Source organism: Mus musculus, chromosome 12 (assembly GCF_000001635.26).
Source record: "Mus musculus strain C57BL/6J chromosome 12, GRCm38.p6 C57BL/6J".
Lineage (NCBI taxonomy): Eukaryota > Metazoa > Chordata > Mammalia > Rodentia > Muridae > Mus > Mus musculus.
In genome coordinates, this window is record NC_000078.6 from 19479076 (window position 1) to 19605949 (window position 126874).

At 45.1% G+C, this 126874-nt stretch overlaps 2 protein-coding genes and 1 pseudogene across 5 annotated transcripts; all 3 read left to right on the forward strand.

Annotated features, from left to right (window-relative positions):
- Positions 1-11144: 11144 nt before the first annotated feature.
- Gm3973 (predicted gene 3973) lies at positions 11145-47459 on the forward strand. Of its 4 annotated transcripts, none has more exons than XM_011243935.2 (4): positions 11145-11582; positions 18487-18613; positions 18816-18876; positions 46894-47459. In XM_011243935.2, the coding sequence occupies exons 1-4, from the start codon at positions 11457-11459 to the stop codon at positions 47045-47047; spliced, it is 468 nt and encodes a 155-aa protein (XP_011242237.1). In that variant the 5' UTR covers positions 11145-11456; the 3' UTR covers positions 47048-47459. The 4 variants fall into 4 exon arrangements, with proteins under 4 accessions (XP_011242237.1, XP_011242240.1, XP_011242238.1 ...); XM_011243938.2 differs by lacking the exon at positions 46894-47459 and adding an exon at positions 26319-26637; XM_011243936.2 differs by lacking the exon at positions 46894-47459 and adding an exon at positions 25638-25855.
- On the forward strand, positions 20400-22180 carry Gm29738 (annotated as a pseudogene).
- A 75-nt stretch (positions 47460-47534) lies between the features above and the next one.
- Gm6943 (predicted gene 6943) lies at positions 47535-85082 on the forward strand. The gene is made up of 4 exons (XM_017315301.2): positions 47535-47768; positions 48673-48778; positions 74920-75318; positions 83921-85082. The coding sequence occupies exons 3-4, from the start codon at positions 74944-74946 to the stop codon at positions 84044-84046; spliced, it is 501 nt and encodes a 166-aa protein (XP_017170790.1). The 5' UTR covers positions 47535-47768; positions 48673-48778; positions 74920-74943; the 3' UTR covers positions 84047-85082.
- Positions 85083-126874: the final 41792 nt, after the last annotated feature.

Genomic DNA, 126874 nt, shown 5'->3' on the forward strand with positions numbered 1-126874 from the left:
TCTGTCTATCAACAATGGGATGAAAAGCTGCCACACCTAGTTTGTACCCGAGTGTTAGGGGTCCCCATGCTGGAGCAGTGTCCACTTTACCTGCTGAGCCATCTTCCCAGAGTCAAGTCTTCTTTGTTTTTAAAGTGAAAGGACAGTTATGTTAGTTGCAGACATGAAAAACCACACTCTAGAAGGTTCTAGGTCCCTGTGCAGTCAGTGCCTGCCAATGTCTGCAGCACTGGCTTTTGTCAGAGACCATCCTGTGAGAAAGTGAGCCCTTCACAATCTCCTTAGGCGAAATGGCCTTTGCTAGGAGCTGGTTATCACCCCCTCCTCACTATTCCCTTCCTGGCACCTGAGGCTGTAAAAGCTGAATTATAGTCCCCTCTTCCCTATCTCTTCCTGAACTCCCATGCCATCCAAGGACAGGAGTTAAGCCTGAGCCAGCCTGACTCCCAAGGCTGTCAAGGAGGATCTATGTTCCGAAGATAAGATGCAGAGTGCCCGCTGCCTGGTGCCTGACCTCGCCCCCCATGTCAGCAGATGCCCGCTTCTTTGATCTTTGTAAAATCCCCCCTCGACCCCTCCCCTACTCCCCAAGATGTATGCTTTAAAAAGAAGGCACCTCAGCATAATAAACGAGACCTGGACAAATTTGCTTGGTCTCCTGCTTTCTTTCCCTTCCTCTCATCTCCTTCCAGGTTTGCGGTCCCCCTCGCAACTACGAATAACTGAATCCCGCAGGACGGATAGGCTCTCTTTTCCTTTGAGGGCAGGACTCTAACCCAGGTAAGGCCTTCTTTCTCACAGCTAACAAGTTCCCACCTCAGGGCCTTGGCTCTCTACATTCCTTTGGAGGACTCTCCCCAGCCCCTTAGGCTCAGCTGTTTCTTCTCTTCATCTCAGACTTAGCTCAAAAGTTGCTTCCTCTAGGAAGCCTTTTCTGACTGCCACTGTTGATGACCTGCCCCTGCCCCAGTTATTATTATGTCACCTTATTTTGTTTCTCTCAAAAGGACTCACAGGAGGACTGTAGATGTAGCTCAGTGACAGGGTCCTTCTCCAGCATGCACAAAACTCTGAGTTGTAACTCCACCCACCCCTGCCCCCACCCTGACCCCAGAACAAAATAAACTGTGCATAGAGTGTATTCCCACGTATGAGAGGTAGAGGCAGGAGGCTCAGGAGTTCAAGGTTATCCTTAGCTATGTATCAATTTAGAGGATAACCTGGGGGGCACATGAGCCTAAACAAACATATACACACAAATTCAAAATGACACATTCATATGATAGAGACCCAAATCTCTGATTTTTCTAAGATTAAATCCCAATAGTACAATAGAGTTCACATGCTTTGAAATTGTAGCCTTCTGACAAGATGAGAAAACAAAGTCCTTGTTTTTGGTGTATCCCTATGTAAGCTAGAAAAACATCTCTCAAAGGTTAAGTGCAAACGAGTTAGCTCATCATCTCCCTAAGTCTTGGTAGGAGTGAGTTCTGCATTTCTACCAGGCTCCCAGATAGCTGCTGCTCTCCAGACCACAGTTGGCACACCACAGATTGAGGCAGGAGTTCCTTTATTCATATGGAACTGTGTTCATGGCTGTCATCATGAGCCTTAGGCTTCCAACATGGAGGAGGAGGAGGCTTGAAAGTTACTGTGTCTGATTGGGGGCAGTGTCGGGAAGTGCAAGGTGGTCCAATCGCCACCCTCCCAACCAGCATGTACATTCCTCTGTAAATAAGTTTCCCAGACTACTTGAGTAGCTTGCCTAACCTATCATGGGTGAAGACCCCATTCTGTCTTGGCAGATGGCAGACCAATGGCTTTCTCAGTAAGGATTTCATGTCACCTCGCATTCTGCCTTCCAAAAGCTAAGTGGTGCCATGCAATTAGTTTTCTAGTAGTGGTTAGGGAATCCATAGAAAGACCCAGTCTCAAAAAGACTAATGAAATTTATGGAGGTCCTACTCTGTGTCTGCCCCATTTTAGAGCTTCCCAGAAGCTGAGTGCAAGAGGTGAGCATCAAGCAGCATATTCTGGAGCTGGTGAGCTGGCTCAGTGGTTCAGAGTGCCGACTGCTCTTCCAAAGGTCCTGAGTTCAAATCCCAGCATCCACATGGTGGCTCACAACCATTGGTAACAAAACCTGATAGTCTCTTCTGGAGTGTCTGAAGACAACTACAGTGTACTTACATGTAATAAATAAATAAATAAATAAATAAATAAATAAATAAATAAATATTAGGAAGCAGATGCTTTAGTGATAAGTGCAAATCGTTCTATAATGGAAGCTCCTAGAACAGATTGGGGTTGAGATGCATTGTAAGTTCAGTGAAATGAGTGCTCTCACCTTGTCTGACTCAATATTTGGCCAAAAACCAATCACTTCACATATCAGTGAGGATGGAGACAGGCAGAGAAATGGGTGGTAGGCATCTCACTCTGCACCAAGATCTATTAGTATTATTCTTATTAATAATAGTTCTTTTTTCCACAGTCCAGTCATTATCCCCCTCCTGGTCTACCCTCCGACAGTTTCTCATCCCTTTCTTCTTCCCAGTCTCCAAGACGATGTCCCTCCCCGCTGCCCCCATGCACCAAGACCTTAGTGCTGTGCTCTGCTCTGTTTCTTTTCTGCTGCCTCACAGATTCTCTGTCTAATGCTTCAAGGAAGGAGAGTAGCCAAGACCACCAATTTTGCCCAGACAGGCTGAGAAAGAATTGAAAAGAGCTGGACCCTCAGGCTCAGGTTTGGGGTTGATTCTGAAAGATGACCAAGACACTTCCCAAGCAGTCAAGAAAAAGAAAGTGTTCCAGGCCAAGGATTTGGTGCAAGGGTATGAAGGTGTGTGAAGATGAGGAAGCTCCCAACAATGTTCCAGGGTCAAAAGCTAGCTAGCCTGTCCTACAGGAAGCCAATGAGGAGCAGAGCTGCTCTCAGTGGGGAAACACAGAGGGGCACTGTGAGCTGCTGGTATGGGCAGCTTGAAATCTCAAGGATGTGGCTGACACTCTCTGCTGAGCAGGTCTAGTGTACTGCAGATGCTCTAGTGTGGGGCTCTTGGGTGAGTGTTGCAACTTCTCAACTCTCTACAGGTGAATGAATGGTGTGGTCAAGAAAGTTTCTCAAACCGGGCATGGTGGCACATGCCTTTAATCCCAGCACTCGGGAGGCAGAGGCAGGCAGATTTCTGTGTTTGAGGCCAGCCTGGTCTACAAAGTGAGTTCCAGGACAGCCAGGGCTATACAGAGAAACACTGTCTCAAAAAATAAAAACGAAAGAAAGGAAGAAAGGAAGAAAGGAAGAAAGGAAGGAAGGAAGGAAGGAAGGAAGGAAGGAAGGAAGGAAGGAAGGAAGGAAGCAAGGAAAGAAAGTAAAAGTAAGTAAGTTTCTCATAGGAAGAGAGGTAAAGCCGGGTCACCTCTGAGGATTCAGTGATGGGTTGGTGTGTGAGTAATGGTGTGGAGTTGTGGTTCTAGATTCTCCCTGGCCTCCCCATAATGTGGGTGTGCTTGATTATCCCTGGTGTGTCCACTGCATACATCCACAATTTCACCAACAAGGGCAAGGAAACAGAGATGCTCAAGTTCAGTCCTAAGGGCCTGGAGAACATTGACTAAGGAAGTGTTTTCCTGGCTGATGAGAAAAATCACTCAGCTATGGTCATCTGTTCCTATTAGAAGGCTATGCAGCATATTATATACTATGCGCATGTTATGAAATGCACAATAAAAAAGTTTCCCAGTCATTCATGTCTGAGTCCCACAGAACCTGTCAAAGTTATTCTTAGTGGAAGGCCCCTCCACATGCAGGCAGGGTTTGGAGGTGCTTAGAGGTCAGAGGGTAGCTGGGAGAAGGGTTGGGGGAAGGGCTAGTGTAGAATCAAGAGGTTCACTTTTATTTCATAGACAATAGGAAAACACTGGAGAAATGACTGCCCCATCTAAAGGAGAGGGAGAGAAACCTATGAATGCATCCACAGGCTAAAGGAAGAGAGATATTTTGTCTGTTTGTTTGTTTTGTTTTGTTTTCTAGAAATAGGATCTTACTATGTCTGGCTTCTAATCAGCTCTGCTGCCCGGAATTTGTAGCTTCAAATTCCTTAGCTTCCCACTCAGCCTCACAGGTGCTGGGATCACAGGCATGCACCACCACACCCAGCTATGAAGAGAGTGCTGTGATCTAAGAAAGAAATAAAGTATGCAAGTACTCTTTAAAAGCTTTAGCAAAAGCTATCTGCATATGGAGTGCTAATTAAACTCTTATTTTTTGTTTTGTTTTGTTTTGTTTTGCTTTCCCATGAAAACAAACCCTGCCCTCTGCTGGCACTTGTTTGTATTTTTCTAAGTGCTTGAAAACAACAAATGGCATTCCCTTAATTGCTGAAAGACAAATAATATTTATAACACTAGTTGCCTTTGCTTGCATTTCAGCATATCAGGGCTTTAATCCTATGTGTATTTAATTCCAGGAGCATGAATCAGAGTTGGGAGGGCCACTGCTCTGCCTGTTGTCAGGAAAGATAGAATTTTATTCAAAGTGGGCTGGTAAATACTGAAAGCCTAGACTCTGAAAATAGATGTGTGTGTATATACATAAATACACTTATCTTATGTTTGCTGACTTACAGACTGGACAGCACACAGCCTGCAAAGCATTCAGAGATATCTGCTACACTATAGTGAAGCCCATGTAGCTAATTGATTCTCATACATGCTTAATTGATTTTTGCCAAGTACTTACATCAATACCCAGTCTGCAGTTTAACCATGCCTGGACAAATTAAGATGTAGAAGAAATGCTTATTATCCAACTCAGTCAGCAAAGAAGTAGCTGCTGTCATTGACAGATGAGTCTCTTTCTGACATCAATGTCAGTTGGCATTTGTTTATGTTAATGAGCAAGCAAGGCTGGTAAAGATGTCTGGTGTAACTTTATCTGCCCATGATACCTGTGGCCTCCTTGCTATAACAGAGAGGATTGTCAGCGTTTTTCCACAAACATCTTTGCTACTCACGATGCGGTGGCTCAGATGTGCCTGCCTGTGAATATAATCCTCAACAAAGTCACAACACTCTGCTGCCTTGTTTGGCTTAGACAATCAGTTAAGCAAGAAGTCCAGTCATGATCAGCGGCTGCCCATTTCTCTGGTGTAAATACTCCTATGAAGCAATTTCAAGCTGCCAGACTATGGAACTGGGAAGAGATGCACAGTGACATACCACCATGTAGTATTTCTACCACATACACAAGTTCCCAAATCCAGCTTTCCTGACTGTGTGCAGAGCTCACCTGAGTAGCCCCCACAGACTCCAGTTTAAGGCTCCGTTATCTATGACTGTCTACTTTATTTCAGAACGGAGAGTCTACAGACTTTATTAAGATGACAAAATGAACAGTCTTTGTGTGCTGTTCTGTAAAATAAACTGAGGATAGATCTGCTTGTAATTCATTTTCTAAAGTCAGTCATAAAGGTGACCCAGAAAACACACATTTTCACATGTTGAGGCCTAAACTGGGCATGGTGGCACTTACTTTTAATCCCAGAACTCAGGAATGTAGAGACAGGCAAATCTCTGTGAGTTTGAAGCCGGGCTGGTCTACAAGAAAATTCAGGACTATCCAGGCTACAAAGTAGACCCTGTCTCAAAACATAAGAACAAACACAAGTGTCTGGGCCCAAGGATGAGCTTCCTAAGGTATTTTCTTCTTTTCAGAAACAAACACAAAACATGGATAATGGGATCGTGAACATAGAGCAGAGACTCGTGGTGTAGACATGAGCCCATCTAGGGCATACCTCAGTGGAAGAACACCTTTTAAAGGGGGGATGATTCAGAGGTTGAGAGCAGGTTCAACTCCCAGCACAGAAGTTTACAATCATCTGTCATTCCAGTTCCAGGGAATGTGATGCCCTCTCTGGTCTCTGAGAGCACTGCATGCATGTGGTGCACAGATATACAAGAAAGCAAAACAGCCACAAACAATAATGACAAGAACTTTAAAATGTGTGTGTATGTGCGCATGTATATGTGTGCACTTGTGCATGTGTGTGTGATAGGGGTAGGGTAGAAAATGATGACTTGGCAGTTAAAAGTACTTGTTGCTCCTCCTAGCACTCACATGGTGGCTTACAACTATCTGGCCAGGCAGTGGTGGCACATGCCACCACTAGGACACTTGGGAGGCAGGGGCAAGTGCATTTCTGAGATCGAGACCAGCCTGGTCTATAGAGTGAGTTCCAGGACAGCCAGGGCTATACAGAGAAACCCTGTCCCGGAAAAAAACAAAAACAAAAACAAAAAACCCAACTATCTGTAACTCCAGGTCAAGGGGATCTGACACCCTCTCTGGTCTTCGGGCACACCAGCAAAAAATTGACCCCAAACCTAAGTTTCCATCTGTGTTATAATTGTGTGCTGCCAAATCCTTCCCTGCGTCTGTCCCCAAAGCACAAACCGTGAGGTGAGTGACCCATACATGTGGCTTCTCTCACCTTGGGGTGTAAATTTGTTGCTTTCACAACATTATCTGGGGGTAAGTACTCTATGAGGTGGAGGAGAAAGTCCCAGTGACATTTCCCTGTTCACATCAAGGGTCCTTGTGGGTGTCCCTATTTTATTGCGTTGTTTACCACAAAGTTCCGTTAAGACCCAGACCTGTTCATTCCAAGTGTAATCATTTACAAGTTAACTGCAAGCAAACTGGAAATGTCTGTTAAACCAGCCAAGCCTTCAGAAAATTCCGGAGCTGAGAACATTACCTTTTCCCTTGGCTGGACAGTGAGAAATCTCAGGTTCTTGGGAATTACTAGAGGCAGAACATTCCTCTGGAAAATGGGCTGTTAGCCAATCTTACTGGGCACCAGGCATGGGCTTTTCTATCCTTCTTCCTTTGGTTGCCTTAGCTGAATTGAGTAAAGGATGAAGTTTATGTTGCCTACAGGATTAGAGATTTCTGTCTTTTGGTCTTGCTGGTTTGGGGACTGTAGTTGAGGCAAGACATCATGGTGGAAGAATGCAGGGTAGGGGAGATGCTCACAGCATGACAGAGGGGAATCAGAGAGAGGATAGAAGCCAGACTTCCAGCATTTTCTTCCCTGAAAGGATCTAGTAACACTTGCCCAACAAAGGCCTGTCTGCTAACTTCCATTATCTCCCAGAAGCACTGTTGAAATGATGCTGAGGATGTCATGAGAGGTCTACAAGTTGTTATCTAGACCTTTTTAGCTTTTCAAAGTCTCAAAAAGAATCCACTTGTCTGAGAGAAGGTCTCACTGTGCAGCCCAGGTTAGCTACAACCTAAGAGAGATCTGCCTGTTTCTTTTGTTAGAGTGCTGTGATTAAAGGTATGGCCACCACACTTGTCAAAGGCCTAGTTTTTAAAAATAACTCTCAGTGGTAAAACTGATCTGAAGTGTGGGGCGTGGTGGTGCATGCCTTTAATCCCAGCACTCAGGAGGTCAGGGGCAGGTGGATTTCTGAGTTAGAGGCCAGCCTGGTCTACAAAGTGAATTTCAGGACAGCCAGGGCTACACAGAGAAACCCTGTCTCCAAAAAAAAAAAAAAAACCAAAAAGTAAAACAAAAACAAAACATAACAAAATCATCTGAAATGAACTTGTATGAATTTATGCATAGTTCTTGCTTATCCCAACTTCTGTAATAACAAACCCTTTCTCTCTCTGCTACTGCTCTGATGTGGTTTGTCCCCTAATGGTCCTTGTATTGGAGCCTAGGCCTTCGTGTCATGGTGGGGCTCAGGTGGGGACTAGGAGGAGTTAGGGCACTGAGGGTACTATCCTTGGAAGCAATTAAGGGAGTTTTCTTGGGAACCTCCATTAGTTCTCATTAAAGCGAGTTCTAAAGTAGGAAGTTTGATGTCTGTTTTTCTGGCTTCCAGTCTGTGATCAATCTTACAAGTAAATAATATCAACATTATGCTACCACCTACGTGAAGCTACATGGAAGGGGCTTCTTGATCTTAGACTGTACACCTCTGTCCTAGTTTGTTTTCTGTGCTGTGATAAAACACTGATTAAAAGGACCTCGAGGAAGGAAAGGGTTTAACTGGGCTACAGGTTATAGACCATCATTCAGGAAAGCCAAGGCAGGAACTGGAGGCAGAAGCAGAGACTGTGGAGCAATGATGCTTACTGGCTTGCCTTCCTTGATCTACTTAACCTCTTTCTTACACAGGCCAGGCTCACCTGCCTAGGAATTGTGCCACCCACAGTGGACTGGGCCATCTACATCAATGAATAATCATGAAAATGTCATACAGACATGTCTGAATCCCAATCTGATGGAAACAATTCCTTGACTGAGATTCACCTTCCAGTTATATCTAGGTTTGTGTCCAGTTGACAAAACTAACCAGGGCAGCTTCCAAAACCACTAGCTAACTTCCTCCCTTCTCCCCTCCCCTTGCTGTTCTTATTATCTCCCGGTGTAGAGATGAACCCACAGGCTCTATATACTCCAGATAAGCACTAACAATGTACCATTTGGGCAACATCCTAGCCAACCTCCTCTTCTTCAAGAATTTCAACCTCAGGTATATTATAGCAACAAAAACAGACCAGTACACCCAAGGGAAAAAATAATAGGACTATAGTCTTCTATATGAAAAATATAGGCTCAAATATATATGGATTCATAATTTCTCAGACTTTAAAACTAACATAGGTTTACATGGTATGTAATTTGAACAAGCCCCTAGTGAGGTCTACAAGAATACTGTATGATCAAAGGCATTTATATTTTACAGCAAAACATAAATGTTTGTATGGTATGGGATAAGTGAATTTGTATATTGTCTCAAATCAGTTTTAGAACAATTTTATCCTTGAGAATTATATCTTTTTTGAGTCAGGGTTTCTCTGTATAGAACCCTGGCTATCCTAGAGCTCACTATGTAGACTTGGCTGTCCTTAAACTCATAGAGATCCACATGTCTGACTCCTGAGTGCTGGGGTTAAAGGGATGTGACACCATTCCCAACAAGAATTATTTTTAAAAATAGATATTTCAGGTAATTTTAAAAATAAACTTAGTGGTGTCCGTGTCTCTAATGGTAATAACAGCATCTTCTTTTCTCAATGCATTAAAATATGTAAATGAGGGCTGGGGTAGTAACTCTGTGTTTGAGCTCTTGCCTATAGGTTCAAGGCCTTGGATTCAATCCTCAGTACCACATACAAAAGAGTGGGTAGTGTTCTATTGATTCCTGTTCAACATGTAAACCTTAAATTATGTTCATGTTTGTGTGTGTGTGTGTCTCTCTGTTTGTATGTGTATCCCTTTGTGTTTGTCTCTGTGTGTGTGTGTCCCTGTGTATGTGTGTGTCTCTCTGTGTCTGTGTGTGTCCCTGTGTTTGTATGTGTGTGTATATGTCTATGTGTATGTCCCTGTGTGTGTCTGTGTGTGTGTGTCTGTGTTTGTGTGTATCTGTGTGTGTGTCTGTGTGTCTGTGTGTCTGTGTGTCTATGTGTCTGTGTGTGTGTGTGTGTTAGACACATTGATTAGTTTGACTGGTACTATATTATGTCAAGGAAAAACACTACTTTCTTTTAACTTCCCAAGGCATCACAGAGACCATGTCTCCAAAAATAAAACCTTGAAAAGTCACAGGGAATATTCTTCAATTTCAGAGAAGAACAAAAGGACTTATAGGTGGGAAGAGAGGCAGAGGGATCAGAAAATTGCCTTGTGAAGGAGAGCCTGTGCTATAACACAATACCCTCAAGTTATACATGCTGAGATAGGTGTGTCCCTGAGACACTAAATGGAAGGATGTTCACAATGGTGGAAAGTGGCAGAGAGTTGCAGAGTTTTGGGATTGCAGTTTATTGCCTTGTGCAGGAATAAAAGCTACCCACTGTCACAGCTATTTGTGAAGGCGGAACTTATTCACAGGTAGTGCTGGTAAAATACCAGAAGCCATACATAATGTCTGACCTCAGCTGCTACCTCATACAGCATGTTTGTACATGGTAGTCTTAAAAGGATGGACTGGTCTACTGTCCTATGGCAGCAGGAGACCACTTTTATTTCCCATGTTGGGCTTATAATGTCCCTCACATTCCCTTCTTTTCAGACCCACAAAAGGTTTTTGTAAAGTTTCTCTAGGCTGTATTGTTGGCAGCAGCAGTAACCATGCCTCTTGCCTCGGGGAGTTAGAGGGTGTGATTTTTGACTAGTGTCTTCAGAAACTCTGGGTTTTTAAAATACAGCTGAGAATTTCTGAATGAGATATAGATGAATATGTCCTAATTCAGATGATTTATTGGCCCAATTTTGTCTGTGATCAGTCAGCTGTGCGTTGGAGTACTCTCTGAGAACCATCTCTACCTCTGGTTCTCTTGGGTATCCCCCACTTCCCACAGCACATCACTGCATTCTATGATTTTCTCAGGGTGAAGCCTGGCCTAGCACTGTAAAACTGTCTTCAGGTAATTGGGAGTGTCCCTAATTGTACAAGCTTAGGGAACAGGATGCTTAAAAAGGGTTGGAGTATTCTTCCAAGTCGAAGGTTATGGGTTTGAATTCCCATTCGGTTTGTACCATGGTCAACTCCCCATGCAAAACACCTTCCTTTACCCTTTATCCCTGGCTTCTTAAGGCTGTGAGAAGGACCACAGACAGAACATGGTCCCTATCATTGCATCCCCAACTAACTGTCCCTACATCTTGTCCCGCTAAAGTGCCCTGGAGGATTTCACTGTCTTGTAGGGGGCGAGCTACCCACACTGTCTCACTGGCCCTTTCCTGAGGTTCTGGTGGGGAATTCAGGGGGTTCTGAGGCTAACGTTGGGATTGGGGAGCAAAAGGGTGGGCTCCCTTCCAGCTGGGAAGCAGTATCCCCGGTTCCACTCCACGCCCTCTGGGCAATGTTGCTAGAGGTCATGGCGGGTGCGGGGTGGGAGCAGGGAACCGCAGCTCATGAGAGGGCGCGCCCTCGAACCCCAGCACCTCCGGAAGGCAGACGCAACGCAGCAGCCCACAGCCACTGACAGGCCCTGATCGCACATAGCCCTCCTTGCCCAGGCCTCCGCTTCCTGGCGGCGCGGTAGCGGCGGGCAACCCGTTTGGCGGCCAGGCCTGCGCCCCGCCCCGCCGGGCGGGGACTCCGCGCCCTCCCCAGCCGGGCCCTCCCCTTTCCGCGGGAGGCGTCCGGTACAGCGGCTTGGTGGCGCGCAGTTCCCGCTGACTGTGCGCGCCCCCCTCTTGGCTCCTTTGCAGAGGACTCGGTAGCTGCAGCCCCCAGAGCACAGCGGGCAGAGCTGCAGGCTGCGTGCGCCCCTGCTGCCCCGGGCCTCCAGCGGTGGCTCCCGCGCCCCGCGGCGACTTCCGCGCCCGCGCTTCCCTTTGTTCCCCGAGCGGCGGCGGTGTCGGAGCCCGCGTCCTGGGCGACTGAGGCGGCCGCAGTCCGCGCCCTGGCGCCCTGGAGCCCTGGCGATGCCCGACCAGATCTCTGTGTCGGAATTCGTGGCCGAGGCCCTTGAGGACTACATGGCACCCACGGCCTCTAGCTTCACCACGCGCACGGCCCAGTGCCGGAACACCGTGGCAGCCATCGAGGAGGTGAGCGGTAGGGTAGCCCGCGCCGGGCGGGAGGCTAGAGCCGCGGGGATCGCGCTGCGCCCTTGGCACCCGCTAGGCTTTCGCGCCTGGTGCCGGATACCCAGTGCCCTCCGCCTGCGCCCACACCCGGGAAAAGTTTCTGGTACCCCAAAGCCGGACGCAGCCGGACCAGCAGTGCCCGACACAGAAGCCCTTTGTTCCCTGTTCTAGGGAGAGGCTGCTTGGCCACCTTGGACCTTTTTTGGGAACGCTCCTGTCTGTTCCCATTTCCCTCGCAGTGTTTCAGGTTCTTTGCTCCCATCCTCAGAGAGGTCAACTTCGGCTGCAGAGTCTGTGGCGGCTGTGGAGTCATGTGACTCAGGGTTTCAGCAGTTGACAAAACAGGAATTCTGACCACTCTGGTTGGTTCTTCTATGTCCTTTCACTGTACAGATGTGGGTTTCCTTAGTGCAAGTACTAAGTACTTATTCAGAATTCTGGTACATAGTGAATATCAGCTGTAATATTCTGCAACATGAGATAACCCGTCCTTGATTTTTCTAAGTTCCCTTGGCTGAGAGCCTTTCTATATTAGACATTAGAGAGACAATCTTATTAAATTTCCTTTCTATATCCATAAAGAAATTCATTCTGATTTGAGATATGTTTACCTAGAGAACCTGTCCTAATACAACTGTGGCTTTTCTCTACTTTGCCACTGATGGCGATGTGCTGGCTACCAAGAAGGCTCAACAGTGTTTCCCTTATGTTCCTGGCTTTCCTCCCAGGGTTGTTTGGTATCATCTGGTGAAAGGGAGCTGTAGTCTCCCTGAGCCCAGCACTGAGCCACAAACAAAACTCTTGTTTCCTAAAATTCCTCTTTAATGTTCATTGCCTGGGCACCCTCCCACTCAGATTGATAACCCCACTGCACCTTGGGTAATGGGCTATGCAAGCTGGATTTCAGGAAGAAGAAAGCAAGTGCTGTGAAGCAAGCTCAGGCAAGGTCTGAAGTCAGGTCCTGGTAATGCAGGATCATTGCTCACAGAGGGCAGGAGCAGGCAGCTGACTAGCCGAGCTGGAATATGTTGGAAACTAAAAGGGGGCCCTGGGGAAGAAAGGAAAGGGGGGAAGGCACACGCCCTGCCAGAGTTCCACCTATGCTCTGGATAGAGATGTGGGAGAGCTGCCATACACTCCCCTCTCAGCCCCAGGTGTGCATCTAAGCCTTTGACCCACTCTTCGGGTCTGAACAAGGGGCAGCCCAACCTTGGAGCCCCGGGGCTACTTTCGTAAAGCCCTGGGGTTATGGGAGAGAGGAATGAGGGATGAGAGGTTCCCACACTGGTGAGAGTGAGCACAGTGGATCTTGACTGGAGCACATGAAGGCCTTCCATGGGTTGATTAGAAAGGGCTCATTAGGAGAAAGCCTACCCCTTCCTCCAAGCAGTGGGCCTTGATGAGCAGAGATGTTCTATGGTTTTAGAGCTTTATTATAGAAAGGCAGGAAGAAAGAGAGAAGGTAGAAGAGAGAGGCCCCCCCTAGAAGGCTAGAAGGGGGAAGGCTAGATAGAAAGAGATTAAGAGGGAGAGAGGAAAGGAGAGGAGAGGAGAAGACAAAGAGAAAGGAAAGAGGAGTGAGAGAAGTGAGAGGTAAGAGAACAAAGGAGAGAGATCAAGAGAGATAGGTGGGGCTGAATAGTCCTTTTTATGGGCTTTACTGTTGCTAGGTAACTGGGGAGGAGTTTAGCCTAAAGGTCAGAAGCTTGGGATATTGCCTACCTGACTTTTAGCCAGGCTTCTCTTGTGGTGGCTGGGGTGGGGGTTGGGGAAGGTAATTTAGGCAGGAGCCTGAGTTCCAGAAGCATGAGGGAATTAATACCTTCCTCATCAAGTAAGGGAATTATCACCCTCCCAGGGTTTAGACCTCAGCTCAAAGGGAGACTAACCTGTCTATGCTTAGCCCAGTGCCCCACATGAATGTTGAGTTCTCCCCCAGGGCTGGGAGGGGTGAGAGTCCTCTTGGAGGACAGGCTCAAATGCTAATGTAGTGCAAACCACACCTGAGATCTGGAAAAGCTCTGGCCCTGTACATGAAGCACACTTTAACCTTGAGGAAGGGTGAGACCCACTGGCCAATCAAGGAGGCGGGATCTTATGGGTGCCTTTCCCCAAGTTCACTGTGGCTGTGCAGGCTTGAATGGTTCTCTGTGTCCTGCTCTGAGCTCTGCTGTTGGGTGCTGTGAGAGGACCTCAGGGAAGCTCTGATTTCGAGGCATGGTGAGCACAGGGTTACTGCCCACAGAGGGTAGGGGCAGGGTGCTGAGCAGTGGAAGCTGGGGTGGTGAGTCCTCTCTGGGGCTGGATGGGAAGTATAAGCCATATGTGAGCACCTGTGAGGTCTCTCCTATTGCTTCTCACTTGCTCCATCGGGGGGGGGGGGGTGACCTCTGAATAACTTCCATATCATTGCGCAAATCCTTTGGACCTTAGTTAGGCTGGCTTGTGAAAACAAGGGTGGTTTCTTTGAGTCTGTAGCACACATGTCCAAACCCCTTTGTCTTTTAGTATACATTAAGAAGACAGGTAAAAATCTAGTAGGTCTGATTTCATACATTATACTTGTTTTTGTTTTGTTTAGGTTTTTTAAATTTTTTTTCTGTTGCAGTTTTTTCATATCTTTTACTTCATATGTTTAGTGATTTGATTATTATTTGGCAAAGGGACTTTAATAATTTCAGAATTTTTTATGGTTTTATTGAAAATTTATAGACCTCTGAGAGGATATTCTTCTATTTCAATCATTTGTAATTTTGTTTTCACATATTTTGCAGAAGTCCCAATTGTTTGTTGCCATGAAACTTTTAGAATCCACATTTTTTGACTGAGATATCAATTTTTTCTCTTCATCTTGAATCCCTGAGATTCTGTCTTCCTTTCCTGTTCTGCGGGTGAACCTTGCCTCTGTAGTTGTCAGTGTACAGGTAATCTCATGTCCTGCTCTTAGGGACTTAGCAACTGCTTATGTCATTTCCTGCCTCCATCCCCTGTGTCTGTTGTCAGGCGTGCTTTATATACATCAGCCACCAGCTATAGCAGCTCTCTATTTTTGTTCCCTGTCTCTGTTCTCTGCACATGCGCACTCTCTGTCATCTCTCCCCTCATGGCTCACTTTCTCATCCCTGTCTGTGTGCCTGTCTGCAGGTCCTCTTGTGTACTTCTATCCCTTCCCCAGGTTCTCACTCCTCTCCCTTCCCCCAAACAACCTCTTTTGCACTTTATCTGTTGCATGCTTTAAATTCTCAGACCTGCTGTGATGGCATAGCTTGGATTTCTTGGTTGCAATTGTTCCTGGCTGTTACTCTCTATGTTGCTATGCTTGTGTGTTGCCATCTCTGGGTGATTATTGACCTAGGTACTGGCCTCTGGGTTTGTCTTTTTGGGTGGGAGTTTTGTTCCTGGGTTACTGTTTGATGCATGGATTTGAAGAGAGTGTTCACTGACAGTTTCCTATTTTACTGACCTATTTGGTGGGTATGGTCAACAGTGGATGCTTTGTGATATTAAAAGCTGGGAGAAGAGACAGGCAGAAACAGAAGATCTTAGTAATCCATAAGGCGACATAGACAGGAGAGAGGTCAAGTACCCCATTGTGTTTAATACAATGTTGGAACAACTGGGAAAATTGAATCTGGGGTAAATCAATCAATCGTGAAGTTGATCTATGGAAGCTTACCTTGTGTCCTTTCAGGCATGGAATGTGGTTGAACAGGGAGTATCTGCCCAAGTGGGGGCTGAGACACAGGGATGAGGCAGGAATGGATGGGCAGGTGTGGATTGTCTATGGTGTTTATAGGAGGCTTGCACAGGAGGAGAAGAAATTTCCAGTGGCATTCTGTTCCAGTGGTAAGGGCAGCTGATATTAGTGTCTGCAGTAACAGATAGTGAGGTAGGTCTTTGGACAAAGTCTAGTCTACAGACAGGCATGGTTGTGGTTAACCAGGAGTTTCTGTCTATAATCAGGGGGTTAGGAACAAATATGAGTTTGTAAATCCCAAACAGTTTGCTTTTTGAGAATGTACATTTGTACATTCCAGCAAAAATCCCATGACAAAATCCCCTTATCAACAGCCAGTTAAGGTACATCAGCAGGATCAGCTACATAGAGATAACTAAGACCTCCTATAGAAAACAAAAACAAAAACAGCTTACCCATCATGGTTGTCAGATTTTTCCCCCCCTTGGTTCATTCCTGCACATTATGCCAGACATACACTTTTTAAAATATTAACAATGCTGATTTGTATGCAAACTCCCCACCCTTGTTGTAACTACAATAAATACTCAAAACCTCTAGACTTGATCTCTCAGTTTGTACCTAATGGGAGTTTGACTGCTGAGAGTCCTTGTTACTGAGCTCATAAAAACGACCTCTGTGTGTTTGCATTGCAATAGGCTCTGTGCTGATCATTGCAGTTTCTATGAGTTGGGCATAAAACCTTGATGCTTTGACTGGAACTCCAAGACCCTCAATCTGAAGGGTTGAAAGACCGCTGTTAGGATGTGTCATTGCTGTTCTTTGTATCAGTGACCTGTCTGTCAGAAATGTGTCTGTGTACCTTGGTTTTTTGATTTTTCTTGAGTACTCATGGAAGTAGACGAACAAAGCGAATGTGGAACTCCAATGAAGTGGAAATGCTGGAGAGTCATGGCAAGAAAGGGTTAGGAAGATGTTCCAGGGCCTGGAACAAGGGTCGTGTGCTGTAAGACCATAAATAAGGTCTTAATTTATGGGAAGTTAAAGCAGTCTTGGAACCCTGCTCCATGGCTCACAGCTGCAATCCTGTCTTCATTTTCTCCTCTGTACAAGTGGTGGAATCTGCTGAGTAGCCTTCACCGCCCCCTCGTGGCCCTCTATTATGTGTGTGCCACTTTAGTATTCCCTTACTGAGAGAGGAAGTGAGACTGTTTCCATCCCAATTGATATAGTTACTCACCTTCCAACTTGGGTTAAGTCCTTCTTATCAAAAGGACCTGTACCCATTAAATTGCCCCTGACAGAGAGCTCTTTATGACTGCATTCAGGGCAAAATCAGACTCTGCAAAACAGGGTGGAAAGGACAAAGACATCATTTTTCCCCCTTCTAAACAACCCTGTTCTCAGTCTATATGTGACTCTGTAGTTTTGAACTTGGAGCTGTCAGTATATGGGAAGTTGTTTTTCATCCCTTCCATCAAAGTTAACATATCTTCCTTAGACCAGCAGTCTTATTTCCAGGTCTGTGGGGCAATCTGCTCCTGTATTCACCTTCCAGCTGTTTGGCCACCTCTTTGGTCTCACTGACCTGGGAATCCAGGGTTAAGGACACCTAACCACAGGGCAGGGCAGTGCAGCCTCTCTTCACCCCATTCCCCTTTATCTTCCCATGCTCTGATCAAGGAGCCCTTCCCATTTTATCCTGACTCAGACAATACTCCAACTCCCTGATGTGGTGGCAGGGGTCCTGTAATTGATATGGTTAGATCGTTGGTTTTGGAATTTTACAACTTTCTCATTTATTATTGTCTCTGTGTCATAGTTGTTTTAACTCAACATTTCAGACTACAGTCATCTGAAGGAGCCTCAGTTGCAGGTGTGCCCTCATCAGAATGGCTGGTTTCTATGTCTCTGAGAGATAGTGTTGATAATTGATATAGGAAGACTCTTCCATGAAGGGTGGCAATATTGGGAAGCAAGTGGTCTTAGGTTGGATGAGAGAGCTAGGTGAGAATTGTAGCTGCCTGTGGCCATGTGAACTGGGTTCCCCAGAAAGGCAGCCCAGGGCTGAAAGAGATCAGAGGGCAACAAAAGAATGAGGCCAAGACAATCCTTTCTGTTCAAAGCCTCTGAAGTTTACTGAGAGTCCCTGCTTATAAAGAGGGTAGGCCCATCCTCTGCCAGCAAATTCTTTGTGCCTGGAGCCAGCCCATAGGCGATCTACAGGGCTTGTCTCCAGATAGTCTCCAGGATCTTTCAGCAGGAAGCAGAGTATTGGAGAAGAGCAAATAGAGCCATCAAGGTCAGAAGGCTCTACCCTAGGTGTACTGGCTGGTTTTATGTGCCAACTTGACACAGCTGGAGTTATCATAGAGAAAGAAGCTTCAGTTGAGGAAATGCCTCCATGAGATCCAACTGTAAGGCATTTTCTCCATTAGTGATCAAGGGGGAAAGGCCCCTTGTGGTTGGGACCATCTCTGGGCTGGTAGTCTTGGTTCTATAAGAGAGCAGGCTGAGCAAGCCAGGGGAGGCAAGCCAGTAAGTAACATCCCTCCATGGCCTCTGCATCAGCTCCTGCTTTCTGACCTGCTTGAGTTCCAGTCCTGACTTCCTTGGTGATGAGCAGCAGTATGGAAGTGTAAGTCGAATAAACCCTTTCCTCTCCAACTTGCTTCTTGGTCATGATGTTTGTTTAGGAATAGAAACCCTGACTAAGACACTAGGTAATATCCTTCTTAGTGGCAGCAAGGTCAAAGTCTGGATCAGCCTGCTCCAAGGCTCAGGGAGGCTACAGAGCATGAGAGAGTGACCAACCAAGAAAGCAAGGCAGGAAGTAGTGTTTGTCAAATGTTTTTGCCTTCATTTTCTAGCTTTAGTTTCTAGTCTGAGCTCCCAGTATGGTGGGCTGTGATCTGACAGAACCATGTAAAACATTTATTACCTGAGATGCTTCTGCTCAGAGGAAAACAATCACATCAGCAGAGTTGCAAGGTAGAGCAACAACAACAATAACAACAACAGCAATTGTTTCAAAAGCTGATTTTGTGTCAGGAAGTCAGTGGAGGAAGCACCAGAATTACATGAATATATGGTCAAGGAAGCGAACATTTACTTTACAGTGATGTCAGTACCATGCTTTGTGATGTACACATGTATGGGATATTTTAGGATGCAGTGACTTATGATGATGTGCATGTGAACTTCACTGGGGAAGAGTGGAATTTGCTGGATCCTTCCCAGAAGAGTCTCTACAAAGATGTAATGCTGGAGACCTACTGGAACCTCACTGTTATAGGTATGACTGTGAATTTTCTTTTGCTTTTCAAAATAGTGGGAAGACATGTCTCTTTGTTAGTGATGGGGCTCTGTTATTTCAATTGAGAACAAGGAAGATTGAGCTGAATAAATAGTGTCCAGTGATGTGAAAATTCACAGTACCTTTAATTTTGCCTTATTTCCAATACTGCATCATTCATTATTCTGGTATTGTCTTTTAGGCTACACTTGGGAAAACCATCATATTGAAAGACATTGTCAAAGTTCAAGAAGAAATGAAAGGTAATTTTCTCGTGAAAGCTTATGCAATTATGCCTCTAAGGAAATTTTACTATGATATGGACGCTCTAAATCAAAGCAGGAGTGTAAAATGTCAATACTTGAAATGTAACTATAGTTACAATATTTTTTAATATTTATTAATTTATTTTATAATATAAGTACACTGTAGCTGTCCGCAGATACTCCAGAAAAGGGCATCAAATTTTGTTACAGATGGTTATGAGCCACCATGTGGTTGCCGGAATTTGATCTCAGGACCTTCGGACGAGCAGTCTGTGCTCTTTACCACTGAGCCATCACGGCAGCCCTAATTATACTATTCTTAAAAAAATGTACTGCCTAGATATAGTTATCTGATTTATCTATCAAAGCATTCCTTTTTTCAAAAAAAAGATGAGGAAACATTGCCTTAAGGGATACCTTTATTCAATTTGTACCTCTACTAGAGCTATACTGATCTGACAATGTGTATAGACTTACAAGACTTAGATATTGCACATCGAATAGTAATAAATATATATGCAAAACCTTCCGATAAGCAAATAATCCATGGGAAAGTTGGTGATACTCATATCTTTATAGTGAAATTGATCATTTGTTTAGCGTACAGTTTATGAGAGTCAAGAGCGTTGTCATAGGAGAAACCTTAATTCATATATTACAGGTCTATGAGGAACAAAAAGTCAAACAGTGTGAATGCAGTGTGGAAACCTTTCATCTGTTACTCTTCTATTAATATATATATCATGTGTCACAATTGACAAAAGCCATTTGAGCATAGGGATATTGAAAGAAGCAATGTACCGCTTTCTATCCCAGAACTGTGAGAAAATTGTCAGATTCTATCTTTGGTAGACATTCTGAGTATGATAAAAGTTTGCAATGAATTGGTTTTCTAATTTTACTGGGAACTTCCCCAAGCTCACACTGTAGAAAATCTTTATGGGTACTAGGAATTTGAAAATTCTTTTGTTTGTCCTGGTTTACATTCAAATGTGGTACAATTCACGCTACAGGAAAATTTATGAAAGCAATTAGTGTTATAAAGCTCTGGGTTGTTCCATTTTCCTCATATAGATGAAATACATCATATAAATATCCCATATAAAAAGGATGATATAAATGACAGCCATGTAATAACCATCACAGATATCTCGAAAGATGCAAAACAACCCATAATGAGGGAGAACACCATGAACATATAAAGTGATAAAACCAGATGATCTGGTACATCTTTATCATTAGACCAATTTGTAAACTTTATTCATCTTGATGAAATGATTGAACAGGGAAATTAATATAGTAAACATATCACATGTGCCAATTTTCATTGCAGGTATGTAAATAATCATAGTGGAGAGAAACTCTATGAATGTAATGAACGTTCTAAAGCTTTTTCATGTCCCAGTCATCTCCAAAGTCATAAAAGAAGACAAATTGGAGAGAAAACACATGAACATAACCAATGTGGTAAAGCCTTTCCAACACCAAGTCATCTTCAATATCATAAAAGAACCTATACTGGAGAGAAACCTTATGAATGTCATCAATGTGGTCAAGCCTTTAAAAAATGCAGTCATCTCCAACGTCATAAAAGAACCCATACTGGAGAGATATCTTATGAATGTAATCAATGTGGTAAAGACTTTGCAAAACTCAAAAGTTTAAATCGTCATAAAAGAACACATACTGGAGAGAAACCCTATGAATGTCATCAATGTGGTAAAGCCTTTGCACAACTTAGTAGTTTAAATAGTCATAAAAGAACACATACTGGAGAGAAACCCTATAAATGTAATCAATGTAGTAAAGCCTTTACAGGTCACAATGTTCTCCAATCTCATAAAAGAACACATACTGGAGAGAAACCTTATGAATGTCATCAATGTGGTAAAGCCTTTGCACAACTCAGTAGTCTCCAACGTCATAAAAGAACACATACTGGAGAGAAACCCTATGAATGTAATCAATGTGGTAAAGCCTTTGCACAATACAGATATCTCCAATATCATAAAATAACACATACTGGAGACAAACCCTATGAATGTAATCAATGTGGTAAAGCCTTTGCACAACTCAATAGTCTCCAACGTCATAAAAGAACACATACTGGAGAGAAACCCTATGAATGTAATCAATGTGGTAAAGCCTTTGCACAATACAGATATCTCCAATATCATAAAAGAACACATACTGGAGAGAAACCCTATGAATGTAATCAATGTGGTAAAGCCTTTTCACAACACAGTTATCTCCAACATCATGAAAGAACACATACTGGAGAGAAACCCTATGAATGTAATCAATGTGGTAAAGCCTTTGCACAGCTCAATAGTCTCCAATGTCATAAAAGAACACATACTGGAGAGAAACCCTATGAATGTCATCAATGTGGTAAAGCCTTTGCACAACTCAATAGTCTCCAACGTCATAAAAGAACACATACTGGAGAGAAACCCTATGAATGTAATCAATGTGGTAAAGCCTTTTCACAATACGGTCATCTCCAATATCATAAAAGAACACATACTGGAGAGAAACCCTATGAATGTAATCAATGTGGTAAAGCCTTTGCATATCTCAGTAGTCTCCAATGTCATAAAAGAACACATACTGGAGAGAAACCCTATGAATGTAATCAATGTGGTAAAGCCTTTGCACGTCACAGTCATCTCCAACGTCATAAAAGAACACATACTGGAGAGAAACCCTATGAATGTCATCAATGTGGTAAAGCCTTTGCACAATACAGATATCTCCAATATCATAAAAGAACACATACTGGAGAGAAACCCTATGAATGTAATCAATGTGGTAAATCCTTTTCACAATACAGTCATCTCCAACATCATGAAAGAACACATACTGGAAAGAAACCCTATGAATGTAATCAATGTGGTAAAGCCTTTGCACAACTCAATAGTCTCCAACGTCATAAAAGAACACATACTGGAGAGAAACCCTATGAATGTAATCAATGTGGTAAAGCCTTTGCACAACTCAATAGTCTCCAACGTCATAAAAGAACACATACTGGAGAGAAACCCTATGAATGTAATCAATGTGGTAAAGCCTTTGCATATCTCAGTAGTCTCCAATGTCATAAAAGAACACATACTGGAGAGAAACCCTATGAATGTAATCAATGTGGTAAAGCCTTTGCACAATACAGATATCTCCAATATCATAAAAGAACACATACTGGAGAGAAACCCTATGAATGTAATCAATGTGGTAAATCCTTTTCACAATACAGTCATCTCCAACATCATGAAAGAACACATACTGGAGAGAAACCCTATGAATGTAATCAATGTGGTAAAGCCTTTGCACGTCACAGTCATCTCCAACATCAGAAACCTAAACATACTGGAGAGAAACCCTATGAATGTTATCAATGTGGTAAAGCCTTTGCAGGTCACAGTCATTTCCAGTATCATAAAAGAACACATACTTTCCTGATATAGCTGTCTCTTGTGAGGCTATTCCAATACCTGGCAAACAAAGAAGTGGATGCTCACAGTCATCTATTGGATGGAACACAGGGCCATCATTGGAGGAGCTAGAGAAAGTCCCCAAGGAGCTGAAGGGGTCTACATCCCTGTAGGCAGAACAACAACAGAAACTAACCAGTACCCCCAGAGCTCATGTCTCTAGCTGCATATATAGCATAAGATGGCCTAGTCTGCCATCATTGAGAAGAGAGGCCCCTTCGTCTTGCAAACTTTTTAAGCCCCAGTACAGGGGAATGCCAGGGCCCAGAAGTGGGAGTGGGTGGGTAGGGGAGCAGTGTTGGAGGAGTGTATAGGGGGACTTTCAGGATAGCTTTTTAAATGTAATGAAGAAAATATCTAATAAAAGGTTGAAATGTAAAAAAAAACATACTGGAGAGAAACTCTATGAATGTAATCAATGTGGTAAAGCCTTTGCAGGTCACAGTTGTCTCTAGTATCATAAAAGAACCCATAATGGAAAGAAACCTTAGAAATGTAATCAATGTGATAAAGCCTTTTCTCAAAGTTATTGTCTCTATAATCAATGTGGTAAAGACTTTTTACAACTTTATAGTCTCCATTATTTTTAAAGAACACATAGAAGACAGAAACCTTTTAGGAAGGTAATCGGTGTTGTAAAGCATTTGATGTCACGGTCATCTACGATGACATAAAAGATCACATACAAGTGAGAACCCATGTCAGTGTTTTGAATGTAGTAAAGCCTTTGCATGTCATAGTTCTTTAGGCATACACAAGACAAACCGCTAGGTGGAGAAACACTAATTTAAATGTTTGCTTTTCTGAGAGTTGGTTTGGTCATGAGATCTGTTCCTAGCCATTGAAAGGCTGAGGGAGAAACCTTCTGAGTATATTTAGTAAAGCCTTTGCACAATTTTGTAGTTATCTTCATCATGGAAGAATTTTAACTGGGTAGAAACATTGTGAATCTATTTAGTATGGTGAAGCTTTTTCATTGAGCTTCTTTTTATGTATATTCTTCTTTATATGAGACTATTCGTACTGGTGACAGATGCTATGAATGTCAGCAGTGTGGTAAAGCCTTTACATTGTTGGGTCCAGTCAGGTTCAACACAACTCACACTCCACGACAATGCAAAGGATAAGAATTTATTGGGCTGGGTGGTGGTGGTGCACTCCTTTAATCCTAGCACTTGGGAGGCAGATGCTGGCAGATTTCTGAGTTCGAAGCCCGACTAGTCTAGAGTGCGTTCCAGGAGAGCCAGGGCTATACAGAGAAACCCTGTCTGGGGGGGGGGGAGAAAGAACTTATTGGAATTAAGTCACTACTTATCAGTGAGAGACAAAAAAGCATACTCAGAAGTTTATCTTCAAAACCCCACCGCCCACACCCAACCTGAGACAGAAAGTTGTATAGCTTTCAAACACAAAAACCTCAAAGTCCTGGGCCAACTTACAACTACATTTTCTCCCAAATCAAAACTTATTTTTATTGAATGAGTCAATAAATGGTGATTGCTAACTCCTTGTATTTTGTTGTTGTTGTTGCAGCTGAGGGTGGTGTTGGTGTTGAGCTGTGTGTGTGCTTTCCCTTCTTTTGTAGACAGTAAGAGATTATTTACTACCCGTGTTTTCATGTGTATCCTTAACTTTCTCGGTTAGATTCTACCTCTATCTCTTTGTGTTGGTCTGTATGTTTAGAGAGAGGTTGTTTAAATTTGAGTTTATTGTGGACTATCTTAATTTTTCCATTTATGGTGTAGTCATTTTTTTACGTATCAAAATCCAAGCATCTGTTGTTTTGTGGCACATGTGTACAAACCCTTCTGGCGTCTACAGACTCCAAGGAGAAGACATCTGTGATCTTAATAGATCTTCCTTTATGTTTTTCCTGGCTTTGTACCTTTGGAGCTTTTAGTATTCTTTCCTTGAACTGTGTGTTTTGATTATTACACAAGGAAGAGACTTTATTTTTTGGTCCCTTCTGTTTGGTGTTTTGATGATTCTTGTGTTTTCTTTTTGTTAGGAAATTTTTCTTCTAGGATTTGGTTGTCAATACTTTCTGAGACTTTGAGGGAGGATTCTTTTTCCTCTCTTCCTAAGTATTCTTATGTTTAGTCCTTTCACAGTGTCCTGGATTTCCATGATATTTTATATCAGGAAGATTTAGACTTATCGTTTTCATTGTCTGATTTACCCATTCTTTCTATTGCTTATTCAATGATTGAGATTTTTCTTCCGTATCTGTGTTCTGTGGGTGAACCTTGCCTCTGTAGTTCCTTTTTGCAGTCCTAAATTTTTATTTCCATTATTTCCTAAGATTTAGTTTTCTTTTTTGTTTCTATTTCCACTTTTATGTATTGAATAGTTTTGTTTACTTCACCCGTTGGTGTGTTCTTTCTTGGCTTTATTTATAGGAATTTTGGCTTCCTCTCCTTTTTGGTTTGTGTTTTCCTGGCCTTCTTTGTGGCATTCATTGATTTTCTACAATTTTTTTCTGTTTTCCTGGATTTCTCTAAGTGATTTGGTCATTTCCTCTTTAAGGAACTCTGTCATCTCCATACATTTGGGGTTAGAGTGTTTTTCTTGTAATGTAGCTTTGTTGGAATATTTAAGACCTTCTTTGACAATATAAATGAGCTCAGAGTCATTAGCCAGAGAGCGATAAATGCTGGTCCTTATTACATTATCGAGTACCAATGTCATGGAATGGAATGGCTCTATCTAAGCTAAGTATTCAGCTTAGATTTAATCAGATGTGTGATTAATTCCGAGGTTTTTCTTTCTCCTTATACTGGACAGGTAGCCAAGTGAGGCACTTTTTGAAAGAGTTACTTTTTGTGAGACACCTATTTTTATCACTATCCTTTGAGTCACCATTAAAAAAAAAAGACCTGATGGTGACAGGGTGAGCAACTTTGTAATTTTCCAGCGTGTTTATTCATGTCAGGTGAATGAAGACAGACCAGATTGATAGATATGCAAATTGGGGACTTTAGCTTGACCCAAGCAATATTGAATTTCTGATTTTGGAGATATGTCCAATGTATCTTTAGGGTTTAGTCAGCTCAGATGATTATGACACAGGCCATTGGCTGTAGTTGTGTGTCATGTGACAGATCACAGTAACTGATATTACACACAGGAGCCAGGTCAAAGAGTATTGAATTAATGCCATTTTTTTTCTGCCAGATAATACAAACACATATATGTGTGTGTGTGTGTGTGTGTATTCAATTATGTTTCAATTTTTCCTTTTTTAATTAATTTTTTTATTTATTTAAGTACATCCTGGTCCTGTCCCATTGTGGACAGAGAGACAAGGCAGTCCTCTGTTACACATGTGCCTGGAGTAATGAGCCACCCCTGGATGCTCCTTGGTTTTTGGCTGGGAGGTCTGAAGTGTCCAGGTTAGCTCACAGTTTTGTTCTTCCTATCTGGTTGCCATCCTCTTCACCCCCTGAAGTCAGTACACTGACCTGTCCTTATGTGACATTTCCCCCTACAACCAATATATCAATATATAGACATATACATAGATCTATATATTTCTATATCTATTCATCTCTATATCTATATATCATCTATAGATCTTCAATCTATACATCTATATGTCTATATATCACCCATATAGACATATAGATCTATAAATCTATATATCTACATATCTATACATCTATATGTATATATCTATACACCTATCTATACACTATACACTATACATCTATATACATATATCACTAAATCTATACATATATCATCTATATATTCATATAGATATAAATCTATATATAAAAGTCTATATATCTATCTATCCATCCATCCATCCATCCATCCATCCATCCATCCATCCATCTATCTATCTATCTATCTATCTATCTATCTATCTATCTATCTATCTATCTATAAGTCTGTGTATATGTTTCGCTTGATGTAGCCTTGTCTAAAAGGACTGTTATGTTCTAGGTTTCAGACGTTCATCCTGAGAGGAAACAGTACGAGTAACATTTGATCTAATACCAGATCCTCGACTCTGGACCCATATTTTACGATAATTTTGGGGATTATGATTACGTCATTCCTACCTCCTGTGATCAATCAGTAAACACATATAATGCCTGCAGCTGGCAAAAGAAAGGTTGATGGCATTTCAGTTCCCGGCCTTGGCGTCTTTGGAAGAGACCATGAAGGAGAGGGAAGAAGAAGCAGGAAAAAGGTCCCATGGGTGGATGGATTGGGAGAGCATGGCCAGGAGGGCAAGCCTGAGAGTATGAGCAGCCTGGGCAGAATATGTCAAGTGAGCCGGGAATGGTGGCACTCACCTTTAATCCGAACACTTGAGAAGTAGAGGCAGGCGGATTTCTGAGTTCTTGACAAGCTTTGTCTACAATGTGAGTTCCAGGAGAGCCAGGGCTATACAGAGAAACCATGTCTCAAAAAAAAAAAAAAAAAGAATATGGCGAGTGATATCTCACAGTTCTTTGTAAAGAAGTAGAGAAATTAGCATAGAGGAAAGGTATGTGCCCCATGATGGTGCTTTACTGCTTATAATCATTATTATTATTAATCATAATTATTATTTCTTATTTTATTATTTGATATTATTTCACATTATTATTGTTTAATATATTATATCATATTAATATTATTTCTTATTTTATTATTTCATATTATTTATTATTACTATTTCTTATTATTAGTTTATTCTCTTCTATTATTATTATTATTATCATTATCATTATTATTATTATTTAATACCTCTATAATTTATGTGGTGGTAAGAAATCCACAAATAATATTTACCACAACAACTTGGCTGTAAAAACAGCTTGTGCCCAATGACTGAAATGCAATTGAAAGGAAGATGTGGTTTTGTACACTTGTAACCTCAGAACCCAACAGACAAAACAGAAACATGGCCAACACTTATTTTCTTGCGATAAGAAACAGTTATTTTCTTCAGAGGAAAAAAGTTCTCTGGGATCTCTGGTAATAAGGTCACACACACACACATACCTCCACACAAACATGCACACATACTACATACATACATTCACACATACACACACACACACACACACACACCACACATAAACATACATGCACCACACATACACCAAACACACACATAAATATGCCCCCACAAAAACAACCACACACATATATGCCACTTACATACATTCACACATACACGTGCACACACACCACATACTTATATTCACACACATATACCACACATACACATGCACACACACAATGTACAGCCACACACATACAACACCACACATACCCCCACACAGTCACATACATACCACATACATTCATTCACACATATACACATACACCATACATACTTACATTCACACACATGCACACACACATACAACCACAGCACATGCACACACATAACATATACATACATTCATACGCATACATACAAACACACCACACACACCTCCCTTTTTGATTCTGGTTCATTTTGCTTAACAATGATTTCTAGTTCCTTCTGTTTCTGTGCAAGTATCATGATTTCACTTTTCTTCCTGACTGCATGAAATCATGTCATGTGTACACCCTGTGATCAATTTGGTTAACAAGAATGAATGCATAAAGCAGGGCCTGGACTGAGGAATTTGCATTGGTGTTCCACATAGCCAAGAGTGACAAGGCATGTCCCAGAGTCTCTTCTCCCTCAGTGAGCCCCTTGGAGCATGGCTTTTGGCCAAGGTTGTGGGGAAGGCAGGATGAGGAAATCAGTAGCTGATATTGTTTGTATACCTACTTGCCTGGTGATTTCTGCTGCAACCACCAGGTTGTGTGTCTGATGACCTTCCACAGGTTCCACCATTTGCCTGCACTTTGACCCCATGAGTGTGAAATCAGAACTCCTGAAAGCTATTGAATCTGGGGGCTTTGAGACACTTTGAGAAAATATGGACAAGGTGGAGCACGGGGTATCCGAGGTCAGTGAAGCTGGTCTGTATACATTGTAGAGGACATGGATCTGTGAACCCAGAACATGCAGCTCAAAGCATGAATGCTGTGTAGGCTGTAGACTGAGTGAGGGCAATGATTGTCCATGCTACAGATGCCCCATTCTGGTGGAGGGTGTTGTCCAGATGAGCCCAGGGAATATCTCTGTGCCTGTCTCTCAATGTTTCTATGAATCTAAAACTGCCCTAAAATAAAGTCAGTTAAAAATACATATGGGACCCAAGGAGCTAAAGGGGTTTGCAGCCCCATAGGAGAAACAATATGAACCAACCAGTACCTCCAGAGCTCCCTGGGACTAAACCACCAACAAAAAAGAATCCCATGGCTCCAGCTGCATATGTAGCAGAGGATGGCCTAGTCAGTCATCAATGGGAAGAGAGGCCATTGGTCCTGTGATGGTGCTATGCCCTAGTATGGGAGAATACCTGGGCCAGGAAGCAGGAGTTTGTGGGTTGGGGAGCATAGGAAGGGGGGTAAGTTATAGGTGATTTTCAAAGGGGAAACAGGAAAGGGATATTTGAAATGTAAAATAATGAAAATATCTAATAAAAATATGCATATGTGGACTGGTGGGGTGGCTCCATGCTTAAGAGTTCTTACTGTTCTTTGAGCAGACTCTAGTTCATTTCCTCCCGTGTTGAGAGGCTCACAATCACTGGTAACTCCAGCTCTGTGTGAACGGGTGCCCTCTTCTGGCCTCCATGGGCACCTGCACTAACATGCATATTCCCACCCTAATGTGCACATATCTGTTAGGGAAGTGCATGGCTTTTCTAGTCCAGATCTTGGATTTTTGGTCTTCGTCTGAATTCAGGGGTAGTCCTTTGTAAAGCACTTTGTTTATTGCTCCTGGTTAGGCACTAATGCAAGGTAATGAATGAAGTGATGCCCTCTTGACTTCATGGTGTCCAGTCAACCTGGCTGGGTGGGAGGAGGGCAGACACACAGTCCTCACCCCTACCCCCAGTCTGCAGAGCAAGGGAAGTCCTAGGTCCTCCTGCTCTTTAGAACACACTCTGGGACAAACCAGTGCTTGGTTCAGGAAGAACATTGCAAGTATGATCATTGCTGTGAATGGAGAGACTGCACCATAAGGGGAAGCAGAGACAGTGCTGTAGCTTAGGAAGAGAAGTTGTGCTCAGGTGACAGGACTTTCCTGTCCCATTCTGACTGCCACTTAGCTCTTGAGTCAATTACTAGCCTCCCTGTGAGCCCCATCTTCCCTCTCGAGGAAATGGAGGTAACACTGGGCCTCCCTCCTTGGTCTGTCCTGAGGATCTCAGGGGACAATGACAGCTTTGAGTGAGGTACAAGACTATTTAGGAACAGTCCCATAATACTGTTCACTGGGAAGAGGCCTCCAGTCCCCATGTTGGGTACAGACAGGGAGGAAACGGATGGCCTTCTGAGCTGGCTCTACAAGGGTGGCTAAGTTATATTCATGATGCTGAATGTGTGTATCTTTGACCAGATTGGTGATGGTAGTGTGCTGTCTGAGTTGGGATATATTTTTACTCCATGTGTACATCTTCTTTGTGCCATTTTCTGAGCCAGCGAAGCACGTCTGGGCAATATGGGCTTTGAGGAAAAGGCCTGGCTTGGGTCACTCCCAATAAGGTCCAGAGGGTCTTTGGGTCCCCTCAATAGAAAATAGACACAATGGAATATGGTGTGCACTGCTGGGGCTAAAGAGAGCAGTTCCTGAGTCTATACGACTGAATGTCACCTGCATACATGCCTCCAGGGTCCTCGACTCCAGGTGCCATCCATGCACAAGTGTATGGTAGGGTACAGTCAAGCCTGGAAACTGATGTCTGGAAGCTGGAGCAGACAAAGAGGTCAGAGGAGTACAAGTTCTAGCCTATAGTGCCTCTTCTCATCCTGAGGCCCTTGGATGCTTTGGTGTACACCCAGTGACTCCTCTGTAGCCAAACACACCTCGCCACTGAATGAGGAGAGTCTGGGTCAGATAGTTCTTAATCTTATGTCAGAACTTTGCTATGGGGTCAGAAGTCAGAGGATGATCAGTAGAAAGATCCCTCTGATGATGGGCACCGCCTCCATTCTCACCCACCTGCCTGTGGATGAAAGCATGTACAAGTCTGGGGCACAGCCTGTTGCCAGCTGTCCACTTTGGTAGGCCATATGGCTGTGCTCAGCGTGTATTAAGAATATGCTCTGTCCCTAGTGAGCTTGAGGGCTCTGGCTTCTAATGGCAAAGTAAAGCAAAGTAAAGCCTGGGCCTTGAACTCATTATAATATTGGAAAAAGTAAAGCTGGAAAGAGGTTAGGCTTCGAAGGTTGTGTGTAGAGGCTTCCCTTTTCAACCAGGTATTCCAGGAAGGCTAAGAGATGTAAGCAGGGAGAGAGCCTGAAGAAGGTGTGGGAGCAGAGGCCCAGTGGCAGCCGTAGGGATGGAGACAGAAGCAGTGGTCATATTTGTGGCCAGAGAGGATGGGAAGATGGGTCATTCTGATGGGGTTGCAATGAGTCACAGCCTATAGCTCAGAGCTCAGCATGTACTGAGTGACAACTCAGTGGTAGTAGATAATGACCTATTCCCTCCCTCCCTAATTTCCCCACATGTTCCTGCTTTCTCTGTGTCATAGGGACTCACCTCTGAGCACACTGAGGCTTCCTCTGAGCATCCATCTTTCCTGTCCACCAGTCAGCATCTTCTCCATCTGCCCAAGGTTAGGGTCATTCGCTCAGCACATCTTCAGGCCAAGTCCATTCATACTTGGTAAAGGTGGCTGGATGAATGAATGAGCAAAGGATTCGTATTCCTGTGTGTAAGAATAGCGACCTCCCAGGGGGGATATCTTCCGGAGTCCTATGTGGTACTCTAAGGAGTCCTCCTTCTAACAGCTTTTCCTCCTGGGCTATCACTGGAACCAGGAGGGGTGGGAGCCTCTGTAGTCAGTGAGGTAACACATCTCTGTGTTGGGGTGGGGTGTTCGGGTGTGTGTATGTGTGTCTGTAAACTTTACAATGCGTATGGTATGAAGTGTGAGCCACTGCCTAAGGGTCTCTAACCCTCACACTCTAATTCCCAAGCAGTAGGCATGGACTTCCCAGGATACCTGCTGCCATGACAGAAGGGGCCTTCCTCCTCCTGAAACCCCACCCCTGTGTCTAGCAAGCCGTTGGTGCTTGGGCCCCTGTACTAGACCGGCCCCTCAGCAACAGGAGCCTCTGGGGTCCCTGCCCTGATGTTTGCCTGGCTACATCCTTCCTTCCATCCCCTTATTTCCTCTTTGAAGTACAGGAGTTAGGATGTCACTGGCCCTACCCAGGGATGCTTCCAGATCACAGTGACCCCAGGCTCTTTACCAGCACAGAACATGGTTTTTAATGCCACTGCACTAGGTGTGACCTGCAAGAGAAGCTTTTCAGGTTGATGGCTTCCCTCCTCACAGGGTGCTGTACTCAGATGGAGCTCATTGAGGAAGCCTGTGGTCTTTCACAGTAAAAATCCTCCAATGTCCCCACCGAGCATTTGCCTGGTGGTTCAGTTTCTCTGTCTCCTCATAGCTTCTGTTTCCCTTCCTTTCATAGAAATAGGCTGTAAACTCCACACACAGGGACCTTCACTCTTGGTTTACAGCTAAGGAGACAGGACTCAGAGAAATCAAGGTAGCAAGAACATATGGGTAGAAGGGAAGGCTGTAGGCAGGGAATGACCCAGGGGCTACCAAATCTGCTTGTCTCATTAAAGCCTGACACAGTGAACTGCAGTTCCTTTTAGAGAAGGACATACATAGGTTCAGTCACGAGCAATGAGAGATATTCTACCCTGTTCTATGCTAGGACTGCCTCAGAACCCTTGGGTTATTGCTGGACCCTCCCAGGACTGTTGAGTGCTGGCCCCTGGCCAGGGCAACCTCTGTCATTGACCATGCAAAACCAGTCTTAGAGGCCCCGTGCCATTCCCCTGGCTACTGGGGAAAGGCCATTGCTGACTTCTTGGCCTGCAGCATCAGAACAGAGTTGATATGACCTGTCATCCCAGCCAATCAGGAGCCCATGTGTGAGTCATTCAATAGCTGGCTCAGGGACCCCAAAGAACCTGCTGCATCAAGCCTGGGGCCAAAGTGCCAACCTGAGCCTCGGTGTTGAGCAGTAAGGCAGAGAAGCCTATTCTGGCTCAATCCCACTAGGACTGACTGCACAAGACGTCCATCTGTAGAGGGACTGGGGGAATGAATGGGAGGCCTCTGCCCTCTCCTGCTTGCAGCAATGTCTTTCATATCCTTCAAAAGAGCACTTAAGGCATGCCGTGTTCCAGTAATTTCAGCAGACTGAGGAGTGTCTTGATTTCAAGGCTGGCCTGGGATGTATAGAAAGACTATCATAGCCAGATGGTGGTGAGGCTCTCCTTTAATCCCAGTACTCATGAGGCAGAGGTAGATGGATCTGTGTGAGTTCCAAGCCAGCCTGGTCTACAGAGGGAGTTTCAGGACAGCCAGGGCTACACAGAGAAAAGACTGTGTCACATGAAAATGGGAGGGCGGTGGTGCATGGCTCTAACACCAGCCCTTGGGAAATCGAAGCAGGAGGATCAAGGAGGTTCAAGGTCATCGTCCTTTACATAATGAATTCAGTGTCCAGCCTGGGATACTTGAGACCCTGTCTCAAAACCACAGGGTGTGGACTCAGCCCACAGGAAGAAGACTGTTTGTATAACACAGGTGTCTGTACCTCTGGCTCAGTCTTGAGCTTCTACTGTGCAGGCGAGCATTGATTGTATCCTGATATTTGAGCATGCTAATTTCCTAAGGTTTCCGTAAAGCTGGACATTAGGTGAGGAACATGAGGGCCTGGATCTGCCCTGCCTTTCATGTCTTTCCAGCTATCCCCATTGCCAGTTCCTAGTCTGCTTGGGTTGGTCATCTTGGTTGTGCTCCATGTTAGCTGGCCGACCTCTGTCCTCGTGTGGATACTATCACTTCCTCATTGGGCAGCTGTTGTGTGCTGCAGGGCAGTGAGTTCTCCTTAGCTCTGGCCCTGTCACACACCCACAAATTTCTTTTTGCTTTCCCCTCCTCCACCGCTGGGAACTAGCTCTCCAGACATCCTACTGGTCCCATAGAGAAGCAGAGGCCTGTAAAAGGTCTGGTCTTGTGATGAGCATCTTTGATGATAATGACCTCTTGGGAAGGAACAAGAAGCCTTACTTGGGACCCCATAGCTGGATTGCTGTCCAAAAGGAGGGACATCAGCATCTGGCAAGTGAACAACCCCTAGTATGACACATATCTGAGTGTCTATTCTACTGTCACTATTGTGCCAGAATGGAGCTTTCTAGAAGACTAATTCACCCACATCCCTCACATTCCTTCCTGAGTCCCTAACCCTGGAGGTCACAAAGTGTTTGAGCCTTCAGGATAGGAAGAGTTTCTTGGGCCTCCTGCTGAGCCTCTGAAATGTCATGTAGCCCTGACTCACAGTTATAAACAGTGTGTGTACCCTGCCCTGTTTGGGGGCACTGTGGGGGTTCACGGTGGCAAAGTATTAAATGCAGAAATGCAGGAAGCCACAGTCTAAGAGGTGGAGTGCTCCCTGTGTGTAAGCATAAGGACCTGGGTTCAGATCCCCAGCACTCGTGTTAAGTGCCACATATGTCCTTGTTCGCTGTGACCCTGACACTGTGGGATAGAGACAACAGGAACCAATTCTAGGGTAGTTCTGGCCAGCTAGTCTAGACAAAATGGTAAATAGTACTCTCTGGGTTAATTGAGAGGCCCTGACTCAAAAACAGGGGCAAGACTCTGAGGCCTGTAGACCTGTCTCTGTGCTTACAAACAACTACTACTGTTTCAGAGGACCTGAATTCAGTTCACAGCACCCACATCTGGCTCTGTGAGCCACCAGTAACTTCAGTTCTAGAGCCCTGACTTTTTCCCGCCTCTCTAAGCATACACACACACAGACATACATGTGCATAGAATTTTGAAAGTCTTTTTTAAAACAAAAAAGATAGCTGGGCAGTGGCAGCATACAACTTCAATCACAGCATTCTTGAAGCAGAGGCAGTTGGGTCTCTGTGAGTTTGAGGCCAGCCTGGTCTACAGAGTGAGTTCCAGGATAGCCAGGGCTACACAGAGAGACCCTGTCTTGGGAGAAGTGCAGAATAAAGAAAAGCAAAAAGAAGGAAAAAACATTCTCTTGTCGACCTCTGTATCCTGCATGGGAAAGCATGTGTGTGTGTATGAGTGTGCATGTGTGTGTGCATGAGTGTGCATGTGTGTGTGCATGAGGGTGCGTGTGTGTGTGCATGAGGGTGCGTGTGTGTGTGCAAGAGGGTGTGTGTGTGTGCATGAGGGTGCATGTGTGTGTGCATGAGGGTGCGTGTGTGTGTGTGCATGAGGGTGCGTGTGTGTGTGCATGAGGGTGCGTGTGTGTGTGCATGAGGGTTTCCAATGAAATGCTGTCCTTTGTAAGAGTTGCCATGTTCATGGTGTCTGTTCATAGCTGTAAAAATCTAACTAATATAGTGTGCAACATACACACACACATACCTGCACACACACACACACACACACACGAAAAAAGAAGAGAAGAGAAGAGAAGAGAAGAGAAGAGAAGAGAAGAGAAGAGAAGAGAAGAGAAGAGAAGAGTTCAGTGTCTGATCCTGAAGCCCCTACCAGACAGGGCTTAGCCTATAATATTCTATCAACTCAGAGGTTCTTAGACATGCCACCAGTCAAGAGATTGAGGCTGGACCACTGTGTATCTCGAGCTAGTATCTCACCAGCAAGAATTCACTCAGACAACCCGATTCTTCTACAGCAAAACTTTATTGCTTCATCTGAAGGAAGACCCCGAACAAGGAAAATGGTGCTGCTTATATACCCCTGAGTGTGACGTGTCAGCTCCTGATTAGCTGCTCACTCATCACCCCACTACTACACCCCGGGGTGGGCAGTGACTTGGCACCAATTTACTCTTGCACCTGTGCACATTACTTGTTTACCAATTAGGCACAGCGGAGGCCAGCGCCATCTTGTAATGGCGATTGCTCATGGCTCTCCACATCTCCTCCTTTTTATTTTATTAAAACGCAAGTCACTCTTTAATGGATGAGGATAGAGGTCGAATTACTAGTGTGCAGAAATAGGGGCCATGTACAGGATTGACTCTTAAGCTCACAGGCTTTTACCCCGAGCAACCCTGACCTGCTCCCATGCCGTTTTTCCTGGGGGAGGGACACTTGGACACTCAACCCTCATGTAAATCGACTTGTCTTCTAGGAGTGCCCAAACCTCTGAGCGTCTCCTATGCGGTGCTTAGCCCAACAATCCATAAGAGTCAACGACCTACTCACTCGTCCTTGTGCAATGAGTCTAGCCTCTAGGGGTGCAAGAGCTGAGTATGGCCTAGGGTGAGCTTTAATTGTTGAGTCTCTCTCATTTTCCGCAGAACCGAGGTGTGCAAGAGCAGAGAACTCAGATGCCAATTAAGACTTACGCATGGATAGCCAAATTTCAGGGGAGGTCCCTTGTTCAATGGCTGCAAGTGCTTGAGCAATAACGACATTGTCACGATTTTGTTGGGTTCTGAGCTTGCAGACCAACCAGAGCATGAACACAAGCCCACAGCAGATGGCAGCAGCAAACAAAACTACCCCCACCCACTTCTTAAAATAAGAAAATGCAGATGAAATCCAGGAAGAGAGGCCCTCTGTCAATGACAGGTCTACTCGCGTCGAGTTGATCCTTAGAACGGCCACTCTCAGGGCCTCAAGTGTCTCATCGAATCCTTCAGACCAATTTCCTGCAAGATACAAGGAGAGCTGTCTAGACAGATTAGCTGCATGAGTAAATTTTTCATATTGAACACTGGTAATGCACAGAGCACCCAATTTTCTTTCACAGCCCAACTGGGCCAACTGGTATAGAACACTTATCTATTTCTCAACCAGATTGAGGCGCTGATTCAAAATCATCAGCCCTCCCTTCAACTGGGCACTAGCAGAAGTTTGGATATTGATGGCATCAGTCACTTCGACTGAAAGCTGATTTAATTTTGTGCCTGTTTGGACCGTGCCAGCCATAGCGAACCCTGCGGCTGTAGCAGTGGCTGCACTGGCAGAAATTGCTATGATAACGGCCGCAGTAATGCCAAAGTCTCTTTTTTGTCGAAACAAAGATAAGGTGGAAGGTGTTTCCACTGGAACAGGGATCCAACGTGGGATCCGGGCCACCATGGCGCGGGTGTCCTTTGTTGCATCCCAACATTGAGAAATCCAACAGGAATTAGTTACACAGTTTTCAAATGAATCATTAGATAGAATAAACAAAAACAAAGGAGGATAGACACATACTGGAGTTGATATATAGCTGATTTGATTAATTTGTGTCTTATTTAAGCCCAAGATCTCTTCAGTATGAACTATATTTTTTTTGTTGGACTATATGCCCCAATCAGGGTATAATTGGAGAGACCATTGTAAATGGCCTTTCCTACGGCACCTTCTTTTAAGAAAACAAGGGAATTAAGATCTGTACAGCTTCCATTAATCCCACAAAGTAGCCATTTGTGGTAAGGGTTCAATCTGCGGTCCTGCAAGAAGAGGCCTGTTCTCATTACAAATTCTTCATCAGCCCCAAACAACATATTGGGGGAGAAGGTAAAATATTTGTGCTCATCAATCCATCTGGCTACAGATGACTGACAGTCTGTCCATGGCGGCAACTCCCCTTCATCCTCTCTACCACAATGGGGTGCAATCCTGGGTTGGGGAGGATGCTCCGACTCATTCCAATTAGGAGACGGGAATGTGCTGTTTAGCCAAACTGTCGATTGCCACCAAAACCATGTAACATGAATAGTACTATCTCTTCCTTTTTCTCGGGTTTGAGTGAAATTTACAGTCCCACTCTCCCTAAATGATCCTATCATACGGATACTGAGCTGAATACAATCCCCCTTTTGTGAAAATTGAAAACATAAGGAACCCTGTTCTTGGAGGGAGCGATTTTCTCCTAATGGGACCCGTAAAGGGTCAAATGGCAAATATGGTAAATCCAGTTTTTTATTAGTAGTAAAGAATTTTGGAAAAACTACAGCATCATGGTGAACTGGCATTGGTTTAGGGAAACCCGAGAGAATGGCCCATCTCTGTTTGCCCATTATACTAAGAACCTGAGACAAGTTCAATGTTGTCAGGATCAGAAGCAGCCCTCGGGAGATCAGCATCTTCCACACCATCCTTGATGAATATCTTGCGGGTGAGTCGTTCCGGGAGCCAAAATGGGTTGTCTTCACTCTGTGGAAAAACACAGACAGCTCCCCTGGATCTTATTAAAATAGGATCTGGGCCTTTCCACAAACCAGTTAAGACATCTTTCCATTTGACCATTTCTTTTGGTCTATCTGGGTCTGAGCTATGTCGATCAGCTGCAGAACGTCCTTGCTTGTAGAGATTCAAAAAATTAAGTGTGAAGAGTGCCATAGAGACAGCTACTCTTGGCACTGAGGGCAGAGTCTCATCAACTACTCCCCACTTTTGACTTGAGTGTATGGTGGGCACGTTCCACAATGCCTTGTCCTTGAGGATTATAAGGAAGGCCAGTCAGGTGAGTGACATCCATTTGATGAAAAATTGCTGAAATTTAGCAGAAGTATATGCTGGCCCATTATCCGTTTTAAGGATTTTGGGCTTGCCCCAAGCACTCCAGGCTTCTAAGCAGTGCTATATAACATGAGAAGGTTTTTCACCTGTTAAAGGTGAAGCAAACATTACACCAGAGCAGGTGTCGATGGAAACATGTAAATATTGATTTCTCCCAAAGGAGGAAACATGAGTGACATCCATTTGTCAGACCATCTGACACCTCGGGGATTTACCCCTACATGAGGAGTAGGCAAAAATTGACAACAGTTTTGACACTGGGTGACAATGTCACGAGCTTCTTTTCTGGTTAAAGTGAAACGGCGATGCAAGGTTTCAGCCGTCACGTGGAAGCGTTTATGAAATTCCCTTGCAGCCTCTGCCTGCGAGGACAGGGCAGCAGCCACGATTCTAGTGGCTTTGTCTGCTAAGTAATTTCCATGAGACATGGGGCCAGGAAGGCCAGAATGAGCCCTAACGTGAGTAATATAGACAAGATGCCTTCTATGTAACAGGGTTGATTGAATTTGTTGAAAAATGTGAGCAAGCTTGCTAGATGGTTTAATCAAACCAGCAACTTCAAGCATATTAACTGCATTAACTACATATAAGGAATCAGATACAATATTGAGCAGTCCTGGGAAAGTATTAAGGACCTCCAGTACCACTAAACACTCTATAACCTGGGGTTATGTCTCATTATATTGCTTGGATTTTACTTGGCCATTTATTACATATGCACCTATGCCAGATTTGGATCCATCTGTATATACTACCACCCCATCTGCAAGTGGGTGTTTGGCTGTAATTACTGGAAACACTATGACTTGAGTTAAGGCAAACTGCAAAATTGGATGTTTAGGAAAATGATTATCAACTCGTCCTGAATAAGAGGCAACCAAGACTGCCCAATCATCAGTCGTTGCTGCCAAGGTTTGAACCTGAGCAGAGGTATAAGGCACAATTAGCATATGAGGTTCTTTTCAAAAATGAGTAATGGCAGCTTTTATTCCCCGATGTGCAAGTTGAGCAACTGCATTAGGATACCATTCAATGATTTTTGCAGGGGAAGCATTAGGGTGGACCCACAATAAGGGCCCGTTTTGCCATAAGACTGCTGTTGGTAACTGCCCGGTTTTTAATACGCATAATTCGAATGATTTCGACTCATCAATACGTTGTAATTGAGCATCTTGTAAGGCCTTTTATATAGTTTGTAAAGCTTGACATGCAGCTGGGGTAAGTGCTCTGTGGGAGGAGATGTAAGTATCTCCTTCTAATATATCAAATAAAGGCTTTAACTCTGCTGATGGAATTTTCAAAAATGGTCTCAGCCAATTAATATCTCCCAGCAATTTTTGAAAATCATTTAAAGTGTGTAGTTGATCTTTGCGAATCTCTAATTTTTGAGGAACAATTTTGTCAGGATAAATGTGTGACCCTAGGAAGGTTCCTATTTGAGCAACTTGCACCTTTTCGGTGGCCATCTGTAATCCCCATTGCCCTAATGTCTGTATTAATATAGGGTATGCATCTTGCAATAACTGTAAATCTTTATGGCAAATTAAAATGTCATCCATATAAAAGTGCTACAAGCAAGGATGGAAAATGATTTCTAACTGACTTAAGTGCCAATTGCACATACAGTTGACACATGGTAGACTATTTGCCATCCCCTGAGGCAGGACCTTCCATTGGTATCTTTGATCAGGTTCTAAGTGATTAATGGCTGGGATGGTAAATGCAAATCTTTGTCTATCTTGAGGGCACAGAGGTATAGAGAAAAAACAGTCTTTAATATCTATGATTATAATCTCCCAATTTTTTGGTAAGGCAGAAAGCAACGGTAGCCCTCGTTGAACTGGCCCAAACAGGCGCATTTGTGCATTAATTGCTCTAAGATCATGTAATAAGTGCCATTTGCCAGATTTTTTCTTGATTACGAAAATAGGTGTATTCCAGGGTGAGGTAGAGGGCTCTAAATGACCCAATTGTAGCTGTTCAGAAATCAATTTTGTGGCTGCTTCTAATTTTTCAGAGGAAAGAGGCCATTGAGGAACCCATACAGCTTCCTCTGTAAGCCATGGATGGTATGGGCATGGAGCCCTCAACAACCCCTAGGAAAAACCCAAACCTTGTCTCCCATAATTACCTTCTTGAGGGATAGGTTCAAGTATACCCTGCTCTGCTTTCCCTAATTCCCTTCTCTCTGTATAGCCCATTTCTCTCATCATTTGAACAGCTTGTGGCGAGTATTCATTAGTCAAGGTCATTCCCATCACCTGTAAAATATCTCTCCCCCAGAGATTAACTGGAAGTGGAAAGACATAAGGAGTGAATTGTCCCATTTGACCTTCAGGTGCTTACCAGCTCAAAGAACTGGAGCTAATAGTGGGGCAGGACTGATAGCCTAACCCTTTTAAAGAGTGTGATGACTGAGTGACTGGCCAGGCTTTTGGCCACCAATTTGGCCACCAATGGGAAGAGATAATACTTTTATCTGCTCCTGTATCTAAAATCCCTTTAAACTGTGTCCCTTCTATAACTAACTCTAAGGATGGCCTGGAGTCTAGAAGCATTATTAAGTAAGCAGAATCATTTCTAGTAGAACCAATCCCTCTGGCAGTTTGAGGGACACCAGAGGAGGGAAAACAGCCATGTAGGCTTGGAAAAATTATTAGTTGAGCTATTCTATCCCCTTGTGATATAGAAAAGACCCCTTGAGGGCAGGAACAGAGAAACCTGAAGTTTCCCTTCATAATCCTGATCTACGACTCTGGTATGAACAATAAGGCCTTGTAAGGTAAGGGAGACCCGGCCCAATATTAGGCCAACACTTCCAGGTGGCAGAGGCCCCTTAAAGTCAGTAGGAACTGGCTGCACCCCCATCTGAGGCATCAGCATGAATTGGGTGGAGGCACGGAGGTCCAATCCTGCTGAGCCTTCTGTTGCCCTGCGGACCGTGGTGTCCACCTGTTGCCCATCGGAGTCCCATATGTTTTGGGGCCCTGGGACTTGGGGGCCCGAAACTCGTATTTTGAAACACCCTCATTCTCATTGTCTACCTCTCGAGGGAGTCCTGGCTGCAAGAGCCTACCTCGTACATCCCTGACTGAGCGACACTCTTTGGCCCAATGATATCCTTTCCCACACTTAGTACACAGACCCGGCACTCTCCTTTTAATAAGGGCTCTGCAGTCCTTTTTTAAGTGCCCTGGTTTGCCACAATTAAAGCAAAGTTTGAGCTCAGCTGTGTCCAGGCACTTCTGCCTTTGTAGAATGGCAGGTGCCAATCCAGCATTAGTGAGCGGCCCTCCAAGCTCATGGCAAACCTTTAACCAGTTCTGCAATCCCTTGATTTTTCTAGGTGTAATTGCTAATCTGCATTCCTGTGTAGCTTGTTCATTGACCAACTGTTCAATTAAAGGCATAGCTGCTTCTGGGTCTCCAAATATTCTCTCTGCTGCTTCTGTCATTCTAGCCACAAAGTCTGAGAACGACTCCTGTGCACCTTGGATGATTTTAGTCAAATGTCCGCCTGCCTTCCCCTTCCTGGAGAGTGCCTTCCACACCTTAACAGTGGCAGCTGAGATCTGGGTGTACGCTCCCCAGTGGTAATTAGTCTGATTAGCAGCGTGCTGTCCCTGACCTGTAAGCAATTCAAAGGTCCATGTTCTTTGGTCCCCTTCCATGGCGGCATTGGCCCTTGCCTGCGTCTGGCAGAAATCTTGCCACAACGCTTTCCACTCGAGATACATTCCCATATTCAGAACCGCAGCTTTCACTACCGTCGTCCAGTCTCTGGGAGTCATTGCTAAAGCAGCAAGCCTTTTGACTTGCACTACAGTAAAATTAGCATTGACTCCATAGTTATGGACAGACTCAGTGAGCTCCTTAATCTGTATATACTCCACCGGAGTGTGAACGCGCTCGCCCTCGGCGCCTTCAAAGACCGGAAACGCTTGTTGCATTTTTCTTTGTTCCTCTTTTGGAATAAACAAGTCTGAATAGTGCCTCTCTGCGCAAGGCGGCCTCTCCGCGTTGGGCGGAGGTACACTAGGATCCTGAAGCCAACGGCCCGGAGACCGAGCAGCAAGCTGACTTTCCTTAGCTGCTTTTGGCTTTTTGTGTGACTGATTAGCTCGCCTTTCATCTGGCTGGTACCTTTCTCCCTCATAGTGAGCTGCTTCCTCCTCCAAGTCTGTTTTCTCAGAAGGGCTAAGTTCCTCATCCGATTCTGAGCTACTAAGAGCTAGTCCCTTGAACTCATCTAATGGCGGGTAGAGTCTCCCTCCCCTAGGGGCCTCCCCAGCTCGAACTTTCTTCCTCTCTTCTTTTCCATCCTTCCTTTTAAACTCACCCCGGGCATGCTTTCCTGTAATTCTCTTTTCCTTGGGCCCAAGGTCTGTGGAAAGGCCTGTTTTCTTAATAGGTGCACCATGGTTCCTTTTAACTCCTAATCTCTCTCCCCGCTCTGCCTCTGATAGACTGTCTTGGATTTCGTCCAGCACTCTCTGCCCTGCCCTAACCATTTGTTGGCATTCCGCGTCCTTTAAGCACAATCTTATCAGCTTCCACAACTGCATGGTCCCTGCTTTAAGTTTACCGTTCTCCTGTTCCCTAACTAGATCTCCCTTGAGTTTCTCCCAAGAGGGGATAGTTAAGGACCCTGAGCACACATACCACAGCGCTATGCGATCTATCTTTTTTACAAAACCTTCTAGTGTCTTAGTGGCGATTTTCAGGCCACACTGCCTCAAGACCAACCAGAAGGCAGTCACCACAGAGTGGGAAGCCACCATACTGACTGCTTGCCTTTTTACTAACCATGCCTGACCGAGACTGAGCACCAGTCAGCAATTCCACTGGTGGAAGCAGTACGCAATCAAAAGAAAAAGAACAAGCCCTGTAAAAACAAACAGAAAGGCTTATAACGCTGGAGAAAGTTCAAGACTTTGCAGAGCATTAGTGTCCCGTAGTTCTGAATCCGCCCCGTGAAACGGGGGTGTCCCCTTTTCAGCGCCTGGTGATGGTATGGTCTCGGGTTTTCAGCACCACTTATCCCGAGCTAGTATCTCACCAGCAAGAATTCACTCAGACAACCGGATTCTTCTACGGCAAAACTTTATTGCTTCATCTGAAGGAAAACCCCGAACAAGGAAAATGGTGCTGCTTATATACCCCTGCGTGTGACGTGTCAGCTCCTGATTAGCTGCTCACTCATCACCCCACTACTACACCCCGGGGTGGGCAGTGACTTGGCACGAATTTACTCTTGCACCTGTGCACATTACTTGTTTACCAATTAGGCACAGCAGAGGCCAGCACCATCTTGTAATGGCGATTGCTCATGGCTCTCCACAACTGTGAATTGGGTATGCTTCTTCTTTGAGTAGAAAATAAAATCTAAGGGGACTAGGATCCTGGAGAGGGGGTTCTTGTTGTCCACCCTGTCAAGCTCAATGTCCAGTGAGCAAGGGAGAGGATGGCTGACTAGTGGTTGAAGCCCAGGCTGTAGGTGATAAGGAAAGAGAACCCTAAACCTTGGTAGAAGCAAGGCTGTGAGGTAGGAAGTATGTGTAGCAAGAAAACAGAGGATCTGGCATTCAGCCATCACTAGGGGACTTAAGAGAGACTGCGCCCTTCTATGCAAGTCCTCCAGGACCTTAGTTCTTTGTTTCAGTTTTTTTTTTTGTTTCGAGACAGGGTCCTCTCTCTGTAAACCAGGCTCGCATGGAGCTCAAAGTTATCTGGCTGCCTCTGTCTTCTGACTGCTGGGATTAGAGCTGTGTGCCAGCGTCAAGGCTCTGTCTCTATTTCTTGTTCCTGAAGCCCCTCCCATACAGGGCTTAGCCTATAGTGTTCTATCAACTCAGGTTCTTAGACATGCCACCAGTCAAGAGATAGAGGCTGGACAACTATGATTTGGGGATGCTTCTTCTTTGAGTAGAAAATAAAATCTTAGGGGACTGAGAACCTGGAGAGAGAGGTCTTGCTGTTCTTGCAGAGGACCATAGTTCAGTCCTGTTCCCTACACCCACATGGTGGCTCACAACTTCTGTAACTCTAGTTCCAGGGATCTGACATACTATTCATGCCTCTGCAGGTACCAGTCAAAATGGCAATGTATTATATAACAAGAAAAACATTTGTAACATATTATATAAGTACATATTCTTAAAGCTTTGAAAGAGAAAAAAGGAAAAGAACTCATGGACAAATTTTGACATTTTTAAACTGCAAATGATCTTTAATCCCAGCACTGGGGAGGCAGAGTCAGGGGGATTTCTGAGTTCGAGGCCTGCCTGGTCTACAAAGTGAGTTCCAGGACAGCCAGGGCTACACAGAGAAACCCTATCTGTAAATCAACAACAACAAAAACCCTGCAAATGAGCCAGGCTTTGTGGCTCACACCTGTGACTGTTAGACAGGGGAGGCAGGAAGGTAAGGGTTCAGATCTTCCTCAGCTACATAGTAAGTTTGAATCCAGCCTGAGCTACATGAGACCCTATCTCAGAAAACAAACAAATAAAATTACAAAGGAAAACAAGACAAAAGGTCCTACAAGGTACCTGTCCATCCAGCCAGTTCCTCACTTCAGTCAACTTTACCTTCCCAGTAAGTTCTTCCACAGGAGGCCTCCACTCACAACCACATCTGACCTGCTCTAACAGATGGCAGCAATCACCACATGCCCTTGTGCATAATCTTCTTCCATTTGTAGATCTCTCTGTCTCTCTGTCTCTGTCTCTCTCTGTCTCTCTCTGTCTCTTTCTGTGTGTGTGTATGTGTGTGTGTGTGTATGTCTGTATGTCTATTAGAGAGAAACAGGGTTTCTCTGTGTAGTCCTGGCTATCCTACAACTTGCTCTGTAGCCCAAGGTGGCCATCCTTGAACTCCTATCTGTCTGCACTGTCACTGAGTGCTGGGGTTAAAGGCATGCACCACTACTGGCCTTCCTGTTCTCTCTTTTAATATAATATTTTTAGACAAGGTCTCATGTAGCTCAGGCTGGCCATGAACTTGCTATATAGTCATAGATGACCTTGAACTCCTGATAATCCGGCCTCCACCCTCCAGTTCTGGAATTACAGATGTGTGGCATCCGGCTACCTCAGTTGATGATTATTTCTGATCAAGATACTTTGGACATTTGAGTTGGTTGTTTGTAAAAGGGAGGGCGTGTTTAGATAAGTAAATGTGTGCTTTGAAAGGCAATATCAAGCTGCCATATGTCTGTGTTGGACAAGAAACTTTAAATATCTCCTATTCGTGTAGATTAAGTAAATAAAATATGTACATAGAAAGCTAACAGCCTGGGAAAGAGGTGAAGAAGACAGGGGCTGGAGCAGGTAATACTGAGTGCATGTCTCACCTTCCTTAACAGGACCTAGCACCTAGTGCATAGAATTCATAAGCCTCTGAGCAGTTCAGATTGATTTCCTTTGGGACTTAGGTAGAGGAGACTCACCCACACTAGTTCTTCACATTTCAAAAATAACTGAGCTATGCAGGTGAGTTATTGTGAAAGAAAGAAACCAAAATTGAGGTAGCGAAGTGAACGAGTATTAATGTCCAGTGGCCAGTCATTGCAGGATCCCACACTTGGGCCTTGTAGGAGACTGCAGTGGGGTGTGCTGGCCAATGGAGCACAGTTTCAGTTGTTATCATTCACATGGACATTCACCAACCAATTGATGCCAATTCTAGATCTCCCTGGCAGAACAATATCTCATAGGTATAATAAAGAGTGGGGACTCTCATAATGTTCTCAGGTGTCTCTTCTAGGGTTAAAACAGCATGGCATGTGCTGGTAACTTCTCCCAGTATTATATGAAGGGGGACATGGAGGTCTTGGGGGTTCTAAAAGCTCCCTGTCAACATGCTTCAAAGCTTTAATACCTGGGTCCCCTTGAAACCCTACTTACCCAGATTAACCCAGAAATCTTGGTAAGAATGGGGTTTTAAAATGTCATTTATAAAATTAGGGTTGCATGAAGTTGAACCTTGAAGGACCAAAGCCATGTTCCTGTTTTCTGCTATCATCCCTGAATCCACTCAGGACGGGTGTCAACCTAGTTCTAAATTTACCCTAGCTGTGTTAGCTGTGAATTTGAACCACTAACATCCACGTACACAGGCAAGATTTATTTACTATGCAGCATCAGCAAATGTATCTGTGACAAGGAAACAAAAATACACACCAGGTCCCCAACGAGAAAAAGAACTAGTTGTTCAAAGCGAAGTGTCAGGATTGGGTCCATGAGACACCTTTGCCCCAAACTGATGAGCTGAGGGGTTTGTCTCAATCCTGACTCTTGTTTAACCCTTACAGGACATTTGACAACGCTTCATTCCACTGATTTTAGGTTGCCTCTCCCTGTCCCCTTATACCACAATTCTGCATGCATGCTCCAAGTAGACTGTATTTAGCCATAAAAAGATATTCTTTCTGTCTTTCCTAGAGTGTTCTGGGTTTTGCCATGTTATATAGAACCATTTTGTACCTCCTGAGGAGAGCCATCCTAGAAATGCTAAAAGTCAGAGCTTGCACTATCATGGTCTTGAGTTCTTCTGGCCCAGAAGATCTCAACCTGTGTTATCATAACCCCTTTGAGGATCGAATGGCACATTCACAGGGAGTTACCTAAGACGCTCTGGCATATCAGATATTTACATTATAATTCATAACTATAGCAAAATTACAGTTATGAAGTAGCAACAAAAATGTCTTTATAACTGGGGGTTCACAACAACATGAGGAACTATATTTAGGGGTTACAGCTTTAGGAAGGCTGAGAACCACTGCTGTAATGGGAGTCACTGGACATACAGAGGATATTGCTTAGCCAGTATGGTGGTAGGGTGTGATAGGAAGCCAGACTTGGGGTTTCAGGTATTGACAGCTCACCTTGTGTCTTGGCCTTGCAGGTTCAGTCTCCACTGCCAGCTGCCATGGGCAAGCAGAACAGCAAGCTGGGTCCTGAGGTGCTGCAGGATCTGCGGAAACACAGGGAGTTCACTGACTATGAGCTTCAGGAGTGGTACAAGGGCTTCCTCAATGACTGTCCCACTGGCCACCTGACTGTGGACAATTTCAAGATCTAGGCCAACTTCTTCCCCTACAGAGACGCCTCCAAGTTCGCTGAACATGTCTTCCACACCAATGACACCAACAGTGACAGCTCCATCGACTTCCAAGTGTTCATCATTGCTCTGAGCATGACCTCTCAGGACAAGCTGGAACAGAAGGTCAAGTGGGCCTTCAGCATGTCTGACCTAGACAGCAATGGCTACATCAGCTGCAGTGAAATGCTGGAGATAGTGCAGGTACCTGCACTTGACAGGGCCTGGCGCATGGGGAGTGCAATGATCCAGGACCCCCATCCCCGGCCCCGTACACCAGGACATTCCTCTACCCACTGCTGCCTGGTGTATGGTGTACTAAAGGACTGCATCTTTGCAGAGAGTAACAATAAAAACCATGCATCTATCAATTGCTTGCTGGACATCCGGCCCCAGCTGAGCTCATCCATCAGGTTTATTCACACAATTCTATAAAATGGGTCTTTTTTTATTTTCAACCTCTAATGAGATCTGAGGCTCAGATAGGTGATTAAGAATTGTCAAAGCAAGAAGTGGAAAATGTCTCAGTGGGGAAGAACACTTGATACCCAGCATGAGGACCTGAGTTCTGATCCCAACACCCATGGAAGAGTCAGGAGTGGCTGAGCATGCCCGAATCCCTAGAACTAGGGGACAAGTGAGTCCCAGAAGCTTGCTGAGCAGGCAGCCTACCTACAATGGTAAGCCCCGGCCAGGTTCAGTCAGAGGGTAAAGGGAATATTGTGAACACCTGTATTCCTGTTTGGCCTCTGAAGGGGTGGGTGTTCATCTGCACACACATTAGCTGTCTATAGGGCTTCCTATAGAAATAAGAATGACACAGTAAAGCATGAGTCAGCAGTCAGTTCTTCACAGGAGCTATGCATATGTGCACCCTGCATCCTTCCTGCTCCATGCTCTAAACCATCTCTGTATTTGGTCCAGTGAGCTGACTCTCTGGGTAAAGGTGCTTGCTTCCAAGCCTGGCAGCCTGGGTTCAATCCCTAAGACCCACATGGTAGGAAAAGAGAACCAGCTTTCACAAGTTGTCCTCTGAATTCCACATGAGATCATCTCCCCCAAATAAATAATTACATACATCCATAAAATAAGTAAAGTAGTTATATACAGTGCCTAATACAATGACTATAGATGTTAATAATAATTTGTATTATTTGGGAAATAACAAGAAACTGTGTACCTCCAGTTTCATTTTCTAGACTATTTCCCACCTGTAGTTTGTTGAATCTGCAGATTCAGGACCCATGGATGGACAGGGATCAATGTATTTCCCCTTTGACCTTTCCTCCAGGATTTCCCAGATCCCCACCAAAGATCCTCCTTTCAGACAGACACTTTGCCACACAACCTCCCCACTGCTCCGAACCAAGGAGCCCTCCATTCTTCCACGCTCCAGCTGTATCCTGTGCTCTTGAACGTCACTTAAACTTTCCTGGCTCCCTTTGCCCAGCACCTTGTCTGTGAGACTTGTTCTGATGAGAGAAGGGTCCTGACTCTGCCCTGTCCATGCTCCTTGGTTAGCTGAGTGAGGACCATAACCCACCCTCTGTCCTCCAGAGCACACTCACAGATGCCCCTTTGCAGGCCATCTACAAGATGGTGTCCTTCGTGATGAAGATGCCTGAGGACGAGTCCATGCCCGAGAATCGAACCGACAAGATCTTCAGGCAGATGGACACAAACAATGAAGGTAGGAAACATGGCAGGAGTGAGCAGGTGGGGTGGGAGGAGGGAATTGGGAGGGGGTGGGGGTGGGGAGAGGGGAGTAGATGACCCTGTGAAACTATTGATGGCACAGAGGTGTTTGGGATACACTCTCTTCCCTATGCAGGACTGCCCTTTTCCAGCCCACTTGATTCAGCTCTGATTGAGGGAGGGAGACTAGAATTCAGGGTCAGGTACACCTAGCCTGCATCCTGCACCCTTCCTAGGGCTCTATAACCATGGGCATGTCAGTAGACCCTCTGAGCTGTAGGCTTCATCCGTGTTGTCTGAGTTAAGGTTTCCATTGCTCTGATGACACACCATGGCCACAAGCAACTTGAGGAGGAAAGGGTTTATTCACTCAGAGTTTCCACATAACAGTTCATCATCAAAAGCAGTGAGGGCAGGACTCAAACAGGGCAGGAACCTGAAGGCAGGAGCTGATACAGAGACCATGAAAGGGTTGGTAATTACTGACTTGTTCCCCATGGCTTGCTCAACCTTCTTTCTTTTAGAACTCAGAATACTAGCCCAGGGTTGTACCACCTACAATGGGCTGGGCTCTGCTTCACAATCACTAGTTAAGAAAATACCCTCTCTGGGCAAGGCCCACATGCCTTTAATCCCAGCACTTGGGAGGTAGAGGCAGGCGGATTTGAGTTCGAGGACAGCCTGGTCTAAAAAGTGAGTTCCAGGACATCCAGGGTTATACAGAGAAACCCTGTCTCAAAAAAACAAAACAAGAAAGAAAGAAAGAAAGAAAGAAAGAAAGAAAGAAAGAAAGAAAGAAAGAAAGAAAGAAAGAAAGAAAGGAAGGAAGGAAGAAAAGAAAATACCCTCTGGTCAGGCATGGTGGCACATATCTTTAATTGGAATTCATAAGACAAGAGGCTCTCTGTGAGTTCAAGGCTAACCTTGATTAAAATGTGAGTTCTAGGAAAACCAGGGCTGTTACACAGAGAAACCCTGATTCAATAAACAAAACAAAATAAAACAAAACAAAACTAAAGAGGGGAAAGGAGGGAAAGAGGGAGGGAGGTAGAAAGACAGGGACAGAGAGAGAGAGAGAGAGAGAGAGAGAGAGAGAGAGAGAGAGAGAGAGAGAGAGAGAGAGAGAGAGAACACCCTACAGGTTTTCCTGCAGACATTTCATACAGACATTTTCGCAACTGAGGCTCCCTCTTTCCTGATAACTATACCTTGTATCAAGCTGACATAAAATTAGCTAGCACACATGTTGACAGAAAGAGTGGTCTTACTACTTCCACAAGTATATATGGGGAGGGGAGGAAGGTCATACTGGTGGCTGAGAGGTGAGACACTGAATCAAGGAGCTTTGAGTCTTGGGATTCTGAGAGGCCGTCCAGGCCATCATCCTGGGATGTGAGGCACCCCGGATACTCATGGGGCTCAACAAACAGAAACCACTGAGCCTTATCATACCTAGGACTCTGAGGTCCTACCACAGCTGCAAAGCGGCAGGTCTCAGGAGGAGGTGAAGTGGTGAGAGGTCCTGCTGTGCCTTGGCTGAGTTTCTCACAGGACCTCAGCAAGGGTGAGTAGCTGCATGGTGAGTTGATTCTGCCAGTCTGTAGCTTTGTAGAGCCAAGACTGGTTGGGTTTTGTTTCAACAAGAAATGCAGCATTAAGGCATAAAAGACTCCCCTGGTTGTACTGAGATTGAATGTAAGCTAATGCATAGGAGAGAGCTGTGAACAGCCTCCAGTGCTCTGTGCAGGTGAGCTGAGGACCAGGCTCAGCGGGACTCAAGGCTCCCGTGGAACTATAGACAGCAAAAGCTTCCAGACATCAAGAAAATGCTTTTCACAACATGTCCACACACAAAGCAATTCAGCCTCTTGCCTGGTGCTGCCTTTCAGTCATTTTCTAAAGTGTTCTTTACTCTCTTGTGTACTCTGACACGGAGGCTTGTGTTCCAACAGACCATACTGAGGCTTGCCCACTTCCCAGGACTGTCTTTCTTCTCCGTGAAATGGGGATAAGCCCACTTGAGTGGGTGTGAGTCTAAAGTAGCACTGTGTTGGTGGCACACTTAACATGGAGGGCCATTGTTTCTGATTGTCAAAGCCAGGAATGTCACCAGTTTCAGAATGGAGAGTCCGTCCCCACTGTGCACTTGTCCAGTTGTTTGTGTTTCACGATGGAGGCCATTGAGCGCATACTCTGCCCTGTAACCCAGGGGCCACTTGCTAGCACTCAAGAGAGGAGAAGTCTGGGCTGTCAGAGACACTGATTCAGAATAGGACAAGAATAGGACACCAAAGGTGGATAGCTCTCAACACCTGAAGCTGGCAAGAGTCTACACTAGGGGGCGCTGTGATAGTTTTAACTGTCAACTTGACTCAGTTTAGAATAACCTCAGAAGTCTTTTTTTTTAATTTTTATTTTTATGTTTTATTTTAGATTTAGTATTTATTTTCTACATGAGCGTTTAGCTGAATGTGTGTTTGTGTGATATGTTAGAGGCCAGGAAAGGGCACTGGTCGCCCTGGAACTGGAGTTACAAATGATAGGGAACATGGATGCTGGGGACTTTATCCAGGACCCTCTGCAAAAGCAGCAACTGCTCTTAACTGCTGATCCGTCTCATCAGCCATAAGGGAGAGTCATTTTTGCTTGTTGGTTTGTTTTTTAGAGACAAGGTTTCTCTGTGTAGCCCTGGCTGTCCTGGAACTTGCTGTTTAGACCATGTTGGCGTCAAACTCAGAGATCTACCAGTCTGCCTCCTGAGTACTGGGATTAAAGATGTGTGCCACCACTGCTCAGCTCAGAAGAATCTTAATGAAGAATTATCTAAATCAGTGGTTCTCAACCTACTTGTCCAACCCCTTTGGGGGAATCAAATGAACTTTTCCCCGAGGTGCCATAAGACCAACAGAAAACACAAATATTCATATTCAGATTCATAACAATAGTGTAATTACGGTTATAAGTAGCAGTGAAAATAATCTTATGGTTGAGGGTCACTACAACACAAGGAACTGCATTAAAGGGTCACAGTATTAGGAAGGCTGAGAACCATCCATCTAGATCATGGCAGTCTATGAGCATGCCTGTTGGGGGTTGTGCTGTTGGTTAATTGATGTGGGAAACCCCATTACCATTCTCTATACAGGGGGCCTGAACAGTGTAATAAAGGCAATAGAAGAGTATCAGTAAAAAAAAAAAAAGTGCAGAGTATCATTATGAGCCAGGTGCTCATACCTCTATTCTCTCTGCCCTGTGAGGTTTTAAAGCCTTGACTTCCTGAAGTGATGAATTGTAACCTAGAACTAAACCAAAGAAAACTTCCTCCATTAAGTTGATTTAAGCTAGGGAATTTTTATCACAGTAACAGAAATGTAATTTGAACTGCAGCCATTATTTGTCATGTCTCCCCAGATGCCCCAGATCGTGGTGGCTCTCCAGGCCTCTAGGTAGGGCTATCAGCTTACTTCAGGCCCCAGAGTTCATTACCAAAACTAACCTCATGACTAGTGCTCAATAGCCACTACCTACACCTTGAAAGGAGAGCTCTGCCCAAGGTTAGGGGTATTCGCTCAACACAACTTCAGGCCAAGCCCATGCATACTTGGTAAAGGTGGCTGGATGAATGAATGAGCAAAGCACTCGTTTTCCTGTGTGTAAGAATAGGGAGCTCCCAGGGGGGATATCTTCCGGAGTCCTATGTGTGCTCTGAGGAGTCCTCCTCCTAACAGCTCTTTCTCCTGGGCTATCACTGGAGCCAGGAGGGGTGGGAGCCTCTGTAGTCAGTGAGGTAACACATCTCTGTGTTGGGGTGGGGTGTTCGGGTGTGTGTGTTTGTAAACTTTACAATGTGTATGGTATGAAGTGTGAGCCACTGCCTGAGGTTCCCTAACCCTCACACTCTAATTCCCAAGCAGTAGGCATGGACTTCCCAGGATACCTGCTGCCATGACAGAAGGGGCCTTCCTCCTCCTGAAACCTCACCCATGTGTCTAGCAAGCCCTTGGTGCTTGGGCCCCTGTACTAGACCTGCCCCTCAGAAACAGGAGCCTCTGCGGTCCCTGCCCTGATGTTTGTCTGGCTACATCCTTCCTTCCCTTCCCTCATTTCCTCTTTGAAGTACAGGAGTTAGCATGTCACTGGCCCTAACCAGGGATGCTTCCAGATCACAGTGACCCCAGGCTCTTTATCAGCACAGAACATGTTTTTTAACGCCACTGCACTCGGTGTGACCTGTAAGAGAAGCTTTTCAGGTAGGTGGCTTCCCTCCTCACAGGGTGCAGTACTCAGATGGAGCTCATTGAGGAAGCCTGTGGTCTTTCACAGTAAAAATCCTCCAATGTCCCCACCGAGCATTTGCCTGGTGGTTCAGTTTCTCTGTCTCCTCATAGCTTCTGTTTCCCTTCCTTTCATAGAAATAGGCTGTAAACTCCACACACAGGGACCTTCACTCTTGGTTTACAGCTAAGGAGACAGGACTCAAAGAAATCAAAGTAGCAAGAACATATGGCTAGAAGGGAAGGCTGTAGGCAGGGATTGACCCAGGGACGACCAAATCTGCATGTCCCATTGCAGCCTTACATAGTAAACTGCAGCTCCTTTTAGAGAGGGACACACATATGCTCAGTCAGGAGCAATGAGAGATATTCTACCCTGCTCTATGCTAGGCCTGGCTCAGCCCCCTTGAGTTACTGCTGGACCCTCCCAGGAGTGTTGGGTGCTGGCCACTGGCCAGGTCAGCCTGAGTGATTGACCATGCAGAACCAGGCCTAGAGTCCCCATGCCATTCCCTGGCTATTGGGGAAAGGCTATTGCTGGCTTCTTGGCGTGCAGCATCAGAACAGAGTTGATATGACCTGTCATCCCAGCCAATCAGGAGCTCATGTGTGAGTCATTCCATAGCTGGCTCAGGGACCCCAAAGAACCTGCTGCATCAAGCCTGGGACCAAAGTGCCAACCTGAGCCTGAGTGCTGAGCAGCAAGGCAGAGAAGCCTATTCTGACTCCATCCCACCAGGACTGACTGCACAAGACGTCCATCTGTAGAGGGACTGGGGGAACGAATTGGAGGCCTCTGCCCTCTCCTGCTTGCAGCAATGTCTTTCATAGCCTTCAAAAGAGCACTTAAGGTGTGCTGTGCTCCAGTAATTTCAACAGACTGAGGAGTGTCTTGATTTCAAGGCTGGCCTGGGAAGTATAGAATGACTCTATCATAGCCAGATGGTAGTGAGGCTCTCCTTTAATCCCAGTACTCATGAGGCAGAGGTAGATGGATCTGTGTGAGTTCCAAGCCAGCCTGGTCTTCAGAGGGAGTTTCAGGACAGCCAGGGCTACACAGAGAAAAGACTCTGTCACATGAAAACGGGAGGGGGAGGGAGAGGAGGGAGGATAGGCTGGAGTTGGCTACGACTGTTGGTAGAATGCTTGCCTAAGATTCACTGAAGTCTAAAGTCTATCCCTAAGTGCACCACAAAATGCCTGCGGTGGTGCATGGCTCTAACCCTAGCCCTTGGGAAATCGAGGCAGGAGGATCAGGAGTTAAAGGTCATTGTCCTTTACATAATGAGTTCAGTGTCCAGCCTGGGATACTTGAGACCCTGTCTCAATACCACAGGGTGTGGACTCAGCCCACAGGAAGAAGACTGTTTGTATAACACAGGTGTCTGTTCCTCTGGCTCAGCCTTGAGCTTCTACTGTGCAGTCGAGCATTGATTGTGTCCTGATATTTTGACTTGCTAATTCCCTAAGGTTTCCATAAAACTGGACATTAGGTGAGGAATGTGAGGGCCTGGATCTGCCCTGCCTTTCATGTCTTTCCAGCTATCCCCATTGCCAGTTCCTAGTCTGCTTGGGTTGGTCATCTTGGTTGTGCTCCATGTTAGCTGGCCGACCGACCTCTGTCCCTGTGGGGATACTATCACTTCCTCATTGGGCAGCTATTGTGTGCTGCAGGGCAGTGAGTTCTCCTTAGCCCTGGCCCTGGCTCACAACCACACATTGCTTTTTGCTTTCCCCTCCTCCACCGCAGGGAACTAGCTGCCCAGACATCCTGCTGGTCCCATACAGAAGCAGAGGCCTGTAAAAGGTCTGGTCTAGTGATGAGCATCTTTGATGATAATGACCTCTTGGGAAGGAACAAGAAGCCTTACTTGGGACCCCATAACTAGATTGCTGTCCAAAAGGTGGGACATCAGCATCTGGCAAGTGGACAGCCCCTAGTGTGACACATTCCTGAGTGTGTATTCTACTGTCACTATTGTGCCAGAATGGAGCTTTCTAGAAGACACCCACATCCCTCACATTCCTTCCTGAGTCCCTAACCCTGGAGGTCACAAAGTGTTTGAGCCTTCAGGATAGGAAGAGATTCTTGGGCCTCCTGCTGAGCCCCTGAAATGTCATGTAGCCCTGACTCACAGTTATAAACAGTGTGTGTACCCTGCCCTGTTTGGGGGCACTGTGGGGGTTCACGGTGGCAAAGTATTAAATGCAGAAATGCAGGAAGCCGCAGTCTGAGAGGTGGAGTGCTCCCTGTGTGTAAGCATAAGGACCTGGGTTCAGATCCCCAGCACTCGTGTTAAGTGCCACATATGTCCTTGTTGGCTGTGACCCTGACACTGTGGGATAGAGACAACAGGAACCAATTCTAGGGTAGTTCTGGCCAGCTAGTCTGGACAAAATGGTAAATAGTACTCTCTGGGTTAATTGAGAGGCCCTGACTCAAAAACAGGGGCAGGACTCTGAGGCCTGTAGACCTGGCTCTGTGCTTACAAACAACTACTACTGTTTCAGAGGACCTGAATTCAGTTCACAGCACCCACATCTGGCTCTGTGAGCCACCAATAACTTCAGTTCCAAAGCCCTGACTTCTTCCTGCCTCTCTAAGCATACATACACACAGACATACATGTGAATAGAAATTTGAAATTCGGGCTGGTGAGATGGCTCAGTGGGTAAGAGCACCCGACTGCTCTTCCGAAGGTCCAGAGTTCAAATCCCAGCAACCACATGGTGGCTTACAACCATCCCGTAACGATATCTGATGCCCTCTTCTGGAGTGTCTGAATACAGCTACAGTGTACTTACATATAATAAATAAATAAATCTTTAAAAAAAAAGAAATTTGAAATTCTTTTTTTAAAACAAAAAAGATAGCTGGGCAGTGGCAGCACACGACTTCAATCACAGCATTCGTGAAGCAGATGGAGGTGGATCTCTGTGAGTTTGAGGCCAGCCTGGTCTACAGAGTGAGTTCCAGGATAGCCAGGGCTACACAGAGAGACCCTGTCTTGGGAGAAGTGCAGAATAAAGAAAAGCAAAAAGAAGGAAAAAACATTCTCATGTCGACCTCTGTATCCTGCATGGGAAAGCATGCATGTGTGTATGTGTATAAGGGTGCATGTGTGTGTGCATAAGGGTGCATGTGTGTGTGCATGAGGGTGCATGTGTGTGTGCATGAGGGTGCATGTGTGTGCATGAGGGTGCATGTGTGTGTGCATGAGGGTGCATGTGTTTATGTGTGCATGAGGGTTCATGTGTGTATGTGTATAAGGATGCATGTGTGCGTGCATGAGGGTGTGTGTGATGGTTTCTATATGCTTGGCCAGTGATTGGCACTATTAAAATGTGTGGTACTTTTGGAGTAACTGTGGCCTTGTAGGAATAGGCATGTCACTGTGGGTGTGGGCTTTAAAACCCTCATCCTAGCTGCCTGGAAGTCAGTATTCTGCTAGCAGCTTTCAGATGAAGACGTAGAACTCTCAGTTCCTGCTGCACCATGCCTGCCTGGATGATGCCATGTTCCCTCCTTGACGATAATGGAGTGAACCTCTGAACCTGTAAGCCAGCCCCAATGAAATGCTGTCCTTTGTAAGAGTTGCCATGGTTGGTCATGGTATCTGTTCACAGCAGCAAAACTCTAATATAGTGTGTAACACACACACACACACAGGAAAAGGGAGTTCAGTGTCTGATCTGAGGAAGTGCTCTGAACAAAGCAGGACCAGAGTCTGAAGGTAGATGAGAATTGATGCTAATCCTTGAGGCCTCTTCCAAGAGAAAGCATATATACCCAAGGACTGACCCTCTCTGAAACAGACAGCAAGAAGGGCAGAGAGGTGGAGGATCTGCAGATGCAGAGACCCTGGGGATGAAACAGACTTACCAGGGCCCAAAGGGGGGAAAACCAAAGTAATGATGTCCCAAAAGTGTAAGTCTTAACAGAAGGTCAGAAATGCCATTCCGGATGTTGGGGAGAGTGACCATGGATTCTGGGAAATCCACCCCCAAGGAGTGGTGGGATGTTTGTGTCTGAACAGGCTGCAGGGTGTGAGTAGGAGCTTCCTGGGTGACTGGAGTGAGTGTGACCCAGATGAGCCTAGCTTAGTGAAGAGAGTCACCCACATGGCTCCCTTCCTGTTATAGTAGCAGTTTCTGTTAAGAAATAAGTTCTTGGGGATTTCCTGTTCTTTTCTTCACCTTCTCTGGATCCACAACAGTTGTGGGACCTCTTGGGCTTGGAAAAGAGCAGAGGGAGAGAGGTCTGGCAGTGCAGGGTGTGGATTTCCGTGCAGCCTTACCAGCTGACCCTCTTTCTCCTTTGACATTGCACTTTTACCTTGTTGCTTAAGTTTTATACATATGGATTAGTTTGTGTTTGATGGGCAAGTGTTCCAGCTAATGTAGGTCAGAGGACACAGCCTCTTGGATTCAGTTCTCTCCTCCTACCACGTGAGTTCTCAGGCTTAAACCCAAGTCATCAGACTTAGTGCCTGGTGTCTTTTCCCAGGGAGTTATTTCAATGGCTCTGATGCCTTTTTTAATTATTATTAAAAAAAAAACAGGGAAAAAAACAAACAAAAAAACCAAACCAAACCAAACAAACAAAAAAAAAAAACAGTCATTGATGCTCTGTGGAGTTGGGAGTTTGAGCTCTTGTCGTATTGCTTGGGAGTCTGGAAAGATTTGCAGTGACAGTGCCTTGACATGGGACTGTGGCTCAGATGGCAGGCTGAGGTTGCCTGCTGGTACCCAGTAATACCCTATCCTCCCTCCCATAGATCTCACTGGGTAGCTGTGTGTTGTCCCACTCAGAAGAGGAGGGTACATCTCTCACTGTAACCTTCGGCCTCCCTGGCTGGGGTCAGGCTGGCTTGTTCAGAGAGGTTCAGAGTAGCCCTGCCTCCTATGTCTGTGGACCTGAGGAGGACTGTGGGATGGGAACACATTATCTCTCTCTCATGGTATCCGTGAGTAAAGTGATAGATCACTGGATGCCATAGGATGCTAATTGCTGTGAATAGGATCCCTGTGTGGTGGCATCAGCTGCCGCAGACCCTCTGGGCACCTTTGTCTGCTTGGAACGGGTCTCTCTTCGCGGGTGGGCAAAGCGTCAGATGAATGACAAACAGATGCACACAGGAGAGGTCAGATGAATGACAAACAGATGCACACAGGAGAGGTCATGTGGAATCTGAATGTAATGTCAAATCGAGCATCAGACTTTTTATGCAGAAGACAATAAGCAAGTTGGGTGACACACCAGCAAGGTACAAAGAGGTTACTGGATTCTCACATAAAACAGAGGAATGCAAACACAGAAGGTCTAACTGTTCAAGTCTTTCTCTCAGCTTTTGCATAGAATCCCTGACTATCCTGGTGTGATCTGCACAAAAACAGCATTCTTCTCTTAGGGCTGCGCACAGTCCTCCTTCCTTTAGGAAGACCAGATCAAGGCCCCTTTTGTTTTGTAGTACTACTTCTGATAGTGAGGACAAAGATTTTTCTAATGCATCAATAGATTTTTCTAACATCTCTAGGTCTTCATTAACAGCATCTCTTAAGGATTGGATCCCTTGTCTTCCTTCGATTAAAGCCGATACTCCTATTCCCACTCCTACTGCCATCCCAATGCCTAAAAATGTGGCAAAGGTTGATTAACAGGTTCTCTCTTAAATCTTGTATCAGCATATGTTTCTTCTAGACTAGATGCAGAATGATAATACACATGAGGTAACAGTTGGATCATAACACAGAAATCGTGGGAAGATTCAAAAACCTTGGTTGATACACAGGGGGTAAGCCCTGAGTTACAGGCCCACCAGCCAACCAGAAACGGCACAAGGTTTAGTTTCTGTTTTGGATACAGACTGAATTCGGCCACACAAATGTTTGTGGGTAGGAGGGGGGTGTACCTATACAGAGACCTGGGTTTCTTGCCGATACCTCGGTCAGGGTCAGTATCTGCCCTGTCCCCCATGAGCAGGAGGTATGGCTGCTAGTTTTATTGAAATCTCCATTAAAGGCAATTCCTTCATAATAAGGGGGGCCTGAGGACAAACATAGCCAACAGTCCTCTGTAGCATCTGGATTTGTTCTATTGAGGACATAGAAGACTCCTCTCACTAAGTTAAACATTCGCTGTCCCATCGAAGGGTTTGTCGGTGTTTTGTAAGGTATCAGTGGGAGTGAGAGTGTCAGTATAAGAGGGGCCCATGGGATGGGTGGGCATTTGAGCTGGGGGTTTGGATTTGGCTGGGGGGCCCTGTTCCAGAAGGACCTTGTTGGGCCTTATGGGTGCCACTGCCGGGTCTCCCACTGTCATTCTGATCTTAAAAATGAACCCAGGGTCTCTTGATGGAGTGTATACTCGCCAACCCCACCTATTTCCCTTAAGCCAACTCTAATGATCTTGTCTCCCTTTCTCGGTGAATTTTATAATTAGGGGGTTGCAGTATTTACATTTGCATGGTCCTGGGGGGGCTGTTTTTAAGAGCATGCCCATTCTTTGGATACTTACATGGGTCCCTTTCTTCTTGGTTTGACCCATCATAGTCACTACCCCGTTTTACCGTGATTAGGTCCCAGGCAGAGGAAGGGTTCCAATAGGCATGTCCTGTTGTTTCACATCCCCATTTACCACAAAAAAACCTTGATGTCCCTCCACACTCCTGTCAAAGCCTTCTTCTCTGACCCTGACCAGGGCAAACATAGAATTCTGAGGCTCTAAGATTAGCTCGGTAGAAATTCCCCGAATACCCATACGTGCTCCCATCCCACTCGGGACACACCGTTCTTCAGGGGGTGGGTCATTAAGATCTGTATGATTGGGGAGGTCCCAGGTAAGAGATCCTGCCACTAACTTACAGATGTCAGGTGTGAGATCAGGCCACCAAGTCCAAGGGGGATGCACTGCGGTGGTCGCCCACACAATGTTTCCCTCTTCACCAAGCACCTGCCAAGTCTGCTGAATTGGAGTGTGAGTGTTAAAGTCTGGCGGGGTTGCCCCTGCACAGCAGGCACAGCTTAAGAGGATTAGTAGTCCTTTCCAGGGTCCACTCATCTGGATCAGCCTTGGGGGAACCTTCTTGATGTGGGATGCATGAACCCAGGCGGGGATTCCTTCTACTTTAACGGCAGTCGGTGTTGTCAGCAGTACCAGGTAGGGTCCTTTCCACCGTGGCTCGAGGTTTCCCGCTCGATGTCTCCTCACCAGGACAGCCTCTCCCACTTCAAACTGGCACCTGAGTATCACCAGCAACATAGGTTTCTTTTAATTGTTCCTAGACTTCTTTCCTCACCGTTTCAAGAGCCTTGAGACGGACTAAAAGGCAAGTAGAAGGGACAAAGGAAATGTCTGGGCAAGTCTTACTTTCTACAGTCATATAGATGGGTGGGGGCGCCCCATATAATAATTCAAAAGGTGTTAGACCTAGGGCTCCGGGGCTGTTCTGGACCCAGAATAAAGCACAAGGGAGAAGGGCTGTCCAATCGTTCCCACCAGATTCTAATGCTAATTTGGTCAAGGTCTCTTTTAGAGTTCTATTTATCCTTTCTACCTATCTTGAACTTTGGGGTCTGTAAGCACAATGTAATTTCCAACTTGTCCCCAGTTGTCTGGCCAATCCCTGGCTTACCTGAGAGACGAAGGCAGGCCCATTGTCTGACCCGATTACCTTGGGCACTCCGAAGCGAGGAAGAATTTCTTCAAGTATCTTATTGGCTACTACGGTAGCTGTTTCTTACTTGGTGGGGAATGCTTCAACCCACCCTGAAAAGGTATCTATAAAGACTAACAGATATTTATTTCCATATCGGGCTGGCTTTACCTCTGTAAAGTCTACTTCCCGGTAGGTCCCCGGTCTATCTCCTCTTAGGCCTACTGGATCCGGCATTGGTGAGTGTGCAGGCTCGACAGTTTCTCACTAAGCCCTCTGCAGCCTGTTGTAGTTCAGGGATGTTATAAGGAGACCTACTGACCAGCTTTATCATCTTTTTAGCTCCTAAGTGAGTCAGGCGGTGAATGTAGGCTAAATATTTTAGCCCCTCTTCTTCTGTGAGAACTCTTTTCTCAGTCCTCCCTTCAACCATCTGGAGCCGTTTTTGATCACCAAAGTCATTGGCCCCTGGGCCGCCTCCTTAGCCAGTTGGTCTGCCATCTGGTTTCCTCTCTCTATTGGTCCAGTTCCTTTTTGATGTCCTGGGCAGTGGATGATCGCCACCTTGAGAGGCAGGTGGACAGCCTCTAGCAGGCTGAGAATCTCTTCTCTGTTTTTAATGTCTCTCCCTGCAGAGGTTAACAGGCCACGCTGTCTGTAGATTGCCCCATGGACATGAGCCGTGGCAAAAGCATATCGGCTATCCATGTAGATGTTGATAGCCTTGCCCTCTGCCAGTCTCAAAGCTTGTGTTAGAGGGATAAGTTCAGCTTTTTGGGCTGACATTCCTTCAGGAAAACTGCTGGACCGTGTAACAGATTTTCCATCCACTACCGCTGCTCCTGCCCTTTGCTTACTTTCTACCATGAAGCTAGTCCCGTTGGCGAACCAGGTTGCTGCTCCCTGCCACGGCTGATCTGTGAGGTCTGGTCGAGTTCCAATTTCTTCCGCCAATATTTCTTCACAGTTGTGCACTGGAGTCTCATCAGTTTTGGGTAATAAAGTGACGGGATTGAGGATGGTAGGAGGCAAAAGTCACTCTCTCAGCGAGGAGCAAGCTCTGGTAGTGAGTCATTCGAGCATTGGTCATCCAGCGGTCTGGCAGCTTCCTGATAATGCTCTCAAGGGAGTGCAGAACCACCACAGTGATATTTTGGCCCATGATTAATTTATCAGTATCCTTTACCATCACCACTGTAGCTGCTATTGCATGCAGGCAAGAAGGCCATCCGCTAGCCACAGAGTCCAGTTTCTTTGATAGATAAGCAACGGGACGCTTCCAGGGTCCCAGAGTCTGAGTGAGTACTCCTTGGGCTAGTCCGTTCCTCTCATTAATGTATAGGGTGAACGGCTTATTTAAATCTGGCATTGCTAGGGCCGGGGCCTGAAGCAAAGCCTTTTTCAGAGTTTCAAAAGCTGACTGATGGTCTTGGGTCCAAGTAAATTCCCCTTTTACTTTAGTTAGGGGGTACAAAGTGGCTGCGAGGGTGGCAAATCCTGGTACCCACAGTCTGCAGAATCCTGCTGTTCCCAGGAACTCTCTTACCTGACAGGGAGTGGTTGGAGTCAGAATCTGCACCACTGTTTGTTTTCTGGCATCAGTCAGCCATCGATGTCCATCTTTCAGGATGTATCCAAGATAGTTCACCTGGGTCCTGCATAACTGCACCTTCTTAGCTGAGGCTCATTATCCCAACTCACCTAACTCGACAAGGAGATTCCGAGTTCCCAGTTCGCACTCTTTGTGTGTCCCTGCAGCTAGCAAAAGGTCATCAATATATTGTACCAGAGTTACTTGTGGATTATTAACTTGAAAAGAGGCCAAGTCCTGGTGTAAGGCTTCATCAAAAAGGGTGGGTGAATTTTTGAACCCTTGAGGCAGCCTCATCCAGGTGGGCTGTCCCGTCCTTCTGCTCTCTGGATCTCTCCACTCAAAGGTGAACAGTGGCTGGCTATTGGAATGCAATCTTAGACAGAAGAATGCATCTTTAAGATCTAAAACAGTGTACCAAGTTCGCTCAGGCGTCAATGTGCTAAGCAGGCTATAAGGGTTGGGCACCGTGGGGTGGATGTCTTGTACTCATTTGTTTACTTCTCTAAGGTCTCAGACTGGGTGGTAGTCGTTTGTTCCTGACTTCTTTACTGAGAGCAGAGGAGTATTCCAAGGGGATTTGCAGGGAACTAGGATTCCCTGCTGAAGTAATCTGGTGATATGAGGACGTATATCCTCTCGTGCTTCTTTGCTCATAGGGTACTGCAGAACACCAATGGGAGTGGCTCCTGACTTGGGCTCGATCACAACTGGGGGAACGTGTCTTGCTACACCCATTCCTCCCATCTTGGCCCATGCCTGAGGAAATTGATCAAGCCAGTCCTGTAGCCCCTCAGGGGGGGTTGACTCATTTTGATATATCCGGTATTCTTCTCCCAATGCAGAGACAGTGCTAAAGTCTGAGGCTGTTCTATTCTCCACGATACTATCGGCCCTGGAGGGGCAAAGATTATTTGTGCCTTTAATTTGGTTAATAAGTCTCTTCCTAGCAGGGGCATAGTGCACTCTGGAATGACCAGGAATGAGTGAGTCACCTGATTCCATCCTAGGTCTACTGTCTCGGTCATAGTCCATGGGCATGACTTTTGTCCTGTGGCCCCAATTACTAAGGTTCTCTCATTTTTTTCTTAATTTGCCTAACGGGGTCTGAAGCACTGAAAATTCTTCACCTGTATCAACCAGAAAATTATAGGGGACCCCTCCACTTCTAGGGTTACCCTAGGCTCGGGGAGGGGGGCCGAGCTTCGTCTCCCCTAGTCTTCACCTTCTCCAAGAGACAATACTTGTGTCCCTTGCTTCTTTTTAGGACACTTACTGGCCCAGTGGCCTTTCTCCTTGCAGTATGCACACTCATCTATTTCTAGGCACGGTTGGTCTCTTCTGGGTCTCCTTGGCCCCTGCCCTTTTTCATCTCTCAGATCCCCTGTCTGTCTAGTCCTACCCCTTTCTCTATCTACCACTGTGGCCAGAATTCGAGTCAGAGCCTTCTCCTGCCTCCTTTCTCTCTTTTCTTCATCTTCTCTCCTCTCTTTCTTTTCTCTTTCTAACTTTTCCTCCTCTGTTTCTCTCTTGTGATACACCTTCTCAGCCTCTCTAGCCACGTCCCTTATAGTATAATCTTGCAATCCTTCAATCCGCTGCAGCTTCCTTCTAATATCAGGAGCTGACTGCCCTATGTAGGCCATAATCACTGAAGCCCACTGTCCCTCTGATGTAGGGTCAATACCTCTTATAAGCCTCCATGAGTCTCTCTAAAAAAACTGAGGGAGGCTCAGTTGGCCCCTGGATAACTTATCTTACCTTAGTCAAATTTGTGGGCCTATGAGCGGCCCCTCTGAGACCCGCAACTAGTGCCCATCGGTAATTGGACAGCCGTTCCCTACCTTGTGCTGTGTTATAATCCCACTGAGGATGAGTCAAAGGAAATCCTTCATCTATCTCGACTGGGGTCTGGACCGGCCGACCGGTCCCATCTCGGACGTTCTTCCGTGCCTCGAGGAGAATTCTTTCTCTCTCCTTGGTGGTGAACAGGGTTTGTAGGAGCTGTTGGCAATCATCCCAGGTGGGCTGGAGTGAGTACATCAGAGACTTTATCAACCCTTTAAGCCCTGTAGGATTTTCTGAGAAAGGGGGTGGTTTACTTTCCAGTTATAGAGATCAGAGGAAGAAAAGGGCCAGTATTGCAGAAGCTGTAGATCGTTCTGTCTGGCAGGGGGAGCTCCAACAGCCCTAAGGGGAAGTGCCACTGTAGAATCGGCTGGCCCCTCGCTGTGGGCTCTCTGCCGGCTTCTTGTTCCTGCTGAGGGACCTCCCTCCCCGATCCCTAGAACTGAAGGTGGAGCCATGAGAGCTGAGGGTTGGGGTACAGGTTGGAGAACCGGGGGATAAGGTGGTGGTAGAGAGTCAGACCATTCAGGGGGCCACTCTATTTCCGGGTAGATTTTAGAAAAGACTGCTGGCTGCGGCGGAGTAGAATTTTTGCTGGCTTCTCTAGGTAGTAGTTTTGATTTCTCCTTCTCAGCATTCTCTCGGACCATCAAAACCTTGGTACCTGGACATAGGGGTGGGAGAAATGGACGAACCCATGCAGGGCGGAAATTGCGCTAAATCTTCCCACACTGTGATGTACGGTTGCTGGTCTGGGTGCGATCCTGGTCCTTCCTGAAAAACAATAGCCTTTACAGCCCTAATGGTAGGGAGATCAAATGTTCCTTTAGGAGGCCAAGCCACCCCAAAAGTGGGCCATTCCAAGGTACAGTAAGTCTGCCAAGGTTTCTTTTTAACTCTTACTGATAGATTTCGTCCTCTCGCCCTAACGTCCGTCCAATGGTCTTCAGTCAAATATAACAGGGTTGAGACAGTCTGTCCCATGACAAAAACCAGAAACAGAGACAAAATGAAGACAGAGACAAGGGACACCAGAACGTCCAAGCACACTCATCCCTGCCTGGACCTATACAACCAGCCAAACGCTACCTCTGATGGGGTGGGATTCCTCGTCCACTCCCGCTCTGGCAGAAAGAGCACCTGATCTCCCTCACTCTGCCAGAGGACAGCCGACCCGGCTGTCCCTGACCCTGGGCACTTCCTCCAGGGTCACCCTTGGAATTTCTTCCCAGGGTTTCAGCTTCTGGACTCAGCATCTCTACTTCCACAACCACTGGACCCACACACATCTTAGCGGCAGCTGCCAGAATACTAAAACTGGAAAACTGAGACACAGATTCAGTGGCACCGCACTCAGACACACCAAATTCACACAGACATACATCCAAGGGGTATTCATGGGGTTCTGAGCGCTCCCAAATCCCGGAAGAGCCCCCAAATGTAAGACCCCCCGATATGGGGACTGCCATTGTAGTCCAGGGATAGGGCACACCCACGAACACGCAAGAATCCTTGTTGCAATACACACGAGGCTTTATTGGCAGAGCTCTGGGCCAACACGTACCTCACACAGGAGCCAGGGGAGTCGTCTCCGAGTCTCCAGAGCTAGGGGTTTCTATGAAAGAAAAAGGCATAGGGGTGCGAGGAATTTCAACAAAGGTATGGGATTGGCTCATTCAAACATTATCAGTTAGATTACATGTCAGCCAAAGGGAATCAGGACCTTGTTCCTGTGGGCAGGGGGCTTATCTTTGTTCACATAGCAACCAGTTGATGTATTACTTTATCCAAGCGCCTAGGGGCAGTAGACAGGAGGGGAGGTTCCGGCCAGATGGTGTCAACTCAGACAAGATACCCTTGCCTGCGTCCTTGCATTCTTTTTCATCTTTACAATCAAGAGCCCTACCCTGGCATCTGGGCTCCTAGACAACTCTTTTACATGAATCACAAGTTACAAAATCTCATTTTCCTTTACTAGCTGAGGCATGTGAGACGGCTTACCACTCACTGGAGGCTCTATCATCTTCCAACATACCCTCTGGGCCTTCAGTTTTTACTCTAAATTCCATCTTCTTGGCCAGAGCACCTAGTTCTCCTGCCTAGGAATGTGCATTTGTAGCACAGGCCACTCGAGAGTAGTGACTACAATCCAGCATGACTCAAGCATCTATACTTCAAGAACCCAAGAGACTGGAAAACACTGGAGCAGGTCCTGACTGCCTGCTCAAGTATGGGCTTCTCTGGTGATGCACTCTCCCAGGTGACTGGGTGTATCTGTCAAGAAAGAGGCTAATGTCGGGGTGGGGGGCTTTCTGATGCTGGGAGCCTGCTTTCTTGTCCTTCTTGGAGGGTTATTTGGCTAGCTTGCTCTATGACTGTTGATCCTCTGTCCCAAGCGTCTGTACTGAATCCTTGTCCCCTTTGGCGGGGAATAGGGGTCACTGTCACTGACTGCACTGGCTGAGAGTTCCTATGGCTCAGGGCTAGCTGCTGGATATTGAAGAGTCTCAGCAGAACTTAGCATTGTAAAGGTGTGTTTTCCCATCTGGGTGTAGTGGAACATGGCAGGGTGGGAGTCCTCCAGACTAAGGCTTCTTTACATAGAGCCCTTCTTTACTGGAGTTTCCGAAAAGGGTCAATCCTACCCTCTCTTCCTTCTTATCTCATACTGCTTATGTCATTGGTCCCAGTAGCTTAAGATGGCCAGACACATTCCTATTGTCACCACCCTTTCTTTGAATGACATTGCATGCAGGAGCAGATCTTCAAGCCATTGCTCCTCAGAACCAGGTCCTGATGATCAGACCCTTCCTTTTCCCTTTTCTACATCCCATGAACACACAGCACCTCAGGGGTAGCCCTGAAACATGGATTGAAGGTTCCCATGTGGTCTCCATCCTCCTGATGCTTACGCCTTGTTCTTTGCATCCACAGAGGGTCACTTGGGATCTGCTTGAAAGTGAGCTATGTCAAAGTTCTTCCTGCCTCCAAATTAGTATTAGTACATCCTGGGAACAAGTCCATCTGTGTGTGTGTGTGTGTGTGTGTGTGTGTGTGTGTGTGTGAGAGAGAGAGAGAGAGAGAGAGAGAGAGAGAGAGAGAGAGAGAGTATACTATAACCACAACAGCAAGAATGTCCAAAACCAATGGAAAGCATGAATTCTAATTAGCAGCTTGATACCAGGGAGGAGGCAAAGGCTGGTCAGAGGCACAGCCCTGTGTTCTGGAGCTCCCACCTCTGAAATATTTGGTAAGGAGCAGATCTTCAAGCCATTGGGAAGGGAATGGGAAATAAGGGAAACGATGCCTCTCCTCCAACAGCTCCAAGGCTGTCTGCACTGCAGCCTCCTCCTGGTAGATATCTGCAGAGCAGGTACAAGGAGTTTGGCATTCTAGTAGCATCTGTTAGATGATAAATCACAGACACAGCAGTGATGTGTGTTCAGTGAGGTGAGTGGATGCTGCGTGCATGACCTGGAAAACAAGGGTCTGTGGCAAGGCTGTGGGGTGCAGGGCTGTTGATCATAAAGAGGAGCCACAAGCACAGGTCTAGCTATGGTGGCAATGCAGCTGTTTCCACATTGCCCTCTCTGGGACTGTCATACCAGCACAATCCCACAGCTGGGTATCCTTGAGTCAGATCCTGGCTCACATAGGAGAGGTTCTGCAGCTCTCTGATGGTCAGTTTTCTGGTTAGCAAGATGTATCTGATGGGTGACATTTCTAACTGGACCTCAGGCCAGAGACACGTTGTAAGTCTCCCTGTGTGAATGGTTCAGTGGTGAGGGCCTTAGAGCTACATGGCTTCATTGGGTCTTGGTTTTTTCTCTCCAATACTAGTATTTGAGCAGGGGACCCCACACCAACCATCTTGGTCCAACCTGGCTTCTCTACCTTTTACCCGCTACCACCCCAAACTCTGCCCTCTTTTCTGGGGTCCCCTGCTCACCTTGTTTCACAGTTTTGTCTCCTGTCTGAGGGCCTCAAGAGTGCCTGCCTCTGATTGTAACATCCTAGTAGCCACCTCCTGGGCTCAACTCATTGTCCCTTCCTCTAGGTACTCCAGTTCCCTTCTCCCTCCCCTCCCCTCCTTTTCCCTCTCCCTCATTTCTTCCTTCCTTCCCTCCTTCTTTTCTTCCTTCCTCCTCCCCTCCTTCCTCCCTTCCTTTTCCATCGATATTCCTGGATTGTCCCCAGAGCCAAGGCTCTGTCTCTATTTCTTGTTCCTGAAGCCACCTCAGGCAGGCCTTAACTTATAGTGTTCTATCAACTCAGAGGTTGTTAGACATGCCACCACCAATTCTTAGAGTATGATTTGGGGATCCTTCTTCTTTGAGTAGAAAATAAAATCTAAGGAGAATGGGATCCTGCAGAGAGGGCTCTTGCTGTTCTTGCAGAGGATCCCAGTTCAGTCCTGTTCCCTACACCCACATGGTGGCTCACAACTTCTGTAACTCCAGTTCCAGGGATCTGACATACTACTCAGGCCTCTACAGGTACCAGGCAACCTCAGAATGTATTATATAACAAGGAAAACATTTGTAACCTACTATATAAATAAATATTCTTAAAGCTTTGAAAGAGAAAAAAGGAAAAGAACACATGGACACATTTCGACATCTTAAAACTGCAAATGACGTTTAATCACAGCACTAGGGAGGCAGAGTCAGGGGGATTTCTGGGTTTGAGACCAGCCTGGTCTACAAAGTGAGTTTCAGGACAGCCAGGGCTATACAGAGAAACCCTGTCTCAAAAAACAAAACAACAAAAAAACAAAACAAAACAAAACCTGCAAAAGAGCCAGGCTTTGTGACTCACACCTGTGACTGCTAGACAGGGGAGGCAGGAAGGCAAGGGTGCAGGTTGTCCTCAGCTACGTAGTAAGTTTGAAGCCAGGATGAGTTACTGTGGGGAGCAGATGTGGCAGCAGTCCCAAGATGGCACCCGGGACTGCAGCCAAGTCTTATGACTTGTACCTGACGTCCTCATACGCCTGAAAATAAGCCACAACCATCGTGAGAACTGTGCATGTACACCATGATGCAAGATCGGACCATATGACGAGTGATGATTCTGGCCAATAGACTGCTGTTACATGGACTGGGCTGATGGGGCATGGTTGAGGGGTTATATAAGGGATTTCGATTGGGGGCAGAGAGATACACAAGAGACTATTCCTGGAGAGAGATTCATGCATGCATGTTGAAAGGTTCCTGAATAAACTGCTTTGAGAAGAAAGTAGTGTAGTCGCTACTTTTTGCTGGTCAGAATCGGAGGCGACAAACGGTAGCTCGTACTGGGACGTTCAGAACTCATCACAGTCAGGGCAGCTAGCTGGTAAGGTTCCCGGGTAAGTGGGACAATTTAAGTTCTAGGATTGAGACTATAAGGTCCTGGGTAAGTGGGACAATTTAAGTTCTTGGATTGAGACTATAAGGTTCCTGGTTTTGGGACAAGTTAAGGTCCCCGGTTTTGGGACAAGTTGCACCAAGCAACCTCAGGTCAAACAGTTCGCCAAGCCCTTAAGGACTTGCTGAAAGTGAAAGGAATAGGGCTGAAAAAGGAGGCCCTGGAGAACTTTTTAAAAGTAGTGGATCAGGTCGCTCCTTGGTTCTCCGTATCAGGACTTCTTACAGGGCTCAGGTGGGAGAAGTTAGGGAAGGACTTGAAGTTTGCAGAAAAACAGGGAGTTCTTGCTAAAGGGGTGCTGCCAGTGTGGAAGCTAATACGGGATTATATCGAGGATAAGGAAAGATGTGGAGCGGAACTCCAAAAGGACAATGAGGCACTGAATCAGGTGAGAGAGGAGCGATCCCAAAAGTCAGAGGCAGAAGGAAATTCTAGTGATGGGGATATGTCTGAGGACAATCTGGAGAGCATAGCTGACAGTCTAGAGAAAGTAAAAATGAAGGTAGAACCTTCAGGGCCAGGGCCACCATGGCCACCTCCGTAAGCCCCTGACAGAGGATCCCGGCGTAGTCTGCATTCAGAATCCTGGAGGGAACTGGGAACCCAGTGCTTTCCTGTATTTCAGGATGCACAGGGAGGTCATTATCATGAGCTGCTTGATTGGAGGATTATTCAAAGATTAGCTGAAGGGGTTCGTACTTATGGTGTCAGCGCTGCTTTTGTAAGAGTGCAATTAGAGAACCTGCACAGTTACTGCATGACTCCAAGCAATTGGCAGAATCTGGCTCATGCCTGATTGTCACCAGGCCAATATTTAAACACGAAGGCATTTTTCATTGTGTTTGCTGCCGAGCAAGCATCAATAAATGCTTGCAATGGCCAGCCAGCCCGGGATCAAGATATGCTGCTGGTACAAGGGAGATTTGTAGCAGCTCAAACTAATTATCCCATCCAAGTGTATGTCTTGACTGGTTGTTGGAAGGGCCCTGACCTAGTGTTGGTTTGGGAGAGAGGGTCTGTTTGTGTGTTTCCCCAGGATCACCGACAACTGATGTGGGTCCCAGAGCTGCTGACCAGAGCAATTCAAGGCAAGCAGAGCGATGAGGACATGGATATTCCTGTGGCTGGGAATGCTCCCGCTAGTGAGAACTGAAGAGCTACATTGGGGAATTATGTCTGTGTTCCCGAAAACCATGCCGTTGATGCAGTCAGCACAAGTGTTTCCTCAATTCTTTACATCTAATGCTTCGCTACAATTACCTTTTTTATCATGGGATGGAGAGGTAGATCCAGTGCGGGAATCTATGCTGCTTTAGCTAAAGGGATTGTTGTGTTTTCAGATGATTCAAAATATTTCACAGATGAGTGATTGTGTTCAGCTGTATCTACTAAAGCTAATACTACCTGGATTGGAGGGGTGTGGACTGCCAGTATATCCAAGGGCAGTAGCACTATACCCTCCTAACCTAGATGGGCACCTTTTTTGTAGGAGGGTTTGTGATTCCCTTCCACCTTGGACCGGCTGTCAATCTAGAAAAGTACCTTGGGCAGTGTAGAATTATTTTTCATTTTTTCCGAATAGGTACAGTCCATAATAGTTCCTTTTCAGGGTATAATTGGACATATCAAAATCCAGCTCAAGTAGGAGCTTGTAATCCTTTTAATGTATGGTTGTTAGGTTGGGTGAATGGTAGTTGCACTGATCTTCCCTCCTTAAGCATGGTGGCGGGAGGGGCCTGGGGCAATTCAAGTTTTTATTGGAATGGTTCTAATGTGTTTAAAACTTCTGTATTTCAATTTGCTGGAGGGAGGAATGCTTCTTTTCAGGCTACTCCTGTTCGTATGTGGCCTCCTTTTGTGTTTAATATTTATAATGGTAGTTATGAGAATAATATTGTTAATTGTAGTAGTGATATTTGTTATGATAGTATGTGCTGGAATGCATCTGAATATCATTTAGCTGTTGTGACTAGGATGCCTCACTTTGTAACTTGGCCTGTTCAGGCTCCTTCTGCTATGACTTTGTTTGGACCTAAGAGGGATTTTTGGCGTTGCTGCAGACATGGTCATTGCTGTAGCAATCTCTGCCACCACAGCCACCGGTGCGGCCATATCCCTTACAAACTGCCACAGTTGTGAATAATTTAACCGTTGGTGCTGCAGAAGCTTTGGATTGCTGACCGCTGTCTCCTGCTTGAAAGAGTGAGCCAGAATTGATGGACTTGCCCTGTGTCTGATATTAATCAGCATCCTGGCCTTCTGGTGCACCTGCCGCATGCAGAGTCGTCAGTGCAGAGAACAAGCCTTGATGATACAGGCTTTTGCGGCAGCGAAAACAGGACAATCTCCTCATGTGTGGCTTGGCATGCTAGAGAAGTAGTCAATGACGGGTAAGACTCCCTGGGCATGTCACCAACCTAAGACAGGGATCAAACCAATGCTTTTTGTCTCCCGATGGTGGGTAAGGGGCATTGCCGCAGGGTGCAACGTAAGACAGACATTCTCTCTGCCAATAAGTAAAGAAGAGGGAGATGTGTGGAGTGGGTGTGACAGCAGTCCCAAGATGGCACCCGAGATGGCAGCCAAGTCTTATGACTTGCACCTGACTTCCTCATACACCTGAAAATAAGCCACGACCATCGTGAGAACTGCGCATGTGCACCGTGATGCAAGATCAGACCATATGACGAGTAATGATTCTGGACAAAGGACTGCTGTTACATGGACTGGGCTGATGGTGCGTGGTTGAGGGGTTATATAAGGGATTGCGATTGGGGGTGGAGAGATACACAAGAGACTATTCCTGGAGAGAGAGAGAGTCATGCATGCTTGTTGAAAGGTTCCTGAATAAACTGATTTGAGAAGAACATAGTGTCATCGCTCCTTTCTAGCTACATGAGACCTATTCTCAGAAAACAAACTAACAAATAAAATTACAAAGGAAAACACGACAAAAAGTCCTACAAGGTACCTCTCCATTCAGCCAATTCCCCACTTCAACTTTTCCTTTCCAGTAAGTTCTTCCACAGGAGGCCTCCACTCACAAACCCATCGGACTTCTTCTCACAGATGGCATCAATCACCACATGCCCTTGTACATAATCTTCTTCCATTTGTAGATCTCTCTCTGTTTCTTGGCTTCTCTCTCTCTCTCTCTCTCTCTCTCTCTCTCTCTCTCCCACACCCCCCTGTGGGTATGTTGGTGTGTATGTCTTTGAGAGAGAGACAGTGTTTCTCTGTGTAGTCCTGGCTATCCTAGAACTTGCTCTGTAGCCCAGGGTAGCCTTCCTTGAACTCCTATCTGTCTTCACTGTCACTGAGTGCTGGGGTTAAAGGCATGCACCACTACTGGCCTTCCTGTTCTCTCTTTTAATATAACTTTGTTAGACAAGGTCTCATGTAGCTCAGGCTGGCCATGAACTTTCTATATAGTAATAGATGACCTTGAACTCCTGATAATCCTGCCTCTACCCTCCAGTTCTGGAATTACAGATGTGTGGCACCTGGCTACCTAAGTTGGTGATTATTTCTGATCAAGATACTGTGGACATTTGAGTTGGTTGTTTGTACAGGGGAGGACATGTTTAGATAAGTAAATGTGTGCTTTGAAAGGCAATATCAAGCTGCCATATGTCTGTGTTGGACAAGGAACTTTAAATATCTCCTAGTCCTGTAGATAAGTAAATAAAATATGTACATTGAACGCTAACATCCTGGGAAAGAGGTGAAGAAGACAGGGGAGGTAGCAGGTAACATTGAGTGCATGTCTCATCTTCCTTAACAGGAACTAGCACCTAGTGCTTAGAATTCATAAGCCTCTGAGCAGTTCAGAGTGGTTTCCTTTGGGTCTTGGGTAGAGGAGACTCACCCACACTAGTTCTTCTACACATTTCAAAAATAACTGAGCTATGCAGGTGTGTTACTGTGAAAGAAAGAAATCAAAATTGAGGTAGGCAAGTGAACGAGTTTAATGGCCAATGGCCAATAACTGCAGGATCTCACACTTGGACCTTGTAGGAGACTGAAGTGTGGTGTGCTGGTCAATGAAGCACAGTCCTGAATTTCCATGGGGGCTGTTTCAGCAGTTCACATCCACATCGACATTCACCAACTGATTGATGCTAATTCTAGATCTCCCTGGCAGAACAATATCTCATAGCCAAACTAAAGAGTGGGGACTCACATAAGGTCCCCAGCTGTCTCTTCTAGGGTTAAAACAGCATGGCATGTGCCGGTAACTTTTCCCAGTTTTGTATGGAGGGGGACAAGGAGGTCTTGGGGTGGGTCTAAAAACCCCTGTCAACATACTTAAAAGCTTTAATACCTGGGTCCCCATGAAACCCTACTTACCCAGATTAACCCAGAAATCTGGGAAAGAATGGGGTTTTTTAATGTCATTCATAAAATTAGGGTTGCTGACAAAAAAGTTGAACTTTGAAGGGCCAAAGCCATGTTCCTGTTCTCTAGTTTCTTCCCTGAGTCCACTCAGGATGGGTGTCAACCTAGTTCTAAATTTACCCTAGCTGTGTTAGCTAAGAATGTGAACCACTAACATCCCCCTATGCAGGCATGATTTATTTACTATGCAGCATCAGAAGATGTATCTGTGACAAGAAAACAAACAAACACACCGGGTCCCCCCCTACGAGAAAAAGAACTAGTTGTTCAAAGCGAAGAGTCAGGATTGAGTCAATGAGACCCCTTTGCCCCAAGCTGATGAGCTGAGGGGTTTGTCTCAATCCTGACTCTTGTGTAACCCTTACAGGACATTTGACAAAGCTTCCTTCCACTGATTTAGTCTTGCCTCTCCCTGTCCCTTTTACCACGAATCTGCATGCATGCTCCTAGTAGACTGTATTTAGCCATAAAAAGATATCTTTTCTGTCTTTCCTAGAGTGTTCTGGGTTTTGCCATGCTATATAGAACCATTTTGTACCTCCTGAGGAGAGCCATCCTGGAAATGCTAAAAGTCAGAGCTTGCATTATCATGGTCTAGAGTTCTTCTGGCCCAGAAGATCTCAACTTGTGTTATCATAACCCCTTTGAGGATCGAATGACCCTTTCACAGGGAGTCACCTAAGACCTTCCTGCATATCAGATATTACATTAGGATTCATAACCATAGCAAAATTACAGTTATGAAGTAGCAACGAAAATGACTTTATAGCTGGGAGTTCACCACAACATGAGGAACTGTATTAAGGGGTTGCAGCTTTAGGAAGGCTGAGAACCACTGCTGTAATGGGAGTCACTGGACATACAGAGGATATTGCTTAGCCAGCATGGTGGTAGGGTGTGATAGGAAGCCAGACTTGGGGTTTCAGGTATTGACAGCTCACCTTGTGTCTTGGCCTTGCAGGTTTAGTCTCCACTGCCAGCTGCCATGGACAAGCAGAACAGCAAGCTGCGTCCTGAGGTGCTGCAGGACCTGCAGAATCACAAGGAGTTCACCGACCATGAGCTTCAGGAGTGGTGCATGGGCTTCCTCAATGACTGTCCCACTGGCCACCTGACTGTGGACAATTTCAAGATCCAGCCCAACTTCTTCCCCTACAGAGATGCCTCCAAGCTCACTGAACATGTCTTCCATACCTTTGACACCAACAGTGACAGCACTATCAACTCCCCAGTGTTCATCATTGCTGTGAGCATGACCTCTTGGGGCAAGCTCGAGCAGAAGGTCAAGTGGGCCTTCAGCATGTCTGACCTAGACAGCAATGGCTACATCAGCTGCAGTGAAATGCTGGAGATAGTGCAGGTACCTGCACTTGACAGGGCCTGGAGCATGGGGAGTGCAGGGATCCAGGACCCCCATCCCCGGCCCCATACACCAGGCCAGGTCATTCCTCTGCCCACTTGCTACCTGGTGTACTAAAGGACTGCATGTCTTTGCAGAGAATAACATAAAAGCCAAGCATCTATCGATTGCTTGCTGGACATCCAGCCCCAGCTGAGCTCATCCATCACACATTTCTATCAAATGGGTCTTTTTTTTAAACTTCTAATGAGATCTGAGGCTCAGATAGGTGATTAAGAATTGTCAAAGTGGCCAGGCATGGTGGTGCATGCCTTTAATCCCAGCACTCGGGAGGCAGAGGCAGGTGGATTTCTGAGTTTGTGGCCAGCCTGGTCTACAAAGTGAGTGCCAGCATCTGCCAGGACTACACAGAGAAACCCTGTATCGAGAAACAAACAAACAAACAAACAAAAAAAGAATTGTCAAAGCAAGAACTGGGAAAATGGCTCAGTTGGGATGAACACTTGATACTCAGCATGACGACCTAAGTTCTAATCCCAATACCCACAGAAAAGCCAGGAGTGGCTGAGCATGCCCAAAACCCTAGAACTAGGGGATAAGTGAGTCCCAGAAGCTTGCTGAGCAGGCAGCCTAGCTACAATGGTAAGCCCCGGCCTGGTTCAGTGAGAGAGAAAAGGGAACATTGTGAACACTGGGATTCCTGTTTGGCCTCTGCACAGGTGGGTGTTCATCTGCACACACATGTATAGCATACACACACATTAGCTGTCTGTAGGGCTTCCTATAGAAATCAGAACGACACAGTAAAGGATGAGTCAGCAGTCAGTTCTTCACAGGAGTGATGCTTATGTGCACCCTGCATCCTTCCTGCTCCATGCTCTAAACCATCTCTGTATTTGGTCCAGTAAGCTGACTCTGTGGGTAAAGGTGCATGCTACCAAGCCTGGCAGCCTGGGTTCGATCCCTAAGACCCACATGGTAGGAAAAGAGAACCAGCTTCCACAAGTTGTCCTCTGTATTCCATGTGAGATCATTTCTCCCAAATAAATAATTACATACATCCATAAAATAAGTAAAGTAGTTATATACAGTGACTAATACAATGGCTATAGATGTTAATAATAATTTGTATTATTTGGGAAATAACAAGAAACTGTCTGTGTACCTCCAGTTTCATTTTTTAGACTATTTCCCACCTGTAGTTTGTTGAATCTTCAGATTCAGGACCCATGGGTGGGCAGGGCTCAATGTATTTCCCCTTTGACCTTCCCTCCAGGATTTCCCAGCTCCCACCAAAGATCCTCCTTTCAGACAAACGCTTTCCCCAACAACCTCCCCTCTACTCTGAACCAAGGAGCCCTCCTTTCTTCCATGCCCCAGCTGTATCCTGTGTTCTTGAATGTCACTTAAACTTTCCTGGCTCCCTTTGCCCAGCACCTTGTCTGTGAGACTTGTTCTGATGAGAGAAGGGTCCTGACTTTGCCCTGTCCATGCTTCTTGGTTAGCTGAGCAAGGACCATAACCCACCCTCTGTCCTCCAGAGCACACTCACAGATGCCCCTTTGCAGGCCATCTACAAGATGAAGATGCCTGAGGACGAGTCCATGCCCTAGAAGTGAACAGATGAGATCTTCAGGAAGATGGACACAAACAATGAAGGTAGGAAACATGGCAGGAGTGAGCAGGTGGGGTTAGAGGAGAGAATTGGGAGAGGGAGTAGGGGTGGGGAGAGGGAAGTAAATGAGCCTATGAAACTGTTGATTGCACAGAGGTGTTTGGGATACACTCTCTTCCCTACGCATGCCTGCACTTTCCAAGCCCACTTGATTCTGCTCTGATTGAGGGACAAGAATTCAGTGTCTAGTACACCTAGCCTGCATCCTGCACCCTTCCTAGGGCTCTATGACCATGGGCATGCCAGTAGACCCTCTGACCTGCAGGCTTCATCCGCGTTGTCTGAGTTAGGGTTTCCATTGCCTTGATGAATCACCGTGGCCACAAGCAACTTGGGGAGGAAAGGGTTTATTCACTCACAGTTTCCATATAACAGTTCATCATCAAAAGGAGTGAGGGCAGGACTCAAACAGGACAGGAACCTGAAGGCAGGAGCTGATACAGAGACCATGAAAGGGTTGCTACTTCCTGGCTTGCTCCCCATGGCTTGCTCAGCCTGCTTCCTTATAGAATTCAGGATCACTAGCCCAGGGTTGTACCACCTACACTGGGCTGGGCTCTGCTCCATCAATCACTAGTTAAGAAAATACCCTCTGGTCAGGCATGGTGGCACATGTCTTTAATCGGAGCTCATAGGAGACAGGAGGCTCTCTGTGAGTTCAAGGCTAACCTGGTTAAAAAAGGGAGTTCTAGGACAGCCAGGGCTGTTACACAGAGAAACCCTGTTTCAATAAACAAAACAAAACAAAACAAAACAAAACAAAAGGGAGGAAAGGAGGGAGAGAGGGAGGGAGGGAGAGAGACAGACACACACACACACACACACACACACACACAGAGAGAGAGAGAGAGAGAGAGAGAGAGAGAGAGAGAGAGAGAGAGAATGAGAGAGAAAGAGTGAGAGAGAAGAATGCCCTACAGGTTTTCCTGCAGACATTTTATACAGACATTTTCGCAACTGAAGCTCACTCTTCTCATAACTATAACTTGTATCAAGCTGACATAAAATTAGCTAGCACACATGTTGACAGAAAGAGTCATTTTACTATTTCCACAAGTATATATGTGGAGGGGAGGAAGGTCACACTGATGGCTGAAAGGTGAGACACTGAATCAAGAGGTGTTGAGTCTTGAGATTCTGAGAGGCCATCAAGGCCATCATCCTGGGATGTGAGGCATCCCGGATACTCATGGGGCTCATCAACCATAAAAACCACTGAGCCTCATCTTACCTAGGACTCTGAGGTCCTACCACAGCTGCAAAATTGCAGGTCTCAGGAGCAGGTGAGGTGGTGAGAGGTCCTGCTGTGCCTTGGCTGAGTTTCTCACAGGACCTCAGCAAGGATGAGGTAGCTGCATGGTGAGTTGGTTCTGCCAGTCTGTAGCTTTGTAGAGCCAAGACTGGTTGGGTTTTGTTCCAACAGGAAATGCAGCATTAAGGCATGAAAGACTCCCCCGGTCCCACTGAGATTGAATGTAAGCTAATGTACAGGAAAGAGCAATGAACAGCCTCAAATGCTCTGTGCAGGTGAGCTGAGGACCAGGCTCAGAGGGTCTCAAGGCTTCCATGGAAGAGCAAAAGCTTTCCAGACATCAAGGAAATGCTTTTCAAAACCTGTCCGCACACAAAGAAATGCAGCCTCTTTCCTGGTGCTGCCTTTCAGCCATTTTCTAAAGTGTTCTTTACTCTCTTGTGTACTCTGACACAGAGGCTTGTGTTCCAACAGACCAAACTGAGGATGCCCACTTCCCAAGCCTGTCTTTCTTCTCCGTGAAATGGGGATAAGCCCACTTGCGTGGGTATGAGTCTAAAGTAGCACTATGTTGGTGGCACACTTAACATGGAGGGCCATTTTTTCTGATTGTCAAAGCCAGGACCTTCACCAGTTTCAGAATGGAGACTGTGTCCCCACTGTGCACTTGTCCAATTGTATGTGTCTCACAATGGAGGCCATTGAGCGCATACTCTGCCCTCTAAGCCAGGGGCCACTTGCTAGCACTCAAGAGAGGAGAAGTCTGGGCTGTCAGAGAAACTGGTACAGAAAACCACAAGAATAGGACAGCAAAGGTGGATAGCTCTCAACACCCGAAGCTCACATGATTCTACACTAGGGGGCGCTGTGATAGTTTTAACTGTCAACTTGACTCAGTTTAGAATCACCTCAGAAGTCTTTTTTTTTATTTTTATTTTTTATTGTAGATTTAGTATTTATTTTCTACATGAGCGTTTAGCTGAATGTATGTTTGTGTGATATGTTAGAGGCCAGGAAAGGGCACTGGGTCGCCCTGGAACTGGAGTTACAAATGATTGGGAACCACCCTATGGATGCTGGGAACTTTATCCAGGACCCTCTGCAAAAGCAGCAACTGCTCTTAACTGCTGAGCCATCTCATCAGCCATAAAGGAGAGTCATTTTTGCTTGTTGGTTTGTTTTTTAGAGACAAGGTTTCTCTGTGTAGCCCTGGCTGTCCTGGAACTTTCTGTTTAGACCATGTTGGCTTCAAACCCAGAGATCCACCAGTCTGCCTCCTGAGTACTGGGATTAAAGATGTGTGCCACCACTGCTCAGCTCAGAAGAATCTTAATGAAGAATTATCTAAATCAGTGGTTCTCAACCTATGGGTTCCAACCCCTTTGGGGGATCAAATGAACTTTTTCCAGAGGTGGCATAAAACCAACAGAAAACACAAGTATTCATATTCAGATTCATAACAATAGTGTAATTACAGTTATGAAGTAGCAGTGAAAATAATCTTATGGTTGAGGGTCACTACAACACAAGGAACTGCATTAAAGGGTCACAGCATTAGAAAGGCTGAGAACCATCCATCTAGATCATGGCAGTCTATGAGCATGCCTGTTGGGGGTTGTGTTGATGGTTAATTGATGTGGGAAACCCCATTACCATTCTCTAGACAGGGGGCCTGAACAGTGTAATAAAGGCAATAGAAGTATCAGAAAAAAAAGTGCAGAGTATCATTATGAGCCAGGTGCTCATACCTCTATTCTCTCTGCCCTGTGAGGTTTTAAAGCCTTGACTTCCTGAAGTGATGAATTGTAACCTAGAAGTAAACCAAAGAAAACTTCCTCCTTTAAGTTGCTTTTAGTCAGGGGATTTTTATCACAGTAACAGAAATGTAAATTGACCTGCAGCCATAATTTGTCCTGTCTCCCCAGCTGCCCCAGATCGTGGTGGCTCTCCAGGCCTCTAGGTGGGGCTATCAGCTTACTTCAGGCCCCAGAGTTCAGTACCAAACCTAACCTCATGACTAGTGCTCAATCCCCACTACCTACACCTTGAAAGGAGAACCAGCTCTTACAAGTTGTCCTCTGACCACTTGTGTGCCTCAAAATGGCATATGTCCCAATATATGTGTGTTGTGTATGTGTGTGTGTGTGTGGGGAGCGGGTGTGGCGGCAGTCCCAAAGGCGCCAGGGACTGCAGCTAAGTCATATGACTTGCACCTGACTTCCTCATATAAGACACAAACATCTTGAGTGCTGCACAGGTGTACCAGGATACAGGTGAATCCAATTTGGTGGAGATTTGCCCCTGCTGCCCTGATTAGCTGAAGCCTCGTGACTGGTGAGGCTGCGTGGCCTGCTGTGCGTGGATGGGAACTGAGAGTATATAAGAGTGAGAGGCCCGGGTCAGAGGGATGATGATTATTCGGGGGAGATATAAACAGGGGAGATATAAACAGGGGAGATATAAAAACAAGGGAGATATAAAAACAAGGGAGATATAAAGAAGGGAGTTATAAACAAGAAGAATCAGGACTGAATAAACGTGTGCAGAAGGATCCTGTAGCAGCGTCGTTCTTCCTGGCCTGTTGAGCGCGCGTAACAGTTGGTGCCAGAAACCCGGGAAAAGAAACATCTTCAGGCATGAGTGAAGACCCCCTGCTACAGGGAGGATTCAGAACTGCATCACGGGGAAGGAGTGGTTAATAAAGGTTCCCGTAAAACAGACTGTTGAGAAGGATCCGGCGTGGATTCAGAACTCTTCAGCTGGGGAACGGTATTGATGAAGAGAAAGAAGAAAGATGAGGACTGACTAAACTGCTGTTAGAAGGACTGGTGGTCGTGTCGTTCTTGCTGGTCGAGAGCGGGCGCGACAATTGGTGGCCCGTACGGGGAACCGACTCCCCCACCAAGTTCAGAACTTTCAGCAGTCAGTGGTTGCCGGCAGGGTAAGTTCACGGTGAGTGAAACTTGCGACCCCAGGAGTTTGGGAAGGACCTCGGATAAAATAGAGGTGAGCATAAAGTTGCCAGGAAGTAGGCACAAAGTCGGATAAAATAGAGGCAAGCATAAAGTTGCCAGGAAGCAGGCACAAGGTAACGAAAGGTTCATGGTTTTGGGACAAGTTAAGGAACTATGATAACCTCAGTGTAGTGATCAATAGATCCTCGCTGTGTAGTTATGCCTTTTTCTCCCATTGACCCTTTGTGGGTAGGTCTGATAGTTTTGGTCTTGTTTGTTCTGATATATGGACTCTGTTACTGTTTGAAACTGTGGGTAGAGGCAGTCAAGACAGGTCAGAAAATCCTTACAGAGCAACAAGAAAGTATGTTGGAAGAGGAAAAGGGCTTAAAAAGAAAAAGGAAAAAGAAAGGAGACACAGTGTTATCAGGTGGTCAGAAAGGACGAAACAAAAGAGCTGAGGCGGAGGAGGAAGGTGAATTAGCTTCTGCGCCTCCTCCCTATGCCTCCTCAGCAGCCACCTATAGGTGGACCTTCTGTCCAGAGATTTGGAGAGAGGATAGGCTCTCCTTGCTAGGATGTCCTGTTTTCACTGACCAAGCAGGGCAGAGATATCATGAGCCTCTGGATTTCAAAGTAATCAGGAATTTGGCTGAGTCCGTGCGGACATACGGCCTGAATGCCTCCTATACTGTGGCTCAAGTAGAGGCCTTGAATAGACACTGCATGACTCTGTCTGATTGGGCAGGCTTGGTAAAGGCATGCCTTTCACCTGGGCAGTATTTAGATTGGAAAGCCTTCCTTATCGAATTTGCAAGCGAACAGGCAGCTGCTAACGCTGTTGCAGGAAATCCAGCATGGGATCGGGATATGCTGCTTGGTCAAGGTCGATTTGCACAACAACAAACAGGATACCCACTGCAGGTGTTTGAGCAGGTGAATCAGATTGCTAAAAGGGTGTGGAAATCATTGCCCAACAGAGGGGAAACTAGTGAAAACTTGACTCTCGTATTGACTCCCCAGATGGACACACAGGTGATTGAGGTTATGGTCTCATCACGAGGTATTGTGTCCATCCCCCCTGGGGATCGACCAGATCTGGTGTTGACGTGGGCGAGAGGGTCTGTTTGTGTGTTTCCACAGGACCAGACGGAACCTCTTTGGGTGCTGGAGAGATTGGTGAGACGCTGCAAGAATGAGGCTCCTGATCCAGTTGCCCCTGTGGATGTGGTGGATGATCCCGCAAGCACAAACGATGGAGCCGAGATGAGAGATCCTTTCGGTATTCCAGAAGCCGATACCAGCTCGACATGACATTCAAATTTTTCCACGCTTTTTGATCCCTGAATTCCCCTTAAAGAGATAGCCCCTCTGGCTATCTATCCCTTGCTTCAGGGAAGATGAGTGGGGATGAGAGCCCTGGGATGTATGCTTGTTATAGTGTGTGTGTGTTTTGTGTTTGGCACATGTGTTAGGTGCAGAGTGTTCGGCCCGCACTTTCGCCATGGTAGCGTAGGCTTTTGCTGCAGTGGAGGCGGGACAATCTCCTCAGATTGGGTTTGCCGCTCTAAAAGAAATAATGCTGTGTTATGCCATGGGGTGCGAGGCTAAGCACTGCACAGAGGATAGCTTGCTGTTGGCATCCTGTGGAAGGCATGTCTGATTGCATGAAGGTTCAGTGTCCTAGTTCCCTTCCCCCAGGAAAAACGACACGGGAGCTGGCCAAGACCTCTCTGGGTGATGAGCCTAAGGGATGGTTTTGTGTAGGGCCCCTATGCTTGCACACTGGGGATCAGACCTCTACCTTCACCCATGAGGCTTGCTTGCAGCAATTAAGATCTGGCCATAGGTTAATTAACATCCTGGCCTTTTGATGCACCTGCCGCAAGCAAAACACAATCTCCCCAGTAGTGGCTTGGCATGATTGAGAGGTAGTCAGTGATAAGACTCCCTGGGCATGTCACCAACCTAAGACAGGGATCAAACCAATGCTGTTTGTCTCCCAAAGACAGGTAAGGGGCATGGTTGCGAGGGGCTATCTACAGACATTCTCTGTGCCAAAAAAGAAAAAAGGGGGAATTGTGGGGAGCGGGTGTGGCGGCAGTCCCAAAGGCGCCAGGGACTGCAGCTAAGTCATATGACTTGCACCTGACTTCCTCATATAAGACACAAACATCTTGAGTGCTGCACAGGTGTACCAGGATACAGGTGAATCCAATTTGGTGGAGATTTGCCCCTGCTGCCCTGATTAGCTGAAGCCTCGTGACTGGTGAGGCTGCGTGGCCTGCTGTGCGTGGATGGGAACTGAGAGTATATAAGAGTGAGAGGCCCGGGTCAGAGGGATGATGATTATTCGGGGGAGATATAAACAGGGGAGATATAAACAGGGGAGATATAAAAACAAGGGAGATATAAAAACAAGGGAGATATAAAGAAGGGAGTTATAAACAAGAAGAATCAGGACTGAATAAACGTGTGCAGAAGGATCCTGTAGCAGCGTCGTTCTTCCTGGCCGGTTGCGAGAACGCGTTTAACATGTGTGTATGTGTGTCTCTGTGTGTGTGTGAGAGAGAGAGAGAGAGGGAGAGAGAGAGAGAGAAAGAGAGAGAGAGGGAGAGGGAGAGAGAGAGAGAAGAGACTAGACATTGTCCATTTTCCAGAGGGTTCCAGACTTTAACCAGAGCACTGGCTAATCCTAAGTCTCCCTCTTCCATTCCTCAGGCAAAATGTCCCTGGAAGAATTCAACAAAGGTGCCAAGAGGAATCCATCCATTGTCCGGTTGCTGCAGTGAGATCCCAGCAGTGCTAGCCAGTTCTGAGTGGAATGGGCTTTACACAGTTGTGTGAAACACAGGCTTGACCTGCCATCTTCAGCTTTGCTTGCAAAAGTGGACTTCTCCGTGATTTCTCCTGCTCTCTCAGGACCTGGGTCCAGGCAGCACATCACACTCACCTGGTCTGGCTGGATGCAGCTCCCTCCTCTATTTGATCCCATAGATGTCCCTCCTCCTTCAGTCCAGGCTGGCTCCTTCTAATGGTTCAAGTGTTCTCAGCTGTATGCCTCTTTCCCTGCCCACAGAGGGCCTGGAAGCCCTTAAGGACACCAGACAGGACTTTTCAGTATCTTACCAAGACCAGCTGATTTATTCTATGTTCCCAGGTGACTTTGTGAGGATGAAGAAGATAGACAGTATATAGGCAAACCCTTCCTATTCATGGCTCCACCTCCCTTGTTCATTTTCTCTGACCAAAGCTGCTTTAATGTATATACCGTGGTATCCTTACTTTTAATATATAAGTTTTGTATAAAGTGAGGTCTAGCCCCTCTTTTTATTTTATTTTATTTTTTAATTTTTATTGGTTTCTTTTCCGCTCAAGTACACTTTAGAAATAACATTTAGACACAGGCACGTGCACGCACACACACACACATTTACATGCTCACACGTGCACATATACAGACACACAGACACAGACACACAGCCGCACTGCTTCTCTCATGAAGGGCTTTCCCTTGCTTCCTTTAGTTGCTTTATATAAAATGCAAAGCTTTCAGGGGGCTCGGGGAAGGGGACTGGTTCCCTGACATCCTTGAGCAAAGATGCATAGCACTTGAGAACACGTCATCCAGTTTCAAATTCTTTAGCCCCTCTTTTTAAAGCTTCTGACTGCCTTTAAAGCATGGTCCCCTGTGGCCTGTGATTCTCCCCACCCCCAAGTCTGGCTGTTGTGTGGTATTTATGTATTCATTTGCCTAATTACACAGGAGATACATGCATGCCCAAGGCTGTGTATATCTGCCCTCCATCCTGCAAATACAGGTGTTCCTGTGTGCTCCATCCTTCCTTTCTATTGGTCTGGCATATTAAAATTATCAAATAAACCAAGGTCTGTGAGTTTCCTGTGTTGCCACAAGCACCCTGTTCATGGTTCACTCTCCCGTGAGTGTGGGGATGAAGCAGATAAGTGGTAGACATGGGGAAAGACCTTGAATGTCTGGAACAGCCGAGAATTTAGTCAGAGTAGTCCATGCCAGCCTTTCCCCACTCAGTGGGCTCCACACACAGCAAGGCCATTGGCCCTTCTGCTTAAAGCCACAGAACCTGTAGACTGAGACCCAGACCGTCTGATGATGTTCAGGAAGCACCCACTGAGCATCTGTCCTTGGGGAGCACTGGAAACTCTGAGATTGGCCAGACATCGTCTTTGCTCCCACCTCACTTCAAGGAGAAAGGTGCTGTTGGCTAGAAGGTGTTTTAGATATTGGACAGAAACAGTCCCTCAGGGCCAAACAGGGCATGTGCCTTGGCTAATGTCACCCAGCACTCTTGAAAGCAGTCCATCGGCTCACATGGCCTGGGTACACCTGAGTGGTAGGCCGGCACTTAAAGAAAGGGAAACTAGGCATATGAAAGAGAAATGGAGCCAAGACAAAGTTCTGATCAAGGCTCAAATATTCAATGGCTACTGCACTTATAAGGGGGCGGGGAGGAGCATTCCCACCACTTCATCCTTGGAGACTAGAACCAACTGCAGGTGATGACCTGCAGGATAGGGCGTAGTCTCCAGAATAGCTCTGGGGCCTCTCAGCAGGTAGCAGTATCTTGAAGAGAAACAGAGACAGTGTCTGAACAATTGAGTGATCTAGGGAGGAAGGCTCCACCCTAGGTAATCTCCTTAGTGACAGCAAGGTCCAGGTCTGGCTCAGCCAGCTTCAGGCTGAGGGAAGGTTACAATTTCCTCCCTGTTATTAATATTAAAAAAAAAACTGGACTGAGGCATAAAATTAATTTATGCTCCATATTCCTGCCTGGGAATTATGCTGGGTGGCAGCCGCACCTGTCTTAGGAAATTGTAGATCTTCCCGAACCATCCAATTCTGTCTTGGAGGCTACATGCAGCTAGTTTTTGTTATATCTCACACAAACATGGCTCTGTGGTGTGTTATCAATAGCCATGGCCTTTTGGCATGTACCCCTGTCTTAGATTGGGATGGTTCCGATATCTGGGTGCTTGTCATTGACTGTCCGGCCCTCATTAGCACACCTTATTCCCAATTCAGACCAAAGCCACAATGTTTACTTAGAATGTTTCTTGAAGAAGATTAATAACTGCCACTTGCACTGTTGGAGGCGAGGCTGTATACCTGCTGTAGTCAGGCTGACCTGCTTGAGAAACAAGGGTGGGACATTGAAAAGCAACAGTATAAAAGCTTCTTCGGAGAAGTCCAGGTACTCCACTCAGTTGCAAATTAGCAACAATCAAGCTTAGACTTAGAGCTCCTGGTATGGGGGAAGTGGCTTTGAGAATTGTAGAAAGGATGCAGCTTCTCTGGGGGTGGAAGCTGTACTCCAAATTAACTTTTCAGCTAAAGAGGATTTTTAGTCATCATCAAGGTTAGAGTCATATTTACTAGAAGAATCAGGATCTGTGTCCAGTTGACAAACTAATCTGCCAGGTAGCCATAGCGCTCCATCTTCTTTTTGAGAAAAAAAAAAAAACACAGGCCAAGCCCCTTCCCCAGATTAGGACCTGGTCCTTAGTTAATGGGTCCCGCCACTTTACCATGGCATAAGAACTAGAAGTAACTGGATGCCAGTGGCAATGCACTGAAGATTGACCTTTAACATCAGTTTGCAAAAAAATTTAGAACATATAAAGCAAAAGCAAGATGTGCCTTTTGTATCCTTGGGGGATATAACTGCCCCTGTTTTGTCTTTAAAAGCCAATTTTTAAAAATGTGATGAGCACGTTCAACTATGCCTTTTCCCATGGGGTTATGAGGAATTCCAGTTTTATGTTTGATGCCAAATTCTTTACAAAATGAAGTAAAAGTTTTGCTAGAATAGGATGGCCCGTTATCTGTCTTAATAAGTTTAGGCAATCCCATGGCATTAAAGGCTTGTAGGCAATGATCAATTACATTTTTGTAGGCTTCTCCAGTATGCAGAGAAGCAAAAAGAAATCCTGAACAAGTGTCAATACAAACATGTATATATTTTTAATTTTCCAAATTATGCATAATGATTTTCATACATTTGCCAAATATGATTAGGCATAAGACTTCATGGATTAACTCCTAAATGTGGCAATGGAGATAATGTAATACATTTAGGACATTGTTTTACAATCATTCTTGCCTGCTCTTTAGTGATCTTATGTTGGACCCTTATGGTATGACTAGAGAGATGAAGTTTTTCATGATCACACTTGGCCAAAGCAACAGGATCTGAAGTTAAGGCTTCTCCCATTAGAGCTCTGTGGATGCAATCATTGCCTTCAGGTAAAGGTCCAGGAAGACCAGAAGGAGATCATATGTGGCCAATATAGATCGGGTGTTTTCAGGCAACAATGATGTTTTGCAATTGTGAAAACAGGGATCCTGCTGGCATATTAAAGTTAAAGGTGCCACAGCTCTCCAATAAGGGTACCGATTGTGCAACATACAAACTATCAGTAAAAATATTAAAAGCCTCATTCACAGACTGAAAGACATTCAGTACTGCTGTTAATTCTGCTAGTTGAGCTGAGAGGCCAGGAGTCTTTATGATTACCTGTTGTTTATTTATAAGAAATCCAGCTCACCCTTTAGATGAGCCATCAGTAAACACCACAAAAGCATTGTGTAAGGGTTATAAAGAGGTCATATTAGGAAATATCAACTCATGTACACTCAAAATTTGTATCAACCTATCTTGAGGGTAGTGGCTCTCTATAGTTCCTTTAAACCCTATCTGAGCAAGCAACTAATCTGTACTGTGCAGTTTCAGCCAAGTGTATTGACTTACATTGTAAGGCTGAACAATAATATCTGGATCTTTGCCAAAAATATGTTAGTGCATGCTTCCTTCCAAGGATAATCATCTGAGCTAGAGCTTCATAATATGACAAGATATTATGTTTAGGAGAAATCCTCGAATGTATCCACATTAGAGGAGACTTTTGCTGTAACAATCCTGTAGGCACATGGATTGTATTAAAAATGAACAGATGTAATGGCAAAGAGTAATCTATATAAGTGACAAGTTGCTCTTCAATAGCTTTTTCCACTTGTTGTAAGGCCAGCAGTCCTTCTGAGGTTAGAGATTTAGGGTAGGTAGGATCAGAACTCCCTTTAAGAATATCAAATAAAGGTTTCAACTCCCCTATAGTAAGCTTTAAATAGGGGCGAATTTTTGAAAATCATTCAAAGTCCTTAAGTTCTGCCTGCAAATAACTATCTTCTGGGGAAAATCAGCTTGATTAGTAAGTCTAAAGCCCAAATAAGTATAAGGATCCTGAGTTTGTATCTCCCAGGAACTATTTGTGATCCTTTCTCAGCTAAAGGATTTTGTAAATCTCTATAACACAAAAGCAAATCCTGGGGGTCTTTTCCCGCCATCAAAACATCATCTGTGAAATGAATGATGTAAATCATAGGCCATTGTTGTCTCACAGGATGAATGGCTTGTGCCACAAACTTTTGGCATAGGTAGGACTATTATCCATGCCCTGTGGGAGAACTGTCCATTGATATCTCTTCATAGGTTCCTTAAAATTTATAGAAGGAACACTAAAAGCATATCTTTCACAATCCTTTGGATGCAAAGGAATAGTAAAGAAACAATCCTTCAGATCTACCACAGTTTTGTAATATCCTTTAGGAATAGATCTACTGTGGACAGAAGCCCAGGTTGTAAAGGTCCCATAGATACCATGGTCTCATTAACTTTTCTTAAATCTTGTAGCAATCTCCATTTACCAGATTTTTTCTTGATAATGAAAATTGGTGTATTCCCAGGGGACTGGGATTCTACTAAATGTCCTGCCTCTAGTTGCTCCTGAACTAGCAAAGAAGCAGCTTTTATTTTTCTTTAGGTAAAGACCACTGATCCACCCACACCAGAATATCATTAAGCCATTGAAATTTATCAGCATGGAATGCAAGCAAGATAGTGGCCATTACTGAAAATACTCCAAACCTCTTGTGTTAGAGTGAGGTTTAGGATCTTCAAAAGTCTTAATTCCTTGTCCCTTGTTTTTTAGTCCATGACCAGGCAAAAGTCCCTGTCTGAGTGTCTGCTTAGTCACCATCTCATTAGAACTGTACATTATAACGCTCATCTGTGACAAGAGATCTCTTCCCCATAGTTACAGGGAAATTTGACATAACATACGGCTGAATTTGTCCTGATTTTCCTCCCCCATCTCTCCAGGTTAGCAATTTGGAGCTTAGTTTTGGGTTATTAGCATAACCAATTCCTTGAAGGTGAGTAAGCATATCAGTCAAAGGCCAAGTTGAGGGCCAATCCTGTCCTCTAATAATTGTTACATCAGCTCTAGTATCTATCAATCCTTCAAAACTTTTTCCATTAAATGTCAATTTAAGGTTAGATCTCTGATTAGTAATGGATTGAACCCAATTCACACCAGAGGAGTCAAAAATACCTTGTCCTCTCTCATTCTAAACAAATCTGGACAGTGTTGGATGTAGAGGAATTAAAACAAGTTGATCAATTCTTTGATTAGCGGGTACAGTTATAATACAACGAGGAGAAGCAGCTATGATTTTAATTTCTCCCTCATAATCATTATTTATAAAACCTGGATAAATCTGTCGGCCTTTTACCATAGAACTGCTTTGTCCTAAAAGAAATCCACAAGTTTCTACAGGTAGAGGTCCAAAGACTCTGGTGGCAGAGTTTGGACTCCCATTTCTTGGGCTAATACTGCATGGGTGGTGGAACAGAGGTCCAATCCTGCACCTCCTGGTTTTGCCCTGACAATTTCAAAAACTGATCTCTTTGGCTGGGCAGCAGGTTCATGGGCCCATAAGCTGTTTTCTGTGAGTAAGTCGGGGCCTGGGGCTGGCCCCTCCTCTCATTTCCCGGCAACGGAAGGCCCAGAATGCCTGGCTTGGATTTGCACACCTTAGCCAAATGGTTGCCCTTCCTGCATCGGGGACAAATTCCTAGTGCACGGCCTGCTTGCCCACTCTTGGCACCTTTGTTCTTAGCACTACCACTTTTAAAATGACCCAAAGTTCCACACTTAAAACATGCATTATTCCCTCATTTCCATGAGAACATTGCTTGTACGGCAGTCCCTTGCAAAAACAGAGCCGAAAGCCAAACCATGATTATATGCTGTCCTGATCTCTGCACAAAGATGGACATGTCCCGCTAAATCTGTTTGTCCTTTGTGCAGCTGGATAGAAGCACAACACAGTACGTTAGCGTTCTCATAAGGCAATTGCATAACGAAAGGACTTCCCATTTCAGATTTCCCAAGGATTCTACTAGCTGCTATTAATAGCCTATCCACAAAGTTCCGGTAAGTCTCATTAGGACTCTGCCGAATGCTGGCTAAACTCCCACCAACATCCCCTCTAACAGTAACTGTCCCCAGGCTCAGCTGGCAGCCGCCACGATCTGTGCGTACACTCCAACGGGAAAACCAATCTGATTAGTCTGGCCCTCATATGGACCATCTCCAAGAAGCATGTTATTATACCAGTATGGATTACTGGTCTGAGCATTTAAATTGGCAGCTTTCTTACTGGCGTCTCGCCATTCAGAATCCCAAAGTAAGAAATCTCCTCCTGACAGGGTAGCCTTACATAGTCTTCCAATCTAGGGGGGTTAAGTGTGACTCCTCGACCATATCCAGTAATGCTTGTGTGAAAGGGGCTGAAGGACTGTATTGCACAACAGCTGTTTTTAACTCCTTTATCAACTTGAAATCCAAAGTCTGGTAATGTCTGACTCTAGTGTCTTGCTGGTCAATTACTTCCATGACAGGAAAGGCTAGCAGATCAGATGTATTTCTGTCCTCTCCCATGAGCCTGACTCACAACTCTTCCTAGCGGCACTTGGTACATTTCAGAAGAGTTACTCCTTCCTGTATCTGACATCCTTTTTAGCTCCCGAAGCTCATTAGTCAATTTCTGCAGCCTAACTTCAAACTCTAATTGCTTAGTTACATGTCCCTATGAGTAGCATCTCCCATGGTGTAGGTTATAGGTGGAGAGGGAGACTTGCAAGGAGACCAATCTTCTTCAAAATATTTGGTAGCTCCTCTTTCTGAGTGATCTTCTTTGCCTAAAATTAGCTCATCATCAGAGTCTCTATATCTATCAAATTTAGAGTTGATAGGACCCTTTTCTGAGAAGACCCTCTCTGAAAGGCGCTCTTCCATCAAGCTCTGCCAGGGTACTATCTAACCCCTGCGAGATCACCTTTTCAATAGCATCTTTTATGAGCGCCCAGAGGCAGGGGTGAAATTATCTGCCTGAGTGATTTTCAAGTCTTTTCCAATTTTCACTCATGTTCTAATATCTAAACTTTCTTCTTCCTTGAACCATGGGCAACAAGAATCTATCCTATCTAAAAGATTTTCTAACAACTGTACTTCGATCCCTACTTCTCTTGCTCAAAGCAACTCTTGAAAACCGAAGACAATTGCCTGATTCATTTCTTTTTTTAAACCCTTTTCCTCTCGCCTGAGGCAGCTTTTAAAAGCTGCAGATGACCACCTGATCAGTTCCTAGTGCTCGGTTAGCACTGAATCCAAACTTATTCCATATCTTTCCACACCTCTAGGAACGCCATAAAAAATGAAGTTTTAAACTAGTTCTTCAGTCCGATATGATCCTTTTCTTTTTCTTCCCATGGAGCTCCACATGAAACAGCATTCCTTCAGTGTCTTCCTGAACTTCTTCAGGTCCCAGTCGGGGCACCAGATTGTTGTGAGCCATCCAGCGACTCACATGGACAGGGTACACCTGAGTGGCAGCCCGGTGCTGAAAGAAAGGAAAACTAGGTGGATGAGAGAGAGAAATGAAGCCAACACAATGTTCTGATCAAGGTTCCAATGTTTAATGGCAAATGCACTTATAAAGGGCGGAGATTAGGCCCATTCCCACCAATTCATCCATGGAGCCTGGAACCAGGTGCAGGTGATGACGTGCAGGATAGGGCGTAGTCTCTGGAATAGCTCCCGGGCCTTTCAGCAGGTAGCAGTATCTTGAAGAGGAACAGTGACAGTGACGGAACAATTGAGTGATCTAGGGAGGAAGGCTCCACCCTAGGTAATCTCCTTAGTGGCAGCAAGGTCAAGGTCTGGCTCAGCCAGCTTCAGGCTGAGGGAAGGTTACACAGCAAGTTCAGGATCACTTATTCAAATAAGGGGGGGGGGAATAAGAGGATAGATGAATTTGTCTGCCCAGTTATGAAGACCTCTCTCTCTCTCTCTCTCTCTCTCTCTCTCTCTCTCTCTCTCTCTCTCTCTCCTCACCACCATGTGGTTGCTGGGATTGGAACTCAGGACCTTTGGTAGGGCAGTCAGTGCTCTTAACCACTGAGCCATCTACCCAGCCTTGGGAGCCTTCTCAAATGAAGAACCCAAAGACACACAAGATATGAGAGTACAGTGAGGGGCAGAAATAAGAGCACAAAAATGGGGCGGCTGAGGCAGGAAAGTCATGAGTTCTAGGACAACCTGGACTCCATAGCGAGACCTCAGCTCAAAAATCCAAGATCAGAGACCAAGTCTGATCTCCCAGACCCATATGGTGAAAGGGAAGAACCGGCTCCCATAAGTTGTCCTCTGGCCTCCACCTGTGTTTACAACCCCAGCAGTCTGGGGACCTGACAATTGCATCAGGAGTCCAAGGCCATTCCTAGCTACATTCTGAGTTTGAGGCCAGCCAGGGTTCCATAGTGAGACCCCGTCTCAAAAACAAAACATGGTAATTGTTATAGAAAGTACTAATTAGGACTTGGTGGTTAAGAGCACTGTGGTACTTCCAGAGGCCCTGAGTTTAATTCCCTAGCACCCACATATCAGTTCACGACTGATAGAGGCAAGATGATCAATTGAAGGAATGGGAGGGGAGGGAAGGGGAGAGGAGGGCAGGGGAGGGGAGGGGATGAGAGGAGAGGGGAGGAAAGACAACTGCCTGGGCCTTGCTGGTGCTTGTTAAGAAGCTATGAGACGAGCCAGGGTGCAGGTCAGTTAGAGGTCAGAGGGAGGAAGGAAGGAGACTAGACTGACATCAGAGCTTTCTCCTTCAGCCACACAGACAGGACTAGCAAACACTCACTAGAGCATTCTTTGTCCTAAGAACTGAACATCAATCCTGAGAGATGCAGTCAAGCAATTTTGGGGTATGGAATGCAGGATGCAGAATGTGTGATACACAGACATAGGTACATATAGTCACAAGACTAAGATATATCTAAATAGCCACATGAAAAAGCTTGGCATGCTTCTGTATATAAGAATAAGGCACCAGGCAGTGGTGGGGCATGGCTTTAATCTTCACAGGAGCATCAGTAGCTGAATCTCTGAGTTCAAGGCCAGCCTGGTCTACAGAGTAAGTTCCCACACAGCCAAGGTTACCCAGAGAAATCCTACCTCAAATGAATAAATTAACAAATAAATAAATAATAAAAATAAAGGAGAGGGATGAGAGGCAACCTCCTTAGGGGTCCCCAAGTGTTCCAACCTCAAGCAACGGGTGACTTCTGGTGACATCTTGTGATAAAACAGGCCCCTGACTTGGTCTCTAACAACCTATTGCCCACTCATTATGAGGAGGGAGGCTACCTGCCAATGTAGTAGCCCTAAAGGGAGGCCCAGGTAGCAACATCCCACAGGAACAAGAGCCTGCCAGCTACCACCTGAAAACACAGAGAGAAAGATGCCCTGGCCACAGCCCAGATTCTGGACCAGCTGAGCTACTGCATTCCTGAGGGACAGCAAACACTAAGAGTTTAAGGGTAACCTTGGGAAGAGGTCCACTGTCTGAAGGCACACCCGTGGGGACCCGTCAGGTATGTGACTGCTTCCTGAAAAGTCCTGGGCTGCTGACAGTCACTAAGATCTTTTCAACAGTCACAGACAACATTTAAAACAAAAATTAAATAGGCTGGAGAGATGGCTCAGTGACTCAGAGCACTGGCTGCTCTTGCAGACAACCCCATTTGGTTCCCAGCACTCACACAGCATCTCACAACTCTCAGTTCCTCCAGTGACTCCCTCTTCTGGTTTTCAGAGGTACTGCATTCATGTGGCACACCTACATACATGTGGTCCAATGCTTATACACGTAAAATTAATAACCCCTTAAAAAAAAAAAGCAGAAGCCAGGCACGGTGGCATATGCCTTTAATCCCAGCACACAAAGATACAGCCTGATCGACAGCCCGTATCTACATAACGAGTTCTAGGACAGCCAAAGTTACATTATAGAGAGACCTGGTCTGCTTTAAGAGAGAGAGAGAAAGAGAGAGAGAAAGAGAGAGAGAAAGAGAGAAAGAGAGAGAGAGAGGGAGAGAGAGAGAGAGAGAGAGAGAGAGAGAGAGAAGATTGGGCTGAAGTAAAGAAATGGTTCACTCATCCCATCCGTTTTCCACCATGCCAACTTCTGGTCTCCAACACAGACTGACCAGTAAGTAACAGAGGGAGAATTAGTCCCAAAAGTTTCTCAAGACACAGTGACTTAGGTGCTCAGTGCTCTCAGCTCTCTGTCTGTCTGTCTGTCTGTCTCTGTCTCTCTCTGTCTGTCTCTATCTCTCTCTGTGTGTCTCTGTATCTCTCACACTAATACACACACCAATACACCCACATACACACACACACACACACACATGAGCCCATCTCACTGCTTCCTCTGCCCACTCGCCTACTCCAGAGTTGATAGTGAGGTGGGCCTGCCCATCTGAGAGCTGGAATCAGTAGAGGAAGCACAGCAATAGACTGTCTATGGTTTTGTATGAGAAAAGAGAAACTTTTGGTCTCAGAAAGGATGGCATTGCTAGGAGTACCGGGGTGGGGTGGGTTCCCATCCTGGCAGAGACTACAAGGAAGTCACCTCCCTCGGAGTGGGGAGAGGGCCCTTAGGGAGCTCACCTGGGACTGCAGTTGTCCCTCTGCTGTGTGCTCTGAGGCCAGTTTGAAACCCAGGAGAGTCTAACCCACAGTTCACCTGCTTTAAAAGGTCTCTGATTTGTATGGGATATCTTTTCTCACAGCAAAATATAGACCTAATACATCAATGTGAGTTAAACTTTCCCTTTTCCAAGGGAGGGACTTAGAAGAGCCACACTGTTCCTGCACTTCTACACCAAGACACCCTTGCCCCATTTTGGTCCTCAGAGCCAGACCTTTAAAGAGTCCCATGTATAAGGGTCTGTAGCAGTGACATTACAGAAGACTATCCTATGGGACAATTGTTTCCTCTTTGTGTTCCCTCATGAGCTTTTAATAGACGGGCAGTCACAGTGAGACTCTCCCTGCCACCAAGACTGTGCTGTCTCCTGTCTCCAGAAGACAACCTGGTGAGTCACACAGAACCATGAAGACTGTCCCCTTGGCCAGCGTCTCTAAGCCTCCTCCTGGTCCCTGTAGCTTAGGGTTTTATTATACCAAGAGTGTGTTTTAATGAATAGACTCCCTACAGCAGTTCATCAATTAGTTTAAAATTGCACTTGACCCACCCCCACACACCTTGTGAGCTTGGGCTGAGGCCACTTCTCCAGAAAGAGCATTGGCTGCCCTCCTACGTCTGTGTCCTCTGCTGGCCAGCGACTTGTCAAAGGGTAGAGGGAAACAGCATCTAAAGTTAGGAAGAAGAAATGCTTTTTGTGTAACCGACCTGCATTCTTTCCGTATTTTATTTTCATAGCAACAAACCAAATGTTTTAAAACAGAAACCAGAATTGATGTGAAGCAATTTCATCACCTGTCTTATACAGCGCAATTGGCGCCTCCATATTAAGTCCTGAGTGTCCTGTCCTTCCTCCTTTGGGGGCTTCTGTTGGAAATGGTTTTCTCTTTTGAGCTACTCACTTGCAGCTGAGAAAGAACCTTTCTTCCATAGTAACGAGACCCAGAAGTGGGTAATCCAAGACAGCAACATGTCCTTATTGCCATCATCAGAAAAGAGCCAGGCCCCCTTCCAACGCACAAGTGGCACAGACCTAGGAAATTCCCAGCTCCCACTTTCCCCACAAAGCAAGCTCAGTGACATTTTCCAAGTGAGGAGGCAGGAGAGGAGGTGCTGTCAGTCTAGACTAGACTGATGAATAGGCTTTCTCACAGCAGCATGTGTGAACACTGACATGTGGGGCTGCTTCTTGACTTTGCCCCAGAAGACACAAGCCCCACAGAGCCTCACCCAAGAGCCTGGGTACAACTAAGTATTAACTAACTCTCTTCCTTACTCACAGATACAGCTCAGTCATGGGCAGAACAGATATGCTCACAGGAATTCAGAGGGAAAACTGTTAGCAGTGAGATGGGTTCTATCCTTCCTGAGAGAGCTGGTTACAATATTCAGCAAGGCCACCTCTGAAGAACAAATATGTCATGCTTATGCAGCAAGGAGAGACCTGGCCCTGATAGAGCCAAAGAGGATGTTTGGAGTAGGAGAGGGACATAGAAGATAACAAAGAGCCCTGTAGGTGGATATGAACAGGAACACCAGCAGCAGATATATCTGTAAGGAACTGATACATCTTCCAGCAGCAGACATATCTATAAGGAACTGATACATCTTCCAGCAGCAGATACATCTTCCAGTAGCAGATACATCTTCCAGCAACAAAGGATTTCAGAGAGAGGTAAGGGCAAAGAACATGGACATGTGCTTATGGTTTGTGAGATAACAGCATACTATAAGAGGGGCTGTTTGGCTCCTCCCCATTCTCTTGCTCTTACTCCCCTTACACTTACTCTCCTCTCTCTTCTTCTCTCTCTGTTTGTCCTCTCCTCTCCTCTCCTCTCCTCTCCTCTCCTCTCCTCTCCTCTCCTCTCCTCTCCTCTCCTCTCCTCTCCTCTCCTCTCCTCTCTCTCTCTAACCTCTTACTCACTCCCTCTTACTCTAGACTTTCTTTTCTCTCTTCTTTTCTCCCTTCTCTCCTCTTGACCATGGTTGGTCTTCTCTCTTTCCACCTCTTCTCATTCTCCCTGCCTTTCGATAATAAAGCTCTAAAAGCATAGACTGTCTCTGTTCATCTAGGCCCACTGCATTTACTCTCACCTGCATGGGAACCTGGCTCCCTCAGCCCTCAATCCCATAACCCCAGTGCTACAGGGTGTTGTCCTGGGGCCCCAGGTCAGTGGTTTTCCCTTTTCCACCACCACCACCACCAACCGCCCCCCCCCTTCGAGTGGGGTCAATGGCTTAGATGCCTACCTGGGTATGAGTGGCAAAGAGCAAAAGCTTCCCTTTTCCATGTTCTTTCTATAGGCTGCCACAGGAAGGCATAGCCAGATTAAAGGTGGACCTTCCCACCTCAAAGTATCTAGATTACAGGTTGGTCTTCCCACCTCAAAACACCTGGGTTAAAAGTGGGACTTTCCACTTCAAAGAAAAAAAGTTCTCACAGGTGTTCCCAGCAGCTTGGGTTTTACTTCATTCCAGATGAAGTCAAGTTGACATCCAAAAGTTGCCATTACAGGTGGCTGGGACATTGTACATCCACACCCACAATTTATGAGAAATTTAGTCACTGTGAACCTTTGCCAGTGTTTGGTGTGTCACTGTTTTTATTTTAACCATTTTGACAGATAAGCAATGATAGTTCACTGTGGAGTTTATTTGATTTAAAAACAAAGAGAAGAGGTGAAAGAGATGGCTCAGTGGTTAACAGCATTTGATGCTCTTCCGGAGGACAGGAGTTCAGATCCCAGCAAGTCCATCAGGCAGCTCCCAACCAAGTGTAAGGCCAGCTCCAGGAAACCAACTGCCTCTTTACCTTCCATGGGCACTGCACTCCATTGCGTGCACACACACACACCACCACCACCAACAACAACAACACAAATCTCGACATAATTAAATATTGAGGAAAATTTAAATGAAACATTCACCGATGTAAAATGTCCGGAAACAGGTTTTATTCATTCATGCTAGTGGTGTACAGTGCATGTGTGTCTGCTGCCTGTGGAGGACAGAAGAGAGCATAAACCTCACCCCCCCTCATCTGGAACTGGAGTTTCCATGGTTGTGAGCAGGTGCAGGGAATCAAACATAGGTCCTCTGCAAGAAAAACAAAGACTTTCATTGATACATCTCTCTTGTCCTGGAGAGCTTGTTGGTTTTTTCTTTTCTTTTCTTTTCTTTTCTTTTCTTTTCTTTTCTTTTCTTTTCTTTTCTCTTCTCTTCTTTTCTTTTTTCTTTCTTTCTTTCTTTTTTTTTTTGTTTTGTTTCTTGTTTGTTTGGTTGGATGGTTTTTTGTTTTGTTTTGTTTTTTCGAGACAAGGTTTCTCTGTGTTACCCTGACTGTCCTAGAACTCACTTTGTAGACCAGGCTGGCCTTGATCTCAGAAATCTGCCTGCCTCTGCCTCCCAAGTGCTGGGATTAAAGGCGAGTGCCACCACCGCCTGGCAAGCTTGTTGGTTTTTGTATGTTTGTCTGGATTTTTTTGTTGGAGTTTTTGTGTTTGTTTTTTGGCTGTGTGTTTGGTTAGTTGGTTGGGTTTCTGTTTTTCAAGACACCGTTTCTCTGTGTAACCCTGGTTGTCTTAAAACTCACTCTGTAGACCATGCTGGCCTTGAACTCAGAGATCTGTCTTCCTCTTCCCCACACTCCAAGTACTGGGATTAAAGGTGAGAGGGCAGCCACCACCATCACCACAGCCTGGCTGAAAAAGCTTGTCTTTTATCTGCATGCTCAGGTGCTTTCTTTAGTTTTCTTAGTTCATTTAGTTTTCTTTAGTTTTTTTTTTTTTTTTTTCATGTTCAGGTTAGACTTAACTTTCTATATTTAGGGCCCAGTCCCCTGAGGTTCAGGGGGTAAAGCCCTGCCAATTCAATACATTTCTCATTTGATTTGTGGTAAAACTAAACCATCTCTGTTCATCTGCTCCCTACCTCCTCAAATTATTGCTGATCTCCCTGATGACAGTTTTTGCTTTAAGATGTGAGGGAGGCATCTAGTTGCCTTGAGGTGGCACCCTCAGACATCCACATGGTCATGAGTGGATCTATGGAGAATAACCTCTGCTCTAGTATTAACTGAACACGGTTCTTCATGGTCCCCAAATGCCAATAAATGCAACATCCAACTCACTGAACTACTTTGCTTCCTATTGTTGCGTTAAACACTGTAATCAGAAGCAACTTGGGGAGGAATAATTTCGTTTCATTTGGCAGCTCACAGTCTATTATGAAGGAAAAGAAGGCAGAAACTCAAACAGGGCAGGGACCAAGAGTCAGGAACTGAAGCAGAAAGCATGGAGGAGGGCTGCTTATGGTCTTGCTCCTCACAATGTGTGCGTTTTCTTTCTTTCTTCTTTTTTTTTTATTTAAGAGACCTTTCTTTTAAGCATATCGATGCTATCTATCTATCTATCTATCTATCTATCTATCTAACTATCTTTTCTTGTCTGGAAAACATGTACATGCTATGTCCAAAACGGGCACCAGAGGGCTCCAGATCCCCTGAAACTGGAACAACCAATGGTCTTGAGGCACCATGTTGATTCTGGAAGTTGAAACCAGGTCCTCTAGAGGAGCAGCCAGTGTTAACCACTGAGCCATCTCTCCATCTCCTCAGATAGCATTTTTTTATACAAGCAAAGCCCACTAATCACAGAGGCTGGGCCTTCACACACACCAACTATTAATCAATACAATGTCTCACAGACTTGCCTAAAGGGCATCTGATAGAGGCATTTTCTCAATTCAAGTTCTCACTTCTCAGATGACTCTAACTCATTTAAGCTGACTAAACCACTAACCAGCATGCTCCCTATTGAACAGCTAAGAGAATCAATCTTGTTTTACAGGTGAACAAGCTGGAACCCCTATAGGGTGTTGCAACTCACTACAGACTAAATGTCGATGGATGTCAGAATCCCATAATATGTGTCTGTGGTACGGCTGACATCTTCTCTCTGTCCAGTCTATCTGGCCACCCTTTCTAATGTCCATTATCACAAGTTTCTTCCAGGCTACAAGGACTCTCTCTGATCACTGATTTGAGTATCCAGACTGAATCTGTCTCTGTCAAACAAGGAAAAACCTTTGACTGTTCCCTGTGCCTGAGGATGTAATAAACTCTGTAAGCTGAGTCAGATCCACCTAGTGGGAAACTAAATAGCTCTCCCTGGCTCCTGTTTGGACCTGGGGCTCAGGCACAGGAATGCAAAGACAGGCCCACCCCCATGTCCCTTCTCAGGTGCCCTACCTGGCTGTTTTCTTCCTTCTAAGTAAGCAACACTGCTCCCCAGTCCATTACTTCTCTAATCCTCCTTCCTAAGTAAACACAGTCAACATAGATTTTCACACTAAGACACATGACTCCCAGCCCTGATATGAGCTAAGATCAGTTAAGTAGAATGTTGAAGAATATTCATGAGGCCTGGCAAGATGGCTTTAGTGGGCAAAGGAGCTTATTACCAAGCTTAATTGATCCTGTGGAAAAATGTGGTGGAAGGAGAGAACGGATTCTAGCAAGTTGTCCTCTGACCATGCACACCACCCATGTATACAAATACATAAACAAAATGTTAAAAAAAAAAACAACCGTGGGCAGGTTCCAGCTCCCAAGGTTCTGGTCCAATCCCCGTATGCTGGGAATGTTTAAATCATCTGGGTGATTCTAGTATGGCTTCAAGGATGAAAATCAACTTCAGAATCTGAATGTAAAATTAAATATTACAGTGAGCATAACTACTCCTAAAGCATGGGGAAGGTTTTTATTGTAGCTATAAGGAAGAAAGCAGACAGAGGAAAGAGGCCTGACTGAACTTGCTGGCAGACTAAACCATTCGAGAAGAGAGGTAGGAAGATATATATATATATATATATATATATATATATATATATATATATATATATATATAGAGAGAGAGAGAGAGAGAGAGAGAGAGAGAGAGAGAGAGAATATGAATCACTGACAAAGAGAGGTGGCCAGGGCCAAGAGAACAGCATCACCCAAATGGCTGATTTATACAGGGATCAGGCTTGAGGAAGGGAATCTAAAGTCTAGCTCCCAGGAAGGAGAAGCTTAGGGTAGGGGATGGGGTGAGAAGTGCTAGGAGGAGCCATAGGTACTGAAGGATGCTGGGAGAGCTGGGAGGAGCCATAAGTAATGAGGGATGCTGAGAGAGTGGGAGGAACCATAGGTACTGAGGGATTCTGGGAGAGTGGGAGGAACCATAGGTACTGATGGATGCTGAGAGAGCTGGGAGAGCTAGGAGGAGCCACAGGCACTGAACAACACTCCTCCCTGGTTTCCTAGAGACCCTAAGTCTGTTCTTGGATCGTGTGCTCATGACTTCCCCCTGAGCATGGGGACCTGGACTCTGGAAGGTAGAATCTTCTGTCAAGATAGGCAGCAGTGCTAGTGACAAACTTTCTTCTGCCCTATAAAGCAGAAGTTTCTGTACCTGTATCTGTCTGCCACTGATCCTTCCATTAAGCAAAAACCCTTCTGTTTTTAGAAACTGAAATTCCAGAACTACAGTCCCAGATACATTGTACAGTGCCTAGGTCCTGGTCTTGAACTGGGATTTTATTGTGAAAAGGAGGCAAGAATCTTAACTGGGGTGGCAGAAATCAGAAGAAAGTTCTAACTACCCCCCTCTACCATCAGAGAATGTTCAGAAGCCACGGCTGGGCAGCAGGGTCCTGAGAGGACAAAGACCACTGTACACAGTTGACACGTGGTTCTGGCTGTGTAGTGCCTGACCTAGTCTGGAACCCTCTGGAGATCTGGGAATCACCCATATCTCACAAAAAAACTCCCTACTACTTCCATTAGCCAAATTAGGATGCTCCTTCCTTGGAACAAAGAGCCTGTTGGCTGTGATGTCAGAGGAAGGAGAAAAAAAAAAGCAAAACAAAACACTTGTCCTTCATGGGACCAGCCAGTCTGAAGAGCATGCTCAGATCTAGGGAGGGTTCTGGGAGTTCTTCAAGCCATCTCCTGGCCTGTAGGCTTGTCAGTCTTCAGTAGCCAGAGAGGCAGCAATGTGCCTGAGGTTGGGTCTCCTGGAATGCAGCTCCTTGTGCCTGGCTCCAGGCCACAGCATCACAGTACTGGACTGTGGCACCTTGATTCCTACACCTCTCCTGCAGCAATTCCTTTGGGAGCTGAAGCTTGAGAGCCTTGGTCTTAGCCTTCAATGCAAGTCTAGAGCAGCCCTTGAGAAGGCAGGGCTCTCCTAATGGAAAGAGACTGAAGTCTCCCAACATAAAAACCTTCATTTTTCAATGAGAAAACTGAAGCTGGATAGCCAAGTGGTTTATTCAAGAGCCATTGATTTGTGAGGATTGGAGTGTAGACCATAGGATACTAGAAGACAGGAGCATTGTTCTGAGAAGAGGGAGCCCACAGCAATCACTCTAGATTGCACCTCACTAGAAATGCACAGAGTTCATTGTATAGATAGGGCAGGTTGGAGATGCAAACTCTGTTGGAGTTATCAGATTGGAAAGCAGGAAGAAACTGTGACTGTCGTGGCAAGACCAAGGTTGTTCTAAAGACACACTTGTGCCCTCCCTTCAGCTTTCTGAGGACTGTGACAATGGACCCCAAGGAACTGGAATTTTCACCAGGAATTTCAAGCTGACATAGGGAAAGTGCTGGGACCGTGACACTAGCCAGAACAGGAGTCTGTCTCTGGTGCTGCCAGCCTGCAGGACAGATATGGGGAAGGGTTGTGTGCAGAGGAGAGACAAGGTTGGGTCGACCACTGGCTGAATCTTGACCATGACGGCCAAACCTAAACATATCTGTAGTCAGGAGTAGAGAGAGATGGATCCTGGTGCTCAGCCTGCTTTCTCAATTTTAATCAGCCCAGGATCCCAACCTACAGAAGGGTGCTACCAACACTTAGGGTGAGTCTTTTCTTTTATATAGTGCTACCTAGAAATTCTCCTGCAGATGTGTCCACAGGTTTATCGTCTAGGTAATTCTAGATTCCATCAAGTTGACAATCATTATCCACAGTCACAGAGCCATCAGTGAGTAGGTAGTGATCCTCGTTAGTGGGAGCACTGGATGTGGAATCAAGGGACCTTGTTCTGGCAATGGCCTTTCTGGTAGTCACACTTGTGGGAAACAGCTAGACTGCTGTCCTTCTTACTTAGCCCTGGGTTCCAGCACCATATAAAATGGGTTTGGGTGAACATGCCTGTGATGCTAGTACTTGCAAACAGTTTGTTATTGTTTGTTTTTCAAGACAAGGTTTCTCTGTGTAGCACTGGCTATCCTGGAACTCACTCTGTAGACCAGACTGTCCTCCAAATCAGATATTCAGCTGACTCTGCCTCCTGAGTGTTGGGATTAAAGTCCTGCACCATCACTGCCCAGCTCAAGATTATCTTTATATCAGGCCAGCCTGGGATGCATAAGACTCTGTCTCAAAAGACAACAAACAAACAAAAAACCCCAGCGTCTCCCATGACAGTAGTTAGTTTAAGATGACTGTACTATTAATCAGTGTCTTCTTCACTTCCTGGGGTACTGTTAAAAAAAAAGGTTAACAGTTAGGGTGAATCACATGGTAATGTATTATCTTAGCATTCTAGACACTAAGGGCCTAGATCAATGTGCTGAAGGGGTTGATTCCATATGAGGCCATGTACTGGCCTGTTTTGTTTTGTCAACTTGGCTAGGGTTATCACAGAGAAAGGAGCTTCAGTTGGAAAAGTGCCTCCATGAATCATGCTGTGGGGCATTTTCTCAGTTGGTGATCAAGTGGCGAGGGCCTATTTTAGGTGGTGCCATCCCTGGTCTGGTGGTCTTGAGTTGTATAAGAAAGGAAGCTGAGCAAGCCATAGAAGCAAGCCAGTAAGTACCACCTCTCCATGGCCTCTGCATCAACTCCTGCTTCCTGACCTGCTTGAGTTCCAGTCCTGACTTCCTTGGTGATGAACAGCAATGTGGAAGTGTAAGTTGAATAAACCCTTTCCTCCCCAGCTTGCTTCTTGGTCATAATGTTTTGTGCAGGAATAGAAACCCTAAGACAAGCCTGGAGGCCGAATTTTGCCCACGTCTCTCTTTGACTTGTGTTTAGCCATCTTCCTGTGTCTTCCTTCTTCTATCCGTATTTGCTTCAGTGTCAAAATTGCCTTTCCTGTGAAACAAATGGAGCAAAAGTCCTTGTAGGCTGAAGTGATGACAAAGTGGACAGAGTGCTTGCTGTGTGAGCTTGAGGTCTGGGATCCTTTTCCCAGGACCAGCATAACAAGCCAGGAGTGGCCCTGTAAACCCAGCACTGTGGTGGGTGGAGACAGGAGGATCACCTGGAGCACTGGCCACCTGCCTAGCACCAACTTCAGTGATATAACCCCTGCCTCATACATTAAAACAGTAATTTTTAGAAGTCCTTGATAGTAATGGCTTTTAAACCACAATGAAAATGAAAAAGAAGAAAGGCAAATTTTTCTTCTCAGAAAGACACAGATGCTATTAGGACAGACACACTGTGCTCACTTCAGCCAAGGTCTTATTTCTAAATAAGGCCATACACTGAGTCACTAGGGCCAACTTCTTCAAAGCTCTTTTCTGGGGAATACAGATGTTAAATGATTTCCGGGTGTGTATTAGTCAGGGTTCTCTAGAGTCACAGAATTTATGGATAATCTCTATATAGTAAAAGAATTTATTGATGACTTAGAGTTGGCAGCCCAATTCCCAACAATGGTTCAGTAACACCTGTGAATGGAAGTCCAAGGATCTAGCAGTTACTCAGTCTCACACAGCAAGCAGGCGAAGGAGCAAGAGCAAAACTCCCTTCTTCCAATGTCCTTATATTGTCTCCAGCAGAAGCTGTAGCCCAGATTAAAGGTGTGTTCCACCACACCTTTAATCCCAGATGAAAGGTGTAGCCCAGATTAAAGGTGTGTTCCTTAAACTCAGAGATTTAATCTTCTGGAATCCATAGCCACTATGGCTCAAGGTCTCCATACCAAGATCCAGATCAGAAACTTCTATCTCCAAGCCTCCAGATAAGGCTCACTGGTAAGCCTTCCAATTCTGGATTGTAGTTCATTCCACATATAGTCAAGTTGACAACCAGGAATAGCCACTACAGGGTGTAAGCACAGAGTGCATGTGGGGAGCCCGTGATTACAGTGACAAGCCTAGATTCTAAGTTTCAGCTCTGTACTGTGTGAACAAGCTGCTGACAAGGGCAACCGGGACCTGCACTCACTGGTTGTTGGTCACTGTCTTCTGAGTTGAAGGTTTCCTAGAGTTGGGGCAGTAGGCACAGGTCGCAAGGCATAAGATGGCAAGGGTTTGCCATCCCTAATTTGTGTGATATCTCTTCACTGGGCCAAGGATGTATAAGAAGTACTTGGTAACTTACTTTCTTCCTTCCTTCCTTCCTTCCTTCCTTCCTTCCTTCCTTCCTTCCTTTCTTTCTTTCTTTCTTTCTTTCTTTCTTTCTTTCTTTCTTCCTTCCTTTCTTCCCTCCTTTCTTTCTCTCTTTCTTTCTCTCTTTGTTTCTTTCTATCTCTCTTTCTTTCTCTCTTTCTTTCTTCCTTTCTCTCTGACTGTCTGTTTATCTATCTATCTATCTCTCTCTCTCTCTCTCTATCTATCTATCTATCTATCTATCTATCTATCTATCTATCTGTCTCTCTATCCAACTATCTGTCTATCTATCTATCTATCTATCTATCTATCTATCTATCTATCTATCTATCTATTGTGAGACAGGGTCTATGTAACTCAGTCTGGCCACTATACCCTGTAGATGCAGTGCTGAGGGTAGAGGTCAGGACCTCAGGTATGCTTTGCATTCACTCCATTGAGCTACATCCTGACTCCCTTTCAATAATTGATTTTATTTCTTTCTGAGACAGGTTCTCTCTATATAAACTTGACTAGCCTGGAACTTACTATGTTGGCCAGGCTGGCCTGAAACTCACAGAGATCTACCTGTCTCTGCTTCTCAAGTGCTGGGATTAAAAGCACGTGCCACAATACATGGCCCAAGAATTGAATTTAAAACATGTGAATGTTTATATTATTATCAAATGAGCCAGGCACTGGTGGCACATGCCTTTAATAACAGCACTTGGGAGGCAGGGGCAGACAGATTTGTGAGTTCGAAGCCAACCCGGACTTCACAGTGAGCTCCAGGACAGCCAGGGCTACACAGAGAAGCCTGTCTTGGGAAGAGAAACTTGTCTCCTAAAAAAAAAAAAATCAAATGAGCATCCTTTCCGTACCTCTGAGTTTTCAAGGCCATTTAAAAATTTGTTTTATTACTATTTGTGTGTGTGTGTTTGTTTTCTTTGTGCATGCAAGTGCACATGTGTGTATGCATGTACTATGGTACATTGAAGTAAGAGGACAACTTTCAGGAGTAGGTTCCCTCCTTCTACCATGTGAGTTCTGAGATGGAACTCTGGGTGTCTAGTTTGTGCAGCAAGTATCTTTATCTCTGGGCATTCTCACAGGCTTTACAGGGCCATTTATTTTCTTAAGGCAAAACATAGAAACATTAAGCAGGGAGAGGAGACTCAACCTCAGAGTTCTGGTGTGACAGCCATGAGAAGCAGCAGTACATATTACCCAGCTCATTCAGTGAATAGTCCCAGCCCAGGACCATTCTCTACCTCACATAACAGGTCCCAAATAACAGCGCAGGTAGTCCCATTATGTACCCAGTAGATTTTCTATCCCAGTGTTTCAAACTCCTTCCACAATCCTTCCCAAAACACGGGGCCAGCTCTTAATAATACCCTACTCTGGTACCAATTTCAGTTTCTGTCTTTGTTACTTTTCTGTTAGTGTGATAAAACACTGACCAAAAACAATGTGAGGACAGAGTGTTTATTTCAGCTTACAGTTTATGGGCCATCTGGAAGGGAAGTCAGGCCAACCCCAAGGCAGGAACCTGGGAGTTTGTGGACTGCTTCCTGGCTTGCTCCCCCTGGGTTGCTCAGTTTGCTTTTTTTTTTTTATATCCCACAGCATCACATCAATTGAAATCAAGAATATGTTGGAAAGTCTTGCTTATAGGCATTCTGATACAGGCATTATTTCAGTTGAAGTTCCCTCTTCTCAGATGGCTCTAGCTTGTGCCAAGTAGACAAAATACAAACAAACAAACAAACAAACAAACAAACAAACACAGCAGACAGGGATTCTGTCACACATCTTGCAATAATAATACATGTATAAAAATGTATTTTTATAGAGCCATCAAGTAGTAGGGACTTACTGAGCTGCCCTGTGGGAGTTTGTAAGGGAATATTGAGAGCAATGCAGACAATGGAGGCCTGGCTTGTGGGCTTTCAGAGGGATATTTGATAATCCCTTGAAGATTCTATCAGGGTAGTTTGTATGATATACGTGATTCATGAATTTGTGTGTCTTGTCAATTGGAGTTGAAAAATCTGGTGTGATGAATAAGAAACTAAACTGAAACCTTTGCTTTACTGGGAAAATAGAGAACTGATCAAAAGTAGCTGGAACTGAGAAATTAGTGGTGATTAAGAAGAGACCATCATCAGTGAGGTGAGGTTTGGGAGTGTTTCCTTAGAGTAAGCACACTAAAGCTGTTGTTCAGAGGGAGCCAAGCCCATAGGCCATGCTGGTAGACAAACTCAGTAATGTGTCAGAGTATCTCACATCTAACTGGTTTTGAAGACACAGTAGGGTCATGGAGAACAGCTGAAGCTTGGCACTCTGAGAGGCCAGCAGAGGTCATCAGTGAAAGTGCAGCCTCAGCTGTTGTGGGAACCCAAAGACTGAAGGAGCCATGGAGGGAGACTGGGGATTTACACCATATGTCAGGGTCAGGGTCCCTAAAGAGAGATCAGGAGGCTATGTGAAGGTGCAGCTTTTGGAGCCCCCAGCAGATGGAGATGTCAGGATGGTGAGGCCACTGCCTGTGAGAGCAGAAGCTGTAAAGTAGAGCTGGCCTGAGTCTGTGAGTTGAGTTCAATTTGTGTGTTTTAAATGTCAGAACCTGTGAAGCAGTGTTGCATAGGATTTCTGGAGCCCAGAAGATCATGAGTACCAGGCCCTGGGGACTGAGTTATTTGCATGGTTGGAGTTTAGCTTTGCTTTGTTCAGACTGTGGTTACACCCTGGGTCTTCCCTGTGGGAAGCTGCAAACGCCATTACAAGATGGCACTGTGTACAAGTGGCCACCGCCCATGAACATGGGTAAACAACCAATGTGCACATGTGCATAAGACTTTTGCTGAGTCACTGCCTGGCCTGAGGCATATTAATGAGGTAATGGTAGCATAACCAGTCAGGTTTGGACACGTCACTCCTAGGCCTATATAAGCAGTGCCATTTCTGGGGTTCAGGGTCTTTTGCCTACGCAGTCCATGCTCTCCCAATAAACGTGTTGCAGAAGGATCCTGTTGTGGTGTCTTACTTGCTGGAGAGTGGGAGTCTACAAATGGTGCCGAAACCCGGGAAGTAACATTTTCAGTCATGAGCGAAGACCCCCTGTTACAGGAGGATTCAGAACTACATCACGGGGATTGAGCAGTTAATGAAGTGTTTCCATAAAGCAGTCTGTTAAGAAAGATTCAACTGTGTAGATTCAAAACTCTTCAGCTGGGGAACAGTGGTACCGGTAAGTAAAATGAAATTAATGTAAGTCTCTGAGAGGTATGCTTTCCCACGCAGTAGGTCCGATAATTGTCGCTGGGGTTGTGTTGCTTGCTTGCTTTCTTGCCTTGATATTATTCTATTGCCTTAATTTTCATCTCCCTGGACACGAGTGTATCTGCTGGGAGTAGCTCGACAGACACGTAAGATCGTAACTTGAGTGTACATAAATTCGTGGATCGACCTTGGGGCTAAGAACCTCACGTAGATAAGTGAGTATCTCAAAGATGCTTTAGTCCAGGACGAAGATAGGTACTGGCCAGTCTACACTGTTAGTGGGGCCGGTACAAGCCTTGCTCAAAGAACGAGGTTTAAAGATTTCTGAAAGTACAGTGAGAGGGTTCTTAAAAGAAATACACAGACTTGCTCCTTGGTTTTCCCCCACTGGTTCGCTGATGCTACTTAGTTGGGAAAAGTTAGGGAGAGATATAGCGAGAGAGGAGGCAAAAGAAAAAGTGAAAACAAGTGCAAGGCCATTATAGAAGCTGATTAAGGCCAGTCTATCCAGGATAAGAAATGTGAGCCAGCTGTTAAGGAAAGGTAGCAACTTTTACAAGAACACCAGGGAAGCATATCAGAAACAGAGAGAAATAAAAAAGAAGGCATGCACAAAAATATAGGTAAAATAAGAAATATAAGAAGAGAAAAAATAAAAATAAGCTATTTCAGAGCTCTCCTAGGGACAGAAGGAAAATGAGAGATGTCCTGTTTCCTCTCTGGCTCCTATGGAGATATTCTTAGCTCTGGTTAGGATATCTGGGTCCCTTTGAGACACCAAGTTCTATTCCCTGTCTGTCTATAATCTGGTTTTGGTGCACCAAATTGTCCATATGTCTGTCAATTCATGTTTGTTTTTGTTTTGTTGTTTGAATGATTGTTGTTCTGTGTTTCATGTTGAAAAATATAATTGGTTAAAACTTTATCTGCTGGCCGTCCATCCTTTAACTTGTTTAAAAAGCAGTCTCAATTTGCACAACAAAAAGTAATAAACATTGTGGCTGGGAGTCAAGTACAGTTAAAAAAGCCCTGCTGAGGGCTGATTACAAATGGAGCTCTTAAAGGGGCAGACAACCTTTTGCTTGTAACAGAAAGTTAGCTTAAAATTGGGAACTCAGGGTTAGATTCATTCTAAACAACATGAACAAACACAAGAAAACAGGTCATGTGCAAAAGCAGTGTACAAAGGATGGAAAGAATAGGTTTTTTTAAAAAAAAAATTACCAGGCATTTGCTCAAAATGTGGGAAAAAAAGACATTGAGTAAATGAATGCAGATCAACCAAAGATGTAACAAAAGGGCCAATACCTCAGTTTAAAGTGCAACATTCAAAAAACAGAGTGAGGGGCCCCCGTCCCCAGGGCCCTCAAATGTATGGGGCACTTCAGACCACAGTGTCCATGAGGCCACCCAAAAGACCAAAGAGAGCCACTCCGGGTTCAGCAAGATTGGACATCTGTGCCACCTCCAGAGTAATTCTTACACCACAAATGGGGTGTCAACCTATTCCCTAAAATTTTAAATGTCCCTTACCGAAGGATACAGCGGGGCTACTGTTGGGAAGGTCCTCATCTGCTTTGAAAGGATTGGTAATACATCCTAGAATTATAGACTCAGATTATGAGGGACAAGTTAATATTATATGTTCTACACCCTGAGGTATTGTGGCCATTTCTCCTAGAGATCGCACTGCTCAATTGTTGATTCTTCCTAGTTTGCATAACATGTTCTCTAGTAGCCAAAATCCCAGAGGGAATAAGGGACTTGGTTCTACAGGAACTAATGTGGCCTACATATCTTTAGATTTAGATAATCGTCCCACTTTACAATTACAGATAGAAGGAAAAACCTTTCAAGGTATAATGGATTCAAGATCTGATAAAAACATTGTATCCAGTAACTGGTGGCCTGCTTCTTGGCCTGTTAATCAATCATCACATAGCTTACAAGGATTAGGATATGAGGCTACCCCAACTATAAGTGCAAAATCCTTACAATGGAAAGATAAAGAAGTAAGGACAAGGCTTTTACAACCTTATGTACTCCATTTACCTGTGAATCTATGGGGAAGAGATGTGTTGTCAACCATGAACTTTATACTGACTAATGATTACTCTCAAAAAAGCAAGGAAATGATGAAAGGAATGGGATATATACCTGGACTAGGTCTTAAAAAATTTTACAAGGTAGAGTTTCTCCAGTTAAAGCCACAAAAAAGGAGATAGGAAAGGGCTGAGTTTTTTCTAGAGGCCACTAAGGAGCCTTTGCCCATTCTGTAACGTGCCTCAGTGACCCTTACCCTCTGAAAAGTTAAAAGCTGCTAAAAAATTAGTACAAAAACAATTAGACCTGGGGCATGTAAAACCCACATAATCACCCTGAAATACCCCTATTTTTGTTGAAAAAAAAATCAGATAAATGGAGATTGTTACATGACCTAAGAGCCATTAATTCACAAATGCAAGTTATGGGTCCTGTACAAAGAGGACTCCCCCTACTCTCAGGTCTACCTAAAGATTAGAGAATTATAGTGGTGGATATTAAGGATTGTTTCTTTTCCATTCCATTAAATAAGAAAGATAAACCTAGATTTGCATTTACCTTGCCTTCTATTAATCATATAGAGCCTGATAAAAGGTATCAAAGGCGAGTATTGCCCCAAGAAATGGCAAATAGCCCTACCATGTGTCAGTTAGATGTAGGAAAAGCCTTACAACCAGTTAAAGATGGTTTCCCCTCATTAAAAATTTGTCATTATATAGATGATATTGTAATTTGTGGACCTAAAGAAGAAAATATATAGCAAGGTTATGGCTTGCTTAATGAAACTTTAAAAAATAATGACTTGATTATTGCACGAAAAAAGGTACACCAGTCTAATCTTAGTGATTTTTTGGGAGCCACTATTGCTTCAGATGTGTTTCCCCACAAAAGATTGGTATGAGAAAAGATCATTTACCCTCTGGTGTGACATGTCTAAATACGACTAGTAGCTTCTCCCACTATCTCCCAAGTCCCGGGGTGGGCTAGTGACTTTGGCAGCCTTTTGCTCCTAGCACATGCACACATAGCTTGCTCTTTGTTTAGGTGGCATAAGGCACTGCAGAGACAGCGCCATCTTATGATGGTAAGTGTTATTGCGGCTCTCCATAGATAGTGAACAGTGGGCAAGAGAAGCGTCCACTCCCTGTGGGATTACAACCACTGGGACCTCCGTGAAAGTGAGCATGTTTTACTGCTCCAAGTAGTTAAACTGACAAGGGTCCTGTTAAAGTCAGGGGTACCATTACTGTGCTGAAACAGCATGACCAAAGCAACATGGGGAAGAAAAGTGCTTATTTGGCTTAGGCTTCCACCTCACAGTTCCTCATCAAAGGAAGTCAGAACAGGAGCTTGAGCAGGGCAGAAACCTGGAGACAGGAGCTGATGGAGAGGTCATGAAGGAGAGAGTGCTAGTTATTGGTTTGCTCCTCCTGGCTTGCTCAGCCTGCTTTCTTATAGAACCCAGGACCACCAGCCCAGAGATGACAGCACCCTCAATTAGCTGGGCCCTTCCATATCTAATTATGAAATTGCCTTAATTTCTTCATTAAGAAAATGCCTTACAGCTGGATCTTATGGAAGCATTTTCTAAATCTAGATTTCTCCTCTCAGGTGACTCTAGCTTGTGTTAAGTTGACATAAAACTAGCAAGGACAGGATCTATAGGGTCTTTGGTCTGTTGAGATCAGACTTCAGACAAGTGAGCAGCCTGCTTATATGGGCTATGAGTCCCCTGGAACATGAAGGATGGAGGTTACTCCTGGCTTGCCATCAGTGCTCTTCCTGGTTCACAGTAGTGAGCAGCACCTTCCAGGGATGCTGCTTATTCCTAAAATTTTCAGGCTGGATCACTGTGTCATCTTTTTTGGAACAAGGGACAAGGACCACATTAATCAGCTGGCAAACCTGCTGTCAAATCCCTTGGTCTTGGCCTTGCTGGACTCCCATCTCCAGCTAATTACTCAGAGGGACCCAGAGAGCCTGCCTTACAAGACATTTCTACACGTCTGGCCCATGCAGGGGCCTTCTTTGCAACACTCAGGGGTTCTACCCAGGGGAGGGTTCAGGGCATGACCCTGGGGATGCTGGGAGCCCCTAGGAAACTTTGACCAGGACAGGAGCTAGCTGCTTCTGTGTTCACTTCTTGGCACTAGTAAGTAGGACTCACCAAAATGCAATGCATTGACAGCCAGTGAGATCAGCATTGGCTGTGAAACCCAAGCTGAGTGGGAGAGGTCAGGAGAGAGAGGAGAGGAGTACTGGAACAAACAGAATGTAACCCTGTTTTTTAAGCACTAACAGAAAAGGGAAAGTTTGGGAGCAAAGAGCCTGGCTCCCCACTGCTGTCTGGACGGATTATGCCCAACCCTCAGGCTGCTAGAGTTAGTTTTCCAAGCAAATCAAAAAGCCTCAGGAAAACTATCTATAAGCTTTTTGCAAAGAAAGCCCCCCACAGGGCATCAGACACTAGGAATTCAACTACACTGAGAAAACAGTCTGTAGGGACTAGGTCGCCTCTGTGATTTGGGCATTGCTTCCACTTACAGGTAGCTCAGAATCCTACAAGCAAATCCCTCTGCCTCAAACACATACCAGGAGAGCAAAGGCGTGATCCAAGCATGGATATTAGACACTTTCAGCTCCACTGGGAACACTTTTGGTCTTAAAAATATTTCTCATTATCTTTGTGTGAGCATGCACTAATGTGGAAATCAGAGGGCACTCTGCAGGACTTGGTTCTCTCTTCTACCATGTTGGTTCTGTGAACTGAACTTAGGTCACCAGGCTTTGTGGCAAGTGTTTTTCCCTACTTTTTGGCCATGTTTATTCTCGAGTCATTATTTTGTAGACAGATCCTCAGAGGTTTGCTGGATTGTGGGCTTTGGAATGGGCTCAATGCTCACTTACCTCCAAGAATGACCCCCTGCCTGTCTACATTCATAAAGAAATTCCCAACACTCTGGCTTTGAGCTTCTCCACCTAACTGCCACATAAAGCTTCTGAATTTTGTTTGATGGAAAATCCTGGAAATCCTATTAAGCATACAAGCTACCTGATCTCCTCTCCTTAAGACTAATTTTAAAGGTCTAAATAAGGCCTCCCAGAATCTAGATTTGGAAAATGGGGTCAGGGCAAGTGTACTTATTGGGCAAACATGACTTGAGTTCAAAGCCTAGCACACATGTGGAGAGGAATTTTAATTCATCAGCATGGCAGCTCTGGCACGGGATCACATCCAAGGAGATGATCATGGCTTGGACCATGGTCATTGCAACCATAGCCCCAGTAGGTGAGAAAAGATGCTGAGGACTGTACCTATGGCAACCCAGGAGTGGAGATGCCTAGGCTGGCCATGAGAAAAGACACAGCATTCTGAACAGGTGGAGAGGGGAGGTTTTGCTGGACTATTCTGTGTGTTGGAGTTTATAGCCCATCCTTGGATAATACTTCTGAAATAACGTGGAGCTGCTGTTGATGGAATGAATCCCGAGGTGAGCACACACATGGCAGTTCACAACTCTATGTAACTCTAGATCAAGGAGATCGGACACCCTAACACAGACATTCATGCAGGTGAAATACCATTGCACTAGAATGAAAACGAATATTTTCTTTTTTAAAAAAAGAAAACTATTGTGGAAAAATGAAGAAAAAAGATAGACATGAGCTCTGGACTGCTGGTCATGGTGGGGTTTTTTTTTCTCACCAATAGGAAGTAACTAATATGACTCCTGTCCTTATGAAAGGAGAAATGTGGAATGCTTGCCCAGTTCCAACTAGGCTGTCCTCTCATTCCGTGGTCTAACAATTCCCATGCTCCCTTACCAGACTTTCCCTTATATCTGTTCTATCTTCATCTACTTATCCAGCTAATCTTATCTTCTAGTATCTGTCTCTATTAACTACAGATCTCCTGTATGACAATCAATCTCTGTGATATCTTCTTCTATGATCTAGACCTGCCATCTATTTCATCTGCATTTTGGTTTTGTTTTATTTTTAGTTTTTCAAGACAAGCTTTCTCTGAATAGCCGTACTTATCGTAGCACTCAGTATTTAGATCAGGCTGGCTTTGAACTCACAAACATCCTATTGATCTGGCCCCTGAGTACTGTGGTTAAAGAATCAGGCTACCATGCTCGGCTACTTTATTTATCTATTGTCTTTGTTATCTACCTAGCCCTGTCTTCTCTTTTCTTACCTCTTCATCTGCTGGTCATATACCTTATTATTCCCTATCATCTATAGATAGTATTGTATCTGTCATCCATCTCTCTTCTATTGTCTTTTACCTATCACCTATATCGTTATTTTCTATCATCTTCTCTATCTATCTATCTATCTATCTATCTATCTATCTATCTATCTATCTATCTATCTATCTATCTATCTATAATTTATCTATCAATCTATCTATCTGGTCATCTGTCTTCTATTATTCACCACTATCATCTATAATCTATATTTGTCAACCATTATCTACTTTCCTATTTTGTGGTATTGGGGATGAAACCAGGGTTTCCTGGGTAAATGTATTTATTTATTCATCTATCTCTTTTCATATATGAACTTGACGCAAGCTGGAAGAGTGAACCATAATTTTTAAGAAATGCCTCCACAAAACTGACCTGTAGGTAAGACTGTAGGGCATTTTCTTAATTAGTCTATTAGGGTCAGGCCCTACCCATTTGGGCACCTCTGTGCAGGTGGTCCTGGACTGTATAAGCAGGCCGAGCAACTCATGAGGAACAAGCCAGTAAGTAGCCCTTCTCACTGGCCTCTGCTTCAGTACCTGCCCTGAGTTCCTGCCCCTACTTCCTTTAATAAGGAACAGTGATGTGGAAGCAAAAGATGGAATTAACCCATTACTCTCCTTCCCAATTTGCTTTTGTTCTTTGGTTTGTTCAGGGTTGTTTTGTTTGTTTTTGGAGACAGAGGCCAGTTTCTTCATGTAGGCCCAGCAGCCTCATAACTCCCTCTGTAAACAAAGCTGACCTCAAACTCAGAACTCTGCCTACCTCTGCCTCCCATGTGCTAGATGAAAGGTGTGTAGCATCACCGGCTTTGGTCATGGTGTTTTGTCTCAGCAACAGGAACCATAACTAAGACACAGGGTTTGTTGCATGCTAAATAGTCTACTGTTTCCACTGAACTTTAATTTGAATTTTCAGTCATTCCTAAATTTTTTTAGGCTATACCCATTTGATTTACGATTTTGATTGTGATATTTGTAGATGGCTATACACACATATTCATATCTGTGTATATGTATATCTCCAGATATGTATTCTCTAGCTATCCAAATCATATACTTTATATAACCCATAGGCAAGTTTGTAGGGCATTTTCTTAATTAGTGAGTAATTAATTAGTGATTAATTAATTAGTCCGTGATTAACATGCAGTTGACTGTGCCAGCTATTTTTCAGCAAAGCTTTTAGAGAAGTACCAGATTGGTCTTGGAGGAGACACATGATGAGAATTAAGAATCCAATGAAAAGTTAGTGCTTGGTCAGGAGGGACTCTTCCAGAGCTCTGATAGGCTCTTAAAACCCAGCATCCAACAAAAGCTTCTAATTCTTGCATACTGTGGCCTGTAGCTCATCACCATGCCCACTTCCATCGCTTGCTTGCTTAGCAGCAGGTAGTAGGACCAGCACTGCCTGGAGCCCCGTTTATCTGGCGCCCACTGTGGCTTTTACCTTTACTTCCTTGATGCGTGCTGCCAAAGCACACCCATGTATAATTTGATAATGAACCCTGTCATTTTGTACAAATAACATAAGGTAATTAATTTAACAGGTGGATGTAATCTGACTTTCTATTACTAATAAGTGCTTTACCATCTGTTTTGGCTCCACCCTTAACCCATGAAATCATTTCTCTACAAGAAGCCAAAGGAATATTAGTGTGTGTATGTGTGTGTGTGTGTGTGTGTGTGTGTGTGTGTGTGTGTAGTATGTGGTATATGCATGTGTGTGAGTTTCTGGAGTACTGTTAACATTGGATTGTTGGATATCCCCTTTCATTGCTTCCCTGCCCTCTTGTCTTTTTAAGCTTAGACAGGGTCTCTTGCTCAACCTGACGCTCACCAATTGGCTACAGTGCTGGGCAGTGTGTCCCTGGGATTCTCCTGCCTCTGTCTATCAACAATGGGATGAAAAGCTGCCACACCTAGTTTGTACCCGAGTGTTAGGGGTCCCCATGCTGGAGCAGTGACCACTTTACTTGCTGAGCCATCTAACCAGAGTCAAGTCTTCTTTGTTTTTAAAGTGAAAGGAAAGTTGTGTTAGTTGCAGACATGAAAAGCCACACTCCAGAAGGTTCTAGGTCCCTGTGCAGTCAGTGCCTGCCAATGTCTGCAGCACTGGCTTTTGTCAGATACCATCCCTTGAGAGGGCAAGTCCTTCACAATCTCCCTAGGCGAAATGGCCTTTGCTAGGAGCTGGTTATCACCCCCTCCTCCCTATTCCCTTCCTGGCACCTGAGGCTGTAAAAGCTGAATTATAGTCCCCTCTTCCCTATCTCTTCCTGAACTCCCATGGCATCCAAGGACAGGAGTTACGCCTGAGCCCAGCCTGGCACGCAAGGCTGTCAAGGAGGATATATGTTCCGAAGATAAGATGCAGAGTGCCCGCTGCCTGGTGCCTGCCTTCGCCCCCTTATGTCAGCAGATGCCCACTTCTTTGTTCTTTGTAAAATTCCCCCTCGACCCCTCCCCTAATCCCCGAGATGTATGCTTTAAAAAGAAGGCACCTCAGCATAATAAACGAGACCTGGACAAATTTGCTTGGTCTCCTGCTTTCTTTCCCTTCCTCTAATCCCCTTCCAGGTTTGTGGTCCCCCTCGCACACACAAATAACTGAATCCCGTGGGACGGGATAGGCTTTGTTTTCTTTGTGGGCAGGACTCTAACCCTTGTAAGGCATTCTTTCTCACAGCTAACAAGTTCCCACCTCAGGGCCTTGCCTCTCTACATTCCTTTGGAGGACTCTCCCCAGTCCCTTAGGCTCAGCTGTTTCTTCTCTTCATCTCAGATTTAGCTAGAAAGTTGCTTCCACTAGGAAGCCTTTTCTGACTGCCACTGTTGATGTCCTGCCCCTGCCCCAGTTATTATTATGTCACCTCATTTTGTTTCTCTCAATAGGACTCACAGGAGGACTGTAGATGTAGCTCAGTGATAGATTCCTTCTCCAGCATGCACAAAACTCTGAGTTGTAACTCCACCCTCCCCCGCCCCCGCCCTGACCCCAGAACAAAATAAACTGTGCCTAGAGTGTATTCCCACATATGAGAGGTAGAGGCAGGAGGCTCAGGAGTTCAAGGTTATCCTTAGCTATGTATCAATTTAGAGGATAACCTGGGGGACACATGAGCCTAAACACACACACACACACAAGTTCAAAATGACACATTCATATGATAGAGACCCAAACCTCTGATTTTTCTTAGATTAAATCCCCATAGTACAATAGATGCTCTCTTCTGGCGTGTCTGAAGACAACTACAGTGTACTTACATATAATAAATAAATAAATAAATAAATAAATAAATAAATAAATAAATATTAAGAAGCAGATGCTTTACCGATAAGTGCAAATTGTTCTATAATGGAAGCTTCTAGAACAGATTGGGGTTGAGATGTATTGTAAGTTCAGTGAAATGAGTGCTCTCACCTTGTCTCACTCAATATTTGGCCAAAAACCAATCACTTCACATGCCAGTGAGGATGGAGACAGGCAGAGAAAAGGGTGGTAGGCATCTCACTGTGCACCAAGATCTATTAGTATTATTCATATTAATAATAATTCTTTTTTCTACAATTCCAGTCATTATCCTCCTCCTTGTCTTACCTCCGACAGTTGCTCATCCCTTTCCTCTTCCCAGTCTCCAAGACGATGTCCCTCCCTGCTGCCCCCATGCACCAAGATCTTAGTGCTGTGCTTTGCTCTGTTTCTTTTCTGCTGCCTTACAGATTCTCTGCTTAATGCTTCAAGGAAGGAGAGTAGCCAAGACCACAAATTTTGCACAGACAGGCTGAGAAAGAATTGAAAAGAGCTGGACCCTCAGGCTCAGGTTTGGGGTTGATTCTGAAAGATGACCAAGACACTTCCCAAGCAGTCAAGAAAAAGAAAGTGTTCCAGGCCAAGGATTTGGTGCAAGGGTATGAAGGTGTGTGAAGATGAGGAAGCTCCCAACAATGTTCCAGGGTCAAAAGCTAGCTAGCCTGTCCTACAGGAAGCCAATGAGGAGCAGACCTGCTCTCAGTGGGGAAACACACAGGGGCACTGTGAGCTGCTGGGAAGCGCAGCTTGAAATCTCAAGGATGTGGCTGACACTCTCTGCTGAGCAGGTCTAGTGTACTGCAGATGCTTTAGTGTGGGGCTCTTGGGTGAGTGCTGCAACTTCTCAACTCTCTACAGGTGAATGAATGGTGTGGTCAAGAAAGTTTCTCAAACCGGGCATGGTGGCACATGCCTTTAATCCCAGCACTCGAGTGGCAGAGGCAGGCAGATTTCTGTGTTTGAGGCCAGCCTGGTCTACAAAGTGAGTTCCAGGACAGCCAGGGCTATACAGAGAAACACTGTCTCAAAAAACAAAAACGAAAGAAAGGAAGAAAGGAAGAAAGGAAGAAAGGAAGAAAGGAAGGAAGGAAGGAAGGAAGGAAGAAAGAAAGAAAGAAAGAAAGAAAGAAAGAAAGAAAGAAAGAAAGAAAGAAAGAAAGAAAGTTTCTCAGTGGAAGAGAGGTAAAGCCGGGTCACCTCTGAGGATTCAGTGATGGGTTGGTGTGTGAGTAATGGTGTGGAGTTGTGGTTCTAGATTCTCCCTGGCCTCGCCATTATGGGGGTGTGCTTGATCATCCTTGGGGCGTCCACTGCATACATCCACAATTTCACCAACGGGGGCAAGGAAACAGCTGCTCAAGTTCAGTCCCAAGGGCCTGGAGAACATTGACTAAGGAAGTGTTTAATCACTCAGCTATGGTCATCTGTTCCTGTTAGAAGGCTATGCAGCATATTATATACTATGCCCATGTTATGAAATGCATAATAAAAAAAGTTTCCCAGTCATTCATGGCTGATTTCCACAGAACCTGTCAAAGTTATTCTTAGTGGAAGGCCCCTACACAGGCAAGCAAGGTTTGGAGGTGCTTAGAGGTCAGAGGGTAGCTGGGAGATGGGTTGGGGGAAGGGCTAGAGTAGAATCAAGAGCTTCAGTTTTATTTCATAGACAATAGGAAAACATTGGAGAAATGCCTGCCCCATCTAAAGGAGAGGGAGAGAAACCTATGAATACATCCACATGCTGAAGGAAGAGGGATTTTTTTGTTTGTTTGTTTTGTTTTCTAGAAATAGGATCTCACTATGTCTGGCTTCTAATCAGCTCTGCTGCCCAGAATTTGTAGCTTCAAATTCCTAAGCTTCCCACTCAGCCTCACCAGTGCTGGGATCACAGGCATGCACCACCACACCCAGCTATGAAGAGAGTGCCTTGATCTAAGAAAAAAATAAAGTATGCAAGCACTCTTTAAAAGCTTTAGCAAACGCTATCTGCATATGGAGTGCTAATTAAACTCTTATTTATTCATTTTTTGTTTTGCTTTCCCATGAAAACAAACCCCGCCCTTTGCTGGCACTTGTTTGTATTATTCTAAGTGCTTGAAAACAACAAATGGCATTCCCTTAATTGCTGAAAGACAAATATTTATAACACTAGTTGTCTTTGCTTGCATTTCACCATATCAGGGCTTTATTCCTATACGTATTTAATTCCAGGAGCATGAATGAGAGTTGGGAGGGCCACTGCTCTGCCTGTTGGCAGGAAAGGTAGAATTGTATTCAAAGTGGGCTGGTAAATACTGAAAGCCTAGTCTCTGAAAATAGATGTGTGTGTATATCCATAAATACACTTATTTTATGTTTTCTGACTTACAGACTGGACAGCACCCAGCCTGCAAAGGATTCAGAGATATCTGCTACTCTATAGTGAAGCCCATGTAGTTAATTGATTCTCATAGATGCTTCCATTGATTTTTGCCAAGTGCTTGCATCAATATCCAGTCTGCAGTTTAACCATGCCTGGACAAAATAAGACATAGAAGAAATGCTTATTATCCAGCTCAGTCAGCAAAGAAGTAGCTGCTGTCATTGACAGATGAGTCTCTTTCCGACATCATTGTCAGTTGGCATTTGTTTATGTTAATGAGCAAGCAAGGCTGGTAAAGATGTCTGGTGTAACTTCATCTGCCTATGACACCTGTGGCTCCTTGCTATAACAGAGAGGATTGGCAGCGTTTTTCCACAAACATCTTTGCTACTCACAATGCAGTGGCTCAGATGTGCCTGCCTGTGAATATAATCCTCAACAAAGTCACAACATTCCTCTGCCTTGTTTGGCTCAGACAATCAGTTAAGCAAGAATTCCAGTCATGGTCAGCGGCTGCCCATTTTTCTGGTGTAAATACACCTACGAAGCAATTTCAAGCTGCCAGACTATGGAACTGGAAAGAGATGCACAGTGATATACCACCATGTACTATTTCTACCACACACACAAGTTCCCAAACCCAGCTTTCCTGACTGGGTAGCAGAGCTCACCTGACTAGCTGCCACAGACCCTAGTTTAAGGCTCCTTTATCTAGGACTGACTACGTTATTTCAGCACAGAGAGTCTACAGACTTTATTAAAATGACAAAATAAACAGTCTTTGTGTGCTGTTCTGTTAAATAAGCTGAGGATAGATGTGCTTGTCATTCATTTTCTAAAGTCAGCCATAAGGTGACCCAGAAAACACACATTTTCAAATGTTGAGGCCTAAACTGGGCATGGTGGCACTTACTTTTAATCCCAGAACTCAGGAATGTATAGGCAGGCAAATCTCTGTGAGTTTGAGGCCAGCCTGGTCTACAAGAAAATTCCAGGCTATCCAGGCTACAAAGTTGACCCTGTCTCAAAAAATAAGAACAAACACAATCGTCTGGGCCCAAGGATGAGCTTCCTAAGGTATTTTCTTTCTTTGCAGAAACAAACACAAAACATGGATAATGGGATCATGAACACTAGAGCAAAGACTCGTGGTGTAGACATGAGAACATCTAGGGCATAGCTCAGTGGAAGAACACCTTTTAAAGGTGGGATGATTCAGAGGTTGAGAGCAGGTTCAACACCCAGCACAGAAGTTTACAATCATCTGTCATTCCAGTTCCAGGGGATGTGATGCCCTCTCTGGTCTCTGAGAGCACTGCATGCATGTGGTGCTCAGACATACATGAAAGCAAACATCCACATACAATAATGACAAAAACTTTAAAATGTGTGTGTATGTGTGCATGTGTATGTGTGCACTTGTGCATGTGTGTGTGTGCATGTGTATGTGTGCACTTGTACATGTGTGTGCATGTGTGTGAGTGTGTTTTAAAAATAGTGGTGGTGTGGAGAAATGATGACTTGGCAGTTAAAAGCACTTGTTGCTCCTCCAGAGGAATGGGGTTCAGTTCCTAGCACACACATGGTGGCTTACAACTATCTGGCCAGGCAGTGGTGGCACATGCCTTTAATCCCAACAATTGGGAGGCAGAGGCAGGTGCATTTCTGAGTTAGAGGCCAGCCTGTTCTATAGAGTGAATTCCAGGACAACCAGGGCTATACAAAGAAACCCTGTCTTGAAAAAAAACATCAAAACCAAAACCAAAACCAAAAACCCAAAACAACTATCTGTAACTCCAGTTCAAGGGGATCTGACACCCTCTCTGGTCTTCGGGCACACCAGCAAAAAATTGACCCCCAGATCTAAGTTTCCATCTGTGTTATAATTGTGTGCTGCCAAATTCTTCCCTGCCTCTGTCCCCAAAGCACAAACAGTGAGGTGAGTGACACATACATGTGGCTGTCTCTCACCTTGGGGTGTAAATGTGTTGCTTTCACAACATTATCTCGGGGCAAGTACTCTATGAGGTGGAGGTGAAAGTCCCAGTGACATATCCCTGTTCACATCACCGGTCCTTGTGGGTGTCACTATTTTATTGCATTGTTTACCACAAAGTTCCTTTAAGACCCAGACCTTTCATTCCAAGAGTAATCATTTACAAGTTAACTTCAAGCAAACTGGAAATGTCTGTGTTAAACCAGCCAAGCCTTCAGAAAATTCTGGAGCTGAGAACATTACCTTTTCTCTTGGCTGGACACTGAGAAATCTCAGGTTCTTGGGAATTACTAGAGGCAGAACATTCCTCTGGAAAATGGGCTGTTAGTCAATCTTACTGGGCACCAGGCATGGGCTTTTCTATCCTTCTTCCTTTGGTTGCCTTAGCTGAATTGAGTAAAGGATGAAGCTTATGTTGGCTCACAGGATTAGAGATTTCTGTCTTTTGGTCTTGCTGGTTTGGGGACTTTAGGTGAGGCAAGACATTGTGGTGGAAGAATGCAGGGGAGGGGAGATGCTCACAGCATGACAGAAGGGAATCAGAGAGAGAAGAGAAGCCAGACTTCCAGCATTTTCTTCCCTGAAAGGATCTAGTAACACTTCCCCAACAAAGGCCTGTCTGCTAGCTTCCATTACCTCCCAGAAGCACTGTTGAGAGGATGCTGATGATGTCATCAGAGGTCTACAAGTCTTTATCCAGACCTTTTTAGCTCTTCAAAGTCTCAAAAAGAATCCACTTGTCTGAGAGAGGGTCTCACTCTGCAGCCCAGGTTAGCCACAGCCTAAGAGAGATCTGCCTGTTTCTTTCTTCAGAGTGCTGGGATTAAAGGTATGGCCACCACACCTGGCAAAGGTCTAGTTTTTAAAAATAACTCTCAGTGGTAAAACTGATCTGAAGTGCTGGACATGGTGGTGCATGCCTTTAATCCCAGCACTTGGGAGGCAGAGGCAGGCAGATTTCTGAGTTCGAGGACAGCCTGGTCTACAAAGTGAGTTTCAGAACAGCCAGGGCTACACAGAGAAACCCTGTCTTGAAAAAACCAAAACTAAAAACAAAAACCAAACCAAACCAAAACATAACAAAACAAAACAAAACAAAACAAAACAGAACAAAACAAAACAAAAAACCCTAATCTGAAATGAACTTGTATGAATTTATGCATAGTTCTTGCTTATCCCAACTTCTGGGATAACAAACCTTTTCTCTCTCTGTTACTGCTCTTATGTGGTTTGTCCCCTAATGGTCCTCGTATTGGAGCCTTGGCTTTGGTGTCATGGTGGGGCTCAGGTGGGGACTAGGAGGAGTTAGGGCACTGAGGGTACTATCCTTGGAAGCAATTAAGGGAGTTTTCTTGGGAACCTCCATTAGTTCTCATTAAAGCGAGTTCTAAAGTAGGGAGTTGATGTCTGTTTTTCTGGCTTCCAGCCTGTGATCAATTTTACAAGTAAATAATGTCAACATTATGCTACCACCTACGTGAAGCTACATGGAAGGGGCTGCTTGATCTTAGACTGTACACCTCTGTCCTAGTTTGTTTTCTGTGCTGTGGTAAAACACTGATTAAAACGAACTCGAGGAAGGAAAGGGTTTAACTGGGCTACAGGTTATAGACCATCATTCAGGAAAGCCAAGGCAGGAACTGGAGGCAGAAGCAGAGACCTTGGAGGAATGGTGCTTACTGGCTTGCCTTCCTTGATCTACTTAGCCTCTTTCTTACACAGGCCAGGCTCACATGCCTATGAATTGTGCCACCCACAGTGGACTGGGCCATCTACATCAATTAATAATCATGAAAATGTCATACAGACATGTCTGAATCCCAATCTGATGGAAACAATTCCTTGACTGAGATTCCCCTTCCAGTTATATCTAGGTTTGTGTCCAGTTGACAAAACTAACCAGGGCAGCTTCAAAAACCACTAGCTAACTTCCTCTTTTCTCCCCTCCCCTTGCTGTTCTTATTATCTCCCGGTGTAGAGATGAACCCACAGGCTCTATATACTCCGGACAAGCACTAACAATGTACCATTTGGGCAACATCCTAGCCAACCTCTTCTTCAAATATTTCAACCTCGGGCTGGAGAGATGGCTCAGCAGTTAAGAGCACTGACTGCTTCCCGAAGGTCCTGAGTTCAAATCCCAGCAACCACATGGTGGCTCACAACCATCTGTAATGGGATCTGATGCCCTCTTCTGGTGCATCTGAAGATAGCTACAGTGTACTTAAATAAAAAATCTTTAAAAAAAAATTTCAACCTCAGGTATATTAGAGCAACAAAACCAGACCAGTACACCCAAGATAAAAAAAAATAGGACTATAGTCTTTTATATGAAAAATATAGGCTCAAATATCTATGGATTCATAATTTCTCAGACTTTAAAAGTAACATAGTTTTACATGGTATGTATTTTGAACCAGCCCCTAGTGAGGTCTACAAGAATACTGTATGATCAAAGGCATTTATATTTTACAGCAAAACATAAATGTTTGTATGGTATGGGATAAGTGAAATTGTATATTGCCACAATTCAGTTTTAGGACAATTTTATCCTTGAGAATTATTATATATTTTTTTGAGTCAGGGTTTGTCTGTATAGAGCCCTGGCTATCCTGGAACTCATTTTGTAGACTTGGCTGTCCTGAAACTCATAGAGATCCACCTGTCTCTGACTCCTGAGTGCTGGGGTTAAAAGGATGTGACACCTTGCCCAACAAGAATGATTTTTAAAAATAGATATTTCAGATATTTTTAAAAATAAAGTTAGTGGTGTCCATGTCTCTAATGGTAATATCAGCATTTTCTTTTCTCGATGCATTAAAAATATGTAAATGAGGGCTGGGGTAGTAACTCTGTGTTCGAGCACTTGCCTATAGGTTCAAGGCCTTGGATTCAATCCTCAGTACCACATACAAAGGAGTGGGTAGTGTTCTCTTGATTCCTGTTCAACATTTAAACTTTAAATTATGTTCATGTCTGTGTGTGTGTGTATGTGTCTGTGTATTATATGCCTGAGTGTGTGTGTGTCTGTATGTTTGTGTATATGTCTGTGTGTGTCTGTGTGTATGTCTCTGTGTGTGTGTATGTTTGTCTGTGTGTGTTAGTGTGTCTGTGTGTGTGTCTGTGTGTCTGTCTGTGTCTGTGTATGTGTGTCTGTGGGTGTGTGTTAGACACATTGATTCGTTTGACTGGTACTATATTATGCTAAGGAAAAACACTACTTTCAACTTCCCAAAGCATCACAGAGACCAGGTTTCCAAAAATAAAACCTTGAAAAGTTACAGGGAATATTCTTCAATTTCAGAGAAGAACAAAAGGACTTATAGGTGGGAAGAGAGGCAGAGGGATCAGGAATTGCCTTGTGAAGGAGAGCCTGTACTATAACACAATACCCTTGAGTTATACATGCTGAGATAGGTGTGTCCCTGAGACACTAAATGGAAGGATGTTCACAACGGTGGAAAGTGGCAGAGAGTTGCAGAGTTTTGGGATTGCAGTTTATTACCTTGTGCAGGAATAAAAGCTACCCGCTCGCACAGCTATTTTTGAAGGCTGAACTTATTCACAGGTAGTGCTGGTAAAATACCAGAAGCCATACATAATGTCTGACCTCAGCTGCTACCTCATACAGCATATTTGTACATAGGAGCCTTAAAAAGGTGGACTGGTCTACTGTCCTATGGCAGCAGGAGACCACTTTTATTACCCATGTTGGGCTTATAATGTCCCTCACATTCCCTTCTTTTCAGACCCACAAAAGGTTTTTGTAAAGTTTCTCTAGGCTGTATTGTTGGCAGCAGCAGTAACCATGCCTCTTGCCTAGGGAGTTAGAGGGTGTGATTTTTGACTAGTGTCTTCAGAACCTCTGGGTTTTTAAAATACAGCTGAGAATTTCTGAATGATATATAGATGAAAATGTCCTAATTCAGATGATTTATTGGCCCAATTTTGTCTGTGATCAGTCAGCTGTGGGTTGGAGTACTCTCTGAGAACCATCTCTACCTCTGGTTCTCTTGGGTATCCCCCACTTCCCACAGCACATCACTGCATTCTATGATTTTTCTCAGGGTGAAGCCTGGCCTAGCACCCTAAAACTGTCTTCAAGTAACTGGGAGTGTCCCTAAT

Excerpts from the sequence above, each read along its gene's own strand:
- Gm6943 (XM_017315301.2), top strand. The coding sequence starts at position 74,944 with ATGGACAAGCAGAACAGCAAGCTGCGTCCTGAGGTGCTGCAGGACCTG. Across the intron at positions 75,319-83,920 it reads AAATGCTGGAGATAGTGCAG|GCAAAATGTCCCTGGAAGAA; the intron begins GTACCTGCACTT and ends TCCATTCCTCAG.
- Gm3973 (XM_011243935.2), top strand. The coding sequence starts at position 11,457 with ATGCCCGACCAGATCTCTGTGTCGGAATTCGTGGCCGAGGCCCTTGAG. Across the intron at positions 11,583-18,486 it reads CCGTGGCAGCCATCGAGGAG|GATGCAGTGACTTATGATGA; the intron begins GTGAGCGGTAGG and ends GGGATATTTTAG. Across the intron at positions 18,614-18,815 it reads CTGGAACCTCACTGTTATAG|GCTACACTTGGGAAAACCAT; the intron begins GTATGACTGTGA and ends ATTGTCTTTTAG.